The sequence below is a fragment of the Dama dama genome, chromosome X (assembly GCF_033118175.1).
Source record: "Dama dama isolate Ldn47 chromosome X, ASM3311817v1, whole genome shotgun sequence".
NCBI classification, from domain to species: Eukaryota; Metazoa; Chordata; class Mammalia; order Artiodactyla; family Cervidae; genus Dama; species Dama dama.
In genome coordinates, this window is record NC_083714.1 from 164,349,859 (window position 1) to 164,461,886 (window position 112,028).

General features: G+C 46.8%; 1 long non-coding RNA gene and 1 pseudogene across 1 annotated transcript; both read left to right on the forward strand.

The window, feature by feature from the left end:
* Positions 1 to 33,299: 33,299 nt before the first annotated feature.
* LOC133052321 (uncharacterized) lies at positions 33,300 to 107,198 on the forward strand. Its single transcript, XR_009692026.1, has 10 exons — positions 33,300 to 33,689; positions 37,306 to 37,451; positions 37,628 to 37,723; positions 40,053 to 40,320; positions 43,630 to 43,862; positions 44,722 to 45,092; positions 49,741 to 50,244; positions 50,735 to 50,784; positions 51,050 to 51,181; positions 103,947 to 107,198. It is a non-coding gene; the product is annotated as an uncharacterized LOC133052321 (long non-coding RNA).
* Positions 61,770 to 61,878, forward strand: LOC133053370 (U2 spliceosomal RNA; annotated as a pseudogene).
* Positions 107,199 to 112,028: the final 4,830 nt, after the last annotated feature.

Here is a 112,028-nt window from a genome sequence, read left to right on the forward strand (position 1 = left end):
CCGGGTTTGCCGGCCTCTCATCTGCGGCCCTGTGGTGTCTTTACAAAGTCACCTTTGGAGCTCGTTCCAAGTGTGGCTTCGTCATTGTCATCACAAAAATATTTTAAAATTTCATTCTCCTCACTCGCTCACATAGCTTGGCTTGACAGCCGACTTTCCAAGTCACCTTTGCAGTTTGGTTAAAAAAAAAGAAAAAAATTGCTGCCTTTCTCACTGTAAATCAAACCCATGTGTGATTTTTTTAATACTTGAATCACGTTGTCGCAGCTGAGTGTCAGACATCACAGGGCTTCCCCGATGGCTCAGACGGTAAAGAATCTGCCTGCATTGCAGGAAACGTCAGTTTTATCTGTTGGTAAGATCCCCTGGAGAAGGGAATGGCATCCCACTCTAGTGTTCTTGCCTGGAGAATCGCATGGACAGAGGAGCCTCGCGGGCTACAGTCCATGGGGTTGCAAAGAGTCAGACATGAATGAGTCAGCACACACAGAACCCTTGATAACCACCATTTTACTCTTTTTTTTTTTAATTAGCCTTTTTAGATTCCACGTATAAATGAGATCATACTGTATTTGTCTCTCTCTCTCTGTCTAACTTATTTCCCTTAGCTTAATACCCTCCAGGTCCATTTCCGTTGTGGAAAAATGGCCGGATCTCCTTTTTTATGGCCGAGTAATATTCCATGGTATGTATCTTCTGCACCTTCTTTATCCATCCATCTATGTACAGACGCTGAGGGTGTTTCCATATCTTGGCTGTTATGAATCATGCCGCAGTGGGCACGCGACTCCAGATATCTTTTTCCAAATGGAAATCAGACCCACCATGAGATATTAACTCACACCTGTCAGAGTGGCTTTTCTCGACGAGACGGGAGGTGACAAATGTTGGTGACGATGTGGAGAAAAGGGAACCCTCGTGAACCGCGGGTGGGAATGTAGACTGGTCCAACCTCTGTGGAAAACAGCGTGGAGGTGCCTCAAAAATTAAAAGTAGAAGTGCCGTTGTGGTGCTGCTCATTCATGTCCCACTCTCCGTGAGCCCATGGACTGCAGCCCGCCAGGCTCCTCTGTCCACGGGATTCACCAGGCAAGAACACTGGAGTGGGCTGCTGTTCCCTTCTCCAGGGGATCAAGAACAACCATGAGATCCAGCAGTTCCAGTCCTGTGCGGACGCTATGATTTAACATATAGAAACAGGATATTCTCCTCCCCCTGTCTCCTTTAAAGAAATTGAGGCTGAGGAAAGACTAAGTTAGTCATGCAACGTCTCGTAGTTAATAAATCGTGGAGCTGAGATTCAAACTCTTATCTGATCCCTGCTCATTCCATTGTACCACACATCGCAATAATAAAAATGTTAGAACAGTCGTTGAAGAGATGAAGAGCTAAGTTCTCTGTATTCAGATGAAAGCATTGGATGCTGAAGACGTCCAGTCACTGTATTGATACGGACAATTGGATGCTTTGGTTTGTCTTAAGGTAAGATGGTTGGATGGCATCACCGACCCAATGGACATAGGTTTGGGTTTGGGTTAGGGAGTTGCGGATGGGCAGGGAGGCCTGGTGTGCTGCAGTCCATGGGGTCGCAAAGAGTCAGACACGACTGAGCAACTGAACTGAACTGAAGGCAAAAAGCTCTGATCTACTTGAACCCGGGTCCGTCGACGCTTTTGAGAGTCAGATTTATCACCGGCAAATTACCTTCCAAAAATACAGACCAGAGGCTGTGTTATAAACTTGTGAGGCTACAAGTTTGGATAAACATTAAAAACAATTTTTTTTTTTCAAATCGGAGTATAGTTGAGTTACAATATTGTAGTAGTTTCAGGTGTATAGCAGAGTGAATCAGTTATATATATACATTTATCCACTCTCTTTGTGTGTGTGTAGCAGAGTTTTTATTAAACTATGAAAAGTGACTGAGAAAGCTTCTGACGTAGAAATTACAAGGGGGAGGGAGAGTGCCCCACCTTGCTAGTGTTAGCAAGGGAGTGATGTACTTTATTAATAGGGTATTACAATAAATCAAAAAAATGTCTCAAGGTTGTAAAAAAATTTTACCAGACCCACTCCCACAGTTTACATTTCAGGATGAGAGGATTAGAACTTAGCAATGGGAAGATCTTACCAGACCCACTCCCACAGTTTACATTTCAAGATGAGAGGATTAGAACTTAGCAATGGGAAGATCTTACTAGACCCACTCCCATTAAACACATTCTGAGATATCAGGGTTCATCAGAAGGTTTTCAGGAAGGAGAAACTGTCCTCAAGCAGGATACATACATGGTGGTTATATAATCCCTTCCTGCCGAATTAAACTGAGTTGTTTGTTGTGTAAACCATCAGTTCCGGGCTTAGAGAGAGAGAGAGAGAAAAAAAAAAACATTTTATGTGACTAAGGCTAAGGAATGTAGAAATAAAAAAGACGTTTGTCCTTTCTTCCCCGCTGAGAATTCCAGACCCCTATCTCCTCTTCGAGAGCCCCAGAACCCATCTCGTTCTTGGGGACCCCAGACTTATCAACCTGCCCAGGAATTGACTCTCTCAACCCCTCCTTTTCTCTTTAGGAGAATTATATTGTCAAGGGAAAGGGGAGTCATTTTCCTTCCGTAACTGCTTCCTGCTGTTGAGGGGCGTCGTCCCTAAATCGTTGAGGCAACATATTCTCCTCACCCTCACGCTGAGGGTCTCTGATCCAGGGGCCCCAAGATGGTAATTTGGAGGAGGTTGCGGTCCTCCAAGGAGCCTGGACAGACCATTTGTGACTTCACAGCTTTCAAACAGTTACAAACAAACCACATTATAGTTACAGAGGTAAGGCAAAATAATCATTAAGCCACGTTAAAGCATAATCAGAATTAAAAGTGACATTATGTCCATAGTTAAGGTACAATATGTTATACCAGTCCCATCCTAGGATTGCTAGATGTCATCACGGAGTTGAGGAAAGTCCTTTCCTTGAAGCAGAGAAACCCACCATGGGAAGCCTTCGATTGATGGGGCGGTTGAAAAGCTCCAAGCCGAGTCACATAGTTAATTTTAAGGCTTCAGGATCTGTTGACAGTATCTACTCACGAAAGCGTTCTGTCATAGAGACAGCCCCTTAGGAACAATCTGAGCCCTCTTTAAAACTACGGGTAAAACTTGAAGCAAACTGTCTTGCGTTTCCCGAATTAGCTTACGCAGATGCCTCTTAATAATGTAATCAGCCTTTTTAGCTTTTCCTGAAGATTGGGGTCTCTAGGACCAGTGTAAGGGATTTTCTATTCTGACACCCCTTGAGTTCTGACACCCCTTGAGTTAACAGTAGCTTTAAAGGTGGAGCTAGAGTTTTAAGATCACACTTTTCATCCTGAGAAGTCAGTACTGTAAGACTTTGCTCAACAGTAAACTTAGGAGCTTTAGTCATTAGCAAAACAATAGCAGCAATTACCCTTAAGCCCTGTGGCCATAGTCTTTTTTTTTTTTTTTTCAATAACAAACTAAACTCTGATCCTGTGGGCCAGCTGAAAGCAGGATGTTGCAAGAGAGTGGTCTGAAGATCCTTAAAAGCCTTTTGCGTCTCTCTGGGGACCAAACCGGTTTGCGTTTGGAGCTGCTGAGTCTCCATTATAAGTTTATATAAAGGCCGGGCTAGTTCCCCATAACCCAGAATCCAAATGAGGCCATAGCCTATAATGGCCAAGAATCCTCTCAATTGTCTTAAAAAGTCTTAGGTAGAGGATGATTTAGTATAGGTTCAACTCTGGAAAGCAAACTTCAAATCAACGGCTGAAAAATATTTGGCTCGTTCAGGAATTTCAGACAATAAAGTATAAGGATTAGACACTACTTATTTGTGTATCTTCAACAACTCTCCATTTATCATTTGAGTTCTTTACACCCCAAAACAGGAGTGTTGTAGGGACTTTTGCAGGGAATTAATAGCCCCTGTTCCTTTAAATTTTCAATGATGGTTTTAACCCTTCTCTAACACCTCAGGCTTTTATGGAAACTGCTTTTGATGTGAGAATAGGACAGGCTGGTAAGGACAGAAACAGTATTTTGTGCTCGACCCGCGGATTTTCCATCAGCCCACACTTTAGTATTTACATTTTGTTCAGCATATCTCCACTCTTCTTCAAGTTCTTTTTCCATAGAGGTCATTACAGAGTATTGAGTACAGCTCCCTGGGCTATACAGGAGGCCCCTGATTGCCTGTGTTATGTTTAGTAATGTGTATATGATTAAACTTTTCAAATTAAGCTTCTTATTTTCTGTTAAGCACAGTTCCCTGAGCTGTCCAGCGGGTCCTTGCTGGTTCTCCGTGTTAAATGCAGCAGTGTGTCCACGTCCATCCCAGACTCCCTGACTACCCCTTCCCCCATCCTTCCCCATAACCAGAAGTTCTTTCTCTAAGTCTGTGAGTCTGTTCCTGTTTTGTAAATAAGTTCGTTTGTATCGTTTCTTTTTAGATTCCACATATAAGGAGTTCTTAGAATATTTCTCTTTCTTTGTCTGAATATGTCCTAGTTTTTTTGTTTTTGCTTATTTCTAGTTAAAATTACCTGAAGTGTTCCTACGATTTGAGGAAAGAATCCGTAAGGAACACATCACATGAGATCTACCCTCAATAAAATGTTAAGTGCAAGAAGTACAGTCTTGTTAACTTTTGTTGTTGTTCAGCCGTTAAGTCGTGTCCGTCTCTTTGTGACCCCATGGACTGCAGCACGCCAGCCTTCCCTGCCCTTCACTATCTCCCGGCGCTTACTCAAGTTCCTGTCCACCGAGTCGGTGATGCCATCCAACCATCTCATCCTCTGTTACCCCCTTCTTCTCCTGCCCTCAATCGTTCCCAACATCAATCACGGTCTTTTCTAACGACTCAGCTCTTCACATCCGGTGGCCAAAGCATTGGAGCTTCAGCATCAGTCCTTCCAGTGGATATTCAGGGTTGGATTTCCTTTGGGATTGACTGTTGTTACGTATAGATGTTACTGAACACAAGTTTATGTGCCCGAGGCGTAGTGAGGCGAAACAAATGGGAAAAAAAAAATTCAGACTTTGGAGCTGAGAAGGATTTTATTGCAGGGCCAAGCAAGGAGACCAGTAGCTTATGCTCAAAAAAATCCCCCTAACTTGGGAATGGTGTCAGCAAAACACTTTTAAAAGCAGGAGGAGGGAAAGTGTGCTGAGTTGTTGCAGAATTGTTGGTGCTGGAATCCTTTGTTCTCGGAGCTGTCCACAGCAGGCCCCAAGTTCTTGTAAACCTCTAATAGGGACAAATGTTACTGTCTGTTCTGCAACTTTTTATCTCTAGAGGAATGGAAAACAGTTAGACTCTGAAAGGAGGATGCGCTACAATGTATATATATCAGGCTAGGGACAGCATTCTTTCACAGAAGGTGCAGAGCCTGCCGGAGTAAGCAGAGGAAACACAAAAGTTAAAGAACAGATTTATTATGGAATCCGATTTGCTCTTCCCGATTTCATAGACTGTGTGTTGGCCAGCATCTCTTGAGGATCCACTGTACTCAGAGAACTGAAACCTTATACCCGTCAAACAGTGAGTGACCCATTCCCTCCCCGCCCCATTCCCCTCTACCCGCTGACCCTGGGGCCGGGTTTCACATTTCCCCAGAAACCTTTTTTCGCTTCTCAAGAACTTCGCGGAGAATAGGCTCCAGCTTTTGGTATCTGGGTTACAAAGGTCTGGCTTGGAGCCGGCTGCAGATTCAGCGTTTACGGTTCCCCTGGGTGGAGGGGGGTGGGCCTTGTCTTGGAAAGCCACTGGCTGAACAATCATTCTTCCTCATGAATCAGAGTCTGTGTGTGCACGCTGTTTAAACAGCAGTGTCTTGGAGGAAGGTGGGGGGTGGTGGGGAAGAAATCCAGAAAAGGCAGCGCTTTTTAAATGATGTCATTCCAGTAAGTGAGGGAGGAACAAAGAATAATTTGGCCCAGTGAGGTCTGAATTCTGGCAGTTCTTGTCCACTGTGCCTTTTTTATTGTCCACGTAGAGAATCTCGGCCCAGGTGCCTGAAAGGCAGGAAAGCAGGATTCACTTCGTGCAGAGTACATCCTGATACCCGAGAACTCTCCGTTTCCCGGTAGGCAGATGTTTAGGTCCTTGGCTTTCTTTTCTTGGGATTTCATGTCTTTTCCTGCTACCCCTGAGGAAGGGGGCCTCTGGTATCCTAACAGTGAGAATTTTATGCTGTTTTTTCAGAATCAGGGCTTTATCAGTTCAGTTCAGTCCCTCAATTGTGTCGGACTCTCTGCGACCCCACGGACTGCAGCACGCCAGGCCTCCCTGTCCGTCACCAACTCCCGGAGCTTGCTCAGACTCATGTCCATTGAGTCGGTGATGCCATCCGACCATCTCATCCTCGGTCATCCCTTTTATCAGAGACCCCTTAATTCGTGCTTTCCAGACCTCTGACTGTGGTCCCGATGAGAGACCGCGTTGGCATATTTGGCAGAACCGTTCCGGACGCAGGCGTGGACCTTGCTTCGTGTTACATGTGGGAACGCTCTACCTGACTGCTCCAAATCCATTTCTTTTTCCACGTAAACTCCGAGCTCTGCGTTTCTGATTTCACCAGGGCCCGAGTGTTAGGCAGGGGCTTGAAGAAGGCTGTGGGCTCCCCCGGGTGGCTCCGTGGTTAAGACCCCGCCTGCCAATGCAGGAGACGTGGGTTTGATGCCTGGGTTGGGAACATCCCCTGGAGGAGGGCATGGCAACCCACTCCAGTGTTTCTCGCCTGGAAGACCCCATGGACGGAGGAGCCTGGTGGGCTACCGTCCAGAGTCAGACACGACTCTGGCAGCTTAGCACGCGTGCGGAAGACAGCCGTGGGTCTCTTTTCTCAGCACATCTGTGCATTAAAAACATGATCCTTTTCTTCTCTTCATTCACATTGTTCACCGTGACAATGCACCGGTCATCTATGAGTTTTGGAGCACGTTTATGACCGTGCTGTCTTTGTGGCGAGTCATGGTTTTCTCCAGCCTGCATTCACAATCTCGAAACATTTCTACTTTGACCAAAAGTTAGTCCAGGGTTGATTTTCTTTCCTCTTTTTTTTTTTTTGATTAGTTCTTTTTTTTTTTTTTTCTTCTTTTAACAACTGTTGGGTCAAAATTGCCAGGGCCGTCGCCTGCGGCCGTTAATTTTTTACGACCCGCTCTGGGATCCCGGCTGGCCGGATTTGCCTTCCTTACGGTGGTGGAAGGTCTTTGTCAGCTCTTGGCGGCCGGGGACGAGGCAGCCAGCCCCTCCACGAGAGGTGTCCGGCTCTCACTGAAGGTCTGTGCAGACCTCGGAGTACTGTGTGCCTGGGAGGGCTCTCTTTTCATTTCTTTTTTTTTTTTTAATTAATTTTTACTGGAGTATGTAGTTGCGTTACGACGCTCTGTTAGTGTCTGTTGTATGGCAGAGCAAGTCAGCTGTATGTAATCGTGTGTTCCCTCTTTTTTTTGGATTCCCTTCCCATTTAGGTGGTCACGGAGCACTGAGTAGAGTTCTCCGTGCTAAACGTAGGTTCTCATTCGTTATTTTATACATTGTAGGTGGTACTAGGCGTCCCTCATAGCTCAGTTGATAAAGAATCCGCCTGCAATGCAGGAGACCCCGGTTCGATTCCTGGGTCGGGAAGATCCCCTGGAGAAGGGATAGGCTGCCCACTCCAGTATTCTTGGGCTTCCCTGGTGGATCAGCTGGTAAAGAACCCACCTGCAATGCAGGAGACCTGGGTTCGATTCCTGGGTCGGGAAGATGCCCTGGAGAAGGGAAAGGCTACCCACTCCAGTATTCTGGCCTGTAGAATTCCATGGACCATATAGTCCATGGGCTTGCCAAGAGTCGGACACGACTGAATGACTTTCACTTCACTTCTTCAGGTGGTAGTAAGTGGTAAAGAATCTACCTGCCAATGCATGGGCCACGGGTTCAATCCCTGGGTTGGGAAGATCCCCTGGAGGAGGGCATGGCAACCCACTCCAGTATTCTTGCCTGGAGAATCCCTTGGACAGAGGAGCCTGGGGAGGCTGCAGTCCATGGGGTCACAAAGAGTCAGACACGACTGAGAGACTAAACAACAGCATATATATACATATTTTTTCTCTAAATATTTATGTATCTTTATGTGTCTCTGCATGCATCTAACCACATATATATAATTCTAAAAAAATGTAACTTCATCAAATTTATCTTTTCTCACACTTGGGTGTCGCTTAGGGTTTCATCCAAATTATTTTATGTGCAACATGCTTTCTGGTTTTATTTATTTTTACATCAAAATGCTAAAGCCTTTGTCATTTATTGATATGGTGAAGTATGGTAGGGATTTTTTTTTTTTTTTTTTTAATGGATGGCTTTTCCCAATCCATTTATTAAATAGTCCCATCTTTTCTCTGTCGAGTAAGGAACCAACTTTTCCCACATTCTAGCTTCCCGATGTATTTAAGTCTCTGTATTTGCTTCCATGAGTCTGTCTGTAGTCTGTGCCTATAACAAATCTGAGAGTTCATTTCTCTTTGCTCGAAATAGTTGCACTCAAATGGAGTCCAGTTTTGGAGCAACATTTTTTTATTTTTTTGAAATTACATTTAAGTTTATTCAACATAAGATACATAGGTTGCCGTCAGTTTAAAGAGAGCCAACATTTCACACACAAAACCATATTTTCATGTGGTTGAATGTAAGTATATGACTTTTTTTCCCTTAAGGGAAAAGAAAATGTATTTACCAATTTAGGGTACAACCATGAGATAGTCGGTTATTCATAAAAGAAAGTATAGTAAAAATCAGTTTAATTAATGAAAGTGCAAGTTGCAACAGTCGTGTCCGACTCTGCGGTCCCATGGACTATAGCCCACCAGGCTCCTCTGTCCATGGAATTCTCCAGGCAAGAGTACTGGAGTGGGTTGCCATCCCCTTCTCCGCTGGAGCAAAAACTTTTAAAGAAATCATTAAAAGTCACCCTTCACTCTTTCTTCCACTTCTGAACTTGGTAAATGATCCCATGGAAAGGAGCTTTCTTGTTACTTTAGGTTATTAATGCCGCATAAGACTTGTATTAAATTTATTTATTTATTTTTATTATTAGCACCCACTTTAAGCTTCTTACAGTCCATGAGCAGCATTTGAATACACGGGAGCAGATGTAGGTCTAAGATCTTTCTATAACATGTGAAAGTCAGCTAGCAGATGTTTTCAGATGTGGTGGTGTTGTTCCTGCCGATTGTTCTGAACAATGGAGTTTACGCTGTCTCCTCTTTCTATATTGAGACGACTCCTGTTCTTGAGTTGACTCTTCTGTTTCCCGTTGACCTGAAAGCTGCCCGTGGGAGGCAGCTGCCTCCCGAATTTACATGGAAGGTCTTGGGTCTTCTACTTTGGTTTCCGAATTTCAACAAACTCGAGAGTGTTTCCTGGAAGCTTTCCGGAGTTTCGTTCCTCATTTATTTTTCCCATCGGTCCCCACCATCAGCCGCATCCTGATCACATTTAGAAAACCATCTAAGTGGCTTTCCAGGCATAAGGAACGCCATAAATACTACCCCCCCCCCCCCAATAACTATTCTGGGTTCTCTTGAGAACCAAGAATACAGGATCCTACTGCAGCAGTGTTACTGAAGTCAGGCTCACGGGTCAAAATGCAGTTCTCAAGACGTACGTGTTGGTTGGAAGGAAAGTTTGCTTTATTTTGGATGCTGGCCACCTGGGGGAGAAAACAGACTCAAGTCCAAAAGCCATCTCCCCCTCTGCCCAGCAGTGGACAGGAACTTTTGAGGGGGAGTTTCAGGGGGGCCACGGGCAGAGGTAGGGGGCTCCTTGCAGAAACAACACGGTCAGCTCCGACAGGCATCTTGAAATCGGTCATCGGTGGTCGGACCAATGTCATCTTGATTGTTTTAGGTACAGTTAATCATGAGTTGATGCCTTTGAACTGTGTTGTTGGGGAAGACTCTTGAGAGTCCCTGGAGTGCAAGGAGATCCAACCAATCCATCCTAAAGGACATTAGTCCTGGGTGTTCATTGGAAGGACTGATGCTGAAGCTGAAGCTCTAATACTTTGGCTACCTGATGCAAAGAACTGACTCATTGGAAAAGACCCTGATGCTGGGAAAGATTGAAGTCGGGAGGAGAAGGGGACGACAGAGGATGAGATGGTTGGATGGCATCACTGACTCGATGGACATGACTTAGAGCAAGCTCCAGGAGATGGTGATGGACAGAGGAGGCCTGGCGTGCTGTGGTCCGTGGGGTCGCAGAGAGTCGGACACGACTGAGCGATTGAACAAGAACAGCAATCTTCAGTTCCAGGACTGGTCTAAGTTCCCCAACCGGAGATGGAACCTCGGCCCTTGGCAGCAAAATCACAAGAGTCCTAACCATAGGACTCCCAGGAAATTCCCTTGATGGGCATTTAAAGCAGTTTTTATTTTTCTCTCAACTGCTTTCTGTGTGAGTTTTTACATTTTATACAACTTTTAAAGGTTATACCCCACTTACAGTTATTTCAGAATATTGGCTACGTTTCCTGGGATGCACATGTGTCTCACCTGTATTTCCCGTGATATACAATGTATATCCTTGTATATACATAGGATATCCTTGTTTACACATGGTAACTTGTGCCTCTGAGTCCCTTCATGCCGTGTTGCTTCTGCCCCTTCCCTCTCCTCACTGGTCACGGCTAGTTTCTGCGCTCTCTCTCTGAGACTGCTTCTTTTCTGTTCTGTTCATGAGTGCCTTGTGTTTCTTAGATTCCACATAGACATGGTCAGTCAGTTCAGTCGCTCAGTCATGTCCAACTCTTTGCAGCCCCGTGAATCACAGCACGCCAGGCCTCCCTGTCCATCACCAACTCCCGGAGTTTACCCAAACTCATGCCCATCGAGTCGCTGATGCCATCCAACCATCTCATCCTCTGTCGTCCCCTTCTCCTCCTGCCCTCAATCTTTCCCAGCATCGGGGTCTTTTCCAATGAATCAGCTCTTTGCATCAGGTGGCCAACGTATTGGAGTTTCAGCTTCAGCATCAGTCCTTCCAATGAACATTCAGGACTGATTTCCTTTAGGATGGACTGGTTGGATCTCCTTGCTGGCCAAGGGACTCTTGTTTGCGACTTACTTCATTCAGCACAGTGTCCTCCAAGTCATTGATGTCCTTTTTTTTGGGGGGGGGGGATTTATTTGTCTGTGCATTCCTGCATTGTCTTTCCCATTTATCCATTTTATCTGTTATTCAGTTTCCATATCTTCTAACGTCCTGTCCTATGTGTTATGTGATCCTGCCTTCTGTTGTGTGTGTGTACTGACTTAGGTCCTAACTCTTTTGTGAACCCATGGACTGTATAGCCCGCCAGGCTCCTCGGTCCGTAGGATTCTCCAGGCAGGAATACTGGAGTGGGTTGCCATTTCCTCCTCCGCGATGTACATTTTTAGATGAACCGCACTGCCCATCTGTAACGTATTATTTTGTTCATGTGGCTTTTAAAATGGGTGGAAAGCCATCTGCTCTTTCCATTAATTATCTTTTCCTAATAATTGATGTATGCGCAACATATGATAAAGAAGGAATTCCATACAGTTGGAGTTTTCTGGCCAGGGGCATGCGTGACTTACTTTCAACAACGGCAGCAGAAATTTCTCTGTAATGCAGTTGCCATAGAGCTTGAGCTGTTTGACTCTTTTCTGTGAAGCATACTGAGAAATAGACTAGCAAGCAAAACAAGAAAAAAAGTGGCCTGAGAAGTGATCATCCAATTCAGGTGGGATTTGAAAATAAATCAGAGTGTAACCAATCTACAGAATAAACTTCAAGAGTTTAAAAAAAATAAATTGGTGGAAGCCCTGTATTTTGATCGCAGATTTCTAAGACATATTGGTATGTCGAAAAGCAACTTGCAGAATAATGACTACGCTGTGTGGGGGTGACAGTGATGTGTCTTGGGAAACGACACATTTTTCAGCATCTTCATACATTTATTGGGGAGGGGGGCTTTTCTGGTAGCTCGAGTTTCCCTGATACCTCAGTTGGTAAAGAATCCACCTGCCATGCAGGAGTCTCCAGTTCAATCCCCGGGTCAGGAAAATCCCCTGGTTGAAGGGATAGGCTACCCACTCCGGTATTCTTGCCTGGAGAACCCCATGGACTACAGTTAATGTCGTCACAAAGAGTCGGACACAACGGCGGGACTTGCACTTCGCTGGTGGCCCAGCGGTAGAGAATCTGCCAGCAGTGCAGAAGACGTGGGTTCCACCCCTGGGTGGGGAAGATCCCCTGGAGGAGGGCCTGGCAACCCACTCCAGTCTTCTTGCCTGGAGCATCCCGTGGACAGAGGAGCCTGGCGGGCTACCGTCGTGCATGGGATCGCAAAGGAGTCAGCCATGAGTTATCGACTGAAAATTAAACAAACAAAATGTGTCTGTAGACCCAGATCGGTAGGGAAGATCTAGGAAGATACACTTTGAGCTAGGGGAAAATTGAAGTCGATCGTAAACAGAAACTTTGGCTTACTCCCTTTTATGCCTCTGTGGCTTCAGTTTGGAAACCAAACCCCACATTAAAATATGCCCACCAGAATTTATACCGCCGTAGCATTCGAAGGGCCTGTTTTCACGTCCCTTGTTTTTCTCTGGCGGATTTGTTTCTCCTGGCATGTAGGACTCCTCCAGCGTGTAGCTCGGCTGGTCCCTGATCATCTCCCAAGAGTAGATAACCTTTCTTGGTACAGCATTTTCCTTGCCTTTTAATTTGAGTGTCTTTGTTTTTAATTGGAGGATGCTTGCTTTATAATATGGTGTCGCTTTCTGCCACGCCCCAGCATGAATCAGCCACAGGTAGACACGGGTCTACCCGCCCTCTTGAGCCCCCCTCCCACGCCCCACCCCATCCTGGGTGGTCACAGGGCACCCCCGGTTTGAGTCTCGCAGCAAATGCCCACTGGCTATCTCTCTTGCACGCGGTCCTGCATACCTTCCCACGCCGCTGTCTGGATCCATCCCACCCTCTCCTTCCCACAGAGGGTCCACACGTGTGTTCTCTATGTCTGCATCTCCCCCGGTGGCCCTACAAGTAGGTTCATCCCTTCCACCTTTCCAGATTCTCTTCTTGAAGTCCAGTTGCTTTCCAATTCGGTCGCGTTTTTCCGTGAAGCCTCCCTTTGCGTTGAAATATCCACCCCTCGCCTTCAGCAGCTCCTTCCCCACGACCCTGATGGGCTCTTGCTCTCTCTGTCTCTCTCTCTCAAGAGTTGGGTTGAGGGCTCTTTGTCTGAGATCGAAAGCTTCTTCCTGGAAGATATCACACCCTTCCCTGCTGTGTGGCCCCTGCCTCGTGTCATGAAGCCCTTGTGCGTTCTAAAAATACCCTGTGACCTTATTTGATGACTTGTTTTTTGTTCGGTGTTAGCAGAGTTGAGCTGAATACCTACTTTTTTTTTACAGACCTGTCATCTTCTCGGGGGGTGGGTGGGGGGGGGAGGTTTGAGAGATGCACATGTGTTAGGCATTATAATCATGCATGCACAAAGAAATTTTTTTTAAAAAAAAGATAAATTACAATCCTTAAAAATAGGCATTGGACCCCGCTTCAATCAGAATAATAGGAAAATGACTATTATTAAAAATTTCAGTCCAAATGATGACAGATTTCACGTAAGAAGAGACGGTTTGCAACGTGCTTATTACAAATTATCGGCGGTGGGGAGTGATTCCACTCTGATTTTTGGCTCACGAAAGAGAGAATTATTATTATAGGTTTTTACAATTTCTGATTTTTTTTTATGGGGCCATCAGATATAAAGTCTGCTCATTATTTCATAAGTGCCTCTTGCCCAGACCATTGTAGGATCTATTTAGAGGTTATAGTGTGGTCTCTGTGGCATGTGAGACACGTCGCATGTTTTAATTTATTTCGGAAAATTCTAGAACTCCAAGGCATCGTATATTTCTGAAATACATTTGACTGCATCTCAAGTCTTCACTCATGTGGTTGGAAGATGTGGTTTTCTCTTTGCGGTGGTTGAGCCAGCCCTCTGAGATGTGAGTGAAAAATTGACGTGGGCTTGGGCTTGAGTGTATTCCGAATTCCACCCTTTTTTGCAGCTGAGTAGGGCACACACGGTCTCAGTGTAAAAAACCAAAATATGTGCGATCACTTTCTGAGTTACTGTTACCTGGAGAAAGGGAGTGAAATTTGCAGGTATCAATATGTAATTGCTCCACAGTATCTCTCATTAGGGAATTGGATAGAAAAGCCTTTATTTTTTTTTTAAGTGTTGTTTTATATTGTAGCTAATTAACAATGTTGTCTTAGTTTCAGGTGGACAGTGGAGGCACTCAGCCACACATGTACATGTATCCATTCTCTCCCAAACCCCCCTCCCATCCCGGCTGCCACATGCAATTGAGCAGACTTCCCTGTGCTGTCCAGCAGGTCCTTGCTGGTTCTCCATGTTAAACACAGCAGTGTGTCCGTGTCCATCCAGACTCCCTGACTATCCCTTCCCCCATCCTTCCCCCTGGTGACCATAAGGTTATTACAGAGTATTGAGCAGAGTTCCCTGGGCTGGACCGCGGGTCCTTGCTGGTTCTCCATGTTAAATACAGCAGTGTGTCCATGTCCATCCCAGACTCCCTGACCGTCCCTTCCCCCATCCTTCCCCCTGGTGACCATAAGGTTATTACAGAGTATTGAGCAGAGTTCCCCGTGCTGTCCAGCGGGTCCTTGCTGGTTCTCCATGTTAAATACAGCAGTGTGTCCATGTCCATCCCAGACTCCCTGACTATGCCTTCCCCCATCCTTCCCCCTGGTGACCATAAGGTTATTATAGAGTATTGAGCAGAGTTCCCTGAGCTGTCCAGCAGGTCCTTGCTGGTTCTCCATGGTAAATCCAGCAGTGTGTCCATGTCCATCCCAGACTCCCTGACCGTCCCTTCCCCCATCCTTCCCCCTGGTGACCATAAGGTTATTACAGAGTATTGAGCAGAGTTCCCTGGGCTGGACCGCAGGTCCTTGCTGGTTCTCCATGTGAAACAGCAGTGTGTCCATGTCCATCCCAGACTCCCTAACTATCCCTGCCTCCCATCCTTCTCCTCTGGCAACCAAAGTTTCATTCTCTAAGTCTGTGACTGTGTTTCTGTTTTGCAAATGAGTTCATTTGTGTCATTTCTTCTTCCATTCTGCATCTAAGGGATACCTTAGGATATTTCTCCTTTCTCTGTCTGACTGACTTCACTCAACATGACAACCTCTAGATCCAAGCATGTTGCTGCAAATGGCATTATTTCATTCTTTTTAATGATCAAGTAATATTCTGATGTATATAGGTACCGTGTCTTATTTATCCATTCCTCTGTCAGTGGACATTTAGATTGTCTTGGCTGTTGGAAACGGTGAAAAGCCTTTATTTTTAAGCCAAGCCCGGCTGAGCAATTTAACAGTCAGTAGATAACGAGGACAACTTCCAAAGAATATTTACCAGCCAAGTGAAAGTGAAAGCTGCTCAGTCATGTCTGATTCTTTGCGACCCAGTGGACTGAATTCTCCAGGCCAGAGTACTGGAGTGGGCAGCCTTTCCCTTCTCCAGGGGATCTTCCCAACCCAGGGATGGAACCCAGGTCTCCCGCATTGCAGGCGGATTCTTTACCAGCTGAGCCACCCGGGAAGCCCGAGAATATTGGAGTGGGTAGCCTAACCCTTCTCCAGGGGATCTTCCCGACCCAGGAATCAAGTCGCCTGCATTGCAGACAGATTCTTTACCAACTGACCTATCGGGGAGCCATTACCAGCCAAAGGAATATGCCGACCCTTCCATGATCAAATTTATCATCTTTCATTAGGCAAAAGAACCTTCCTAACCACAATTCTCTTCTGCCCCATTCACTGGAAAACTGGATACAAAAGAACAAAGACAGGGCTTCCCTGGCGTTCCAGTGGATAACAATTCTCCTGCCGGTGGAAGGAACATGGGTTCAGTCCCTCGTCCAGGAAGATTCCACATGCTACCGAGCAACTAAACCTGTGCACGACTTCGGAGCCCGCGTGCTGCAACAAGAGAAGCCCCTGCAATGAGAAGCCCATGCTCTGCACCTAGAGAGTAGCCCCCACAAATACAGAGTACCCCCGTAACTCAAGAGTAGCCTCCGCTCTCTACAACAAGTCATGCACAGCAATGAAAACCCATCACAGCCAAAAAAAGAAAAAAAGAATAAAGATCAAACATCAGTCAGAGAGACCAGAATCACAGTTATTGAAAAATAAAACAGCAGTGTACTATTTGTGGGGTTCACGGACAGGACTGATCCCAAGAGGTCTGTGTAGCTAATTTCAAAAGGATTAGCCGTGTCCAGGAATGGACTTATTGAAGAAACGCCCCTAGGCTGCTAGGGACAACATGTAAATAAATAATTTCAACATCACAAGTACATCCTATCATTATTTATAAATGTGGGCAAAATGCTGGTTTTTCCAGCGCTTTTGGGAGTCCAGAAAAGCCTCGAGGCATATTTTTTCCATTCGGGACTGGATGGTTAGCTGGTCGTGGCAGGACGCACGTACCCAGCGTCTCGCCCATGTCTTATATAACAATATAAGGCGGGACCCAAAGCCTCATTTCTCCCCTGTTTTATTAAAAAATATGCTATTTCTCATCAGATCCAATTCTAGAAAGCTTGCCCCTGGAAGGCCCAAAGCAGGTTTTCCCCGTTTAGAATGAGAAGCTTATTAGAAGTATCTCTGTTCCATTTATTTGATCTTACACAGTTCAGTTTAGTTCAGTCGCTCAATCGTGTCTGACTCTTTGTGACCCCAGGAACTGCAGCACGCCAGGCCTCCCTGTCCATCACCAACTCCCAGAGTTTACTCAAACCCATGTCCATCGAGTTGGTGATGCCATCCAACCATCTCATCCTCTGTCGTCCCGTTCTCCTCCCACCTTCAATCTTTCCCGGTATCAGGGTCTTTTCCAGTGAGTCAGCTCTTCAAATCAGTTGGTCAAAGTACTGGAGTTTCAGCTTCAGCATCAGTCCTTCCAATGAACACCCAGGACTGATTTCCTTTAGGATGGACTAGTTGGATCTCCTTGCAGTCCAAGGGACTCTCAAGAGTCTTCTCCAACACCACAGTTCAAAAGCATCAATTCTTCGGCGCTCGGCTTTCTTTAGAGTCCAGCTCTCACATCCATACCCAGAAGCAAAGTGGTTTAATGTGTTTGGGTCCAAGAAGAGAACGCAGATCAACTGATGTGAGTCTGTTTTCTCTTGTCCACGTCAAGCCGGCCTTGGTCCTCTTTTATCCCTCTGCTATGAATGGGTTGCCACGGCAACCAGCCTCAAGGGGACAGGGCATCTTCTAAGTTCTTTATACTTCCATCACCTCTGCACCTCCTCCAGGAACCTCTGCAGTGGGGACTGCCATCAGATGCGTATTTGGCTTTTTTTTTTTTTCTTAATTTTAAGGTAATTCATTTGTTTATTTGGCCGTACTGGGTCTCAGTTGCACCTCGTGAGACCTTTAGTTCCAGCATGTGTTGTGTTGAGGGGGTCAGTCGTGTCTGACTCTCTGCGACCCCATGGACTGTGGCCCACCAGGCTCCTCTGTCCAGGGGATTCTCCAGACAGGAATACTGGAGTGGGTTGCCATGCCCTCCTCCAGGGGATCTTCCCGACCCAGGGATCGAACCCACGTCTCCTGCACTGGCAGATAGATTTATGAGCTCTTAGTTAAGGCATGTGGCATCTAGTTCCCTGACTAGGGATGGAACCCAGGTCCCCTGCATTGGGGACGTGGTGTCTTAGCCCCTGGACCACAATATGTGTATTTGAATCTAGCTCAGAGTCCCTTGGACTATAAGGAGATCAAACCAGTCCACCCTAAAGGAAATCAGTCCTGAATATTCATTGGAAGGACTGAGGCTGAAGCTGAAATTCCAATCTTTTGGCCACCTGATGCAAAGAGCTGGCTCATTGGGAAAGACCCTGATGATAGGGAAGATTAAAGGCAGGAGGAGAAGGGGATGATAGACGATGAGATGGTTCGGTAGCATCACCGATTCAATGGACATGAACCTGAACAAACTCCAGGAGATGGTGAAGGACAGAGGCGACTGGCCTGCTGGAGTCCATGGGGTCACAAACAGGTGGACACGGCTGAGTGGCTGAACAACAAATCTGCTCCTTACCAGAAAAAGAAAAAGGTATTTTTTCAGCTCATAGAAGGAGGGGAGCCCAATAAAAATACAAGAAGTGTGCTTACGTTTCAAGCTGGGGTAAATGGTGACTGATTTTTTTACCTTTAAACTTGTTACTTTGTTTTGGAGTATAGCTGATTATCAATGTGATAGTTCCCGGTAGACAGGAAGGGACTCAGCCACACATACACACGTACCCATTCTCCCCCAGACTCCCCTCCCATCCCGGCTGCCACGTGACATTGAGCAGACTTCCCTGTGCTGTCCAGCAGGTCCTTGCTGGTTCTCCACGTTAAATCCAGCAGTGTGTCCATGTCCGTCCCAGACTCCCTGACCATCCCTTCCCCCATCCTTCCCCCTGGTGACCATCAGGTTATCACAGAGTATTGAGCAGAGTTCCCCGTGCTGTCCAGCAGGTCCTTGCTGGTTCTCCATGTTACACACAGCCATGTGTCCATGTCCATCTCAAGTTCCATATCTCTTTGAATGAATTTTTAAATCCTAAGTTTGTCCCTGATTGACATACGTGCTTAAGAAAAAGTGTTCACTGTTTATCTCATCTTCACATTTAACTGGTGGTCACCGCTGCTGGTAAATGCAGATATGTCCTACACGCAATGTCGGGGACAGACTTGTCCTCGTGGGCGTCCTGTAATTTAGTTCGCTAAACCAGCCGCCGTCGGTAAAGGGCGCTGCTGCTGCAAATCGTCCGTGACGAGATGCATAATCATGTCACCGTCCCCAGATGCTTTTACTCAGAAGGAGCTCTCAATAGGGTTGACTTAAAAAAAACAATCCTTCCAAGTAAGAGAACAAGGCTCCCATTCATCGCAGGAGAGGGGGCTGGCAGAGAAAGAAAGAGTCCTTTAAAATAGCTTGAAATGACATTGTCGGTCCACCCAAGATATCCTCATGGTTCTTGGCTGACAATCTCCAATCTTGGCTCATCGGGGTTGGCGTTTACCCCGGTCGGCAACACTCTGAATGCCGGAGAGCAGGAAAAAAAATACACGGGGCTTCAGTTTGTGTCAGGGCCGGCCGGCTGTTCTCTGAGCCGGACACCGTCCTACCCAGGAGAAACCATAAGTGGTTTCAACATCATATAGAGTAACGACCAGATGATACATCTGGGCTCTTGTACCAGTTTTGTGACTATTCCTATCCCGTCTCATCCTGCCATGGCAGTGGCTTTCAAGTGTTTCTTCGTGCTGAAAAATAAACGCAGCATCCTTCTTCCTGGAGTCCTGAAGACTCTCTAATGATAAGTAAACAGTCCTGTCCTGGCCATCTAATATTTACACAGATGGGAGTTGTTTCTCCAGGCAAAGGAAAACGTTTTGAATGAACACATGTGATGGTTTTCCATCTTCTGAGACGTTTTATTTTCATGAAGTAGCGACCTCGAAAGCAAAAGTCTACGCTGAGTCACGGGGTTTTATCACTTTGTCTTGAAAGCGGTACCTTGCGCCGTCTCTGCAAACACAGAGGCACACAGGTCATCTCTTGATGCTTTGCAACCCCATGGACTGCAGCACGCCAGGCCTCCCTGTCCTTCACCGTCTCCCAGAGTTTGCTCAGAGTCATGTCCATCGAGTCAGTGGTGCCATCCAACCATCTCATCCTCTGTCGTCCCCTTCTCCTCCCGTCTTCAATCTTTCCCAGCATCAGGGTCTTTTCAAAAGAATCAGCTCTTCACATCAGGTGGCCAAAGGATTGTCGTTTCAGCTTCTGCATCAGTCCTTCCCATGAATATTCAGGACTCATTTCCTTTAGGATGGACTGGTTCGATCTCCCTGCAGTCCAAGGGACTCTCAAGAGTCTTCTCCAGCACCACAGTCTGAAGAAGCATCAATTCTTTGGTGCTCAGCCTTCTTTATGATCCAACTGTCATATTGTTGCAAATGTAGAAACCCACCAGGTACTGGTTGCTAAATTGTGTAGGTTACCTGTGTATAGTTTGCTTTGTAGTCAACATCATTGCAACAGATAAAAACGTGTGTATCCACGGGACTCTGGAGACAACCAAATTTTCATGGAGATTCTAGGAAACAGGGAAGCCAGACAGTAGTATGCACCTCCCCATTGTCTGTCTGCCCACCTTCCCGCTCTTTATAAAAGGAATGGAAAGGAGATAAATGTTGGTGAGAGGTATTCAGGGTCTGGGTCTTCCCATGTGACACAGTGTGTAAAAATAAATCCGCCTGCCAACACAGGAGATGTAAGTTGCACCGCTGGGTCAGGAAGACCCCCTGGAGAAGGAAGTGGCAACCCACTCCAGGATTCTTGCCTGGAGAACCCAGAACCCCATGCACAGAGGAGCCTGGTGGGCTACAGTCCTTGGGGTCGCAAAGAGTCAGACACGACTGAGCGACTTCACTTTCACTTTCTATATGTACTTATATTGACATGCAGGACCCTTTACCTGTAGCAAGTGGGGTCTAGTTCCCTGACCAGGTGATTGAACCCTGGGCCCCCTGCATTGAGAGCTCAGAGTCTTAGTCACTGGACCACCAGGGAAGTCCCTCGGTGAAGATTTCTTAAAAAAAAATCCTAAAAATGCAGGTTATGAGTAAAGAAAAATACTAGAGGCATTTCACTTAATCAAACTCAACAATCAGAAAACGAAGATCATGGCATGCGTTCCCATCACTTCATGGCAAATAGATAGGGAAACAATGGAAACAGTGAGAGACTTCATTTTCTTGGGCTCCAAAGTCACTGAAGATGACGACTGCAGCCATGAAATTAAAAGACGCTTGCTCCTTGGAAGAAAAGCTATGATCAACCTAGACAGCATATTAAAAAGCAGAGACATTATACTTTGCTGACAAATGTCTAGTCAGAGCTATGGTTTTGAACTGTGGTGTTGGAGAAGACTCTTGAGAGTCCCTTGGACTGCAAGGAGATCCAGCCAGTCCATACTAAAGGAAATCAGTCCTGGGTGTTCATTGGAGGGACTGATGCTGAAGCTGAAACTCCAATGTTTTGACCGCCTGATGCCAAGAGCTGACTCATTTGAAAAGACCCTGATGCTGGTAAAGATTGAGGGCAGGAGGAGAAAGGGACGCAGAAGATGAGATGGTTAGAAGGCATCACCGACTCAATGGACATGAGTTTGAGTAAACACCAGTAGATGGTGATGGACAGGGAGGCCTGGTGTGCTACAGTCCGTGGGGTTGCAAAGAGTTGGACACGACTGAGTGACTGAACTGAACTGAACTGAACTGAACTCAATTAAAATGAAGGCTTTCTGTGACACATCGTAAGCAAACTTTAGTGGACGGTTGGTACCAGTTATTTGTGATATCCAAGTGTATAAAAGGAGGATTCCCTGGTGGGCCGGTGGTTTGGACAGTGTGCTTCCACTGCAGGGGATGTGGGTTCAATCCCTGGTCGGGGAACTAAGATCCTAAAGGCTGCATGGCACCACCAACAAAAAAATAAATAAGCTCAAAAAAATGAAAACAAAAAAAAGAGATTCTTATCTAGAAGACATGAGACTGCTGCAAATTAATGGGGAAAGAACACCGGAAGCCCTATTTAAAAAGAAAAGAAAGAAACAGGTGAAGTGTAGGAAGAGACGATGAACAAAGGAATTGTGGTTGTTTAGTCACTTGGTCATACCCGACTCTCTGCGACCCCACGGACTGCAGCACGCCAGGCTTCCCGTCCCTCACCATCTCCTGGAGCTTGTTCAAACTCATGTCCATCGAGTCGGTGATGCCATCCAACCATCCCATCCTCTGTCGTCCCCTTCTCCTCCTGCCCCCAATCCCTCCCAGCATCGGGGTCTTTCCCAGTGAGTCAGCTCTTCTCATCAGGTGGCCAGAGTATCGGAGCTTCAGCTTCAGCGTAAGCCCTTCCAATGAACACCCAGGACTGATCTCCTTTAGGATGGACTGGTTGGATCTCCTTGCAGTCCAAGGGACTATCAAGAGTCTTCTCCAACACCACAGTTCAAAGCCACCAATTCTTTGGCAGTCAGCTTTCTTTAGAGTCCAACTCTCACATCCATACGTGACTACTGGAAAAACCATAGCCTTGACTAGACGGACCTTTGTTGGCAAAGTAACGTCTCTGCTTTTTAACATGCTGTCTAGGTTTGGTCATAGCTTTTCTTCCAAGGAGCAAGCGTCTTTGAATTCCATGGCTGCAGTCACCACCCACAGTGGTTTTGGAGCCCAAGAAAATAAAAGTCTGTCACTGTTTCCATTGCAGAAAAGAATAAGCCTCATTCAGTGATGAGTTAATGCGTAGAGGATTGGAGAGGAAAGCAACATCGAGAGGGATTTTTGTGCTCCTTGATGTTGTAGAATGTGCATGATGGAAACACACCTGACCTTCTCAAGGGCCTGAGAAGCTGAGAACACCCCTACGGCGAGGGTGACGGTCAGTATTGGAGCTGCCCTCGTGGAGAGCATTCCGGCCAGACTTTAGATTTTTTTCCCCCAGTGGACTGTCTCATGACCCAGCCGTACCCTGTGTAGGTCTAAAGCCCAGAGGAATTCTTCACAGATGTGTGTGCAGGAGTTTTTAACAGACACGTCTCAGGTCTCTCCCGTGGCTTCGGGAACTCCAGGCTGCCTGAGGGCGGTCCTCACCCCATGAACCCTCACAGGGCGTGTTAGACGGACGCTGCAGACGGACGTTGAGCCCCGCAGATGGAGGCTCGGCTCCATGATGAGGCCCTAAAAGCATTTTGCTGAGTGAGAGACGTTTAGAAAACAGGGTGAGATTTACTGCACCGTCCTATTTATAGAAATGAGAACCACATCCTCGCAGAGCGCTGTGATGGGGTTGACAAGCCACAGGCGTCGTGGAAGACATGTGTCAAGCAGACTGCAAGGGAAGGGGGGCGAAATGCAGCCTGTGGGGGCCGAGAGCAGGGATCAGGTGAAGGTTGAAGACACGTCAGGAAGGGAGTGATCCTGCCGTGGGTGGCGGCCGATTTTAAATTTTACTTGCTTTGACTTGAAGCGTAATTAATTGCTTTGCAAAACTGTGTCGGTTCCTGCCATCCATACACATGAGTCAGCCACAGGTGTACACACGTCCCCTCCTTCTTGAACCCCCCGCCGACCTCCCGGCCCATCCCACCCATGTAGGTTGTCACGGAGCTCTGCTTTGAGTCCCCGGAGTCACACAGGAATTTCCAACCGGCTGTCTGTTTTTATATATGCCGTATGTCTGTGTTTCCATGCTAGTCTCTCTATTCATCCCACCCTCCTTCCTCCAGCATGTCCACAAGTCTGTTCTCTCTGTCTGCGTCTGCACTGCTTCCCTGCAAATAGGGTCGTCAGTACCATCTTTCTAGATTCCGTATATATGCATTAATAGACAGTATTTGTTCTTCTCTTTCTGGCTTGCTTCACTTTTTACAATAAGCTCTCGGTTCATCCATCTCATCAGAGGTGACTCAAATGTGTCCCTTTTCATGGCCGAGTAATATTCCATTGTATATATGTACCACATCTTATTTATCCATTCATCTGTCAGTGGACATTTAGGTTGCTTCCATGTCCTAGCGACTTAGCAGCAGCCGCCTGTCCTAGCTATTGTAAATAGCGCTGCAGTGAACATCGGATTATATATGTCTCTTTCAATCCAATGTCTTTTTCATTGGATTGTGTATGTCTTTATTAGCGGTTTCCTCAGGGTATATGCCCAGTAATGGGATTGCTGATTCATAAGATAGTTTTATTCCGAGTTTTTTGAGGAATCTCCATTCTGGGTGATGCCAGTTTTAAAGGACAGTCATTCATCTCTTGATACTGTGGTCCAGCTGATGACAACCACAAAAATATATGCATAACTGGCATTTGGCCAAGTCAGCTCAGAATGGAGGCAGAAAAGAGGTTGGAGGTTAAGAGAACATGAGAGATCTATTTCAGAGTGTGTTCACCTTGGAACCTCTAATGTTCAGGGGCTGGGTAGTTCTTTGTGGGGAGGGGGGGAGGTCTGTCCTGTGTGTTGTGGGGTGTGGAGCAGCATCTCTGGTCTCCTCCCATGAGGTGTCAGGAGCACCCCCCTGCCCTAGTTCTGACAGCAAAAAATGTCTCCATGCCTTATCGTACATACTCTGAGGGGCACGGTCGTCCCTAGTTGAGAACTGCAGCTGTAGACGCATGGATAGATAAAAAGATAGACAGATAGGAGAGGTAGGCACGTGGATAGATGATAGGTAGATACATAGATTGATACAGATAGGTAGATGACATACAGATAGGTAGGCTGTAGAGACAGATAAATGGATAGATGGTAGACTACATAGACTGATAGTAGAAATAGATGATAGGTAGGTAGTAGAGACAGATGGATAGAGAGACATGATAGATGATGGTTGAATGGGTGGATAGATAGACATGATAGGCAGAGGATGGTTCAATGGATGGATAGATGTATGGATAGATGGATGATGGGCGGCTGCATTGATAGATAGAAATGGTAGATTGATAGATGACAGATAGTGCAGATAGGTTGGTCGGTGATAGAGAGTACAGACAGACCGATTGATAGACACGTTGATAGTAGAGATAGGTGATGGATGAATAGTTGAGTTAGATAATGGATTGACAGGGAGTACACATAGATAGATGGATAGATTGATTGTGGTTGTATAGAGATGAGAGATGATAGGTAGATGATGGGTGAACGGATAGATAGTAGAGATAAATGAATGGATAGATAGATTACGGGTGGATGGATTGATAGAAATGGTAGGTTGATAGATGGCGGATAGGGATTGATTCATAGATGATCATAGAGATAGAAATTGGATAGATAGTAGACATGGGTGGATGGATAGATAGATGATGGGTGGATGGATTGATGAAAATGATAGATTGATGATAGATAGTATAGCTAAATAGCTTGACAGATGGTAGATTGATTGTTAGCATGGATAGATAATAGAGATTGATAGATGATATAGATAGATAGGCAGATGCACAGATAGTAGAGATAGATGATGCATGGATAGTAGACATGGGTGGATGGATGGATAGATACATGATGGGTGGGTGGGTTGATAGAAATGATGGACGGATAGATGATAGTAGAGCCAGGTATATTGATAGATGATGGATTGATAGTACAGATAGCTACATAGATAGATAGTAGTGATAGATGATGCATAGATAGTAGACATGGATGGATAGACGGATGTATAGGTGATGGATGAATGGATACATAATAGACATGGATGGATGGATTAGACAGATAAAATCTTGACCTCATGGTCAGTCACAGTTTCTCAGACTCAGCACTCCTGACATTTCGGGCTGGACAGCTGTCTGATGTGGGGCAGAATTAATGGGTAACTTCTTTCTCACTTCTTTAGATTCAGTGGACGTCTTTCATATCTGGGTTCATGTCTACCAAGTCAGGAACATCTTTTGTCTGTGGGATCATTTCTACTAACTCAGGAACGTGTTTTGTGTGTGGGTTCATGTCTGCCAACTCAGGAAGGTTTTCTTGGATTATGCTTCCTGGACAGTCTTTTGGTTGAATAGGCTTGTCTTCTTGAGTGATTCCTCTTACACGGAGGTGCTCAATCTCTTCTCTATATTCAAACAAAAACAACAACACATCTCTTGCCATTTTCCCTGCATTAAACATTTCCTCTGGGCTCTACAGTTCCGTCTGAGTTTGTCTTCAGCCTCTCGGAGGTGATTTTCTGTGGGATGTGATCTGAGATGTGTTCCACTCTGCGATCACTCATTTTCATGGGTCTGGGTTGTCAAGTGGCAACCCACACTGCAGTATTCTTGCCTGGAGAATCCTGCAGACACGGGAGCCTGGCGGGCTGCCGTCTATGGGGTCGCGCAGAGTCGGACACGACTGAAGTGACTTGGCATGCGTGCATGCGCTCCATCCTGTTCTCAGAACATTTCTCATGCTTTTTCTGTAGGTGTGTTCCAGAAATAACCAATTCTTCTCACCTTCTGAAGTCCTTCAGCACCCCCTCCTCCTTTGGATGGGGAGTGGTTTTGGTTTTTTTTTTTTTCCTTCCTGTGTTTACAGAATTGGTTGCAGAGGGAGCTTTCTTAGTGCTATCTTCACCCAGAAAGTACATACCACTATTCTAGGGACTTCCCCGGTGGTCCAGCAGATAAGAATCCATCGGCCAGTGCAGGGGACAGGGGTTTGATCCCTGGCCGAGGAAGATTCCACATGCTGCCGAGCAGCTCCGCCCGAGCAGCACGGCTGCTGAGCCCACGCTCTAGCGCCCAGAAGCGGGAACTCCTGAGCCCACGTCCCAAAAGTACTGGAGCCCATGTTCCACCAGCAGAGAAGCTATTGCAGAGAGAAGCCTGAGCATCGCAACTAGAGGGTAGCTGCCGCTTGCCACAGCTAGAGAAAGCCCGCTCAAAGCGACAAAGACCCAGTGTAACAGCACCAGAAAACACCACTGGTCTAGCCTTTGGGAGTCTGCGTGTTCGACCTGTGCTGGGTCTTTTCTTGCAGCCTCTCCAAACCACCTTCTCTACATTGTTCTCTGCCGACTTCTGAACCCCGTAAATTCTTTGGCATTTTGGACATAAGGCTGTTGCATTCTGCCCACTTTGATCCTTTGAGGGTCTTTGGGCTTGGATACCCAATCTCGTGCTTATTAAAACTTTGCCTAGAAGTTGGTTGATATTTTCCGAGGACTGTCTCCCTATGAAAGTGAAAGTTGCTCAATCGTGTCCGACTCTTTGCGACCCCATGGACTATACAGCCTGTGGAATTCTCCAGACCAGAATACTGGAGTGGGTTGCCATTCCCTTCTCCAGGGGGATCTTCCCAAGCCAGGGATCGAACCCAGGTCTCCCGCATTGCGGGCGGATTCTTTGCCAGCTGAGCCCCCAGGGAAGCCCTTATATGTCTCCCTGTATATATTATGAATTGGGCTTCCCAGGTGGCTCTGTTGGTAAAGAATCCCCCTGCCAATGCAGAAGGCGAAAGAGATGCGCGTTTGATTCCTGGGTCGGGAAGAGCCCCTGGAGGAGGAAATGGCAACCCATTCCAGTATCCTTGCCTGGAGCATCCCATGGACAGATGAGCCTGGAGGGCTATAGTCCGTGGGGCTGCAAAGAGTCAGACACCATTGAGAGACATAGCACGCACACACCCACACATTGCAAATTATGTGAATTTCTGTTCTTACGTTTATTCCACACTGTGCCCAAGATGAGGCCAGGCTTGATAATTATTTGTCTTTTGAACTTACCTACAAAACAGAAATAGAGTCACAGATGTAGCAATCAACCTTAAGATTTCCATGGAGGGGAAGTGGGGAGGGATAAATTGGGAGATTGGGAGATTGACATACACATTATATATTAATTAATTAATAATGTATCAATATATTGATAAAATAGTTAATAAAGTCCTACCATATAGCATGGGGGTTCCCTTGTAACTCAGTCGGTAAAGAATCCACCTGCAATGCAGGAGACCTGGGTTCAATTCCTGGGTCAGGAGGATCCCCTGGAGAAGGAAGTGACAGCCCACCCCAATATTCTTGCCTGGAAAATGCCATGGACGGAGGAGCCTGGTGGGCCTACAGTCCATGGGGTCACAGGGAGTCAGACACGACTGAGCAAGTGCGCATGTACCTAGACACTACAATATATAAAATAGATAAGGACCTACTACTGTGTAGCACAGGGAATTCTACTCAATACTCTGTAATGACCTATGTGGGAAAAGAATCTAAAAGAGAGTATGTGTGTGTGTGTGTGTTCACTTTAGTGAATTCAGTTCAGTTCAGTCGCTCAGTTGTGTCCGACTCTTTGCGACCCCATGGACTGCAGCACGCCAGACCTCCCTGTCCATCACCAACTCCCGGAGTCCACCCAGACCCATGTCCATCAGTCAGTGATGCCATCCAGCCATCTCATCCTCCGTTGTCCGTTCTCCCCCTGCCCTCAGTCTTTCCCAGCATCAGGGTCTTTTCCAATGAGTCAGCTCTTCGCATCAGGTGGCCAAAGTACTGGAGTTTCAGCTTCAACATCACTCCTTCCAATGAACGCCCAGGACTGATTTCCTTTAGGATGGACAGGTTGGATCTCCTTGCAGTCCAAGGGACCCCCAAGAGTCTTTTCCAACACCATAGTTCGAAAGCATCAATTCTTCGGTGCTCAGCTTTCTTTAGAGTCCAACTCTCACATCCATACATGACCACTGGAAAAACCATAGCCTTGACTAGATGTACCTTTGTGGACAAAGTAATGTCTCTGCTTTTTAATATGCTGTCTGGGTTTAGTGAATTAGTGATATACATATCTGTTTATCTATATGTTACTAATTCTACATGTTACTAAATCTATATGTTACTAATTCTAATACTTTGCTGTGTCCCTGAAACTAACTCAGCTATAGTAGTAGATCAACTATACTTTTAAATAAAACTTTTATTTTATAAGCCTTATTTAAATATATATTAAATAGAACTTCTTTAAAAGAGATAAAAGTATTATTATTTGTCTCTTAATTCAGCTTCGAAAAGGCAGATTTCCATGTAAGCAGCAGACCAAACAAGCAGGAAAATATCCCACCTCACCCTTGTACTTGACAAAATGCAGCATGTTTTTGATGAAACCCTTCGGTGTAGAAAGTTGCTGATGCTAATAAAAAAAAAAAAGTTGCTTTTATTACTTTCTCTAATGAAGGAGATTACTTCAACAGTTTGCTAAAAAGAGGAAAACTAAAAATAGGGCTTTTTTTTTTTTTTTTTTGGACCAGAGTATCCTTTTCCCCAAATTGATCCAATGTAAATGTAATTTTTTTGTGTGTGTGTCCAGTGGGATGACCTTTGTGTGCTGGGACATGAAAGCTGCAGGCTGGCCCCTAAACTTGAGGACGTGAGCTGCAGGAAGGGGGCCCGAGGGAGCATGATGACACCCTGGAAACGCGGGCGATGCCTTTAACGGCAAACAGCTGTCTCCCCTGTGGACCACCGAGCCATAGTCGCCAGTTTGCAAATGTTCGGTGTGGTCGGTCCCGAAAACGGCACCGTGCTGACCTTGTTGTAAAGCAATCTTGGGAAAGGTCAGTGGCCATATGCACGTAGAAGAACGCAGGATCTCACCCTGATTGCAAACAGCGCGCTGATTTCCTTTTGTGCTGTTTGCAGTGACTTTATTTTCCTAAGGCCGGCCTGAGTCCCACCATCTGTTTCCGCATTAGCTGTAACATCCGGGCGTGAAACCCACAACCGGCTTCATCCGACGTCCTGTGAGGCACCAGATTGCCCAGGAAACCCACAATTGATCCTCCCCTCTGGAAGAATGTGGATCCCTGTCTGCAGAGAGACAGAGAGAGAGAGAGAGAGGGCTGCATTGGCCAGATAGCATCCCCTGAAACGTTTCAGGAGACCAGTTGCACTAGGAATTGATCAACCCCGTATCAATCATGGTAGAGATTGAAGAGACCTTCGTCACTTACAGAGGTGAGAGCTGGACTGTAAAGAAGGTTGAGCGAAGAATTGACGCTTTCAAACTGTGGTGCTGGAGAATACTCTTGCAAGCCCCTTGAGCTGTAAGGAGATCCAACCAGTCCATCCTCAAGGAAATCAACCCTGGATATTCATTGGAAGGACGTATGCTGAAGCTGAAATTCCAGTCCTTTGGCCACTTGATGCAAAGAGCCGACTCCTCTGAAAAGACCCTGATGCTGGGAAAGATTGAAGGCAGGAGGAGAAGCGGGCAGCTGAGAATGAGATGGTTGGATGGCATTACCGACTCAATGGACATGAGTTTGAGCAAACTCCAGAGACAGTGGAGAACAGAGAAGCCTGGTGGACTGTGGTCCATGGGGTTGCAACAGAGTCGGACACGACTTACAGACTAAACAGCAACAAGAAATGGATAGAATGTGTGAGTGAGTTTACAACCACTGTGTATTTCTCACTTCTTTCAAGAAGGTAACATCTGGGGAAGACATTGACATATTAACTCATTACTGACTGGTGGAGTTTTGCAGAAACTCACGTCCGTGGCTGGAGATTTTTTATTTTGGCCAGCCAAAGATTTAATTCTGTTATCTCACTGACACGTACCTCTGTATCATTTCTTTTTTAGATTCTGCGTGTAATCGATGCCATACGGTATTTCTCCTTCTCTGACTGACTTCACTCAGTGTGAAAATCTGTAGGTCCGTGCGTGTTGCTGCATATGGCGCTGCTTCGTCCTTTTTCATGGCTGAGTAGTATTCCGTGGTGTGTGTGTATTCTGTCTTCTTGATCCATTCGTCATTATGATTGGCAGTGATATGACATATGGTAGTCTTCATATGATTGACATATGATTGCAGTACCCTCCACTCTGGGACACCTGACTTAGATGGTTCGGCTTCTCCGTGAACGTTATTTCATGCCTCGCTTCATTCACAGCGTGAGTTTTTCCCATCCTGCTGATTCTCTGGGTCTTGTCCACCGATGAAACCCATCTTTCAACACTCGAGTGGGAACGGCCGTTCCTCCACGGACCCGTCTTGGACACTTTCCATTTCCCAGTGTGCGTGGTTTTTATATATACCCCGTACCCAGCTATCACCTGCCAGCTTCTAGTACCTGGTTTGCCCAGCGGACTGTGAACCCTACGCGTGTACGTGGGTAGCAGGACAACCGCAGAGTCCCAGCAGTTGACACCGTCGAGGACCGAGCCCGTCTCTACGTTCTTCCGGACACACGGGGCCCAGATGCAGCAGCAGCTTGAGCTTCCAGTTTTAAATCTCGCTTCCACGGCAGAAAGGAACACTCAGAGGGTTGCCACGGAGGGGGGAGCCTGTCTGTCGCCAGCAACATGGGTTCAGCCACGTAGACAGATGGCTTAAATCCCTTAAACATAGCACACATCCACACAAACCCTGAACACAGCAGGGAGGCCGCTGCCTTCCTGTCTGTTGAGCTCTCCTCTGCCACGTGGAGGCTCTTTCAAGACATCCCCTTTCTAACCTTCTGTAAAGAGATCCCCTCTCTGTATTAGACAAAGGGCTTGCCAGCGCCTCCGTGGTGAAGAATCCACCTGCCAATGCAAGAAACGCAGGTTCGATCTGGGGTTTGGAAGACCCCCTGGAGGAGGGCATGGCAACCCACTCCAGTATTCTTGCTCGGAGAATCCCATGGATGGGGGAGCCTGGGGGGCTACAGTCCATGGGCTCGCAAAGAGGCAGACACGACTGAGCAACTAACACATTGTTTACAATTAATTTGAACATGGACGAGAAGTCGCCATTAGTCTTGAGGGGACGTGATGGCCCCGGGAAGCCTGTCGGCAGGTGGAGGCTGTTACATTCAAGGGAGGTCGTGTCTCTCCAAAGTGGCCGCGTTGAACAGTAGAACCAAGGTCCCCTTGGAGTTCAGAAGGGATTTCCCTTGGACTAGGGGACGTTGGACCGTGGGGAAGGAATGTATTCATTTCAGATGAGATTTTGTTCATCACCCGACTCGGATAAGGTCATCAGATGACTTTGTGGCTTAATCCAACGTGGTTCTTACCCAGCCAGTTTTCCCCTCCATGAACGCGTGGTTAAGATCCCATCTTGTGTAGGGAGCAGAGACACACCATCTCGGTTTTTGTTGGGAAGTGGGCGTCTGAACCGTAATTAAAGCTTTTGAGGTCTTTCTCTTTGCGTAGTTGATATGTCTTCATTGATCTTCTCGATGAAAGACGAGAAGGTGTTTCTCTTTGGAGAGCTGATATTTTTTCATTGAACTTTTTGATTCTTTTTTTTTTTTTTTTTACCCTTCCTTTTCTTAACGCTGAAATGCTTATGTAATCTCGGAGAATCTGCCTGTTTCTGATTTATATTAACTCACTGAATATTTTTTCTATGTACAAAAAAAAGCTTCAGAGAGCATTTAATATACTATTTTGATCTTTCTTAGCTAAAAGCATGAAGCCATATTTTTTTTTCCCCCCTAAGGGTACAAATCTGGATGAAATTTAAATTATGATCAAAACAGCAAACTCATCAAGTTTGAATGGTTTCTAAACTTGGAGAAAAGAATTTCTCGCATCCCTTTTATTTCAGGAGAATGTCAGATTTGGATTCCCTGGCATTGCACGAAATGTACACACTTTTGTTTTTTCAATCTGCATATGATTCCCTTACAGGAGGCATTGATTTTTCCTACCAAATTCTATGTAACCTCGTGAAAACATTTCAAAAATATGTAAATAACATCGATGATGTTAAACATTTTTTCCCCTGGCCTGAGGAGATACTTAAAAAGAGCTATAGGATCTCAATGTGGTGGTGATGTTTCAGGAAAATTGAATCATGTTTCTTCCAGTGAGAAAGCAGAAATTGAACAAAGTGAGGAAAAGCAGAGATAGGAAAATGAACTTTACATCCAGTTCTTTGTCCATATATCAATGGGAGAGGCCTGAACAATCAGGGACACAAAATTTCCCCCCCTTCCACTTTTTTGGTAGTTCAATCAGTCGCGTCCAAGTCTTTGCGGTCCCATGGACTGCAGCACACCAGGCCTCCCTGTCCATCACCATCTCCCCAAGTTTGCTCAAAGTCATGTCCGTCGAGGCGGTGATGCCATCCGACCATCTCATCCTCTGTCGTCCCCTTCTCCTCCTGCCCCCAATCCCTCCCAGCATCAGGGTCTTTTCCAATGAGTCAGCTCTTTGCATCAGGTGGCCAAAGTATTGGAGTTTCAGCTTCAGCATCAGTCCTTCCAGTGAACACCCAGGACTGATTTCCTTGAGGAAGGACTGGTTGGATCTCCTTGCAGTCCAAGGGACTCTCAAGCGTCTTGTCTAGCCCCACGGTTCAAAAGCATCAATTCTTCAGCACTCAGCCTTCTTTATGGTCCAACTCTCACATCCGTATGTGACTAATAGAAAAAATATCAGAAGAATTCCCCCAAAGCAGCCCAGTATGTGCACACATATACCACGAAACATTGTAACCAAGCAGTCACTTCCTTGGCCCTGACATAGAATCAGATGCACTGGATTTGCTGTGGGGAAAGGTCTGGTTGAAAAAAAACATTGCAGGACTTGTCTTTTACTGCGTTTTGTGCTCAACGGGGCTTCCCTGGTAGCTCAGATGATAAAGCATGTGCCTGCAATGGGGGAGACCCGGGTTCGATCCGTGGGTTGGAAAGATCCCCTGGAGAAGGAGATGGCAACCCACTCCAGTATTCTTGCCTGGAGAATCCCACGGATGGAGGAGCCTGGAGGGCTACAGTCCGTGGGGTCGCAAAGAGTCGGACGCGACTGAGCGACTTCCCTCTCACTCTCTTTATGCTCAGCGGACTTTGAGGACTAGGCTGCCTTCAGCATCCTTTTTCAGCTGTCCCCTGGACCTGGCGACACACCCCCTGTGTGTTGCGGAATGGCCCTCAGGGGTGGAGAGTCCGCACCCTCCGTGAGGACTCCCTCAGTAGCAGCTGTGAGAAGAACTGAGGAGCGAGAGCATTTGCCCGGACGTTCGCAGAGCGGTCGTCGCCGCCGGCGTTGGTCCCCAGGTGTGGGACCCGCCGACGGAGGAAGACCGGTGAGCGTCTGGGAGTGCTCCGAGGGTGGGGAAGCGGTGGTCCCGGAGGGATGGACGTATCACCGGCAAACAGAGAATAGGTGATGAACAGTGGAGCCAGACGTGTTGAGGGGCCAGGGAAGGCGGCCGGTTCTGCAAAGCCAGGCTGGCCAGGGGGGTGGGTGGGGGGGGGATGGGGGCAGGGTACGGTGGGCAGGGGCGCTGCCCGAGAGACGCCCCCACCCCCGCTGGTGCGTGGCAGCGCTGGGCACAAGAGGGAATCCAGAGGGAGTCAGATCCATCCCTGGCTGAGTCCTCCCAGAGCCGTTTCTACCATCACTCTGCGGCCCTCCCAAAAGTGTTGCATTTTAAGTGCAACTATCTATCCATCTATGTATCTGATATAAAAATAGACAAGGCTAAATGGAATAGATAAGTCACCGTACATAATATGAAACAGATGGCTTACATTTGATAAACGGTGGTGACCTGGAGGACGCCATGGCAACCCACTCTGGTATGCTTGCCTGGAGAATCCTGTGGACAGAGGAGCCTGGTGGGCTGCCAGAGTCGGACACGACTGCGGGGACTTAACACACGCACACGCACACAGCGAAAGTGGAAAGTGAAAGTGTCAGTCGCTCAGTCGTGTCCAGTTCTTCGAAACCCCACAGACTGCAGCCCGCCAGGCCCCTCTGTCCGTGGGATTCTCCAGGCAAGAATACTAGAGTGGGGTGCCATGCCCTCCTCCAGGGGATCTTCCTGACCCAGGGATGGAACCTGAGTCTCTTTTGCGTCCTGAGTTGGCAGGAGGGTTGTGTACCATTGAGCCACTCGGGAAGCTGCGGCCATTGGCAAGTGTCCCCTGGAGGTTCCCTCGTCTCCATCGAGGACCGCTGGCTCAGGGTGAACACGGTGAGCTCCCTTTAGAATATGGTGCATTTTTGTCTCTTCCGTGTCATGCCCTGCAACCAGGAAGGACAAAACGGACCAGGACCTTCTTTCTCCTGCTTCTTGCATCCGAGACGTTCCTTTCCAACACTTGGGAAAGTCCCTGGCTCTCCAAGTGGGCTCACATTCAGCGATGAAGGATTACGAAATACTTTTTCAGTTCCGAGAAATGCTTGTGGAACCAGGAATAATAGTAATAATAAAAAAATCACTGGGAAGACTGATGCTGAAGCTCCAACGCTTTGGCCACCTGATGCAAAGAACCGACGCACTGGGAAAGACCCTGATGCTGGGAAAGATGGAAGGCAGGAGGAGAAGGGGGCGACAGAGGATGAGATGGTTGGATGGCATCACTGACTCGATGGACATGAGATTGAGCAAGCTCCGGGAGTTGGTGATGGACAGGGAGGCCTGGCGTGCTGCGGTCCATGGGGTCGCAGAGAGTTGGACACGGCTTAGGCCTAACAGCAACCAAGCAGAAGGATGTAGGTAGGGAAAACCCTCCTCCTCCTCTGTCTCTTGGCTTCGGGGGTCTTTGCACCTCTCAGGATGCTTCTAGTCATTGTTAAAAACTTCCCCACAAGCTCCGGGCATGATTCTGTGGTTTATGATGGATTGTGTAGCCGCTGTCCAATCTTACAAAACTCTGCAAAGATAAAGTACACCCAGCAGATTTAAACATGGCCAAGTTGAACATTGAAAGGAAAAAAAAAAAATCCATCATTGCCCAATCTCCCTGCAGAAAGGAAGAAATAGTTTACTCGAGAGTCATTTGAACTTCCAGCGTATCAGTCACTTGTATACAAAGAATCTGCTGACATCGGCCATTGTGGTTTTTCTGCCTGATTAAAACAACTATATAAATTAACAAGAGACATGAGCAGAGTTCTCTTCTCTCTTGATGCAGGAAATAACCCATTTGCAATCGAAAACGATTTTGTGTCACGGACCTGAAGGGTCTTTTTTTTTTCTTTTTTTTTTTGCTCAAATCATGTCCACGAGAGGGCAGATGAGAGTCTTTGCCTGCGGGGATTTGAGAGGTGTTTTTATGTGTTCAGTAGATTCCAGCCAGTCGGATTTAAGAGTCGCTTCCTTACTAGGCCTTCGCTGGTGGTCCAGCGGCTAAGACCCTGCTCCCAATGCAGGGGGTCCGGGTTTAATCCTTGGTTCAGAGAACTAGATCCCACATGCCGCAGCTAAGATCGAAGATCCTAAGTACTTCAACTGAGTCCAAGCACAACCAGAGAAATAAATTTGTTGTTGCTGCTGAGTCGCTTAGTCGTGTCTGACTCTTTGCGACCCCGTGGACCGCAGCACGCCAGGCCTCCCTGTCCATCACCAACTCCCGAAGTTTACTCAAGCTCATGTCCATCAAGTCGGTGATGCCATCCAACCATCTCATCGTCCATCGTCCCCTTCTCCTCCCACCTTCAATCTTTCCCAGCATCAGGGTCTTTCCCAATGAGTTGGCTCTTTGCTTCAGGTGGCCAGACGATTGGAGCTTCAGCATCAGTCCTTCCAGTGAATTTTCAGGGTTGATTTCCTTTAGGATGGCCTGGTTTTGGAGACACAAATAGTTGTTGTTTCGGCCCGCCTCATCTGGAGTACTTTATTATGACAACTCTGGCAACGTCTCCAAGCGTGGTCTCCATGCCCCCAGGAATTTGACCGCTCTGTGGCTTCTTAGCTTATTTGGCCGTAAAGCGATGCTTGAAATAATGTTTTTTCCGGAGACTTGGTGCTGTTGCGGAGGAAAGACCCAACCTTGAAGACATTCAAGGTAGCCAGTCCCTTCCTTCCAGCTCAAGTGAGGACCAGCAGTGTTGGTGCCGCCTGGAAATCTTAATGTCTCACCTGCAAACCTGGCTCATTTTGTTTGCATTTGGGCAGCAGCTGAGAAGCCGTGGCTGGCTTCTGATTTTTCCATTCTGCCTGTGCTTCATGACACGCTATGATGAACTGATGGACGTATTTTTCTTGGTGCAAAGAAAAAAAAAAAACAACTTTTTTTTTAAAACAAAATATTTAATGCAGTTTCTAGTCTGGCTGAGGGAAGTGGAAAATTTTAGGCGGTGGTCCCAGGGTTTCAGACCATTTCCAAACTCTCGCTCTTGAATAAGAACAGTGTAGGTCCCCCATTTTTTTTTTTTCTGTGATTGTTCCAGACTGGCTTTCCCTTTTCATCACATTCTCTGGGTCACGGATGGGACTGGACTTTCTTTGCGTGTCCGCTGCGTTTTGCTACCTTCTAAACGTGTTCTTCGTTGTTTTTACATGAAGTGACATTTTGAAACAGCCTCCTCGGAATCGGCGTGTCCGCATTTGCACACGTGCCCCGGGGGGAGGGTCTAGGCGTCTGGCGGCACCTGGTTCTTCTCACACCTGGGATGTGCTTGTTATTGGCCAGGACGCACAGACCTCAGTGGGAAAGGACAGCAGCATTTGGCCAGTAAAATAAAGGCCCACGTCTTTGCAGTTCACACGTGCGTTGGGTTGAAGGTGGGTGGCTTAAGATGCCTTGTCCGAGCTCATCAAGTATTAGACAGGTGGACAGAGCCATCCAGAGCGTCTGAGAGCATTGCTACGTTACTGCAGAAATAAAAAAACAAAAACCCCACAAAAACAGGATACTCTCGACTCAGCACACATGTGCTCACTTTGTGTTTCGTTGGCATCTGTCCTCCAGCATTTTCCTTCCGAGAACATCGATCGCCATAAACACGCCCTACTTTACGGGGCTCTCAGACCTGAACGCCACGTCCACCGGAGATTCAGACGGTCCGATGGAAATTGCACTGGTGATTTAAACGCAGGCGAATGAAAGTTTTAAGGGTAAGAAAGCCCTGAGAAAAGTCTCTTTCCCCTGAAGTCTCTGGGGTGGTCAGCTGGGAACTGGAGTGTTTCCCTGCCTTCGCCGTATTGCAGACCTGCTCTTGTAAGGGTGTCCGCACTTAGGGCTTGTGGAAACTTGGCCACGTTCCCTGATCTCTCTGCTTCTGTTCCCGTAGGTGTCAGTGGGAGATGGTACAAGCCTGTCCCAGGATGTTGGTACAAGCCTGTCCCAGGATGTAGGTGACTTTACGGCTTACCCAGTCTCCTAAGAGGTTAGTGACGTGTCTCTATATATTAGGAAGAGCCAGTGGCTGCCGTCTCTTCGTCTCTCTCATCTGTCTCTCTCTTGGCATCTTGGATGTTATCGTCTTGTTCACATAAGAAAGTGTGATTTGGTCAAAATTCATAGTAGAGAAAAGCCTTGTTGTTTTTGCAAACTTCATTGAAGTACAGTTGGCGTGCAGCGTTGTGTTTAGTTTTGGGTGTACGACAACGTGATTTAGTTACACATTTCGGCGGGTAAGGGACCTGCCTGCAATGCTGGAGGCCCAGGAGACCCAGGGTCAATCCCTGGGTCGGAAGATGCCCGGGAGGAGGAAATGGCAACCCACTCCAGTATTCTGACCTGGAGAATCCCATGGACAAGAGGCGCCCGGAGGACTACAGTTCATAGGGTGGCAAAGAGTCGGACTCGACTGAGTGACTGAATAACCGTCAACCTAAGACTTTTCCTTATGTCCATGCTTTCTCAACTCCTTCTACTGAACCCAGCACCCGTTTATGTCAGAAACAAATCTTCCCCATTTTTGACTTGGCTCTTTGAAGTGAAATGGAGTGCATTTGTGTAGCGGATATTCTTCTGGAGAGTAAATAATGATTTTTTTTTTTCTTTTTCTTTTTGAAATGTGTACTCGCCAGTTATCCTAAATCATGACTTCAGCCTGTGACAGTGGGGAAACTCTTTAAACACTCGGCATGTTGAAACATCGTCCCGTGAATGTGTTTACGCACATATGGGTGTCGAGCAGAGGACAGACCTAATACCCTGAAATTTAACGGTGCTTTAAAAGGCATCAGCAAAGCACTGTGCGTGCATGCATGCCGATTCCCTACAGTCGTGTCCGACTTTTTGCGACCCCATGGACCGCAGCACGCCAGGCCTCCCTGTCCATCACCAACTCCTGGAGTTGACCCAAACTCAGGTCCATCAAGTCAGTGATGCCATCCAACCATCTCATCCTCTGTCATCCTCTTCTCCTCCTGCCTTCCGTCTCTCCCAGCATCACAGTCATTTCCAATGAGTCAGCTCTTCGCATCAGGAGGCCAAAGCATTGGAGTTCCAGCTTCAGCGTCAGTCCTTCCAGTGGGTATTCAGGGTTGATTTCCTTTCACGTTGACTGTTAAGATCCCAAACAAGTTGGTTGGCAGCAGTATATAGCCACACGAACTGTCATTTAAGGAGCAGAACACGTCGGCCACAATTGGTCCAAGTTGAGCTTCTGGGGTTCGAGTTGCTAAGGAAACTTTTTCTTTTCCTTTAGAGGTGAACAAAGCCCACCTGTTTATAGCTCTTTTGAGACATGAGGTTATCTTCCTTTATAGATCTGAGGTTTCTAGAAACTAGAGTCTGCCTGATAACACACATGGAGATAGTGAATGCTTTTATCATGTGTAAACAGGATCACACATGGGAATTTCAGATCAAGTGCAATTATCTGGATGCTTTCAACAAAACCCTCTTCTTTCAAAACAAACCGAACATCTTAAAAGCCAAGCATGCTTTATCCTCAGATGATCTCAGAATATCCCTAATTCCCCATTTGACTGGCCCTCTTTCAAGTGAATTACTCATAGAATGCCGGATTTGGGATTTATCTTTCCAAAATGTGGGTTTTTTTTTTTTTTTTTAATTTTTCTTGCCTACCTAAATGTGTTTGCATCTTCTTGTTCCCTTCAAGCAATGAAATAGTGCAGAGTCTATCATTCCATGCAGAGGAAATACTTGAAAAGACGTTGCACATCTGACAGGCTTTGGACTGATCCAAGGTTCTGAATGACTTAGCAGACAAGTCTGGCTCCCCTTACCCCGTCACTGAGACTTTTCCCCCATACGGATACCAGCTCCTGGTCCAAGCCTCCTGTGGTCAGTTTGCAAAGGTCAGAGCAGGGATTGACCAGCTGTGTGTAAAAATTTCCAGAATCGCTTGTCTCCAGGGCAGCCCGTCGGATGTTGTGATGATCTGGATGGCCAGACATTCTGCTCTTGGGTTGGACGATGGTTGGGCTCGTTGCAAAGTCTGTCACCTTCTGTAGAGCCTGTTATAAATTCAAGTCTGTCCCAAGGATCGGGCCAGATCAAGATGCACTAGAACATCTAGATCACTAGAATGTCCTTCCTTTATCTTTCTGGACCCACTGGGTTTTTTTTTTTGGGGGGCGGGTGTTAAAAACACACTCCCTTTCCTTAAGGTTTTACACTTTATTTTTGGTTGTGCTGGGTGTTCGTTGCTGCTCAAGGGCTTTCTCTAGTTGCAGCGTGCAGGGATTCTTCTCTACTTGTGGTATGCAGGCTTCTCACTGCGGTGGCATCTTTTGTTACAGAGCACCCGGGCTCTGTTGCTCCACAGCATGTGGGGTCTTCCCGGACCAGGAATCGAACCTGCGTCCATTGTGCTGGCAGGCGGATTCTTCACCACTGGGCCCCCACCGGGGGCCGGCCCACGAGCACACTCTTTAGGACCCGACTTGGAATTCTTGACTGTGACGGCCAGTATTCACACGAGGTGCTCCGGGCTCCAAACATCCCATGTCTGGTCCGTACCTCGGAACAGAGTACTCCCCTGGGTTCTGAACATCTCAAGACCGTAAGGTGAGAAAGATGCCTTCCTTTCGTGACGCTGTCTTTCTACCAGCATTATATTCGCTTGATAACCTCCAGCTAGGCTTTGATTAGATGCACCACTGAGTCTGTTGGACGTGAGTTTGAGCAAACTCTGGGAGGTAGTGAAGGACAGGGATGGAAGCCTGGTGTGCTGCAGGCCACGGGGTCGCAAAGAGACGGACACGACTGAGCAACAGATCAGATTTAAGGATGGTTAGACCTGCTTGGGTTGGTCTGATTTAGCCTTTAATATAGTTCTTCAATTCGGGGGGCATTTTCAGCTGTTACCGGGTGCAGATAGTCTCTCTTTCCTCCTCTTCCATTCTATTTCTTCTGTCTGGGGCGTTCGTTGGATTCTTGCTACAGTTTTACAACATAACCTTCTGGGTATCTTTCAAAAGGCTCTTTGGAGGAGCACCATTTTCCATTGTATTTCTGGTTTGCCAGTTCTCTAAGTAACGAGCACTCTATAATTAATCTCACATGTTGAATTATTTATCACAATTTTTATTAAATTTTTTTTTTTTTTTTTTTTGCCCACCCCAAGACTCACAGAATCTTTGTTCCCCAACCAGGGATTGAACCCATGTCATAACAGTGAAGGGTCAGAGTCCTAACCACTGGGTTGCCACAGAACTCCCCTAACAAGTGCTTTTAAAAACAGTGAGAAGTACAGAAGAAGGCTCACCTGTCCTGTTTTTCTGGATTCCACAAATGCACGTTGAACCATGACTGTCTTTCCATTTGTGACTTACTTCACTCTGTATAACAGACTTTAGGTCCGTCCGCATCGCTACACATTACTCCGTTGCATCCCTTTTCAGGGCCGAGTAATATTCCATTGTATAAACGCACCACATCTTTTTCACCTCTTCCTCTGTCGATGGACGCTTGGGTTGCGTCCACGTCTTGACTGTCATAAATTGTGAACCTTGGGGTAAATGTGTCTTGGTGAGGTGTGGTTTTCTCAGGGTTATATGCCCAGGAGTGGGATGGCTGGCTCATATGGTAGATCTCCTCCAATTAAGGGCTTCCCTGGTGGCTTAGTTGCTAAAGAATGCGGCTGCAATGCAGGAGACCCCTGGTTTGATTCCTGGGTTGGGAAGATCCCCTGGAGAAGGGATAGGCTCCCCACTCCAGTATTCTTGGGCTTCTCTTGTGGCTCAGCCGGTAAAGAATCCGCGTGCAATGTGGGAGACCTGGGTTCAATCCCTGGGTGGGGAAGATCCCCTGGAGAAGGGAAAGGCTACCCACTGCAGTATTCTGGCCTGCACAGTCCCATGGGCTGTATAGTCTATGGGGTGGCAAAGAGTCAGATAGCCCTGAGCGACGTTCCCTCTCACTTTGCAATTAAAAAAAAAAAAAGAAAAAGAAATAAAAGAATAAGCAAAAGATGAAGAGAACCCTCTCCGTAGCTTCTTATGCTGTGAGACCATCTTCAACAGAAGGGTCAGTCTGGGACAAACGGAACCAACCACCGTCCATGAGGTGGCTTTTGCCGGCAGACCTGTTTGTGACAATGTTCTTTTAAGTTTTCTTTCTTTCTTTTTTTTTTTTTTTTTTAAAGTCCAGCCCCATCCGACATCTGATATTTATTGTAGCGTTGTTGATGGGAGCGCCGGAGGAGAAAAGGGCAGAGCAGGGTGTCGGGGAGACGCCCCACCCGGCAAGGAGTGGGTGGCAAGCGGTGGAGGGCAGAGCAGGAGACGTCTGTGGTCAAGACGTGAGTCATGATGTGGGCGGATGGGGAGCCTGGAAGGAAAGGAGGACCCTGGGGTCTGGGAGGGACGGCCGGACGCTCAACGCTGGACGTACGACTTAGGAAGACCCTGCCGGCAGCTCGCCGTCTAAGACGGGCGTGGTGCACCCTGAGTGATGCTGAGGTCCTAAAGACGACAGCGTGGCCGACAGTGGTCCCCATTCTCATCGGCCTTGATAACGATCACAAGAGGTCCTTCTTGCTGGCTTTTATCCTCCTCTGTGCTAACTAAGCTTCTTAAGTTAGAAGCTGTGGCTTCTCCTCTTTCTCTTTGCTTCCTTCTTCTTTTTTTTTTTTTTAACTGCACAGAATTCCCAAAGTCCTTATCGCCCTGCAGGAGTCAGATTGATGTCATCCCACCCATATGCTTTTTATTAATGATGGAAATTTTCCTTCCCCGCACCAAAGGAGTTTTTATGAGAGACCTAAGGCTGTCGGTGAAACTGTTATTAAAAAATAATAATAATATTGACCCGTCTCTTTGAATTATCTGGAGATATGAAAAGATACAGGGAAAATTCATAAGATGAGATCTTACACTCTTTGTATAAGACGTTCCCTCCTCTTCAAGAAACCGTCCTCTCTCAAGGAACGAGAGCCAAGCCTACAGCACCTCATCAGGGCATCTTGAATTCATATGGAGAGGCTGCGGATGCGTCCATTATTTTTGAAATATGCTCAATGGACAGATTCTGGAAGCTCCAGATGTGAGAAGTTTAAAAAGAAAGAGAGTGTTTCCCTTGGAATCCTGTCAGAATCTTTTAGGATTTGTTCATCTTTCTTACTTTGGTTTGCATGTGTGTTGTGTCCAACTCTCTGCAACCCCCGTCGACTATAGCCCACTAGCTCCCCGGGCCGGGGGACTTTTCCAGGCAGAAATACTGGAGTGGGTGGCCACTTCCTCCTCCAGCTTCTTCCGTAGCAGTGTTTTATTTGCTACTTTGAGAGAAGCTGGTTATCTTGAAGGTGTTGCTGTCTTTCAGAGGCTGTTAAAGATTTTCTTTTTTTGCTTGCAGAGTTCACAGTCCTTTGCCTTTTATATCTGGTTATTGTTGGCTGTGCTGTTCATTTGCTCTCCGTGGGCCTTCCTCCAGTTGCGGCGACTTGGGGCGACTCTCTGGTTGGGGTGCATGGGTTTCTCGTTGAGGGGGTTTCTCGTCATGTGGAACGAGAGCTCTGGGGTGTGTGGGCTTCACTAGTTGAGGCACGCGTGCTTACTTACAGTTGGTAAAGAACGTGCCTGCCAATGCAGGAGGCACAAGAGAGGTGGGTTCGAGCCGTGGATCAGGAAGATGCCCTGGAGGAGGACATGGCAACGCGCTCCAGTATCCTTGCCCAGAGAATCCCCATGGACAGAGGAGCCTGGCGGGGCTACAGTCCCCGGGGTCGCAAAGAGTCGGGCACGACTGAGTGACTGAACAGCCGCAATGGATCCTGGTTTGTCCCCCCGGGACCTCTCAGACACGTCTGTAGACGCTGAAGGGCAAACTCCCGAAGGTCGTTTTCATTCTGACCCTGTTTTGTTTGCGTTCCAGCAGAGAAACAGACGGTCACGACCCAGCCACGCGCCCATCTTCGCTAAACAAGTGATGGGACTGGTACTCATTAAAAAAGCGTAACCCTTCAAAATTGTGACAGCTTGTTGCTCTCGTGGCCTGAGTCCGTGTCCGAAAACACATCAGGTCCCAGTCTCTAGAATCTGGGAACGTGATGTTTTTTGGGAGAAGTCTTTGCAGAGCTCAGCCCTGCCTGAAAATCCCAGCTATTCAAGGTTAGAATTTTATTTTGTTTTATTTTGGCTTTTATGTATTTACGATTTAACTTTTTATGGAGGCATAGTTGGTTTGCAATCTTATATTACTTTAAGGCGCACGACATAGTGATTCATAATTGTTACAGATGGCTCAGAGGTTAAAGCGTCTGCCTGCAATGCGGGAGACCTGGGTTTGACCCCTGGGTTGGGAAGATCCCCTGGAGAAGGAAATGGCAACCCACTCCTGGCCTGGAGAATCCCGTGGACGGAGGAGCCTGGTGGGCTACAGTCCACGGGTTTGCAAAGAGTCAGAAATGACTGAGCAACATCACTCACTTTCACTTTCACACTCCATTTAAGGTTATTATAAAATATTGCCTCTATTCCCCTTTAGCGCATCCTTTAGTGTATTATTGCAAGTACAATGTATCCTTCTAGCTTATCTATTTTGTACCTAGTAGCTTGTCGCTTGTATTCCCCATCAGCTATCTTGCCTTTCCCCCTTCCCTCTCCCCACTGGCAATATCTGTGGGTCTCTTTCTGTGTTGGCATATTTGTTCATTTGTTTTATTCCCTTCTTAGATTCCGCATGTAAGTGACAACATAGAGTATTTGTCGTTCTCTGTCTGCCTTCACGTAGTGTGATCTTCCCTAGGTTGACCCATGTTGCCGCGGATGGCACTTTTCCGTTCTTTTTTACGGCTGCGTAATATTCCACCGCATATATGTGCCACATCTTCCTAATCCCTTCGTCTGCTGGTGGACACTCAGGTGCTCAACTCCGTGTTTTCACTGTTGTACACCGTGCTGCCGTGAACAGCGAGGCGCATGTTATCTTTTAGAATCAGCGTGCCCTTTCTCTCTGGATGCATACCAGGTTTGAAAAGCGAGCGTGAAGGTGACCATGAGGAGGGACAGCCTTTGCAAACGTGCTCTGAGAATGGAACCATGATGTCTCCTGAACCCTTCTGGTCCTTGATTGCTGAACTCTGACCCTCCGGGAAGTCCTTGTCCATCCATACGCCCGCCCTGCCCGGGCTGTTGCCTGGGAACCGGGAGGCTCTGGAAATGCCGAGGGATCGAGGCAGGTCACCAGCAGAGAAGTGGAAACAGACACTCAACCTTCAGATCCAGGTCAGCGCTCCTCCGCGTCGGCGGAGAGCACACAGCCTTCCACGTCGGTCTGGTGTGTCTGCCGAGCGGAACTGGAACACCCTCTGCCAGAAGACGTCGACGACGACGGGCGAGGTCAGCCTTGAGAGTGATTTTCCAAACGCGTTGGAGCTCCAGATCATCCTTTCCGTGTGGAAAGCCTGGAGCTCCATTATTAACAGCCTGGAGACGTTTTTCTTCTGGGAGCAAACGAGAAGCACGTGGTCGTCTCCTGCAGGCAGGGGAGACGCAGTAGGAGGTGGTGTGAAGCCCCCTCGCTCACGGGGAGCAGGGGTTGCTTTCAGAGGTGTCATTCCTGTTTATGGTGGTGGTGGTGGGGGGCAAGGGGGTGTCATCAGTTCTTCTGAAGTGGGTGTGCCAGCAAAGTGAGAATTTTTAACGCATCAGGTTTCTAAGTTTGATCTACAAGACGTCCCAGGTGGCTCAGGGGTAAAGAATCCACCTGTCCATGCAGGAGACGTCCCTGGGTCAGGAAGCTTCCCCTGGAGGAGGGCATGGCAACCCACTCCAGTATGCGTGCCTGGAGAATCCCCTGGACAGAGGAGCCTGGCGGGGCTACAGTCCGTGGGGTCGCAGATGGTTGGACATGACTGAGCGGCTTTCCCTTACTTACAGGAGTTGTAGGAAACCGATGGTTCTTTTCCCCCAGCCCCTCCCTCTTGTATCTGGAATGACTACCAACGGCTGCCTGCACCTAGGAGGTGATGTTCTCATCATTGAGACCCTGGGAGGAGAGCCCATCTTGTCGTATTAGTAGGAGATGACACCTGCTTAGACCAAGAGGGCGTGTGACCTCTGGTGTGTGTTGATGATCCTCCCTTTGTCTCTATCTGTCGGCCTCTCTTCTCTGTCTGTCTGTATGTCTATCTACCTCCCTACCTAGTGTATCTATCTGTCTATCATCTGTCTTATCTATCATCTATCTTTTTTTTTTTTCTATCATCTTATCTTATCGGTCTCTCTTCTCTATCTGTCTGTATGTCTCTCTACCTCCCTACCTATTGTATCTATCTGTCTGTCATCTGTCTTACCTATCATCTATCGTATCTACCTAACTGCCCACCTACCACATCTATCTGTCATCTTGCCTAGCATCTATCTATCTATCCATCTATCTCTCTATTTGTCTGTCTACCTATCTATGAATACCTACCTACCTGTGTATCGGGCTTCCCATGTGGCGCAGTTAGTAAAGAATCTCCCTGGATTTCTTTACTGATGGGGGAGACCTGGGTTCAGTCTCTAGGTTGGGAAGATCTCCTGGAGAAGGGAAAGGCTACCCACTCCAGTATTCTGGCCTGGAGAACTCCATGGATGGTATAGTCCACGGGGGTCGCAAAGAGTCAGACACGGCTGAGCGACTTTCATTTCACTTCACCGGTGTATCATACCTGTTATTCACCTTAATTGTCATTTATCTTATCTGTCTATCTGTCTGTGGGTCTGTTTGTCTGTCTACCTACCTATCATATCTATCATCTTAGCTACCATATGTCTTATCTATCTATCTGTCTCTCTATCTAATCTAATCTGTGTGTCTGTCTGTCTACCTTTGTGTCTGGGTATGCTTAGCTGCGTCCAACTCTTTGTGACCCCATGGACTGTGGCCCGCCAGGCTCCTCTGTCCATGGGATTCTCCAGGCCAGAATACTGGAGTGGGTTGCCATTTCCTCCTCCCGGGTATCTTTGAAACTCCGGGTTCGAACCCAGGTCTCCCACATTGCAGGCGGATTCTTTACCGTCTAAGCCACAAGGGAAGCCCAAGAATACTGGAGTGGGTAGCCTATCCCTTCTCCAGGGGATCTTCCCAAGCCAGGCGTTGAACTGGGGTCTCCTGCATTGCAGGCTGATTCTTTACCAACTGAGCTTCCAGGGAAGCCCATCTACCTACCTATCATATCTACCTATCATCTGTCTTATTACCTGTCTGTCTGTCTACCTCTCATATATATCTATCTGTCATCTACCTATCTCCCTACCTACCTATCATCTAATATCTACATATCTCGTCTCTGGGACCCGAGACGCCCACGAACCGTAGAGACGATGCTTGCGCTCCATATTTTGTCTCCTTCCTGACGCCATAGCCGCTTCCACGATCCCGCCTGCATCCTCTCAGCTCCCTGCTTGGAGATGTTTCCCCATCAATCACCTCCTTAATGCTGCTCCTAAATCACCCACGATGCCGTCCCTCTGGGCTCCAGGGCTGCCCTCCGGGTTTAAGTTCTTGCGAAATGGGTATTTACGGTAATCCATGTAGCAATTAGGATTATCTCCATTTGTGGGAGTTTGGCAGGGAGCGGGCACGGTGGCCTGGATGCTCTGAGGGAGGAAGAGGGATGGACTGAGGCTTCTAAAAGGAGATGACTCACACCCGTGAAAGCTGTGCAGAGTATGGCTGTGTGATGCTACTGACAGGGGAGAAGTCCCTGGGTCGGGAAGATCCCCTGGAGGAGGGCATGACAACCCACTCCAGGATTCCTGCCTGGAGAATCCCACGGACAGAGGAACCAGGCAAGCTACAGTCTAGTCCAGTTCAGTCACTCATTCGTGTCTGACTATTTGAGACCCCATGAACCTCAGCACACCAGGCTTCCCTGTCCTTCCCCAACTCCCAGAGTCCACCCAAACTCATGTCCATTGAGTCACTGATGCCGTCCAGCCATCTCATCCTCTGTCGTCCCCTTCTCCTCCCGCCCTCAATCTCTCCCAGCATCAGGGTCTTTTCCAGTGAGTCAGCTCTTTGCATTGGAGTTTCAGCTTCAACATCAATCCCTCCAATGAACACCACAGTTCAAAAGCATCAGTTCTTCAGCGCTCAGCTTTCTTTATGGTCCAAATCTCACATCCATACACGGACCACTGGAAAAACCATAGCCTTGACTAGACGGACCTTTGTCGACAAAGTGATGTCTCTGCTTTTTAATATGCTGTCTAGGTGGGTCATAACTTTCCTTCCAGGGAGCAAGCGTCTTTTAATTTCATGGGGTCTCAAAGAGTCGGACACAACTGAGCGACTAACATGACTAATACGGGGAAAAAGGGATTTCTTTAGGGACTTGCCTGTTGATGGCAACAGCTGGGGTCTGTCAGGGGTGGGGTAAGTGTTGCAGACGAGGTGTTCCCAAAGGTGGAAAAGCACCAGGGGATGACGTCTGTGGAGTCCTCCATGCGAGACTTCTGCAGCAAAAGGTGTCATCTCAGTGCCACATACAAGGAGCAGCTACTTGTTTCTTAAGGTTTCTGCTGGAATTCCCAGGAAGGAAAACTACGACAAACCCAGACAGCGTATTCAAACGCTGGCACATCACTTTGCAGACAAAGGTCTGTATAGTCAAGCTAGAGTTTTTCTAGTAGTCATGTACAAATGTGAGAGTTGGACCATGAAGAAGGCTGAGCACTGAAGAATAGATGCTTTTTCTTTTAATTAATTAATTTTTACAATGTTGATTAATTTTTTAATTTATTTATTTGAATTGGAGGCTACTTACTTTACAATATTGTAGTGGTTTTGCCAGACACTGACATGAATCAGCCATCTGCGGTGTTGGAGAAGACCCTTGAGAGTCCCTTGGACTGCAAGGAGATCCAACCAGTCCATCCTAAAGGAGATCATTGGAAGGACTCATCTGAAACTCTGATTCTTTGGCCACCTGATGGAAAGACCCGAGTGACTGGAAAAGACCCTGATGCTGGGAAAGATTGAGGGCGGGAGGAGAAGGGGACGACAGAGGATGAGATGGTTGGATGGCATCACAGACTCGATGGACCTGAGTTTGAGCAAGCTCCGGGAGACTGTGATGGACAGGGAGGCCTGGCGTGCTGCAGTCCATGGGGTTGCAAAGAGTCAGACACAACTTGCAACACCAACCTATCATCTATTTAGCTGTCTTTTTATGTATCTATCCATCCATCCATCATATTTATCCATCCATCCATCCATCGTATCTACCTATACATCTATCCATCCTATCTGTCTATCCATCCATCCGTCATATCTATCCATCAATCCATCATATCTATCCATCAATCCATCATATCTGTCTATCCATCCCTCATATCTATCCATCCATCGTATCTATCTATCCATCCATCGTATCTGTCTATCCATCCATCATATCTGTCTATCCATCATCTCTATCTATCCATCCATCCATCCATCATATCTGTCCATCCATCCGTCATATCCATCCATCCGTCTACAGAGAGAGATGGAATCTCTTCTGAGTAGTTGGCTCCCATGATTACGGAGGCCCAGACCTCCCACCGTCTGCCACTTGCAGGCAGGTGACCCCTTCCCACTTGCCTGCCTGGACAAGGAGGACTGAAAGTTACTGGCTCCGTGTCCCAGGCTGCTTGGACAAAGCCCAGCACACCGCAGCACCCAGAACCCATGTGGCTCTGCGGCAGGCGTACCTCCTGTGAGCTCCATGAAGGGACTCAAACTATTTCAGCAACGGTTGGCCCTCTGCAGCATGTGAGGGGGCCGTGTTTAGACAGCCTGTTTTTCCCGCATCCGAGCCAAGTCCGCTGCACACGTGCGCCTCGTCTTGCGCAAACATCCTTAATACCTGTGGTCTGTGAACTGGGAGGTCAGGATCAGTGACTTTTTATGGAGACGTCGAAACCTCAGACGCCGAGTGGGATGATCAGTCTATGACTTCAGGTCTCAGATTGTCAGGAGATCAGAGCATCCGGAACTGAAATCCTTTTTTTTTTTAAGGTTCTATTTTTTTCCTCTCGCTGAGATGGTTTTGCATTCATTACAAGTCAAGCTGTTTCACAGATGCCCGTTGGACAGAGAAAGGAAGCTGCCTCTTCTCACCAGCCAGGGGTCTCCGAGGATAATCGAAGCCCCCAGGGGCGTTGGAGAAGACTCTTGAGAGTCCCTTGGACTGCAAAGAGATCCAGCAAGTCCATCCTAAAGGAAATCAGTCCTGAATATTCACTGCAAGAACTGATGCTGAAGCTTCGGTCCTTTGGCCACCTGCTGTGAAGAACTGACTCACTGGAAAAGTCCCTGATGCTGGGAAAGATTGAGGACCAGAGGAGAAGGGGACGACAGAGGATGAGATGGTTGGATGGCATCACCGACTCAATGGACATGAGTTTGAGCAAGCTCTGGGAGATGGTGATGGACAGGGAGGCCTGGCGTGCTGCGGTCCATGGGGTCGCAAAGAGTTGGGCATGGCTGAGCGAGTGAACAACTACCTCCTCAGCAACAAAGGTACATGGATACCCACAGAGAATTCTGTACACCAGTCTAGTGTCCTTCAGAGTCAGGGCGCAAATGCATTTATCCTGGACATGGTGCTCCCTAGAAGTTCTAAAAACCCCAGATAAGAAAGAGCTAAATCCTGTAAAATTGCCCCAAATTGGTATATATGTTTATGTACGCCTGCTCCTACACCAGCTGCATAGGATAGCTTTAGAAGTCTACGATATATTTATATGCACACAGACCCTAGTGACTCAGATAGGAAAGAATCCACCTGCAATACAGGAGACCCAGGTGTGATTCCTGGGTCGGGAAGATCTCCTGGAGAAGGAAATGGCAACCCAGTCCAGGATTCTTGCCTGGAGAATCCCATGGACAGAGGAGCCTGGTGGGCTACAGTCCACGGGGTTGCAAAGAGTCGGACACGACTTAAGAGACCAAACAACACCAACAATGTGCATATTGTCATGTTTTCTTACATTTATTTTACATTTTCTAGGTGAGCAAAGGACAAGAAGAATCAGGCTTCCCAAAAGAGGACTCACGTAGGTGAGTAACCCATGGAAAAGTGAACCAGTCGTGCTTGAAAATGAGACACTTTCTTTGGGATGCAGCTTGCTATCTTTGGAGGTACAGGAACAGAAAGCGTGAGTTGCTCAGTCATGTTTGACTCTCTGCGACCCCATGGACTCTAGCCCACCAGTCTCCTCAATCCATGGGATTCTCCAGGGCAGAATACTGGAGTGGGTTGTCATTTCGTCCTCCAGGGAATCTTGCCAACCCAGAGACTGAACCTGGGTCTCCTGCCTTGCAGGCAGATTCTTTACCCGCCGAGCCACCTGCGAAGCCCAAGAGATGGAACCACTTAAGAAGTCAGGGGCTGTCTCGGTGAGAGTGATGCCAACTGCTTTGACAAAGAGCCCCAGAATTTTGTCATCTTACCGCAGTAAGTCACAGCTAACTTCTCGTTTCAATGACTCATCCGCTCCAGGTGTTCCTGCTTGGGTCGATTGCTTCCAAGTGGTGAGTGACAGGCCCAGCATCCTTGCCAAACTGGTCCTGTGCCATCTTCAACACCTGCCTCCCAAGGTCCCCCTGTTTTCATTTGTTGCTTCCTTGCTGTTGGTGTTCGTGTGTCTGTTGCTTGAACGCCATCCAGCTGAAACAGCTAAAACACATGCACGCTTACCACCCATGGGAGGTTTCCACGGAGTTCATCCTTCCCCTGGCCGGAACGTCACCACACAAGACACATCGAACCCTTAAGAGCAGGTGGGATGTGTCCTCAAGCTGAGATGCTCATCTTGGTGTGGTATCACTGAGCATGCTATCAGTGAGCAGCGACTGTGAAAATGCACGTGTTAGCTGGTCGTTCGTGTCCGACTCTTTGCGACCCCGTGGACTGTAAGCTCATCAGGCTCCTCTGTCCAAGGGGGATTCTCCAGACAAGAAGACTGGAGTTCGTAGCTATTCCCTTCTCCAGGGGGTCTTCCCGACTCAGGGATCGAAGCCAGGTCATCTGCGTTGCAGGCTCATTCTTTACCCTCTGAGCCAGCAGGGAAGCCCTCTGCCCGTGGGTACATGTGCAAACGGTGATAGCTCTCATCCCTTGCCGCCAGGACTGTGCATTGGTACAATCGCTTTGGAAGTCCACTGGGCACCGTCTTGAAAAGCTGAAGGTGACCCAGAAGTTGCCCTCGTGGGTAGCAACTCTGGAGAATCCCTTGCCTGTCTGCCCACTTGTTAGCCTGTTCTCGGAGTCACGTCTCTGATATTGAAACCTGCAATCCGCCCGTGTGTTTGTGGACTGGGCGGCAGGGTGGGATATGACCAGTGTGAAATGATTGCAGAATGGCATGTGGCACAGACGTGAAGCGAGTTGGCTCAAGATACAAGCCACGCCCTCGTGGATTCTATTTTATGTTTCTTCTATAATTTTTATTTGTTTTTGGTTGCGCTGGGTCTTTGCTGCCGTTTGGGGGCTCTCTGCGGTCGTGGCGAGCGGGAGCCACTCTTGGTGGTGGTGAGTGTGGGTGCACGGGTTTCTCACTGCGGTGCGTGTGTTTCTTATTCCGGTGTCTTCTCTGGTTGTGTAGCAGCTCTGGGTGCCTGGGCTGATAGCTGGACGCACAGGCTAGGTTGTGGCTTGGCATGTGACGTTTTCCCCAACCAGGGATCCAACCCATATCCCCTGCCAGAGTTCCTCCCTGGCGTCTTGGATCACATCCTCCTCTGCCCCAGTGCCCAGATCCATAGCCGTGTGTCCCTACCCTGGAGGAGCAGGCCGTCAACTGGTCGGACCAGGCCCTGGGGAGGGCAGTCTGCTTGACTCTGTCTCCTGGCTCCAGTGTTAATCTCATCCCACAAGGCCCCACTGTAGGCCACGGGGAGCTACGTTCGAAATCCTGTAATAACCCGTTAGTGGGAAAGAATCTGAAAGAGCATAGATGTGTAACTGAACCACTTTGCTATACACTCGAAGCTAACACATCATTGTAAGTCAACTATGAAAGTACAGTGAAAATGAAAATGTTCATCGCTCAGTCGTGTCTGACTCTTTGAGGCCCTGTGGACTGTAGCCCCGCCAGGCTTCTCTGCCCATGGGATGCTCCAGGCAAGAACACTGGGGTGGGTTGTCATGCCCTCCTCCAGGGATCCGTCTTCCTGATCCAGGGATAGAACCCAGCCGTCCTGCATTGCAGGCAGATTCTGTACCGTCTGAGCCATGGGGGATGGCAACATTATAAATAAACTGCACTTCAGTGTGAAAAATTTTAAAAATGTGAATCTCATTCAGAAACACTCTCTACCAGACACAGGCAGAATCATGTTTTACCAAATATCTGAGCACTTTGTGGGCCAATCAAGACACAGAAAATTAACCTTCATAATGTCTGTGTGTGTGAGTGCGTGCATGCATGCATCTTACAATGTGTTAACAAACAAAAGGTATAATTTTCGCTGCGAAATATGTGCGTTCTAATAATATTCTACAGTCTTCCTGAAACAAAGTTGGCAACATCCAAATATGGATTAAGTGAGGGATCTGAAAAAAAAATGAAAGGATGCAGCCAAGTTGGCCAGACAATGCAGAATGCAGACACCCTTGATGCCACACCAAAATTCCTAAAGGGCCCCAGGAGGTTTCCCTGTGTTCTTCTGCCTTCACTGCTGAGGAAGCAACACCTTTTCCATCTCCCCGTTACGGTCACGTAGTTTGGAGGAAATGGTCGCTGGCAGCCCTCGGCGCTGCGAGGTTCATAAAAATCTGTGTTCCTGTTTCAGGGACGCACGCTGGCCGAATCCGCTGGCCGGGCACCATGGTAGTCATGTGTGTGCGTTAATTTTACGACGGGAGGGCCTCCTGGGAAGGAGCTCGGACCCGACAAGCCATCCCCCTACCGGGAGAGTTTGGAAAAGGTCGGAAGGAGGTGCCACATGTCTTAGCATTTTCCAAAATCCTTCTCTCGGGCATCCTTCTTGGCCGAGCGATGCATGTACCCTGGGTCAGAATGACGGGGGCAGAGAAAACCCAGAAAGTAATCTCATCTCCATAAGACCTGGGGCTGTGAGCCAGGAGGCAGAGCCGTTTCTCTGGGGCTTCTGACGCTCACGGGTCTCCATCCGGGCGCCCCTTCCCAATCACGTCTCTGCTTGGGCAGCTGCTGTGTGTCCTCGGACAGTTCTTTTCCGAGCGTCAGGCGAGATCCCACTCTGGGACTCGGGAAGGGGGTCCCCCCATTCCTGTGACATGCCCAGTTCACAAAAAGAATGCAGGGCCTTATTTCATTCTTTTGTTATGGCTGAGTCATATTCCATGGCATAGATGGCCAGGCAAAGAACACAGGGCCTTATTTCATTCCTTTGTTTTGGCTGAGTAATATTCCAGGGTATAAATGGTCAGATAAAGAAAGCAGTCTTATTTCATTCCTTTGTTACGGCTGAGTAATATTCCACTGTATAAATGTACCACACCTTTTTTTTTTTTAAATCCATTCATATATCGATGGACACTCAGGTTGCTTCTCAGCCATCAAAGACAGTGAAACAATGTCATTTGCAGCAACCTGGCTGGACCTAGAGATGATCGTTGCTAAGTGAAGTGAGTCAGACTCAGAAAGACAAATAGCATGTGATATCACTTATATGTGGAATTTCTTTCTTTCTTTTTTTTTTTTTTAAATTCCAGAAAAATATTTAGTGTCAATTGTTAATATTAGTTCTAGTCATTAACTATATTAAGTTTGGTTGAAAATAAAATACAATCTTTATACCACTAAACACAACGGTATTTTAGGTAGCAAATGAAGCTACTATTTACAGAGACTTTGCCCAGAAAACCTCCATTGCCCATTAGGTGAGACTTACTGATGGAGACCTCTGTCTCTCTGTCTCTCTCTCTCTCCATTGTTTAAAAAAGCCAATTTAAAACACTTTCCAATTAAATCTTTGAAGTGCTGTCACTTTGATGGACACTTTTAGTTCCAAAAGAGAAATTGGTGGTGCTGGTTTAGCCTCTGTGTCCGACTCTTGCGACCCTATGGACTGTAGCCCACCAGGCTCCTCCGTCCACGGGATTTTCCAGGCAAGAATACTGGAGTGGGTTGCCATTTCCTTCTCCCATGTGTGGAATTTAAAAAAAATAATACAAAAGAACTTATAAAACAGAAGCAGACACATAGAAAACAAGCGTATGGTTACCAGATGACTAAAGGAGGGGGAGAATTAGTTTGGAATTAGCAGAGACACACGACTATATATATATTAATGAAATAAACAACCAGACCTACTGCATAGCGCAGGGAACCATAATCAATACCGTGTAATCCCCTATGATGGAAAATAATACGGAAGTGAATATGCACATATATATATATATACATATATATATGTATAACCGAATCCCTTTTCTGTGCACCCAAAGCTAATACAATGTGGTACATCAACTATCCTTTGATGAAGCAATAAAATAAGAAAAAAAAAATTTCAGACTTAGCTGAATTTTAAAATGACACAGGCGACCACCTCGGGCAAAAGAGGATTCCTCGCTTCTTTTCCAGAAATGAAACCGCCGGCTTCCCAATCCAGTGCCACGGGCTACACGTGTGTGTGTGTGAAGGGTGTGGTCTCATTTGGTTTCGTCAAGCAGCTGTTTTAACCGCCCCATGCATCTCAGACTTAACTCCCCTAGACCCCAGAGTGCTTTTAACTTTGAAAGATGGACAGTTGTAATCGTATGTCAAGTCCAGATAGAAACGGCCAGATAACACGTTTTTGCTAGAATCTGCTAGAAATAGTCATCGCAGTCTATTCAGATGAGAGGCTCACAGCACCTAGAATCTTTAAGCAGTACAGTTCATTAGCTCTAATTAGATGCTTATCAGTGAGCATCTAATGAATGAATCTTTAAGCGTGCTCAGTTGCTTGGGTCGTGTCCAACTCTTCGCGAGCCTGTGGACTATATAACCCTCCAGGCTCCTCTGTCCATGGGATTCTCCAGGCAAGAATACTGGAGTAAGTTGCCATGCCTTCCTCCGGGGATCTTCCCAACCCAGGGATCGAACCCACGTCTGCCTGTGTCTCTAGCATTGTTTGGGGGAGCGTTTACCCCCCAGAGCCACGTGGGGACCCAGACACTGTACCGGTTCAGTTCAGTCGCTCAGTCATGTCCAACTCTTTGCATGGACTGCCGCACGCCAGGCCTTCCCGTCCCTCACCATCTCCCAGAGTTTGTTCAAACTCATGTCCGTCGAGTCGGTGATGCCATCCAACCGTCTCATCCTCTGTCGTCCCCTCCTCCTCCCACCTTCAATCTTTCCCAGCATCAGGGGCTTTTCCAAAGAGTCAGCTCCTCACATCAGGTGGCCAAAGGATTGGAGCTTCAGCTTCAGCATCAGTACTTCCCATGAATATTCAGGACTGATTTCTTTTAGGATCGAGTGCACCCACAAATATTGCAAGAGCTTCTAATGTATGCCTTAGCACCCCCTGTGTCTATGTGATTTACATTTCAAACCACAGCAGACTTTATGCCCTGCAGAGTCACCCAGGATCTTATCAGCGAGAAATCCACACGGCAAGCAGCAGGGACTCCATCTGTGTTTGGAAACTCTGAGGATGCATATGTCTCACTGATAAGCATCTAATTAGAGCTGATGAACTGTTATCCTTGTAAGAATCCTGTAACAAGATAGGTCAGTCCGTGAGTCATCACAGATGTCTCTTCTCTGATATTAGGCAACCAGCATTTTATGTCTCTTTGTGTCATTTAGCGGTCTCAAAACTTGGCAGGGAACTTTCAAGACCGGAGTTAAATCTTAAACAAAACTTGATGCACCCCATTTGCGGTTTTTCTTGACCATGAGGCTTCCACCATAACGAGGTGGATTCCCTCAGCCTACAAGACCTCGGTAAACAATCTAGTTCTGGTTTCCTAAAGGTAATCAATCCTGATTATTCATCGGAAGGGCTGATGCTAAAGCTCCAATACTTTGGTCACCTGATGCAAAGAAGTGAGTCATTGGAAAAGACCTTGATGCAGGGAAAGATTGAGGGCGGGAGGAGAAGGGGACGACAGAGGATGAGATGGTTGGATGGCATCAGCGACTCGATGGACAAGAGTTTGACTAAACTCCGGGAGTTGGTGATGGACAGGGAGGCCTGGCGTGCTGCAGTCCATGGGGTCTCAAAGCATCGGACATGACTGATCCTGAACTATAGCAACAACAACCAGTGATAAGGATGCACCCCGGTGTTGCGTAAGATAATAACTGCTGAGCCCGTTCCTGTTGACCAGCATTCATGTATTTATCTTCATGGGCAAGATCTCTCGTAACAGATAGGCCGTTTCTTGAGTTGGATGTCGCTGTACCTTTTCTACACTCACTTTTTCCACGAGAAATCTCAAGTGTATTTTGGTGCTGCCAAAGTACGTCGCGGCCGACAGTGGAGAGCAGGGCTGGTCGATGGGGGTCATGAGCAGTTTAACAAAGCGTTTGTGTATAACGTTCCGAACAACTGCTGGGTCATTTCTGTGCTTTCTGCTCCATCCTGCGTTCTCTCTTGTCTGTTGTCGCTCAGTCGTGTCCGACTCTTTGTGACCCCCTGGACTGTAGCCGACCAGGCTCCTCCGTCCATGGGATTTTCCAGGCAAGAGTACTGGAGTGGGTTGCCATTTCCTTCTCCAGGGGATCTTCCCGACCCAGGGATCGAACCCGGGTCTTCCGTGTTGCAGGCAGACGCTTTACCCTCTAAGCCACCAGGGAAGCCTGCAGTCTCTGTTAGATGGAGACAGATATGGCCAAGTGATGTGGAGAGAGCCCAGGGACCTTTCTGGTTCTCATTTCCTCCATAGTTGTTTTCATATGGATGTCCATCGCCGCTTATTGAACTGTTCGTGTCTGTTTTAAGAAACTTCTCATGTTGTGTTGGGGTGTAGCCGAGAGGAGAAGAGAGTGACAGAGGATGAGATGGTTGGATGGCATCACTGACTCGATGGACATTAGTCTGAGCAAGCTCCGGGAGGTGGTGATGGACAGGGAGGGCTGGCGTGCTGCGGTCCACGGGGTCGCAGAGAGTCGGAGGTAAGTGAGCGACTGAAAAACAGCATAGCTGATTAACAACGTAGTGGTGGTTTGCGGTGGACAGCGAAGGGACTCAGGCATATGTGGACACGTATCCCTTCTCCCCCAGACTCCCCTCCCATCCCGGCTGCCACGTGACATTGAGCAGAGTTCCCTGTGCTGTCCAGCAGGTCCTTGCTGGCTCTCCATGTGAAATACAGCCGTGTGTCCATGTCCATCCCAGACTCCCTGACTGTCCCTTCCCCCATCCTTCCCCCTGGTGACCATAGGGTTATTACAGAGTATCGAGCAGAGTTCCCTGAGCTGTCCAGCAGGTCCTTGCTGGTTCTCCATGTTAAATGCAGCAGTGTGTCCATGTCCATCCCAGACTCCCTGACTATCCCTTCCCCCATCCTTCCCCCCCTGGTGACCATCAGGTTATTACAGAGTATTGAGCAGAGTTCCCTGTGCTGTCCAGCAGGTCCTTGCTGGTTCTCCATGGTAAATACAGCAGTGTGTCCATGTCCATCCCAGACTCCCTGACTATCCTTTCCCCCATCCTTCCCCCTGGGAACCATCAGGTTATTACAGAGTATTGAGCAGAGTTCCCTGTGCTGTCCAGCAGGTCCTTGCTGGTTCTCCATGGTAAACACAGCCGTGTGTCCATGTCCATCCCAGACTCCCTGACTATCCCTTCCCCCATCCTTCCCCCTGGTGACCATCAGGTTATTACAGAGTATTGAGCAGAGTTCCCTGGGCTGGACAGCAGGTCCTTGCTGGTTCTCCATGGTAAATACAGCAGTGTGTCCATGTCCATCCCAGACTCCCTGACTAGCCCTTCTCCCCACCCTTCCCCACTTGTAACCATAAGCTCATCCTCTAGTTCAGTGAGTCTCTTTCTGTTTTGTAAGTAAGCTCATTTGCACCATTTCTTTTTTGATTCGCATATAAGGAATTTCTTTAAAAATAGATAATCAGCGAGGACCTACTATGGTACAGCGCGGGGAACTCTGCTTAATGTCATGTGGGCGCCTGAATGGGGCGGGGAACGGGTTTGGGGGAGAATGAAAAGATGCATGTGTATGACTGAGTCCCTTTGCTGTCCATCTGAAACCACCATAGCGTTGTTAATTGGCTACGTGCGTTGGTTGCTTCACTCAGTTCAGTTGCTCAGTTGTGTCCGACTCTTTGCAACCTCGTGGACTGCAGCACGCCAGGCCTCCCTGTCCATCAACAACTCCCGGAGCTTGCTCAAACCCATGCCCATCGAGTCGGTGATGCCATCCAACCATCTCATCCTCTGTCGTCCCCTTCTCCTCCCGCCTTCAATCTTTCCGATCATCAGGGTCTTTTCAAATGAGTCAGCTCTCCACGTGACGTGGCCAAAGAAATGAAGCTTCAGCTTCAGCATCCATCCTTCCAATGAATATTGAGGACTGATTTCCTTTAGGATGGACTGGTTGGATCTCCTTGCAGTCCAAGGGACTCTCAAGAGTCTTCTCCAGCACCGCAGTTCCAAAGCATCAATTCTTCCGCGCTCTGCTTTCTTTATGATGCAACTCTCACCTCCATACATGATCACTGGAAAAGCCACAGTTTTGACTAGACAGACCTTTGTTGGCAAAGTAAAGTTGTGTCTGACTCTCTGACCACGAACGGTAGCCCACCAGGCTCCTCTGTCCATGGGATTCTCCAGGCAGAAATACCAGACTGGGTTACCATTCCCTCCTCCAGGGGATCTTCTCCACCCGGGGATCGAACCAGGGTCTCCTGCATTGCAGGCAGATTCTTTACTATCTGAGCCAACAGGGAAGCCCCCAGTACAATACAAAAACTTAGCAACACCAACAGAAAACGGTGCACTTCTGGATTTTACAAAGAAGACAGAGGAGAAGGCTTAGAAAGGTGTGTAACTATGGAAACAGAGATGGGAGTGATGACATCGACAAGGGAAGGAACGCCACAGATTGCCTGCGGCCACCATCAGCTCCTGGATGCGGTGTGGTGGAGAGAAGTGAGAGGGTGGGTGGGTGCTGGACCACATTCTTCCCAAGAAGTTCTGGAGGAAAGCAAGCCTTCCAACCCCTTGATCTCGGACTTCTGCGTTCCAGAGCTGCAAGGGAATAAACTTTCATTCTCTTGCAAACCCCTGTTACAGTCTTTTTGTCACGACAGCCGCAGGAAAGGAACACCCCCGGCACTGCTGACAACTTGGGTAATGCAGAGAGTGTAAGCTGAGACTCTGATGCTGGGAAAGATTGAAGGCAGGAGGAGAAGGGGACGACAGTGGATGGGATGGTTGGATGGCATCACCGGCGCGATGGACCCGATTTTGAGCAAGCTCCGGGAGTTGGTGCCGGACGGGGAAGCCCGGTGTGCTGCAGCCCACGGGGTCTCAAAGAGTCGGACACGACTTGGCGACGGAGCAGCAATAGCAACATAAGCTTAGACAGTTCACAGCCTTCCAGACACACTTCATCTCGCTGCCACCCAAGAGAAGCAATGTCACAAGAATTATGAGCGGCGCCCGTGAGTCACAGACAGTCCAGAGCTTTTGTCGGCGGAACGAGGCTGGAGTTGCTTTTTCTGAGTGAGCCCCTTCCTCTTCCTTGGAGCTTCGTACGTCAACGTGCATGCTGACGATGAGGCTCCCAAAGAAGTACCCCTGTCCCTCTAGCAGCTGTTGTGTATGAACTGTGTGATCACACAAACTCCAAGGCATGTGAACAAGAGAGTTGACCTCCTCAAGCGCACTGCCAGACCTCAGAGATAAATCATCGCTCTTTGGAGCCCACACGCCATCGTCAGCATATTCAGCTTTCTCTTCCACGTCTTCTGCTGCCAAGTTATCTCTGGGGGGTAACACTAAAAGATGCGTTCCTCTGGTGATCCTTCACGGGAGGACAGTTGAAGAATGCTTTCCCGACCCAGAGCAGAAGAGACCGTTTGATGTTTTCAGTTTGGATGGAGGGGAGGGCTGTTGGAACGGGGCATTCTTTGTGAGGTGGCCAGGATGGATCTCAGAGTTTACATTAATCGACCTTCTACAGGAAGAGATCACGTTGGTGGTTGTTTTTTTATTTAATTTTTATTTTTTATTGAAGTAGAGTTGATTTATAATGTTTCCAGTGTATGGCAAAGTGATTAAGTTACATATATATATATATATGTCAAAGAATATATATGTAACTTAATACATATATTCAGTTTATATTCATTGGAAGGATTGACGTTGAAGCTGAAACTCCAATACTTTGGGCACCTGATGAGAAGAATTGACTGATTAGAAAACACCCTCATGCTGGGAAAGATGGAAGGCGGGAGGAGAAGGGGACAGTAAAGGATGAGATAGTTGGATGGCATCACCGAGTCGACGGACATGAGTTTGAGTAAGCTCCGGGAGTTGGTGATGGACAGGGAGGCCTGGCGTGCTGCGGTCCATGGGGTCACAGAGAGTCAGACAGGACAGAGACTGAACTGAACTGAACTGAATGTATATATAAGGATTTATATGTAGCAGAATATATATATATATATATAAAAGAATATATGTAGCTGAATGTAAAAGAGTATATCATGTAACTGAATATATATAAAAGAACATTTATGTAGCTGAATATATATATAAAAGGATACATATGTAACTGAAGCAGTTAGGTCTGCACTTGAAACATTGTAAATCAGCTCTACTATTGTTTATAAAATAAACAAAAAGGGCCTAACAGATATTGAACTGTATCCACTATCTTGTAATTACCTATAATGAAAAAGAACCTGAAAAGTGTATATATATTCAGTTATGTACATAACATATATATACTATATGTATATTCTTGTGTATGTAAAAGAATATATATATAATTATATCCTTAATATACGTAACTGAATATATATATATAGACACGTAAATGTAATATGTAATAACCAATAGTGGAAAAGAATCTGAAAAAGTATATATATAAGAACATATATATCGCTTCTCGGCCTTTTGGCTAAGATCAAGTGTAAGAACATATATGTAACTGAATATATATGTGTGTACACATATGCATATGTAATAATCTATAATGGAAAACAATCTGAAAAGTATACATATGTGTGTATATATGTAACTGAATATATACACACATATATGTAATAATCTATATTGGGAATATGTGAAAAGTGTATATATATGTATAACAGTATATATAAGAATATATATGTAACTGAATATATATACACACATACGTAATATGTAATAATCTATATTGGGCAAATGTGAAAAGTGTATATATAAGAATATATATGTAACTGAATATATAAATATACATGCACACACACATATGGAATATGTAATAACCTATAATGGAAAAAAATCTGAAAAAATATGTCTATGTGTGTGTGTGTGTGTGTGTGTAAGAATAGATACATAGGAATATATATGTAGCTGTATATATGTGTGTGTGCATGTGTAAGAATAGATATATAAGAACATATATGTAAATATATATATACACATACATATATATGTAATATGTAATAACTTTAAATGGGAAAAATCTGTAAAGTATATGTGTAAGAATATATATTAACTGAATATGTATACACACAAACGTATATATACTTGCTCAGATTCTTTTCCTTTATAGGTTGTTACATATATATGTGTGTGTATATATCATTTCTGGTGTTACAGGATACTGGGTGTAGTTCAGTATATATCGGGTCCTTATTTTCTGTTTTACGTATGCTAGTGTGTATCTGCAAATCATAATCTCCAAATTTATCCCTCCCTCCCCTTCCCCTTTGGCAAACATACGTGTGTCTTCTATCTGGGTGAGCCTATTTCTGTTTTGTAAATTCACTTATATAACCTTTTAGATTCTGCGTATACATGATATCTTGTGACCCTTGTCTTTAACTTGCTTCTCTTAATATGATGGTCTCTAGATCCATCCACGTCTCTGCAGATGGCGTGGTTTCGTTCTTTTTCATGGCTGAGTAGTATTCCGCTGTGTGTGTGTACCACATCTTCCTTATCCGTTCATCTGTCAGCGGACACTTGGGTCAATTCCACGTCTTGGCGGTCGTAAATAGTGCTACTGTGGACATCCGGATGCACGTTTAGTTTTCTAGAGAATCTCCATCCTCTTCTCCATAGTGGCTATACCGACTTACACACCCATTAATGATGTACAAGGGTAAGGAAATCACATTTTTTAAAGAGACAAGGAGCCTAGGACTTGCTCAACATGCCTTGTCAAGTATAAACTCAGAAACCTCCATCTGCCTTCATTTTCACTTTGGCAGATGTAGAGGGGGGAAGTGGCAAGACTATGGAAATAACAGTGTCTGTCTTAGCGCAGCAAAAGAAAAATAAATACATAAAGCTTTCAGAGAATGCGGCTGCGGTTTTGCTCTCAGGAAACTTCTTCTTTTTATTTTTTTAAGCTTTTTTTTTTTTTCTGTTGGCAGATTTTTGTTTTTCAGGAGACAGGTCTTCTTCTCAAATGCCATCAATCACAATCAGTTACCACCGGCACTTCAGCGCTTGGGACTTTCCCTTCCAATGCGGGGGTGGGGTGGGGTGCACGGTTCATCTCTGGCTGGGGGGAGCTGAGATCTCACATGCCTCTGGGCCAAAAAACCCAAACCGTAAAGCAGAAGCAGCATTCAATAAGGAGTTTTGTTTTTTTTTAAAGGGAAAAAAAATCTTAAGGATCGGTTAACGTTGTCCAACGTACCAGAGTTGGGCGTGGAGTGCAGATATAACATAGCACTCTTGCTATGTTGCCTGGAGGTGAAAGGATCACAGCTGGACGCTTTCCCCAAATTCCGTGTTTCGATCCTCAAGCTCCGTGTTCAAATAGCGAGCGTAATCTTCTTCGTTGCTATTAAAACATCGCAGCGGTTCTAAATACTGTGTTAGATGGGCATGCAGAGTCAGCGCAGTACCCAGATCATGTATGTCTTCTATGTATCAGGGCCCGTGTTGTGCTGGAAATAGAATAAAGGTCCTACTTTTAGGGACTAAAATGTGCTTTCCATATTCAAAAACTTAGGTTCACATTCCTCAGTCCATCTGATAATTTAGTTGACTTTGAATTCTGGAGATATCTCTCAGGTTGGTCGAGGGTGTGAATTTATGATTTCAGGAGCATATGACCTATGGAAAAGTAAGGACTGACTATACCATTTAGATAAACACTGGGCTTTTTTTTTTTTTTTTTTCTTGTCTTTGCCACTTTTCATAGTATTTAATAATTTCTGTTGTAAAAAAAAGTACAGATGAATGATTGCTTCAGAAAATTTTGAAATTATGGTTTGAAAAACCCACATTTACTCTGACCGCCAAGATAAGTCGATCTGGATCTCATTTTCAGTAATACTATTTTTGCGTTTGCTAGCAGACGTTTTGGTCCATGAGAATACATGGCAAATGCAAACAGCAAACAGTGAATTCCTTTACTTATCATTTCTCCATAAAATAACCTGTTTTTTTCCTTCTCTTGCTGCTCCAGACGGGTATTTATATAGCAGATGCTGTACCATACGAAGCTAAATATTTGGGTTTGTGTCTTAGTAAATTTGCTACTAGACTTACAGACAGCATTTTAAGTTCCACATTGCATTTTGGGAAACAAGCTTTTCAGGGTTTTTACAATCTTCAGATCATATTTCTTAGATTTCTTCATGAACTGGCTTTAGGAAGGCTGCTTCCCATATTAATGAGGTACTGGGAAGCGTTTAAAGCCAGATTCTGTGAGATTTTATACAAGCCATTGTTTCTGGATTTTTTTCCAGCTGCTTCGATATTTTTTTTCCTCCCACTAAGTAACACTTCTGTGTATCCGCTAGACAGCGTTACAGAAGCGAAACACTCACGTGTATTTGCGTGGGAAATCTTTAAGCAGTAAAATTGCTGCTTTATCTGTCTTGTTAAGTCGGAGGATGGGATAGGTTGTGCCTCTTTAGGATAAGTGAATCTTTAGGCTAAGTGGTGATGTCTTCTGTCTGTCTAAAGTGTGAATGTACTGTCAGTGAGCAGGAAAAATGGAGGGTGGAGCATAAGAAATAGGGAATTCTGTCTCTGAGTCTCTGTCAAAGTTTGGTTACTCATGTGTTACCCGCTCCTTCACGGACCGGGGTCTGTGCATTCACTGGTCAGTCACTGGAGAGAATTCTTGGGCCCCCACTGTATCACACGCCGGGGTCAACCAATTGATTTTTGTTCCCTGTGTCCACTTTATTTCTGTTTTCCCTGGAGAGGGACCACGAGGGCTGAGAAAGGAACTTCTGCTATTCTCGTGAGCAGTTCCGGGCCCTTCTAAGGGTAGGCTTGAGAAGGAAGACCGAAAGAGAGCTTTGGTATCATCCGCCAATCTTATACAATTCCTGCCGCTTGAAAACCAGAAAAAGAAATTTATTGCGGTATCACTGATTACCTTATATTAGTTTCTGGTGTGTGTGATTTGAAATTTTTATAGATTATAGTCCATTTATAGTTATTGTAAAATATTGGCCATGTTCCCTGTATTGAACTATCCTTGTAGCTTATTTATTTTATGTGTAGACTGTGTGTGGGGGGGGTGAGGTGTATGCTGTGTGCTTAGTCATGTCCGACTCTTTGTGACACCATGGACCGTGGCCTGCAAGGTTCCTCTGTCCCTGGGATTCTTCAGGCAACAATACTAGAGTGGGTTGCCATTTGCTTCTCCTGGGGACCTTCCCAACCCAGGGGTCGAACCTACGTCTCTTGCATCTCCTGATCTGGTAGTCAGACCTTTTACTGGGGAAGCCCTTATACATAGGTCTCCCACATTGCAGGCGGATTCTTTATCCAGCTGAACCACCAGAGAAGCCCAGGAATACTGGCGTGGGTAGGCTGACCCTTCTCCAGGGGATCTTCCCGACCCAGGAATCGAACCGGGGTCTCCTGCATTGCAGGCGGATTCTTTACCAACCGAGCTATCAGGGAAGCCCCCTTATACATAGTAGATTGTACCTGTTAATCTCTGACCCTGTCTCTCCTCTCCCCCATTCCGTCACCCCACTGGTCACCGCTAGTTTGTTCCCTAGATCTGTGAGTGTGTTTCTGTCTTACTATATTTAATTGTTTTACTTTTTAGACCCCCACATATAAGTAATATCACAGGATGTTTGTCTGACTTCAGGCAGTGTGATCATCTCTGGGTCTATCCGTGTTGCTGCAAATGGCATAATTCTTTTTCATGGCTGAGTAATATTCCACTGTGGTATCTATGTACCACTTTTCTCTTTTAATTCCTCTGTGGATGGACACACATTGCTTCCATGTCCCGGCTGTTGTAAAAAGTGCTGCTGTGAACTTGGGAACGTATGTGTCTTTTTGAATTTGTGTTTTCACTTTCTGCAGATACATGCCCAGGAGCGGAATTACTGGGTCATACAGTGGCATTATTTTTAGGTTTTTTTCTGAGGAAGCTGCATTCTCCTAAAACCCATATTTATATATGGATCCTTGGTATATGCTCCTGCTGATGAAATATAAAAGGCATATTCTTATTGTTGTTAACCTCAAGGTTGTATCTATTGGGACTTCTTACAGTTTGGTACTCTGCACAAGTTAAATAAGCAAGGTGACAATTTATAGCAGAGTTCATCATGAGAAATGCCGGGCTGGATGAAGCACAAGCTGGAATCAAGATTGCCAGGAGAAATATCAATAACCTCAGGTATGCAGATGACACCACCCTTATGGCAGAAAGTGAAGGGGAACTAAAGAGTCTCTTGATGAAAGTGAAACAGGAGAGTGAAAAACTTGGCTTAAAACGCAACATTCAGAAAACTAAGATCATGGCTTCTGGTCCCATCACTTCATGGCAAATAGATGGGGAGACAGTGGAAACAGTGAGAGACTATTTTCTTGGGCTCCAAAATCACTGCAGATGGTGACTGCAGCCATGAAGTTCAAAGACACTTGCTCCTTGGAAGAAGAGCTATGACCAACCTAGACAGCATATTAAAAAGCAGAGACATTCCTTTGCCAACAAAGGTCTGTTTAGTCAAAGCTATGGTTTTTCCAGTGGTCATGTATGGATGTGAGAGTTGGACTATAAAGAAAGCTGAGTGATGAAGAATTGATGCTTTTGAACTGTGGTGTCGGAGAAGACTCTTGAGAGTCCCTTGGACTGCAAAGAGATCCAACCAGTCCATCCTGAAGGAAATCAGTCCTGCGTGTTCATTGGAAGGACTGATGCTGAAGCTGAAACTCGGATCCTTTGGCCACCTGATGTGAAGAAAGGGCTCATTTGAAAACACCCTGATGCTGGGAAAGATTGAAGGCGGGAGGAGAAGGGGACGACAGAGGATGAGATGGTTGGATGGCATCACCGACTTGATGGACGTGAGTTTGAGCAAGCTCAGGGTGTTGGTGATGGACAGGGAGGCCTGGCATGCTGCGATTCAAGGGGTCGCAAAGAGCCGGACACGACTGAGTGAGTGAACTGAACTGAACAGTTTGGTAGTAACAGTTTGCTCTTTTCCTCGTGGGTGAGTTACCTCCACATGAACACCAGCTATATAATTTGGGTGTCCTCAGGGAGACAGGGTGAGGAGGATACGCGCTATGTAGGATGAGAAACTAAAGAGACAGACACCATCATATTAAGAAATTTCACACAGGAAATTACGTGGGCAGCTGTCTCATCCTTTTCAAGTAGGACACAGCTTTCTAAGTATAATTTCCCACCTTCCAGTATAATGAGAACAATATTTCAGGGTACGTAAGTTTACTATGCATCCTCGCTGGCAAAATTAACAGAGGTTTTACCTTAAAGATCGTGAAGAGTACGGAGTGTGTTTATTTTTCAAATTTACTTTTACGGTCACTGGAAAGCATTTGAATATCTCTCTTGCGAGATATCAAAATATATCTGGTAATATATCAAAATATATCTCATGATATATTAAAAAAAAAAACACAATTTTTTTGATGGGGCATATATTGTTACCATTTGTTCCTTGGGAAAAACCGCTTCCGGAGTCTGCCGCAGAGTAGAGTGGAAAGCTGAAAAAACGCTCTGGTGTGTGGGGTGGGGGGGAGCTTTCCTGGTGGGTCAGTGGTTAAGATTCTGCACGTCCACTCCAGGGGACATGGGTTCAATCCCTGGTCAGGGAACTCAGATCTCACATGCCGGGCGGAGCGGCCAACAAAAAAGAAAAAAAAAAGAAACGTTCTGTCTCCCAGTGTCTGTCTCCCCAGGAAAAAAAACCAGCCTCCGGGAACCCAGCCAAGAATATTCTGATTGTAAACGGCGAGGAGTCGGACACGACCCAAGTGAGTTAGCTCAGGCACACGCGCCTGTGTCTTTCCAGCTTTCCGCTCATGTAAGAAACGAGGTGTGGTGGCCTGGTCTTCCTTTTCTGTGTTGAGAACGTAGTCACTGTGGATGGAACAGGTTCTCTTGAGAGGGTGTGGGAATCCAGATGTTCCCGGCTCAGAGCGCGGGGTTCAGCCGTCAGGAAGAAATGGAAATACAGGGAAGAGCTTCTGTCAGACATGGGGAAGGAATGATCCTCCCAGAACCGGCGTGTGGTGAAAAGTCACAGAGCCAGCAGCCGACGAGGGGAAGCCGTGATCGGCAGACACGGATCTCAGATGACGGGTTCTGTTTCCAAGGCCGAGGAGGACAGAAGCTGCAAGGCTCGACTGCATCCGCTGACCTTGTGATGGATGGGGACGGCATGAACGCGCAGCTGTTGGGCAGAGAGGCCACGGGAAATGCTGCCCTCGGAGAGAGAGGGGAGCAGATTTTTGCCGCTGCTGAGAACTCACAGAAGAAAACATCATTGTGGCAGAATAGGAGAGGCAGGGTGGAAGGGATTCATGCGCTGTATTGGTGGGTGGACATGGGGGGACAGGATATAAGAATATAACCCCAAAGAAGAACTCAGAGATGGGATTTGGGGCAAGGTAGCTTTTGTTCAGCCGCTCAGCCGTGTCCGAGTCTTTGTGACCCCATGGACCGCAGCATGCCAGGCTTCCCTGTCCATCACCAACTCCCAGAGCTTGCTCAGACTAATGTCCATCGAGTCGGTGGTGCCATCCAACCATCTCATCCTCTGTCATCCCCTTCTCCTCCCGCCTTCAGTCTTTGCGAAGATCGTGGTCTTTTCCAATGAGTCAGCTTTTCTCATGAGGTGGCCAAAGTGTTGGAGTTTCAGCTTCAGCGTCAGTCCCTCCAGTGAACACCCAGGATTGATCTTTAGGATGGACTGGTTGGATCTCCTTGCAGTCCAAGGAACTCTCAAGAGTCTTCTCCACCAACACAGGTCAAAAGCATCCATTCTTCGGTGCTCAGCCTTCTTTGTGGTCCAACTCTCACATCTGTACATGACCACTGGAGGAAGGTAGCCATAGGTTTGTGCGGAGCTTTGTTGGCAAATGATGTCTCTGCTTTCGAATGGCACTGTCTAGGTTTGCCATAGCTTTTCTTCCAAGGAGCAGGCATCCTTTAATTTTGATGGACGTTTTTATCATGCGGTCCCACTCGGGCATATATCCAGACAAGACTCTTCATTCAAAAAAGACACACTGACACCCCAGTATTCAGAGCAGCACCATTCACAGTCGGCAGGACGTGGAAGCAACTTAAATATCCATCAATGGAGGAATGGATAGGGATGATATGGTACATATATATAGACCATGGGATGTTAGCCAGCCCCCAAAAAACAATGAAATAATACCATTTGCAGCAATGTGGATGGACGTTGAAGTTGGTTACCATTACTGAGTGAAGTGAGCCAGAGAAAGAAAAATATCATATGATATCACTTAAATGTGGAATCTAAAAAGCAGGACAAACTAAATATAACAAATAAGAAGCGGACTCACAGAGAGACAGAATTTACTAGTGGTTCCCAGTGGGGAGAGGAAGGGGAAGGGGGCAAGATGGGACAGGGGATTGACAGATACAAAGTTATGTATAAAACAGATAAGATGCAAGGATATTCTGTATGTACATCAAAGGGAACACAGTCAGTACTTAACAATAACAATCAGTGAAGCAAAGACTACAAAATTTTGAATCACTTTGTTTACACCTGAAACTAATATCATATTATAAATTACCTATAATTAAGAACAGAGTTACAGGAGTCTGGGGGGAAGAAATACAAAGGAAACGATGAAATGATTCCAAGGGCTGTTAATGTGCAAAAGTGAGCTAATCTGAATAATTTGTGCATTAGTAAATGTTCCCCTCATACATATTAAAATCTTAAAAACATATGAGAGAGACCCCGTTATACTATTTTTTATTTTTTTTATTAATTTGTCTCTTTCATAACACCTTTTTAAATTTGTTTTTTAATTGAAGGATAATTGCTTTATAGAATTTTTGCAACACCATTTGAATATTAATAAGTTTTAATAACTTAATAATTAAGTACATTTAATAAATCAAGTTAAAGTAAATATTAAATAAATTAAAATAATGTAATAATCATAACTTAATGATCTTAATAACTTAAATGTCAAAAGATTAAAAATGGCAGAAGGATAGAAAAACAAGATGAAGAAAATGTGTCTATTTTTCTACCCTTTTTCTTCTTCTTCAGTCGCTCAGTCGTGTCTGACTCTTTGCGACCCCATGAATTCTAGCACACCAGGCCTCCCTGTCCATCACCAACTCCCAGAGTTTACTCAAACTCACGTCCATCGAGTCGGTGATGCCATCCAACCATCTCATCCTCTGCCGTCCCCTTCTCCTCCCGCCTTCAATCTTCCCGAGCGTCACGGTCTTTTCCAAGGGGTCCCGTTATTCACATCGGGTGACCAAAGACAGTTGTTTTCTTTAACTGATTATTTTTTCGGCGTGCTGTGTGTTCCCCTGGGCTTTCTCTAGCAGCTGGAAGCGGGGCCTCCTCTCTGGGTGTGGTTCCTGGACTTCCCATTGCAGGGGCTTCTCTCAGTGAGGGTCGTGGGCTCTGGGGCTCAGACTTTAGTACTTTTGGCACACGGGCTTAGCTGCCACGAGGCATCTGGGATCTTCCCAGACCAGGGATCGAACACTGTGTCCCCTGCCCTGGCGGCAGATTCTTATCCACTGAACCCCCGGAGACGTCCACGTTCTGCCCTTCAATGTTAGAATGGTCGTCGTGTGTCTCTGGACTTGAAAGAAGCTTTGGAGATGCTCTGACTCAGAGGAGAAAATGAAGAACCAGAAACGTTGTTGGGTTTTTGCTCTTTTTTTAATGTCAAGGTCCCATCATTGGTGGGGCTTCCCAGGTGGTAAAGAGCCTGCTTGCCAACGCAAGAGACTTTAGAGATGAAGGTTGGGAAGGTCGATCGCTGGGTCGGGAATATCCCCTGGAGGAGGGCGTGGCAACCCACTCCAGTGTTCTTGCCTGGAGCATCTCATGGACAGAGGAGCCTGGCGGGCTGCAGTCATGGGGTCGCAAAGAGTTGGACATGACTGAAGTGACTTAGCGCCGCATGGCACTTCATTGGCAGGAAAATCAGGTCTTCGTTACCGTCTTAGATTTGAGGCTCAGGTCCCCAGCTGCCTGACACCAGGAAGGCCGGCAAAATGTTTACGGAATGTAGATTCCGAGCTCTTGAATCATGTGTTTTTTCCCTAGGTTTTGATGTCTATGTTTTAAACATCGGAGTTTAGAATTTTATGACAAGTTGGGGTGGGGAACACAGGAGCAGACCCCACGCTCGATGAGGCAGGGGGCTGGGTGGTGGGACGGGCCGTGCAGAAAATTTAGTTATCAGCGCAGAGATGAGGCTTAAAAAGCTGGGAATTTCCAAGAAACTATAGCTCTTCTGGCTCACTCAGACGGGTTACTCCTGAAACAAGTCCCCGAAGGTGTCAAGAAAGCAGCCGATTCTGAGCCACAGAAGTTGTGCGGAAATAGAAACCTGCACAGATTAGAAGATGTCCGTCACGCAGCAGTCTTAAAATATCATGAACTGTATCCTGTGTTGGTTCCCTCTTGTTGTTAAACTCGAAGGTCACTTGACGTTTCACTAAGTTGATGTCGCTTCCCAGGTGGCTCAGCGTCTGCCAAAGCAGCAGATGTAGGACACCCAGGTCTGATCCCTGGGTCGGGAAGATCCCCTGGAGGAGGACGTGGCAACCCACTCCAGTATCCTTGCCTGGAGAATCCCAGGGACATAGGAGCCTGGGGGGCTACAGTCCGTGGGGTTGCAAAGACTCACACACGACTGAGCGACTAACACTTTCAAGCTCATCTTTATTGTGAGTTAATTGACTTCTTGACCACTGCATGGACTCTAAGGGACTTGACATAGTGAGTAGGCTCTGGGCGGGGTGAGGGGGAAATGGGATTCTTCCAAGCTCTCTCGCCCTCCTGCCAGAGCCTGATATACCTTCAGTTCAGTTCATTTCAGTCGCTCAGTCGTGTCCGACTCTTTGCGACCCCATGGACTGCAGGACGCCAGGCCTCCCTGTCCATCACCAACGCCCGGAGTTTATCCAAACTCATGTCCATTGAGTCGGTGATGCCATCCAACCATCTCATCCTCTGTGGTCCCCTTCTCCTCCCGTTTTCGATCTTTCCCAGCATCGGGGTCTTTTCAAATGATATACCTTAGCCCTGCTAGAACACGTGGGATCCATTCAGAAGGATTTTTGCAAGGCTCTAAAGAGACCTGGGAGACAGAGGTTTTCCTACTATCATTGTATTTTCATGGAACCCTGGGACACAGTCTTGGAAACGACAGCCGCAGTGTTGTCCGTTACAAGAAGGGTCACCTGAAAGAGAATCTTTCACCCGCCAGCCACTTGGAAAATGACAAGTTCCACGCCGAAAATAAACACACAGCCCCGGAATCGAAACCAGATGGTGGCAGCTCTCAGGATCTCTCTGGGTGCGTCTTTCCTCTTCTTCCTGTTTTGCTCTCTCCTTCTGAAGTGGATGCGCTGTGCCCCTCCTAGAAATTCCTTGGCACAGCGAGATCTCGCATTGATTTGGGGTCAGCATCCTTCGATGGACAGATAGAGAGATTCCAGAATTCTGACTCAGCTGTGGGGGTGGAGACAGAACTGTATGGTACATTCGAGGACACGTCTGGAACAAATGAATGAACGTTTCTGTGTTTCCTAATACCACTACAGGCAGTAGCCTAAAAGCAATTTCTGGATTCCCTGCCCCCACCAATCACTTCCTCTGTTTAGGATGGTCACAGCCGGTGCAGATCTTGCATCCAGTTGGCAATACCTTGACTTTTCTGCATCTGACCCTTTTATTTGAGATGCTGTAGTCTCGCTGCTCTTGTAAAAACAATTGCCTTACTGGACGCCCACCCACCCACCTACCCACTGCCCTGCCAAAAGAAAAAGTTACAACAATCTGTGAAATGGACCAGTAGAACTGGAAATGTGTAAGGGATTCCACAAGCTCATTGGTTTTGACTTGTCCTCCTGGTTGCCGCTGTTTTTAAGTTGCTCATCGTGTCCGGCTCTTTGCGACCCCGTGGACTGCAGCACGCCAGGCTTCCCTGTCCTTCACCATCTCCTGGACTTTGATCAAATTCATGTCCATGGAGTTGGTGATGCCATCCAACCCTCTCATCCTCTGCCATCCCCTTCTCCTCCTGCCCTCAATCTTTCCCAGCATCAGGGTCTTTTCTGATGAGTCAGCTCTCTTTGCATCAGGTGGCCAGAGTATTGGAGTTTCAGCTTCAGCATCAGCCCTTCCAATGAATATTCAGGATTGATTTCCTTTAGAGCCGAGTGGTTTGATCACCTTGCTGTCCAAGGGACTCTCAAGAGTCTTCTCCAACGCCACAGTTCAAAAGCATCAGTTCTTTGGTGCTCAGAGCCTTCTTTGTGGTCCAGCTCTCACATCCGTACATGACTACTGTAAAAAACCAAAACTTTGACTAGATGGACCTTTGTCAGCAAAATGATGTTTCTGCTGTTTAACATGCTGTCTAGGTTGGTCACAGCTTTTCTTCTAAGCAGTAAGCGTCTTTTAATTTTATGGCTGTGATCACAGTCCTGTTAATTAGGATGAATGTAGACTTCCTTCATGGTCCAGTGGCTAGGACTCTGGGCTTCCACTGCATTGAACATGGGTTCAATTCCTGGTCAGGGAACTAAGATCCCACATGCTATGTGTCACCACCGAAAAGAAAGAAAGAAATGCTAATTGGAGTAGATTTTTCTTACAAGGAAATGTAAATCATTGAATTGCTTCTCTAAGAAAAGTGATATGGAAATAGAATTTCAGAGACTAGAAAAATACATGAGGAACTTCTGACCTGTCAAATTGAGTTTGTTCGAGTATTCCGTGCTGGGAATCAAAATGGATACATTGCAGTTTTCTGTAGACTTATTTTACAACTTTTTAGACTCAGGATGAGGAATTTTAGAGGTCAGCGGAAATTTCGGAGAAGGGATATAAGTTTTCAGAATTTGACTTACGGCCTCTGACTTAGAATCAACCAAAATAATACAAAACCTGGTCTTAATTTACCAGCAGATATTTTACGTAAGAGTTATTTTTTTGTTTTTAGCTACAAGGAGGAGCCTGGAGCGTTTTCATCTTCTTTTCAACTGCGGTGGTTTTCTAATTGTACATTATGTGTGTAACTTTGAGGCAATTGAGTACAACTGTGAAAGAAGAAAATCCTGTTTTGGTATACTTGGCAGAAAATGGATGTGGTTTAATTTTATTATTATGTCTAAGACCAAATAATGAAAGCCGGGGGGGAAAAAAAAAAAAAAAGAACTTTTCCCCAAAAGGGGCAAGGTTACAGAATGAGGAAAAGAAACAGAACAGAATAGAAGACCAAAATTCAATTGATTTACAAAGTTTTTTGTGTTTTAGTTTATTTATTTGAATTGGAGGCTAATGACTTTACAGCATGGCAGTGGTTTTTGCCATACATTGACATGAATCAGCCATGGGTATATATGTGTCACTTGATTTACAGAGTTTTAAGGCAGGAAAAGGGGGGGCATCCTCAGAAAAGAACTAGAGAGATTGGATCTTGCTAGTGGCTAGTTAGAAGTCACCTTGACACGCATCACTTGATCTTTTGCCAAAGATGACAATGAATAGTTCAGGGAGCAAGCTGCTCTGGCCGAATGCATCTAATATTCTTTTCCAGTAAGCATACTCAGCCTCCACCAGAGACCATGAGCTGGATTTCGGGGAAAAACCCAAGAATATTCAGCATTTCTCCTAGGATATTCCCAGCAGAGCACATTCCCAGGTCTGGAAGCACTTAACCATCTCTCGCTTACTTGAGAAAAGTCAGAAAGGATTATTAAAACAGATTGGAATGTTGAACCGAACTTGTCACTGTTGCTAAGCGGTGTTTGTGAACCGAAAAAAAGATGCTGAAACAGGAGAAACAGGGAACCTGGGAACATAGCAATGAATGTACTTCCCCACTCCCAAAGGGGAAAGGAGTTGTGAATATTTCAGAGAACAGAATCTGTTGGCCGCTGACAACCAAGAAAATAAGAGGGAGAAGTTGTCCAAAGAAAATAAAGTTAACATTCTCCTTCTCATCATTGTTCAGTTGCTGACTCATGTCCAACTCTTTGCAACCCCATGGACTGCAGCACACCAGGCTTCCCTGCCCTTCACCATCTCTCGGAGTTTACTCAAACTCATGTGCATTGAGTCAATGATGCCATCCAACCATCTCATCCTCTGACATCCCCTTCTCTTCCTACCTTCAATTTTTCCCAAGATTAGGAGTGGTTCCATTGATTTTGGAGGGCAAAAAAAAAAAAAAAAAAGGTGGGAAAAAAAATGAAACTGAGAACTCTTACTGATTATGATGTCAGCTCCTTGGGTGAATGTGAAATGGATTCATTCATCAGATGAGACAGGACTTGGAATTCAGCACACCAGTTGCAACAAATAACCGTTTGATCACCTCGTGCATACAGGTCAACGTGCCGCTTGTGGGCAGAAGTTGAGTAAAGATGGAAATGGGATCTTGAAGGGCTTCCCAGACGGCATTAGTGGTAAAGAACCCACCTGCCAATTCAGAGAGAGTCAAGAGACAGAGCCTCAATCCCTGGGTCAGCGAGTGCCCCACTCCAGTGTTCTTGCCTGGGAGACCCCATGGACAGAGGAGCCTGGCGGGCTGCAGTCCGTGGGGTTGCAAAGAGTCAGGCAGGACCGAACACACACAACACTTCTGCAGGAAACGGGAAGATCCCGTGGATGCTCGAACCGTATCGCACGTAGGATGCTTTCTGCTTCGGGAAGGGAGGCAGCCCGAAGGTGAGGCAGTGATTCATTTCTTCCACACAGAGTCCTGCAGGGAACGTTACAAGTCAGATGGTAGACCAGACAGCCCCTTGGTTCTGCCCATGCAGACTTTACGCAGTATGATTTTTTAAAATATTTTAACTCATTTATTTATTTTGTCTGTGCTGGGTCTTCACTGCTGTGTGCGGGGGGCTTTCTCTGGTTTTGCCGTGCAGGCTTCTCATTGGGGTGATCTCTCTTATTGTGGAGCTTGGACTGTAGGTCACAAGGGCTCCAGGAGTTGCCACTCCCAGGCCCCAGAGCAGAGGCTGGGTAGTTGGTGGTGCACGGACTCAGTTGTTCCGAAGTAGGTGGGATCTTCCTGGACCAGGGCTCGAACCCGTTATCTTGCTATCTATCTACTGAGCCAGCGGGGAAGCCCACATTACAGTTTTTGAGTAGGGTCAGTTCTTTGCTTGTTATCAACGCCGTCAGGGAAAAGAAACAAAAATAGGGAATCTGATGAAGATTAAGGGAACACGCTAGAGGTGGAGTGTTCTCCCTGGTGGCTCAGCTGGTAAAGAATCCGCCTGCAATGCGGGAGACCCCAGTTCGATCCCTGGGTTGGGAAGATCTGCTGGAGAAGGCAAAGGCTACCCACTCCAGTATTCTTGGGTTTCCCTGGTGGCTCGGATGGTAAAGAATCCACCTGCAATGCGGGAGACCTGGGTTCGATCCCTGGGTTGGAGGGATCCACTGGAGAAGGGAAACACTACCCACTCCAGTATTCTGGCCCGGAGAACCCCACGAACTGTATCATCCATGGGGTTGCAAAGAGTCGGACGCGACTGAGTGACTTGCATTCCGCATCACTTCACTAGAGGTGGAAGATTTGAATTTCAGCTGCAGCAAAGTGCATCCCCACTGTTCGGATGCAACTGGAGAGGGAGAAATTAGGAAATAAGACATGGGGACGATCTCACATTCAGAAGTTACTTGAGTTGCCCCAAATCACATCAGTTCAGTTCAGTTCAGATGCTCAGTCGTGTCCGACTCTCTGCGACCCCACGGACTGCAGCACGCCAGGCCTCCCTGTCCATCACCAACTCCTGGAGTTTACTCAAACTCATGTCCATCGAGTCGGTGATGCCGTAATAAGGACAAAATTGGGAGTAGACTCACAGTTAAGGTCTGGCAGGGACGCTTTACTCATGAAAGCCTGGAGACCCCTCTTTATGGGAAGTCCAAGGGTCCCCAGACAAACCCTACTAGCTCAGTGTCAACTCAGAGATTTTAAAGTGTCCGGCGAGGAACTGCCAAGAAGAGTTTCCAGTAGGGGAAAAAAATGCACAACAGAAAAGAGGGGTTTTCTTGGAAGTCTTTCTGTTAGGAGAGCACTCATGCTGGTTCGTAAACGTCTAACTAGGTACTTTTGTGTATCCCGAGTCAAAAGTTATTTTCCTCGAGAGTTAAAAGCATGGTTCTTAACTCACTCCTGTCAAGGGACTTTAAAGCAGTTTTATTCTAAAGTCACTCCTGTGCTCCCAGGGAAATTCTAAAGCTGAGTTTCCTTCCTGTGATTGTCAGAGAAATTACATTTAGATGGGTGTGAACCAGAAGTCGTGACAATCAGACATTGTTTCTCCATAACTCTTAGATGTATATTTTAACGTGTATTTTTTTTTTTTCCCCTGCATGCATTGGGTTTAAATATAGTTGTTTGTTCCAAAGATGGTGGTAGCTTGAAGATGTAAGTCACAGCCTTCCTTGTCCCCTCCTGCACGGGAAGCGGTCGTTTCCTGCACACGCAGGGAAGGTCCTTCTTTTCCTGACTCCTTGGTCCTGAATGGTGCCACAGGTGTGTGTCACAGACAAATGTAATAGAAAAAGCAGCTGGAGATTCAGGGAGGCGTGTACTCATCAGATATGTTGCACTGCAGTCAGCTTGAGGCATTTGTTGCATAGTCGCTAAGTCGTGTCTGACTCTTTCGCGACCCCACGGGCTGTAGCCCACCAGCCTCCTCTGTCCATGGGATTCTCCAGGCCAGAATACTGGAGTGGGTAGCCTTTCCCTTTCTCCAGGGGAATCTTCCCAACCCAGGGATTAAACCCAGGTCTCCCGCCTTGCAGGCGGATTCTTTACCGGCTGAACCACCAGGAAAGCCCAAGAATACTGGAGTGGGTAGCCTGTCCCTTCTCCAGCAGATCTTCCCGACCCAGGGATTAAACCAGGGTCTCCTGCATTGCAGGCAGATTCTTTACCAGCTGACCTAGCAGGGAAGCCCAGATAGATGATAAATGCTTAATAGGTGATAAATAATGAAAAGGTGATAGAGACAGGTGATGGACAAATAAGTATATAGATGATAGATGTAGGTAGATGATAGATAAAATAGAGACAGTTTTAGTTTATACATACATGTTAGAATAGCTAAATAGAGAAACAGAAAGATAATGGAGACGATAAGTAGATTGATGATATTACTAGATAGATAGGTATTGATGGATGAATGGATGAATAGGTAGAAGAATAGATGGATATATGAATGGGTGGAGAAATAGAGGTGAAAGGTGGATAGATACATAGCTACGGATGAATGGACAGATAGACTGGATGAAAAATGGATGAAAAACAGATTAACGGATGGATGAATGGATAGATTATATGGAGAGAGAGAGAAGATAGGTAAATAGATCGAGGTAGCCAGGTAGATACTTAGATGATAGATATCTATACATCATTTATCTATTATCCATCCATCATCTAAGTATATATCTACCTACCCTGATCTATTTACCTATCTTCTATCTCTCTCCATATAATCTATCCATCCATCCATAGGTAGATAGATACACAGACATGATATGTAGGTAAGCAGATAGACAGATACATAGATAGATAGATGTCATAGGTAGGTAGATAGAAAGATACGTAGATGGATAGATGTCATAAGTAGGTAGATAGATACATAGATAGATGTGATAGGCAGGAGGGTAGATGGAAAGATACGATAGGTAGGTTGGTAGATAGAATGATACATACATAGATAGATGTCATATTTAGGTAGGTAGAAGGATAGATACATAGATGTGATAGGTAGGTAGATAGAAAGATAGGTACATACCTCAGTTCAGTCCAGTCCCTCAGTCGTGTCTGACTCTTTGCGACCCCATGGACTGCAGCACGCCAGGCCTCCTTGTCCATCACCATCTCACGGAGCTTACTCAAACTCATGTCCATCGAGTCGGTGATGCCATCCAACCATCTCATCGTCTGTCGCCCCCTTCTCCTCCTGCCTTCAATCTTTCCCAGCCTCAGGATCTTTTCCAATGAGTCAGTTCTTCAGTGACTTCAGCCCTTTCTCTCTCTGTGACTAAAAGTATTGGAGTATTCACTGGCCAAAGTGTTGGAGTTTCAGCTTCAGCATCAGTCCTTCCAATGACCATTCAGGACTGATTTCCTTCAGGATGGACTGGTTGGATCTCCTTGCAGTCCAAGGGACTCTCAAGAGTCTTCTCCAACACCACAGTTCAAAAGCATCAATTCTTTGACGCTCAGCTTTCTTTATGGTCCAACTCTCACATCCATACACAACTACTGGAAAAACCATAGCTTTGACTAGATGGGTCTTTGTCTGCCAAGTAACATCTCTTCTTTTTAATATGCTATATAGGTTGGTCATAGCCTTTTCTTCCAAGGAGCAAGCATCTTTGAATTTCATGGCTGCAGTCACCATCTGCAGTGATGTTGGAGCCCCAAAAAATAAAGTCTGACACTGTTTCCACTGTTTCTCCATCTATTTCCCATGAAGTAATGGGACCAGATGCCATGATCTTCGTTTTCTGAATGTTGAGCTTTAAGCCAACTTTTTCACTCTCCTCTTTCACTTTCATCAATAGGCTCTTTAGCTCCTCTTTGCTTTCTGCTGGAAGGGTGGTGTCATCTGCATATCTGAGGTTATTGATATTTCTCCCGGCAATCTTGATCCCAGCTTGTGCTTCCTCCAGCCTGGCATTTTGCATGATATACTCTGCATATAAGTTAAATAAGCAGGGTGACAATATACAGCCTTGACGTACTCTTTTCCCCATTTGGATCCAGTCTGTTGTTCCATGTACATACACAGATAGATGTCATAGGTTAGGTTAGGTAGAAAGATAGATACATAGATAGATGTGATAGGTAGGTAGGTCAATAGAAGGATAGATAGATGTGATAGGTACATAGATAGTTATGACAGGTAGGTAGGTAGATAGGTAAGTAAGTCGGTAGGTAGATAGATGTGATTGGTAGGTAGGTAGGTAGGTAGATATTATTGGTAGATAGATCGATAGACTGATAGGTAGGTAGGTAACTAGAAGGATAGATAGATGTGATAGGTAGGTAAGTAGGTAGGTAGATAGATGTGATCAGTAGGTGGGTAGGTAGGTAGATATTATTGGTAGGTAGATCGATAGATTGATAGGTAGGTAACTAGAAGGATAGATAGATGTGATAGGTAGGTAAGTAGATAGATGTGATCAGTAGGTAGGTAGGTAGGTAGGTAGGTAGGTAGATACATATTATTGGTAGGTAGATCGATAGATTGATAGGTAGGTAACTAGAAGGATAGATAGATGTGATAGGTAGGTAAGTAGATAGATGTGATCAGTAGGTAGGTAGGTAGGTAGGTAGGTAGGTAGATACATATTATTGGTAGGTAGATCGATAGATTGATAGGTAGGTAGGTAACTAGAAGGATAGATAGATGTGATAGGTAGGTAAGTAGGTAGGTAGATAGATGTGATCAGTAGGTAGGTAGGTAGATATTGGTAGGTAGATCAATAGATTGATAGGTAGGTAGGTAACTAGAAGGATAGATAGATGTGATAGGTAGGTAAGTAGGTAGGTAGATAGATGTGATCAGTAGGTAGGTAGGTAGGTAGGTAGGTAGATATTATTGGTAGGTAGATAGATTGATAGGTAGGTAGGTAGGTAGACATGATAAGTAGGTACTTAGAACAATAGATAGATATATCTAATAATAGGTATTCTCTAGATCTGTCTCATGCTGATGTGGTAGTTACGTTGGGGCCATGAATGCATGTATTTTGAAACCATGCTCTTCAAAATTTGAGACGTGAAAACACGAAGCTCATGCAGAGTCCCAGGAGGTCCGTCACACGTAGGGTTCCGTTCGCCCAGAACTGAAACTCCACCACACAACGGCAGCCGCCCACGTGTCCCTGAGCCCTTTCTCTCTCTGTGACGCTGTCCTCCTGCACCATTAATCTTTCAAATGTCCATTCCGGGAGCATTTTATTACGGCATCACCTCCCGCCGTGATCCACAGCACGGCGCTCACACCCGGGAGGGCAGCGGGTCCAAGCCTGACCGGGTCCAGGCAGGGGGAATTCATTACAGAACGTCACCCACCCCAGCACCCACGTAAAGGAAACCAGTGAGACACACATTCTCTGGTCCTCTGGGCAAAAGCAAACGCTGAGGAATGAAGAAACACAGCCTGCACACGCTCCTGGGAGCTTTCCCTTGCTCCTGGGGGCGGGGCCAGAAACCCACCCCAAACATCGTAGTCAGGGACACGCAGAGTCTCTGCACAGCCTCCCGGCCAAGTCAGTGAAAACTGAAGTGTTGGTCACTCAGTCGTGTCTGAGTCTTTGTGACCCCGTGGACTGTAGCCCGCCAGGCTCCTCTGTCCATGGGATTCTCCAGGCAAGAACACTGGAGTGGGTTGCCATGCCCTCCTCCAGGGGATCTTCCCGACCCAGGGATCGAACCTGGGTCTTCTGCATTGCAGGCTGCAGCGTGCTAGCCTCCTGGTTCTTGGTCGTGGGCGGTCCCAGCCACGGGCCCCTTCTGCCACATCCCCCATTTGGTTCTGACCTGGGTACCGTCTTTCACCTTTGTCTGTCTGATTGCCTGTATATGTGCGTTTCTGAATGTGTTTATATGTGTGTGTGTGTGCATGTACGTGTGTTTGTGTGCATGTGTGTACACATGCATGTGCTTAGGTTTGTGTGTAAGCATGTGTGTGTATGCATTTGTGTGCACCTATATGCTTGCATGTGTTTCTGCATGTTTCTGAGTGAATGCACGTCTGTACATGTACTGCCGTGTCACTGTGGGCATGCGCATGTCACTGCATGACTTTATCCATGTATGTGTTCATGAACATATGTACGTGTACCTGTCTCTGTGTATCCTTGAAAACAGTGTCGTGTCTTCTGGAGAAATATTGTATGACATCCCTTATATATGGAATCTAAGAAGACATGATGCAAAGTAACTTACTTAGAAAACAGAACTTATGGTTGCTGGGGGAAGGATGGGGGAAGGGATAGTCAGGGAGTCTGGGATGGACGTGGACACACGGCTGTATTTACCATGGAGAATCAGCAAGGACCTGTTGTCCAACACAGGGAACTCTGCTCAATACTCTGTAATAACGTTATGGTTCCCAGTGGGGAAGGATGGGGGAAGGGATAGTCAGGGAGTCTGGGATGGACATGGACACACCGCTGTATTTACCATGGAGAACCAGCAAGGACCTGCTGGACAGCCCAGAGAAGTCTGCTCAATACTCTGTAATAACCTGATGGTCACCAGGGGGAAGGATGCGGGAAGGGATAGTCAGGGAGTCTGGGATGGACATGGACATGCTGCCGTATTTCACATGGAGAACCAGCAAGGACCTGCTGGACAGCTCAGGGAACTCTGCTCCATGTCACGTGGCAGCCGGGATGGGAGGGGAGTTTGGGGGAGAAGGGATACGTGTGTATGTTTGAGTCCCCTTGCTGACCCCCGAAAGTACCACAACATTGTTAATCAGCTGTACCCCAGGACAAGACAAAAAGTTTTCAAAAAGCAGTCTCCTTCTCACCTCCATTTTTCCTGCATACTCTTCCACTCCCCAAATGCTGTCCCAGACAACAAGGAAAAGAAAGAGGTCGTCAGAATGTCCCTCGTTGGTGAAGCTCACAGCACATCTCAACGGCATTTGTTTTTATGTTGAGAACAGAGACTTTTGAAAGGACAATGTGACAGGTTTATGTTAACATAAATCCTGAGTTACTCCACACCTTCAAACATATTTCCAAGAGGGGGAAAAAAAAAAAATGTTTGCCCGGATAAATGTCTTGACAGATAAATGAGAACTTAACTTCAGTGCCTAGAGATCATATCTGAAATTTCAGGCAATAAACACATCCGCAGCAATGCATGTCATCTGTAAATATTATGAGGTTGGTTATTGCCAACGGGTTTGTCTCCAGGGCGTTAAGATGACATTGGATATCTCCATGTGCACGCTGGTTAATCTCATCTAAAATGAATGCTATCTCACCAACACACACAGATAGAGTGCTGAAGCCCAAATTCATCACTTCTATCCACCATCCTCCTATAGCTCACGGTGACCTCTGAGAAAGATAAGGAACAGATTCTGTGCCCTTCCAAATGTTACATATGCTTAAACTCAGAACCAGGAGATCCATGGTGTGAAATGGAATGTTTCCTGCTTTATCACTAAAGAAAGAGTGTCACGGTCATCAGAATTAATGCTTTTGAACTGTGGTGCTGGAGAAGACTCTTGAGAGTCCCTTGGACCACAAGGAGATCCAACTAGTCCATCCTGAAGGAAATCAGTCCTGAATATTCTTTGGAAGGACTGATGCTAAAATTCCAATACTTTGGCCACCTGATGGGAAGAGCTGACTCATTGGAAAAGACCCCGATGCTGGGAAAGATTGAAGGCGGGAGGAGAAGGGGACGACAGAGGATGAGATGCTTGGATGGCATCACCAACTTGATGGACATGAGTTTGAGCGAAGTCTGGGAGTTGGTGATGGACACAGAAGCCTGGCGTGGTGCAGTCCACCGGGTCGCAAAGAGTCGGACAGGAATGAGCGACTGAGTTGCACTGAGTCATCAGCTCTTGCAGCCACCATGGATGGTGCGCTGGTGACTCCCAAGGAAACTCAGGCAAGAAGGAACACCTGCTGTCCACCAGCCGTCAGACTCTGGCCAGTCCCCACGGAAAGCCCCGAGGAAACGCAGGATTCAGAGACACAGGATACTGGTCCCACGTAGCTGTGCGCTCAACCGTGTCTGACTCTTTTGTGACTCCACGGACTGTACCCCGCCAGGCTCCTCTGTCCATGGGATGCTCACGGCAAGAATACAGGAGTGGGTTGCCGTTTCCTCCTCCGGCGGATCTTCTGGACCCAGGGACCGAGCCGGTGTCTCTTGCGTCTCCTAGACTGGCAGGCAGGCTCTTTACCACTGAGTCACCTGGAGGCCCCTCGGGAGCTGTGGTACAGATCACAGGAATGATTTCAGTGAGCCCAGACCCTTGCATCTTCTTGTAAACAGAAAAGCACAAAATTCCCTAACTTGAGATATCTTATCTTCCTTCCATTAAGAATAATCGTCTGATGCTCAGACTACCTGCCCTTCCTTGCAAAACTTCTATATCATCTGATTCCTCCCTTTGCCTCCTTGGAGCAGTTCCCTCAGGGCCATTTGACATATCACCTCCCAGGTTTAAAGTCCTAAAAATTCCCGCCAAATGAAACATAACTCTCAGCTCTTAATGTGAATGTTTCTTAAGTACGAAATGGGTAGCTCTGTCTCACAGATAACACAACTTTGCATCAGGGCTTCCCTGCTGTCTTGGTCGGTAAATAATCTGCCTGCAATATAGGAGACCCAGGTTCAATTCCACAGTTGGGAAGATCCCCTGGAGAAGGGGATGGCAACCCGCTCCACTATTCTTGCCTGGAGAATCCCATGGACAGAGGAGCCTGGCGTGTTGCAGTCCATGGGGTCCCAAAGGGTTGGACACGACTGAGCGACCGACCAGCGCCAAGAGCAAAATCTGAACTTGCAACTCTCACCTTTTTTAAGTCGCCCCCCCCCCCCCATCTCCACGGAAACACAGTCCCTGAAAGTCATGAGGCAGGAATGAGTCCTTGCCTGGGACGGATGATGTGGGCAGACAGCTCAGGTATCAGACACAGTAAGCTTGGAGATTTATCATCTTGGAGGTTTGCACTCCACTCTGCGCCTCTGGGCAGACAGCTGCGTCCCAGCCCTTCCAGGGGAGGTGACGTAACTGGGTCTGGAAAAGGCAGGCAGAGCGCCGTGTCTAAAGCCTGTGGTGTCTGCAGAAAGTTGGGAGGAGATCTTACACTCTTTATCGCTCTTATCTACCCGCCTTTGTAGCCAAAAACCCTCCCCAGGGGCGTTCACATCGTCCTTGTGAAATCTCCAAATATCACCAGCTGGGGTGGGGCGGGGGGCGGACAGAGCCTGTCGGAAAGTGTTGTTTTTGCAAAAGCATCCTCTTTTAAGATAACATGTTGGAGCAACAAAGAGGGTCTAGCTGGCAGTCCAGACTTACTCACTGCTCTGGAAAGAGAAAAAAAATTGGAAAGATTAAAAAAAAAAAGCACACTCAGAGAAGTTTCCCGAACTGATGCTGGGAGCATCTGTCATGGTTGGCTGATGGTAAGTGCAGTGGATCTATTGTTAGAAGGTCTCCTGTCGAGTCATTTCCTGGGGAGTGAAGGAAGGGTCTTCAGTGACCGCTTGTACTTCTGCCTGAATCAGCGGGGTCTTGCTGCCTCCCGGGGAACGCTGTCTTCTTGGCCATGAGCTGTAGCACAGCTAAAGAAGGGGGAACAGTGCTGTAACAGTGTCTGGGCAGTTGATGGGACCCGGGGATTCCTGAGGAGACAGACATCCAACCAGAGCTTACGTTTTCCACTCTGGGTGCACGTTAAGCTCAGTTCAGTTCAGTCGCTCCGTCGTGTCCGACTCTTTGCGACCCCATGGACCCCAACACGCCAGGCCTCCCTGTCCATCACCAACTCCTGAAGCTTCCTCAAACTCGTGTCCATGGAGTCAGTGATGCCATCCAACCATCTCCTCCTCTGTCGTCCCCTTCGGTCATGTGCAACTCTTTGCAACCGCCTGGACTGTAGCCCCGCCAGGCTCCTCTGTCCATGGGGATTCTCCAGGCACGAAGACTGGCGTGGTAGCCATTCCCTTCTCCAGGGGATCTCCCCGACCCAGGGATCAAACTGGAGTCTCCTGCATTGCGGGCAGATTCTTTACCGTCTGAGCCTCCAGGGAAGCCCATGACCCTAAAGCAAAGGCAAGAGAAGAAGCATAAATAAATAAATGGGACTGCACCCCAACTAGAAACTTGTGCATCAAAAGAGAAGGAAAAGACAACTCCCAGAATTGGGGCAAAATATTTGCAAACTGTGGATCTAATAAGAGATTCCTATCTACGATATGTATAGAACTTCTCCAAGGGAACAGGAACAGCCAAACAAAGACAACCCAATTTTTAAAAATGGGCAAAGGACTCCAATAAGTGTGTGTGCAAAGCCGTACGAATGGACAATGAATCCGTGAAAATCAAGTCGCTCAGTCGCGTCCGACTCTTTGCGACCCCGTGGACTGTAGCCCTCCAGGCTCCTCCATCCATGGAATTTCCCAGGCGCATAGTACTGGAGTGGGTTTCCGTTTCCTCCTCCAGGGGCTCTTCCAGACCCAGGGGTGGAACCCGAACCCGGGTCTCCCGCCTTGCAGGCAGACGCTTTACCGTCTGAGCCACCAGGGAAAGCCCCGAAACACACGATGAGATGTTCAACAGCCGTCGTCGTTAGGGCAGCGCAGATAAAAAAACACGGTGAGGCACCACTTCACGCAAAACCAAACAAACAAACAAAAAAAAAAGTGGAAAATCAGAGTTGTCGATGAACATGGTCCAGATGAACCTGTCTTCAAAGGAGAAATGGAGACGCTCTAGACGTAGAGAACAGACATATGAACGGAGTGGGTGGGATACATTGGGAGGTTGGAATGGACACACAGATGCCATGGATACTGTCGATAGAATAGATGAGTAATCAGAACCTGCTTCACAGCACAGGGCTCTGTGGTCCCCTCAATGGAAAGGAAATCCCCAATACGAGGAGATGCTTGGATCCGTGGAGCTGCCTCACTTCACGGTACAGCAGAAATTAACCCAGCGTGGTAAACGCAACTCTGATCCCACAAAATAATTTTTTTTTTAAATAGAAAAGGAGGAGGGGACGCATTCAGAGAGTAGCCCTGACATGTACACTCCACCGTGTGTGAAATAGACAGCGAGTGGGAAGCTCCTGTCCAGCCTAGGAAGCTGGAGGAGGGGTGGATGCGGGGGGTGGGAGGAAGTCTCAAGAGGGAGGGGATCTAGGTACAGTCATAGCTGATTTCGTGTTGTTGCCGAGCTGCAAATAACAACAGCATTGTAAAGTAATTATCCTCCCATTTAAAAAAAAAGGAAATATCAAATATTGATGCATCTATATGGAATCTGAGAGCCAGGTGTGGGCAGTCTGGACCCTCTCCTGGGCGTGTAGACGGCTATCTGCACCCAAGTCCTCAATGGGCTAATCCCTATGGGTGTCTGCATCCTCACCTCTTCTTATAAGGACCCCAGCCCTATGGGGCCAGGACCCACCCCTGTGACCTCATTTGACCTTCATCCCCGCCCCCGTTTAAAGACCCCCATCTCCAAATACAGTCACATCCTTAGGTCCCTGGTGGGGGAGGTGGGGGTCAGGAATTTGGCCCAAAACCCCAGTTCAACCCACCCGTCTCCATGGGGAGTTGGGGTTTGTACAGACCCACTGAGGTCAGCACTTTTTAATTCTCGTCTCCCCATCAAAGAATGCAGCCCTACCCTCTGGGAATCATTCCGGGGGCCGGGGAAGAATTCACTTGATGCTTGCCAAAGGAAGCCGAAACCGTGCTTGCCTGTTTTTTTTTGTTGTTTTTTTTTTTTCATTCCTCTGCACTTCCCTCCTAAGAGCGTGTCCTTGAGTCTGTCGGGGTTCCCGGGAAAGAGAGGGACAGAGGGGACAGTTGGGGTGAGGGCAGCTCTCACTTCTCCCGGATTGGAAGTGCATCTCTTCCTGTGGTTATGGTCCCTCATTGAGAGAATTCACCTGGTGTCTCCCATCCCAGGCTTTGAGGGACTTGGAGACACGTGTCATTTCACACCAGTGGCTTACTCATAAGACAGAACCTATTGGCAGGGCAGCGATGGAGATGCAGACATAGACAACAGACTTGTGGACCCAGAGGGTGGAAAGGGGAGGGCAAGATGAATTAGGGAGAGCCGCGTGCAAACATACACATCACGGCACATAAAACAGAAGGCCAGGGGGAATTTAGGGCTTCCCTCGTGGCTCAGACGATAACCCATCTGCCTACAATGCAGGAGACCTGGGTTTGATGCCCTGATCTTTTTTTTTTTTTCCCCCAGAGTTGCTTTCTTTTTATTCTGCCATAACTAGACCAACTTTCCTTAATGTGGAAGCTGACTAGTCAGTGTCCAGAATCCAAGTGGACAGTGAATCTGATATCCATTCTCCACCCTGTAGTTTGCTTTTAGTTACAAAACTGTGAGAATGTCTTTTCCTAGACTGTTCACGGCAGCGGTCTTCATTTCACTTCTAGCCACTGCCGGGGTTGCTGGGATTTGCGTGAGGAAATACCAATGGGTATTATGAGCCCAACACGGCGATCTGGAGTTGGGATAGAACGTTGCTTATGGCCACGTCTTGCAAAGTGCTGAAAGCTCAACCGAGGACCTTACAGAAAGCTAAAAGATCGTGACTGCCGGAGTGGGTCAGGTTATACAAACCACGGTTCCTTCTCCCTCCTCCCCCAACACCAATTAGCCTTCTTGTGAAGACAATATAAGATAAATGGTCTTCGAGCCAAGAGACGGCCATGTAGGCGTTCTAAAACAGGCAGGAAGCCTCAAGGTCTGGTTTTGACGGGGGAATAGTGAATGAGTCCCAGATTACACAAGACTCCAAGAACTCGGGAAGAAGCTTATCTGAAAGGGAAGAAGCCGAGTAGCTGGTATTTTGTGGTTGGCGATAAGTCGTGTCTGACTCTCTGTGACCCCACGGACTGGAGCCCACCCGCCCCCTCCGTCTGTGGGATTTCTGCAGGCGAGAATACTGGAGTCGGTTGCCATTTCCTTCTCCAGATCCCTGGGCCTTTGACCGTCCCTTTTTGTCATGAAACACGACCCGGGTTTTACTCTAAAATAAGCCCATGTGTAAGATTTCCACGTAGATTCATTAAGTGGGTGGTTCGTTAAGTCTGTACTTGACCATATAGGAATAGAGATTATTATACATTCTCATTCTACTTTGGGAAAAGGTACAATTATTTTTACACGCTGTGTGCTGTGTGAAATCACCTCAGTTACGTCTGACTCTCTGCGACCCTGTGGACTGCAGCCCGCCAGGCTCCTCTGTCCATGGGATTCTCCAGGCAAGGATCCTGGAGTGGGTGGCCATGCCCTCCTCCTCCAGGGGATCTTCCCGACCCAGGGATCGAACCCATGTCTCATATCTCCTGCTGCCTGCTTTGGCAGGCGGATTCTTTAGCACTACCTGTGAAGTCGCTCAGTCGTGTCCGACTCTTTGCAACCCCATGGGCTGCAGCCCACCAGGCTCCCCCATCCCTGGGATTCTCCAGGCAAGGACACTGGAGTGGGTTGCCAGTTCCTTCTCCAATGCATGAAAGTGGAAAGTGAAAGTGAAGTCGTTCCGTCGTGTCTGACTCTTTGTGATCCCGTGGACTGTAGCCTACCAGGCTCCTCCGTCCATGGGATTCTCCAGGCAAGAGTACTGGAGTGGGTTGCCATTTCCCTTCTCCAGGGGATCTTCCCAACCCAAGGATCGAACCCAGGTCTCCCGCATTGTGGGCAGACGCTTTACCTTCTGAGCTACCAGTGAGTCTTTAGCACTAACACCAAATAAAGTCTTTCCTGGCTTCACATGCTAATACTACCTAACACTGTGTTTCTGCGGTTCTCAGTAGGAAAACTATAAAATCCTACTGCCTGTGTTATATGTATAGACTTAGAGAAAAAGGGCTAACCTGTTTGAAAAGTCTGCTAGACACCTTGTCTCTTTCATGTATATCGGCTTGTTTATTTTTGGCCGCGCTGGCTCTTCCTTCCTTGTCGGCTTTTCTCTAGCTGCGGCCAGCGGGGGCTACTCTCTAGCCGTGGTGTGCCTGCAAGCTTCTCATTGCGGTGGCGTCTCTTGTTGCAGACACAGGCTCTAGGGCGGGCGGGCTTCAGTCGTTGCAGCCCACGGGCTCAGTGGCCGAGGCTCCCCGGCCCAGTAGTTCTGGTACACGGGCTTGGTTGCCCCGTTGACAAGTGTGATCTTCCCGGACCAGGGATGGAACACACGTCCTCTGCATTGGGCAGACAGATTCTTTACCGCTGAGCCACCAGGGAAGCCGTGTCTTGCCTTAAAGAAAGAAAACCAACCAAAAATAAGTTCAGCACGGAGGGGATAATATCTATCAGTTCAGTTCAGTCGCTCAGTTGTGTCCGACTCTTTGTGACTCCATGGACTGCAGCACACTAGGCCTCCCTGTCCATCACCAACTCCCGGAGTTTACTCAACTTATAGCCGCCTGTAATTTTCACTTTAACTTTGCGACTCTTTCATCGAGCAATCCCATCTCGTATCCTTTGGTTTTGTTCAGTCGCTCAGTCGTGTCTGACTCTTTGCGACCCCACAGACTGCAGCCCGCCAGGCCTCCCTGTCCATCACCATCTCCTGGAGTTAGCTCAAACTCATGTCCATTGAGTCAGTGATGCCATCCAGCCATCTCATCCTCTGTCATCCCCTTCTCCTCCTGCCCTCAATCTTTCCCAGCATCAGGGTCTTTTCCAAAGAGTCGGCTCTTGACATCAGGTGGCCAGAGGATTGGAGCTTCAGCTTCAGCATCAGTCCTTCCAAGGAATATTCAGGGTAGATTTCCTTTAGCATTGAGTGGTTTGATTTCCTTGCGGTCCAAGGGACTCTCGTGTATTCTGTACAGAATGCAACAAGCAGACACAAGCCAGAATAGGAACCATAGAAGGTAAGAAAATTTGTATATCCATCTTACCAAATCCATCTAGACATCACCTCAGAAGAAACGGTAATGCAAGATGGCACGTTTTGGGTCTTACCTCCAGCGTAAAAATCCCACTATTTATTAAAATCCGTGCACTGCACGCCTAGGAATGAGGTGCTTTCTCCAAGAAATGACTCTTTTTATTACCGTAACCCATACATACATTTGTCCCGATTCTTACAAATACTTTTGAATAGGAAAAACAATTTCTGTTTATACCTGAAGACATTTTTTTTTAAATAATGTTTTTAGCAGATACGGATTGCCTAGAATAGCTTATTTATTCACAGTATCGGGAGAGGATTTCAATGGAAATTGCAAAATAGGATTTTGTGCTAAACACAGTATTTGGTGTTTGTGGTGTGACAGCTTCTGTCACTGAACGTATTTTATTAAAGTGTCAGGGGTAAATTGAACAGCACTCTATTTTACTGTCTTTTTAACATCTCTGAACACCTCCTCATTTTACTGTTTCATGTTTTTACAGTCTCTCTGTGGGATAAATAAGCCAGTGACATCCATGCAAAATGTCAAGCGTGCTTAAGACTAATGTAAGTCGTCTGCCTGCAAAGGAATTTCATTCCAAGAGCACGTTCCTAAGTCCACTTTGTTCGTAAGTCCAACAAAGTTACCTGGGTACCCAAAGTAATAGGAGACGGAGTGCAATCGGTGATGTCACTCATTCCTGCCTTTGAGGAAATGCACGTTTGAATCTTTGAAAGTTTGCAACTTGAAGGTTCATACGTAGGGGACTAACTGTATTTCAGAAGTGAGTCTTGGGCTTGGCGTTAGAACGTAGCTATCCACCGTCTTCTGGAGAAGACTCTTGAGAGTCCCTTGGACTGCAAGGAGATCCAACCAGTCCATCCTAAAGGAGATCAGTCCTGGGTGTTCATTGGAAGGACTGATGCTGAAGCTGAAGCTCCAGTCCTTTGGCCACCTGATGTGAAGAGCCAACTCTTTGGAAAAGACCCTGATGCTGGGAAAGATTGAGGGCAGGAGGAGAAGGGGACGACAGAGGATGAGATGGTTGGATGGCAGCACCGACTCGATGGGCATGACTTTGAACAAACTCAGGGAGACGGTGAAGGACAGGGAGGCCTGGCGTGCTGCTGTCCACAGGGTCACAAAGAGACACGGCTTTGCATTGAACGTACTAAATAGCAACTTATTTCCCCACAGTAAAAAAAAAAAAAAGAAAAAAATACTTTTCAAAAGATAGAAGTTAAAAACTATATGGCAAATCTCTCTGTTTTTTTTTTTTTTTTTTAACCTGACAGTGATTATCACTGTAGCTTTATCTAGGTATATTCAGTGCTTTTAAAGACATTTATTAAAAGCAAAGGAAGCTCTGTTTCCATTCATGTGCCCTGAAGGCCAAGTTCCTACGTGCCCATGACAAGCGGAGCTTAACGCGGGATATTTCCCTAGCTTTTCCATCATTAGCACAGATGCCTGCTGACACCACGCAGAACTAATTGGTTCCCTCTATAGCAGGGCATAGCTCGTATGCTGTCCGCACGGGACGTGTGAAAACTGGAACCTCCAAGACTCCGTGTCAGTGAGCAATTTGAGCAGAATGCCTTCTTGTTCACCCGGTGCAAAGCAGGCTTTGACAATTCCATGAAACACAAAATCGGGTCCTTTGCAGAGACCTGGATGGACCCGGCGTCTGTCACGCAGAGTGAAGGCAGCCAGGCGGAGGAAAAACAAATACCATGTATGAATGCATATGTGTGCAGACCGAAAAAATGGGTACCGACGGATCTTTATTTGCAAAGCAGAAATAGAGACACAGAGGTAGAGAGGAAACATATGAGGGGGTGGGATGAATTGGGAGATGGAGACGGACGTGTATACACTATTGAGACTCTGTGTAAGAGAGATAACTAACCAAAAGCTACTGCGCGGCAGAGGGAACTCTATGGTGGCCTAAATGGGAAGGCAATGCAGAAAAGAGGGGATCTATGTGTGCACGTAGCTGATTCACTCTGCTGGACGGTGGAAACTGAATACTCTAGAGCAACTATGCGTCTGTGTGTGCTAAGTCATGACCCATTCTTTGCGACCCCATGGAATGTAGCCCGCCAGGCTCCTCTGTCCGTGGGATTCTTCAGGCAAGAATACTGGAGTGGGTTGCCATGCCCTCCTCCAGGGGATCTTCCCGAACCAAGGATCGAACCCGCCAGACCCATAAGACGTGTCTCTTACTTCTCCTGCCTTGACAGGCGGGTTCTTTACCGCTAGCGCCACCTGCGAAGCCCAAGGCAGTTATACTCCAGTGAAAATGTTTTGAAAAACAAACTTCCATGAACACCACGGCTCCTTCTTCTAACCTGACACCACCTGGCTTTGTCAGTTCGCGGTCACATCCGTCCACAGAGAACGCCGAAACATACCATTGCAGAAACCCATCTAAACTGTGTATTTAAAAAAAAAAAAAATTTATCTCAGTTTTAAGGTAGCAATCTGACCAGGGCTTTTTATTTATTTATTTTTTTTTTCCAGTGGGTTTTGTCGTACATTGCTATGAATCAGCCATTGACCAGGGCTTTTTAAAGATTATGCAGAGAAAATAATATTCCTGTTTTACCAAATGTCATCAAACCATTATGAATGTGTATTACATTCTGAAAGCTCCATTAAACACTTGCCATGGGTTTCCCTGGTGGGAAAGAATCCACCTGCCAATGCAGGAGACGTGGGTTTGGTCCCTGGGTCGGGAAGATCGCTTGGAGGAAGGCATGGCAACCCACTCCAGTATCCTTGCCTGGAGAATCCCATGGACAGAGGAGCCTGGCGGGCTACAGTCCATGGGGTCGCAAAGAATCAGACACAGCTGAGTGACTGACACTAGACTAGCGATCTCTACAAGACTGTGTGTGTATTTCTTCCTTTTTCTCAGGAGCACATATATATGTATGTATATATATACGTACATATACACAGAGAGGGGCTTCCCTCGTGGCTCAGCTGGTAAAGAATCTGCCTGCAATGTGGGAGACCTGGGTTCCATCCCCGGGTTGGGAAGATCCCCCTGGAGACGGGAAAGGCTCCCCACTCCAGTATCCTGGCCTTGGAGAATCCCATGGACTGTACAGTCCCGGGCTCATCTCTGCCAACACAAACACACTTTCTGGTCTAGCTGAGACTCAGCTACTACGTACTAGTAAGAAGCATTTGCCGAGATGAAACACTGGATAACACTTCATTAAGATTATACCATCTGAAGCCACTTGGCCTCCAAACACTTAGCTGTTGTCATGACCTCGGATCTATTTACTGATGAAGAAGAACTCAACCAGGCTTCATCTTTTTTTTTTTTTTTTTAAATTCGCTTCCTGGATTAAAAAGACTCTAAAAGAGAAAGTTTTTCTCTAAGAGTTAGACTTGTCAAAAGGTATGTGCCTTCGTTTACCGCGAACAGAATCCAAACTCTGAATTTTCATCTTCCCCATCCTAATTTTTTTCTTTTTTTTTCCAGCTCTCTTGGCATGGTGTCACCTATTTTTCTTTCTGGTTCCGAAGGCATGTCCAAAAAGCACTCCCAGAAAATAATTTAACGAGTTTTCTCTTCCTAAAGTATTTTCATAATCTATCATGTCAGTGTGCTTTCTTGTTAAAATTTATATATTTTACACAAAGGGGGGGAAAAATATATATATATACGATGTTACTGGCACACGAAGTTAGACTGACAGTCTTGATCGTAATAAAGTACACTTACCCCGAATGCCAGAGGAATGAAGAAAACAGATTCTTGTGTCTCCGGTAACCTTAGAAATGCCTTCAGTTATTTTTATGGCTTCTCTGGGCCAGCTGAGAACGCCAGTGGTATTCAAGTTGGGTCGTTAGGATTCTAATGTTTTGTGAAGTTTGTAAAAGCTCAGACCTGCTTCCCCTGAGTCGTCTTCAATGTGTGCGCGTGCTAAGGGATTTCAGTCGTGTCTAACTCCTTGCGATCTTACGGGCTGTAGCCCGCTGGGCTCTCTTCTGTCCATGGGATTCTCCAGGCCAGAATACTGGAGTGGGTTGCCAGGCCTGCCACCCCTCAGTCGCCTTTGATTTCATGAACCCCAAATCATCTTTCCCTTGACGTCCCTCAGCTCTTCCTTTTCCGGGGCCACATCTAGGGTGCTGAACACCACCACTGCATCTGAAACCGTGGCCCCCGAATCTCCACTTTTCTAACCCCCACTCGGGCATCACCGTTTCCACAGCCCTCCTGCGTGTCTAGGGCATCAATAACTTGGACCAGTCTGGTTGCATTTCCACGTCTTGGCTAGCATCAGTTGTGCTGCTGTGAACAGTTAGTCCCTTGGACTGCAAGGAGATCAAACTGGTCCCTCCTAAAGGAAATCAGTCCTGAATATTCATTTGAAGGACTGATGCTAAAGCTGAAGCTCCAATACTTTGGCCCCCTCATGCAAAGAGCTGACTCATTGGAAAAACCCTGATGCTGGGAAAGATTGAGGGCGGGAGGAGAAGGGGACGACAGAGGATGAGATGGTTGGATGGCATCACCGCCTCGATAGACATGAGTTTGAGCAAGCTCTGGGAGATGGTGAAGGACAAGGAAGCCTGGCGTGCTGCAGTCCGTGGGGTTGCAAAGGGTCGGACGTGACTTATCGACTGAACAACAACAAATGGCAGATCGGAAGAGTCTTGGCAAAATTGCCCTGGTAGAGTCACTGATCCTGAATTAAAGCCTAAGGTGAATCTCAAGGGACTGTTTAAATTTGGCAAGCCACTTCAGCACTGTATCTTTATCAGCGTGTTGAAAATGGGATTAGTTAGCAATGGTATGCACTCAAGTGGGCTTCCGTGATAGCCCAGTTGGTAAAGAATCCGCCTGCAATGCGGGAGACCCCAGTTCGACTCCTGGGTCAGGAAGATCCCCTGGAGAAGGGAAAGGCTACCCACTCCAGTGTTCTTGGGCTTCCCTGGAGGCTCAGCTGGTGAAGAATCCGCCTGCAATGCTGGAGGCCTGGGTTCCATCCCTGGGTTGGGAAGATCCCCTGGAGAAGGGAAGGGCTACCACTGCAGTATTCTGACCCGGAGAATTCCATGGACTGTATAGTCCACGGGGTCGCACGGGGACACAACTGAGCGACTTTCACTTTCACACACTCAAAACATAGTTTCACTTTCTTTAAAGACTGGGCTCTTGAATTAGTGGCAATATTTCGGTTAAATTTATGTTAAAAAAAAGAAATAAAAGAATTGTCTTCCGAAATGTGGATTGGGTGAGAGGCCCATACATGTGGTTCTACGTATACTTCCCTTGCAATTATCAGTTCAATGGCCAGAGAATTCATTTTTCCAGATTTCTTAACCCTGCTAGACAGGAACTCCAAGAAACAGAGAAAGTCCATGTGCATTTTCATTCTTCGGGGATATTATCCTTTTACCCGAACGTGGAGGAAGCAGAATTAATCTCTCCTGGAAAAACAGGTGTATCTCCCATTAGACGTTTTTCATCAATCGCCTGTCTTTTACGGCTGTTCTTCATTTTCTTAGAATTTACTGAGCACTGAAGTGACTTTTACTTCAAGATCATAAAATATAAGACAAAACCCAGACCCTTCTTCACCAGTTTACAGGCGTTTGCACATAAGCTCGTGAAGAAAATGTCTTTTGGTGAGTGTTAAAGAGTTGGACACGACTTCGCGACTAAACAACATCAGTGAGTTCGTTGACCACCTCACATCGAGATATTCTGGAGGGCTGAATGCCCTCAACAGTGAATCCAGGAGTAACTGTCAAGCTAAAAATAAAATTGCTAATTAGGTTCTGTTTATCCCGTGGATATTTCTACCAAAGTGTGTGTGTGTGTATCTGGAATCTGAGTCTGGGAAATTAATGGGGCGACTTTGGGGGGTGGTCCACTATTAAGAATCCATGCTTCTCGGCAGGGGGCACACGTTTGATCCATGGTTGGAGAACTAAAATTCCTGTGTGTGTGTGTGTGTGTGTGTGTGTGTGTATGTGTGCTCAGTCGTGTCCAGCTGTTTTGTGACCGCATGGACTAGAGCCCGTCAGGCTCCTCTGTCCATGGGATGCTCCAGGCATGAATACTGGAGTGGGTTGCCATGGCCTTCTCCAGGGGATCTGCCCGACCCAGGGATCAAAGCTGCATCTCCTGCATTGGCAGGCGGATTCTTTTTTTTTTTTTTTTCTAACCACTGAACCACCAGAGAAGTCAAGATCCCTTTGGTGCAGCCAAAAATTGTTTAAAAAAATAAATGGGCCAAGGACCATAATGTTTATAGAGAAGAAGCTTACTGTGGGCTGAATTCTGTCCCCTGCAAAATCCTTACCTTGAAGCTCTGACCCTCAGGGCCTGAGAATGAGGCTGTATTAGGAGATGAGAGTCTTCAAAGCGGTGATGAAGGTGGAATGAGGTCACTGGGGTGGGCCCTGATCCCATAGGACTGGGGTCCTGACAAGATGGGTACCTAGACCCTCTGCTCCACAACGAGAGAAACCACAGCAATGATAAGCCTGTCAACCCCAGCTAGAGAGTAGCCCCCACTCACCACGACTGGCAATGAAGACTCAACAAAGTTAAAAAAAAAAAAAAAACTTGCATGGAAAGAGTCTGGAAATTATCTCTTTAAGGAACAAAAATTTCCCCAGAAAAATAATTGCAGTTTGTTGCCAAGGTAAACACAGTTGTTAAAACCCTTGAGATGGATAACATTGGCAGGTACTCCTCTTTGCCCTGAATGCATTCATTTATTGATTTGCAGTGAATGAACTCACATATTAATTAATGTATGGGCAGCACCTGCCAAATTTGCTCTCTACCCTCAAAGGGACTGTCGAGAAAAATTCACCATCACAACACTGGGAAACCAACAAAGCTTGTCCCACCTTCAAAGGACGCCTTGTGTTAGAAGATGATTGATTTCAATGGTTGGTTGTGTCAGTGAAAAAGAAAATCCCTCTGTGACAGAGATGAAACCACCTGGCTCTCCCCCATCTTGCAGAGGATTAGAATAGAGACTTTTGCAGGAGTAGGCTTGCAACTTTCATGTGACTGTTGCACGGAAGACAGAAATGAATGAATAGGTCTTTTTGGCACACACCAGCCAAACACGCCTGCAAGTGTTAAACAATTTTAGTGTTTTTTTTTTTTTTTTAGCTATTCCCAGGTGTCTCGGTGGTAAAGAATCTGCCTGCCAGTGCAGGAGACCCATGTTTGATTCCCAGGGTCAAGAAGGTCTGCTGGGGAAGGGCATGGCAACCCACTCCAGTGTTCTTGCCTGGAGAATATCATGGAGAGAGGAGCCTGGCGGGCTACAGTCCATGGGGTCGCAAAGAGAGGGTCATGACTTAGTGATTTAGCACACATGCACACACAATATTTCACTGTATATATGTACCACAACTTCTTTATCCATTCATCTGTTAGATCCAAACCAACCATAGAAACACACATTTAATGTTGATGGACTTCCGTATGCAAATATACACATACATACCACAGCCTTTTTTCATCTGCTGCGTCTTCCAAGAGTCACTAACATACACCACCGTGGAAGCATTTGAGAAAATGGAACAACAGGAACCCATCATTTCAGGATGTAACCAGAAAGCTATGGTGGATCCAAGTTGCCTTCCTTTTCAAAGAATCTGAAAAGGAATAAAAGGCAATACAAATGAACTTTTTTACGAAAGAGAAACAGATGCACAGATTTGGAAAACAAATTTCTGGTTGCCAAAGAAAAGGAAGGGAGAAAGTCTTCGTCGCTCATTCATATCTGACTCTTTGCCACCCCGTGGACTGTAGCCCAAGAGGCTCCTCCGTCCATGGGATTCTTCAGGCAGGAATACTGGAGTGGGTTACCATGCCCTCCTCCAGGGGATCTTCCCGACCCGTGGAATCAAACCCAAAATTTGCACTGTGGGCAAGTTCTTTACCATCTGAGCCACCGGGGAAACCCAAAAAGGAAGGGAGAGAGGGCTAAATTAGAAGTTTAATTAGAAGATACACATTACTTTATATAAGAAGGATAAGCAACGTGGTCCTACTATATAGCACAGGGAACTATAGTCAGTATCTTATAGTAACCTATATGAAAAAGAATATGTGTGTGTGTGTGTGTGTGTGTGTGTGTTACTTGCTTATTCATGTCCAACTCTTTGAGGCTCCCATGGACGGTAGCCCACCTGGCTCCTCTGTCCATGAGATTCATCAGGTTTCCAGGCAAGAATACTGGAGTGGGTAACCATTCTGTTCTCCAGGGGATCTTCCCAGACCCAGGGATTGAACCCATGTCTCCCGCATTGCGGACAGATATGTATATATATATATCCTTAACTGAATCACTTTTTTGTATGCCCAAAGCTAACGCAACACTGTTAAATCAACTATCCTTCCATTTGAACACCTAAAGAAAAGAACTGTTCCATTCGAGCCGGGAAAGAATGTTCACCGTTCATTAACTACCTCACCCCCTACTTGGCATCTGGAACCTGACTCCTGGCAGCTCGAGAAGACGGATCCCAACACGCTTGTCAGCCCCGAGGCATGAACAGAATCAGGCAGTTATTCGCATTCAAATCGTTTGAGACAAGCACAGCGTTGATCCTTTACGCTCCAGATGCCAGTGTTTAGATGCGGAACAAACAAAATAAAGAGGCATGAAATGCAGTGTGTTTCCGTGGGTGGAATAAGGAAGCCCTTCAGACGCAGTCACGAACTGTGGAGCCTGAGCTTCCCAAGTACGTTCTCTGCTCTTGAGAATCATCACCAGGGGCCACAAGAGCAGCTCCTGAGGGACGTGGTTGCCTGTTTAACTTTCTCGTCCAAGACAGGCCGTTCCTGATAAGTGAACTCTTTCAACAGCTCCGCAGTGCAGTCCTTGTACCCGTCAGATTCTTGTTGTTCCGGTTACGTGCCTGCTCGATGCCAGATCCAAAGCTAGGTGGTTGGGCGGGTTACGAAGTGAGCACGGCCAGGGCCATGAGAACATCAGATGAGTCGACTGGGGTAGGTGCTGTGAGGCGAATCGACAGGTTGCTGGGGGAGAACGTGTTAACAGAGAGAGTGGGTTGGTCCGGCCGGCCGGAGATGGATCTCCCACGGAAGACACGACACGTGCAAAGATCTCCAGCAGACGAAGGTGAAAGGGGAGGAGAGACCGTGACTGGACGGCATGGCAAAAGGGGAGGTGGGTTAAAAGAGTGAGACCAGGGGTGGAAAGAAGGACCACAATTTAGGATCTTACGCATCGAGCCAATGATATCATCCACTGTGAGTCAACGCTATCATCCATTGTAAGAGCCGTGGCAAGCTCTGAAAAGTCGTAAGGAGAGAGAGCTTCCTCGTGTAGAACAGAATTTTGGCCAAGTGACGGCCTCCAAAAAATCAAGCGCAGACAGTGACTGCAGCCATGAAATTAAAAGACACTTGCTGCATGGAAGGAAAGCTATGACCGACCCTAGGCAGCATATTAAAAATCAGAGACATCAGTTTGTTGACAGAGGTCCGTCTAGTCAAAGCTATGGTTTTTCCAGTAGTCATGTATGGATGTGAGAGTTGGACCGTAAAGAAGGCTGAGCACAGAAGAACGGATGCTTTCAAGCTGTGATGTTGGAGAAGACTCTTGAGAGTCCCTTGGACAGCAAGGGTTGATTTCTTTGAGGATGGACTGGTCGGATCTCCTTGCAGTCCATGGGAGTCTCAAGAGACTTTTCTCCAACGTCACAGTTCAGAAGCATCAATTGCAATCCAAGGGACTCTCGAGAGTCCTTTTCCAACAGCACAGTTCAGAAGCATCAGTACCTCGGCACTCAGCCTTCTTTACAGGGAAGGTCCTTTCTGCCCCCCAAAATCTGTTTGTGGGAAGCAGTTGTTTTCCCAGAAGAACCCGCTGGTGTCAGCAACTCTGGGCTCAGCAGCTGAGCTGCAAACGTGGGTTCCACCCCAAGCCTGCTGACCACGCTCTGGAGAACCTCTCGGCCAGATGCTTCAGGCCATCCATCTGCTCATGTGGACAGCAGCCAGCCCTCCTGGGGAGGATAAGGGACAGACGACGTGGTCCAGGGAGGGGAGGACAAGAAGTCAGCATCCATCCCTTACCCCTACCCCCCACCCCTCGCCAGGGAAATCCCAGGAAGGAGGTGAGAGAGATTCGTCTTTTTCCTAAAAGAACTCAACAAGGATTCGAGTTGTGCGTCGTGGTCTCCTGGAGGCCACAGGAAATGTTGCGGGCGAGAATCTGGCGACCGCCGGCGGGACCGACTTTCCTGGAGCGGAAACTCTCCTCCCACGCGGTGGACAAAAGCATGCAAGGGAAGAGATCAGAAGTCCCGGGGGGGAGTGGGCTGAGGAAAGCCAAGAATTCCAGTAGCAGGAGCAGAAACGCTGTGGTCAGTGTCTCCTGGGGTCCTCCCTGCCTTCCCGGGGCGACCCCCTCACATCTCCTCTGCTTCGTAGCATCCTTGCTCTTGGTCTGCCCTTTCTCTCCTTCCTCAGCCTCTACTCCCATCCCTTTCTTTTTTTGCTCATCCTCCGGTCTCCAGTCTCAGAAAAGAACTCTGCATCCAGGCGACCGACAGCTTCCTGTGTTTAATCACTTTGTCTCTTCGGGGCTCATTTTCTTTAAACACAAGACTGGTAAGGACTTCCCTGGTGGTTCAGCGGTAAAGAACCTGCCTGCCATGCAGGAGGTATCATAACAGAGTACAAGATCAACTGAAGTCAAGCCGTGAGTGGGTTTCCATTTTTGTCAGATACACATCACACCAATAGAGCGTGAAGAATACGATAGAAATAGCCCATAAAGAAGGCTGAACACCAAAGAGTTGATGTTTTAGAATTTGTGCTGCTGGAGAAGACTCTTGAGAGTCCCTTGGACTGCAAGGAGATCCAGCCAGTGCATCCTCAAGGAAATCAACCCTGAATATTCATTGGAGGGACTGATGCTGAAGCTGAAACTCCAATACTCTGGCCACCTGATGCGAAGAACAGACTTGTCAGAACAGACTGTGATGCTGGGAAAGATTGGAGGTGGGAGGAGAAGGGGACGACAGAGGATGAGATGGTTGGATGACATCACTGACTCGATGGGAACAAGTTTGAGCAAGCTCCGGGAAATAGTGAAGGACAGAGAAGCCTGGCATGCTGCAGTTCACGGGGTCGCAGAGAGGCAGGCACGACTGAGCGACAGAACAGTTTGGACCAACCCCACCTGAGAAAAAAATCCCTCCAAGGTCAAGCAGACAAATGAAACTCCCCTGCCAGGGAAATATGCTCCCGGCTTCCAAAGCAGCCGTCCTAAGCTGTTTTCCTGCGTCTGCTGGAGGTGAGCTAGGGCAGGCGGCCTCTGGAGCCTGACGTTTGCAGCTGGACTCCCTACAGAGATTCCGTGCCGGGTTCTAATCATAGCGCTATCTCCACGTCTAGACTGTGTGTTTGGCCGCACTCACGCAGATAGCGTGGGCTGGCCCCGTCGACCCTGGGTCTTTGACCACAAAGCTGGCGACAGACAGCTCTGTGGTACAAGAGAGATGATGTCCCTGCCATCATGTCACCTTATTGTTTTGTTTGTTTAAATTGAAGTATAATTGCTTTACAATGTCATGTTGCTCCCTGCTATACAACCAAGTGAATCAGCCGTATGCAGACATGGATCCCCTCACTCTTAACGCCTCTCTCCCACCCAAATTTCACCTTTTGCCTCCCCCGCCCCAAACACATACACTGGATGGATATATTTCACTCAGAAACCTCCCACACATGATTTACCTAAAGCGCTGCTTGCTTGAGGTCATTTTTGGCAAAAGCCCCGGATTCTCATAAATCATTATTTTCTGCTTTTCCTATTGCTGGTCCTTTTTTTTTTTTTTTTCCTGGCATGTGTTATTCTGTTAATTCTCCAGGGATGTTTCCAACATCTCCACGGCAGCCCCGCCTCTGTGTGCACACGTATCTTTAAGTTATCCCCACGTCTTCTCGATAGGCAGCATGTCTGGAATGCTAAGAAGCGGAATAAAGAGCTAATTGTTGGATGGGTGAAACATCAAGACGGCAATGAACCGACTTCTGAGGGTGTTATCAAGTCATCACAGTGGTAGCTTTTGGAAGTCCTCTCTGTGTGATCGGTCCTGGGCTGATGGCTTCAGGGAGCATTATTTTTTGTGACTCGGAGCTCTGAGGATGATCCAAGTGGGACCTGCAGCCTGAACGCAGGATTTGGCTTCCATCTCTTGAGTTCTTAAGCCACTTGTCTGCACAAGAAAGCCTTTAAGAGCTCAGCGTCATCATTATAAGTGGGGCTTCTTTTTCTTTTCTTCTGTTTTCACATCAGGATCTTGGAGTTCTTTCAACACATAAATAAATGTGGATTTGTGTGTGTGTGTGTGTGAAACAGAACCTTTTTGCTAGAAATCTTTTTTTTTTTTTTTTGCCTTTGCTTTTTTTTTCTATTTCGGCTCCCTCCAAGGAGAAGACTATAACTCAAGGGGGGGGGGGGGAGGAGCAAAATGATGATCCAAGTAAGACTAGTTAATGATGGGTCGGGAGGGGGGAGGTACAGAAAGTTATTGCATTTTTGTTCCACCATAAAGCTGGTGGCTCAGATGGTTAAGAGGCTGCCTGCAAAGTGGGAGACCTGGGTTCGATCACTGAGTCGGGAAGACCCCTGGGGGAAGAAATGGCAACCCACTCCTGTATTCTTGCCTGGAGAATCCCCATGGACAGAGGAGCCTGGCAGGCCACAGTCCATGGGGTCAAAAAGAGTTGGACACAACTGAGTGACCGACACCCAAATAAACCAGGAGCGGGGCAGCTGCCACAGCAGAAGCCCATTCCTAACCACCCCCTCTAGTTTGAAACTAGAAACGTCCTTCGCTGGTACTTTCTCCAGAGTGCCCAAAGATACTTCTCTCTTTTTAAACAGATTTGTAAACTCTTTTTGTTTTTGTAGAAGGGCATGCCCCGAAGCATGTGGGACGTCAGTTCCCTGACCGGGGATCAAACCCGGGACCCCTGCATTGGAAGTGCAAGAGTCTCAACTTCCGGACCGCCAGGGAACTTACCAAAGGACCTTTCTCCATGTGTAGTTTCTCCGCAAGACAGCCTGTGCAAACCCGTTTCTTCACGTTCTGCTGCAGCGCTGGTGGCCGTGGACAAGAAGTCACTTCTCTCCGGAAGGACAGAGTTTTTGGACGGCCCTGCCTTTTTGAGCCCAGCGCCATTTAGCTGCAGAGAGATCAGGCGGCTTCAGTTCTGTGTGGCCTCCTCTTCCGCCCTTGGTCTTCTCTGGTTGCGGTGTGTGGACTCCTCACGGCGGTGGCTTCTCTTGTGGAGCACTGTGGCCTCCTAGGGCCTCCTAGGGCGCGAGGGTTTCAGTAGCCGCGGCTTCCGGGATTTGTTGCCCCATGGCACGTGGGAATTGCCCCGGACCAAGAATCGAGCCCGTGTCTCCTGCATTGGCGGGCAGCTTCGTTACTGCTGAGACACCACGGAAGTTGCAGTCTCTTGTTTTGCGACACTGACTACATGGTAACGTGACCTGGGGATCTGAATAACAAATCCAGGGCTAGGTTCTCAATCCAGGAGATTTCGTTTCAATGCACCTGCCCCTCAAAATCTGTGGTCCATGGACCCAGAGCACGGGTATCACCTTGGAGGGGCGGGAAATGCAGAATTTAGGGGCCGCTGCTTCAGATACGGCAAGTCAGAATCTCTGTTGTGCCTGACTCTCTGCGACCCCACGGACGGTAGCCCGCCAGGCTCCTCTATCTGTGGGATTGTCCAGGCAAGGATACTGGAGTGGGTTGTCATGTCCTTCTCCAGGGGATCTTCCCCACCCAGGGATCGAACCTGCGTCTCCTGCATTGCAGGCAGATTCTTTAGCACCAGAGCCATCTTTGTTCAGTTGCTCGGTTGCGTCTGACTCTTTGTGACCCCATGAACCACAGCACACCAGGCTTCCCTGTCCATCACCAACTCCCGGAGCTTGCTCAAACTCATGTCCATCGAGTCGGTGATGCCATCCAACCATCTCATCCTCTGTCATCCCCTTCTCCTCCTGCCCTCAATCTTTCCCAGCATCAGGGTCTTTTCCAAGGAGTCCGTTCTTCACATCAGGTGGCCAGAGTATTGGAGCTTCAGCTTCAGCATCAGTCCTTCCAATGAATATTCCCAAGTAAGAATCTGTGCTGTCCCAAGATGCCTGGGTGACTCAAAAAAACGTTGAGACTTTAGAAGCCCTAACCTAGTAAGATTTCTCAGATCCATATGTTATGGGGTTTTCTCCTTGCAAAGCATGACACGTCATACTGTATCTCCTGAAATTAGAATCTCTTACCAGGCAGTCCATCCACGAAAACCTTCTCCCCCCACCCCCAAGCACCTCCTTCACATGACTGAGAGACACAGCCTCTGCATTTTTATTTTATTTTTAGATCTCTTTAATAGACACTTGCCCCCACAACCCTTTAATTTAACACAGCATCCATGATGAGCCAGAAACGAACCTGAAACCTCTTTCAAAGAAAACAGTGTTGAGAAAGAATCTTTTGACACTTCATCATTTTTTTCTCCCCCTAAACCAAAGCTAACCACCGCTCCCTCCCCCTCCCCCTCTAGAGCCGCAAACCATCCACTCCCTTTCCAGGGCATCATGGCACTCTTAAAAACAAATTATACATAAAAAATTCGCCACCACAAATTCCCAGATGATCAGTAACGGGGCAAGTAGGCACAGCTCAAGAAGAAGCAAGAAAAAAAAAAAAAGTGGGGAGGGGAAAAAAAAAAAAGGAACCATTCTTTCCGCGATGGCTTTATTTTTTTAATTTGGAAATTGGCTTCCTTTTTGAATTTGTCTTCCAAGATGTACAGTGGCTTAAGCGGTGGCCCCTTGCCATCTGCTTTACTCAATTTGAAACTCCTCTCATCATAGTATTTTTTTTGACCACCACTTTCTCTGTTCTTTTCATCTACCTGCTCCGTGACAGTGAAAATGTGCATTTGCTCTGAACAGCTGCAGTTTTCGAGGTCTTTGCCAGAATCCTCAAAGCGGAGGCATTTGCTTCTCTTTGTTAAGTTTAAATTTTTTTTTTTTTTCATTTACACACTGCCACGCTGTAGATTGTGGGTGATTCCATTCATGTCTGGTGCTTGTCATGAATCTTCACTGTTTGCATTTTGCTTGAAGATGTGTTATGTTTTGCATTTATCGCATAGTCTTACATTATATGAGGGTGGCTCAAAAGGTAAGGAATCCGCCTGCATTGCAGGAGACCTGGGTTTGATTCCCTGGGTCAGGAAGATCCCCTGGAGAAGGGAACGGCAACCCACTTCAGTATTCTTGCCTGGAGAATCCCATGGACAGAGGAGAGACTGGCGGGCTGCAGGCCACAGGGTCACAAAAGAGGCGGACACAGCCGAGTGACTGACACTTACACTTTTCGTGTAGTAAAATTATGGCAGACGTTTGTGTGTGGGTTGTGGTCCCTCTGTAAAAACAGTTCCAGTAAAAATGTCTCAAGTGTCACTCTCCTCCCTATCTTCTGCATGCAGTCAAATTAAAGATTCAAAGTATTTCTGGAACATCAAAGGTGACCTCTGACTCCAGAGCTAAAACAAAAGACGTTTCCAGCCTTTTGGAAGGATGTCGCTCCTATTTTCCAAACGCTGGTCCTCTAATAGTTTGCAAATGCAAAAGGCATCCTTTAAAGAAACACCCAGGAGGCAGGGGGCTGGAAGGAATCAAAGCAACATCGGATGCACACGGTAGTGTCACATCTGGGGAGGAATGTTTTAAAATACTTTCGGTCCGCATTTCTGCTTTCAAAGAAAAGCCTCTGTTTCCTGTGGGTTGAATGGTTTGTCTGTTTGCCTCCTGATTGGGAGATGGGAGGAGAGAGGACACACCAGGGCCAGCGAGCAGGTTCAGTTTGAATGCACGACTCCTAACGCGCTGGGATTGGAGCCAGACGGAGGAATCCTTCCACCAAAAGACAGCAATATGATGATAATAACGCGATGCATCATGGCAATGTTGATACATATGCTATAATATGCTACTATATATTATTACTGTGTATATAATGTATAATTATAATACTATATATTATCATATATAATAATGCTATATATTATGATATATATAATATGTAATATACTACTATATTATTACCATATATAATAATATATATATCACTACCATATATAATACGCTTCTATATATTATTACTATATATAATATATAATAATACTATACATTATTACCATATATAATAATATATATCACTACCATATATAATATAATTATGCTTCTATATATTATTATTATATATCACATATAATAATACAGTATTACCATATATAATATGTAATATAATGCTGTATATTATTGCAATGTATACATTACAATATAGTAATCATCCATTATAATATATATACTAATATTATATATTATTTCAATGTATATGTGGTAATATAATACTGTATATTATTACAATGTATATATTATATATAACAATAATATATATTATGACAATGTATATATGATACTATGTAACAATGATACTGGATATTACAATATAGATAACATATAATGTAGTCATATTAGATATTATTACAGTGCATATATAATAATTATATTGCAATGTTTATGTGGCCATATATGAGATAATACTATGTACAATGTGTATATAATATATGTAAAATATGTGTATTATTACAATGTATATATGATAATATACAGCATAATAATATATATTATCACTGTCTATATATAATAATATATATTATTACAATGTGTATATAACAATATAATACAATAATAATGGTATGTATTATTACAATGTGTATATATGTGATATCTATAATATATATAATATATATAATATAATAATAGATATTATTACAAGTCTATATAGCACAGTAATAATATATATGATAATAATACCTATTACTATATATTATTGCAGCAATATAATGATAATACTCTACAAATAATTTTTATAGTTATTATATAGAAAGTATTGATTAATTATAATATATAATGTAATATATTATCAACAATATATATGTTTTCACATTATTGTCTTTCCTGGAAGAATTTCTCCATCTGCCTCAAGGAACAGTTATAGAGTAATTATTCTATAAAGAGAACAACCACTGTGACTATTCTGTTGATGCAATAATTGTTATTATTCTGTGACACCAGAGGGTCTGATGTTCATTCTGTTGTCAACCTACGTGTGCGTGCTAAGTCGCTCAGTCGTGTCTGACTCTCTGCGACCCCCGTGGACTGTAGCCCGCCAGGCTCCTCTGTCCCTGGGATTCTCCAGGCAGGAATATTGGAGTGGGTTGCCGTGCCCTCCTCCAGGGCGATCTTCCCGACCCAAGAATCGAACCTGGGTCTCCTGCATTGCAGGTAGATTCTTTACCGACTGAGCTACGAGGGAAGCCCTCCCCGCTGGTTACCATAAACTTATTTTCTATGCCTGTGAGTCTGTTTCTGTTTTACGAATCAGTTCATCTGTGTCATATTTTAGATGCCCCATCTACGTGGTATCATAACGACATTGGTCCTTTTCTGATGTATTTCACTTCCTGCGACACTCTCTACATCCGTCCCTTACTCTGACACTCATGTTGCCTCCTATGGCATTATTTCGTTCTTTTTTATGACTGAGTCATATTCCGTTGGACACACATAGCACGTCTTCTTTATCCATTCGTCTCTTGATGGACGTCCAGGTTGTTCCCATGTCTTGGCTGTTGTAAATGGTGCTGCTGTGAAGTTTGGGATGCATGTAATTATGGTTTTCTCTGGATATATGCCTAGGAGTGAGACGGCTGAATTACCTGGCAGCTCTATTTTTAGCCCTTGACGAGGTGATAAAATCAGATGGGAACTATATAAGCAGATAGGAAGCTGCCCACAGCATCTGTACCAATATGCATTCCCACTCCATTTTTATTTATTCTTTATTTTGTCTTCAAACAGTCAGATCATCTAAGGGCGTTCTCTTCATATATGTGTTCTGCCAGTCTTAACGCTAGGAAGGGGTACTGAGGACTTTTACCGATGGGGTTCAAAGAGGGCGTGACCAGCCCTTGGACATTCTTCTGATTCATTAAGTGTTTGTCGCTCAGGCGTGTCTGACTCTCTGCAACCCCGTGGACTGTAGCCCACCAGGCTCCTCTGTCTGTGGGATTCTCCAGGGAAAAGAAATACGGGAGTGGGCTGCCATGCCCTCCTCCAGGGGATCTTCCCGACCCAGGGACAGAACCTGCCTCTCTTGTGTCCCCTCATTGGCAGGCAGAGTCTTCCCCTCCTGGGCCATCAGGGAAACCCCGTTTTGAAAGAATATAGAAAAACAACGGCTGGTACAAGGCTTTTAACTAGGACACGCACAGACGTGTATTTATTCCTACAGTAAATAAAACACAGGAAGCAAGGGATTTTTGTTTTTTAAACATTTAAAAGACAGCCAGGGAGAGGAACAGTCATTGAAAAAGACGCTGCTGCTGGGAAAGACTGAAGGCGGGAGGAGAAGGGGACGACAGAGGATGAGATGGTTGGATGGCATCACCGACTCGATGGGCATGAGTTTGAGCAAGCTCTGGGAGTTGTGATGGACAGGGACGCCTGGCGTGCTGCAGCCCATGGAGTCGCAAAGAGTCGGACACGACTGAGCGACTGAACAACAGGGAGATGAAGGACTCTGTGACGTCTTACATGTCCCCTGGGGGTGGGCATACCCGTGACCCACAAAGCTTACAGAGACTTGGATTTATAGGGCTGAAGGTAACGAATTTTGGCCTGCCTCTCAAAGACTCAAGCCCGTATCATGGGAGGCGGGCAAGTTATGTAGTCTGGCTGGGAGCTTGGCAGGAGTGGTATGGAATTAATTTAGCCCTTGATGAGGTGATAAAATCAGAGGGGAACTATATAAGCAGATAGGAAACTGCCCACTATTGAATTTTATTTCCTTTTGAAGCACAGTTAACTTGTTCTTCCAAAGGTTCCTGCACCAGCAGCCGTCCCGAGTTCAGCCCATGGGCTATCTATTCATGCTGGGAAAGACTGAAGGCAGGAGGAGAAGGGGACGACAGAGGATGAGATGGTTGGATGGCATCACCGACTCGATGGACACGAGTCTGAGCAAGTTCTAGGGGTTGGTGATGGACAGGGAGGCCCGGCGTGCTGCAGTCCATGGGGCCGCAAAGAGTCGGACACGACTGAGCGAGTGAACAGCAAGCCTGTAGGTCTCCTAACCACTAACGTTACAGAGGGATCCAGGTCATCTGACTTCCTCTGGGTCTGTACCATCCCCCACCCCCATCAAGCTTGAACTTGCTATTGCCACAGTGTATTACTTTTCCAATTAACTTAGCACGCACACCCTCCCTGCCCCCAAGTATACACACAGACTATTGTTTCTGGGGGCTTCCCCGGTGGCGCTAGTGGTAAAGAATCCGCCTGCCAAGGCAAGACACTCAGGTTCGATCGCTGGGTGGGGAAGATCCCCTGGAGAAGGGCATGGCAAGCTACTCCAGTATTTCTTTTCCCTGGAGAATCCCACAGACAGAGGAACCTGGTGGGCTGCAGTCCATGGGGTCGCAAAGAGTCGGACGCCATGGAAGCGACTGAGCAGGCATGGACTGCTTCCAGATGCGGAAAGTATGTAAATTGTTATCTGTGTTCCTTCACAAAATACACCGTATAGCGACATGTATAATTCTGCAGGTGTTTCATACGTGTGTTGGCCCCAGGGTTGAAGTTTACATATGATCATGTCCCTAGCCTTTTTTTTTTTTTTTTACTTCCTTCACCTTCAGGAACTCTTTAGTCTCTCTCGGAAAGACGGTCACATAAGCCTGAGGTGTGTCACTTGAGCATGCAGGATGTTGAGCTGAGTAAACAGTCAGCTCGTCTGAGAGGCTCTTGAAGGACGCGTAGGGGAGAAGGTGGGTGGTTGCTTTAGAACACGAATCTCAGGACCTCCCCCGGCGGTTCACTGTCTTGTCTGTTTTTCGAGTGACTTGGACGACTCTTTGCAAGCTCATCCACAAGAGAGACTGCTCATCCCAGTTCACCAGCTTCGCCGACGGCTCAACGGGTGATAAAATCCACCTGCGGTGATGGAGACAGAGGAGACGCAGCTTCGATCCCTGGGTCTGGAAGATCCCCCTGGAGGAGGGCATGGCAACCCACTCCAGTCTTCTTGCCTGGAGAATCCCCAAGGACAGAGGAGCCTGGTGGGCTACAGTCCACGGGGTGGCAAAGAGTCAGACACAGAGTGAGCACTTACTTATGGCAAAATAGTTTCCATTTTGTCCAGAAATCCCTTTTCGCATAACTCCCCCTCGATGATGGGTCACTCTGAGTTCACGTCCGTGAGGGGGCACGGCTACCCTCGGAGCTGACCAGAAATTTCTCCAGCCGTTTGGCAGAAATAATTCAACTGAGCTCGTGAGATCTGGGAGGTTCCCTCTGATGGGTCCTTCTTCTTTTCCATTTTGAAATACGCAGTTGAGAAAAATCTGGGAACATTTGAGTGAACGCCACGGAACGGGAGACTTCCACCGACTGTGGTATGAAGCAAGGAAGAGACACAAGAATAACCCCCCATTCTCAGAGCGCCTGCCAGTAGCTTGGATTTGCATTGAAGGCTTCCCCCTAGACAGGCCGGGGGGCAAGTTTCACATGCAACATTCCTCAAAGTCTCTCTCTGCTCAAAGAAAGATGCCGCCTCCCCATCAAGATACCAGTCCACCCCTGGGATTCCCCGGCTTGGGCAAGCACACATTTCCTGTGCAGACTTCTTTTTTTTCACCCTCTTTTGTCTCCACTCACCCTAGAATATTGCAGGTCAGTTGTCCTTCTGTTGATGGAGAGTGAGTACCAGTCGTGGAGGCAGCATTCACTTTTACAACCCTTGTTAAGCAACAGAACAGAAAATCACTCAGTCCTGTCCGAGTCTTTGCAACCCAATGCTCTTTACCATTGATTCCTTGTCTTGTCTATTGTGAACAGGGCTGC